Consider the following 143,034-nt stretch of genomic DNA (forward strand, 5'->3'; position numbering starts at 1 on the left):
CGCCTTAACAGTCGGGGGGACTTGACATCCCGGGCAGGCAAAAGTTCCTTTCCCTTGTTGGAAAGGAGCTATTTTATCCCTGCAAAGAAAGAGAGATGTTGTATGTGCTGCAAAAGAGGGGAAAGCTCTGCAGAAATCTGGGCTGCCAGGAGGCTGTTGTGACAGGGTCTAATTTCATTTTCCGCGTGCAATGCGCAGCAAAGGGCTGAATGCTGCCACGGGTAGTAAGGACAGCAGAGGAAACAAGCGGTGCAGAACCCACACTGTCTGGTAACATTTCCCTCCAAACACTCTTTGTAAGGGTTAAATGAGACTTTTGCTTAGAGCTGTCTGCAGTGCAACGCGGAGAGATGATTTGGCAGTAAGGAGAGTGGCAAAGTCTGGTCTGTAGTGACTGAAGCTGGATTTGGGAAGAGAACTGCAAGATCTGCAAAAGGGAACCTCTCCTAAGACTTCTGGAGCAGGCCTTGGACTCCACTTCTGCAAATAAATTAAGTGAATGCTTAAATCTACCCTGACTCCGCAAAACCCCGAGGCATTTGTATGTATTCATATTTGTACAGGTGTATATTTTCTGAATGAGAAGGGAGTCAAGTGGGTACTTAAACAAGTATTTGTGCCTCAGTTCCACACTCTAAGTAGTACGTGGGCAGCCGTATGGAGCTAAAATCTTAACTTCCATTTAGAACAGGATATTAAAAATCACAAATGAGAGGATACAGGGGGAAGAAGGGTCCTCTGCAGGAGGCCCATCCGCCGTCCCTGCGCTGGGATGAGGAAGAGCTGACAGGCAGATTCCCATTGCAGCTGATGTTAACACTGTAATTCTAGCAGCCCCTGCCAGCATTGCTCCAGTTAAGGTGCCTCCCGCTTTCTCTTAGAGACCTTATATACAGCTTTTTATTACATGGCCATAAATATTTGCCTCTGGCTGCAACTTGCCCTCTACACCTACGAGTCCTTTGGCAATCAAGAGGACTTTTCCCTCCTCCCTACTCGTGAAAATTCAGCCAATGCTTGAATGCAGAATATCGGCAATTTTTAACGTTTCCTCTTGGGTATTTCTGGATTATTTCAAAGCAGCTTCTTAACTTGAAGTGAACTGTGACCTCATCCTGCTCATTAGTCCCAGAGAAAGCTATAAGTTTTAGTTAATGTATACCGAAGTGTACCGAAGCATGCCATGCGACGCCTTTACTGTGAATTATGGCCTGTCTCGTGCGTAGTTGTATTTTCTTTTCTGCAGTGTCCTGCTTTTGAGGCGCTCCCACAACCCGTGGGTGCTCCCTTAGCTCCCTCCCTATAACCCACCCCCGGCGCAGTCTGTTTGCTCACGCAGTCATCCAGGATCTGTATTTTCGCTGGTGCACCCGGTTTGTTCCCCTGCATCGCACCCGTGTGTGACTTTCCGTTTAATCTGACTGCTTTGGGGTGAAGGAGACATCTGAAGTGGGGTTTGCTTTACCTTCGTGCCACCTTCATGCTCATTTTCTGTCTGAGTTAAAGCCTGCGCAGAGGCAAGGAGATTCCCAGCCCGCAGCAGCGCCTGGGTTTCCTGGGGACTACATAGAGGTCTCGAGGTGTCGAGGACACATGGGCTCTTTGGGCTCCTAAAACAGCATCCACCCAATCAAGTCAGAAACATGCCCGGGATGCAGACAGGCACCCTGGATAACTTTTTGGAGTGAGTATATGGAGCCTGTAGTCTGACATTCCCAAGATGTGCAACATCCACTCATCCCAGAGCCACAGGCTTGGTGGTAAGGAGCAGAATGCTCATCCCCAGGACCAGGCAGGCAAACGGGGAAGATTCTCATTGTAACGGGGATTTCAGCAGCACTGGGCTCTTAAACAAGTCAGAAAGTCCGAGTGAAGCCCGTGGTCTAAGCCGGAGTTTACGTGGGCGCGAGGGCGATCGCCGTGTGGAGCACGCGGTGGTTTATCGCTTCCGAAGCGACACCTTGCCCAAGCAGTTCCCCCCTTTTGTCATCAGAGAAAAACTCACACTTTCCTAACTGAAAGTTCAGTCTAAATATAAATGTCACTGAAAACCCAGCGAGACCTTTGGGTTTCTAGTTTCGCTCTCCTGGGCTGCGGGGAGGGTTATGCAACAGGAACACGAGGGTGAATCATCCCCTGGCACTGCACTGAATTAGGAAATGTTTGCTGCGATGTTCTATGGGTTTCTCCTGTCTATCTGTGGTCTGTTTTCTCTTTTCCAGCAGTCTTCGGTGTTGTCAAATTTTAAATTGTCATCTGCCCTAGTCTGAGCTCGGAGAAAGCTCCTCGGAGCCTGTTATAACTGGGCTTGGGAGAAGAGGGGAACAGAGGGAGCTGCTGCATGGGAATGGTGCTAAGGACCATGCTGGATGGCCCGGCTCTACTCCTTTTTTGTGAAAATTTTTCACAGTTGTTTGAATCATTTGCATTATTTCTGTGTCGTGGCTTAACAACACACCAGCCTATTGGGCAGTGCTGCATTAAGAAGGTCAAGGAGATGTTCATCCAATGGTTGAACACTGGTTGTAAAAGAAACCACGTGTCAGGCTCATCTTGCTCCCTTTCCCTCCAGCTCGCTTTGTTTTTAAATAGGGATGGTTCAAAAAAATGTAAACTTGTCTTATAGGCAGCTGAGTTCACACTGGCAGTCTTTTCTCTCCAAATTGAGGGATAGAAATCATTTTTTGGAAGAAAACTGGAGGGCTAAGACAAATATTAATATTGTGGGATTCAAAGTAAAACCAAAAGAGCTGGAAACGCTACAAAGGGCATTTGCCAGACACCTGGTTAAGGTGTGTGATGCAATAAATACCTTCTCCTTAAAGCTGTGAGCCTTAATTGCAATTTCATTTCTGGTTATTCCCTGTACAACTGTATATTTTTAAGGCAAGGGATTAGGTGATGGAAAGTCCTGCCGACATCTCAAGCTCGATCAGAAATTCCACACACGAGCCCCCTTGCAGTTAACAAGAGCAGTCCTGACTTAGGCCGTTTCCAAGCTACCCAATATGTCATGCTTGATATAAGCTTAAATTCTAGGCAAATAAAAAGGGGCATGAGCTTATTAGTTTGCTCTATATAGCACTTCGTGTTCATTTCTCTCAAATAAGAAAATATGAACTTATTTTGCCATGGAAATCAAATAAGACATCAAAGTCCAATTTCCTAAAGACAGTATCTATCAGTTTGAAGCAGACATTTTTATGACTAGCTCTGTTAACAAATCCAAACTAAGTATCCAATCTGTCAAGGAGAAAAATAAGTTTAGAATGAAAGTAAGTATTGCTCGTTAAACTTTAATGTCGAGGCATTTAAAAGAAGAAAACCATTCATTATAATGTTGCTGGAAACTGCGTTATCAGATTCTCTAGAGAGGATTTTTATCATGATGTTTAAATATATTAGATTAAGGGATGATGGTTGCTTTGTTCTCTAAATGGAAGACTTTTCGGAGGAAAAGTTTATGAGCAATATACATCCTCCTGTGAAGATTTCCTTAACAGCACAGCAATTAAAAACAACTGGCAGGCGCTAACGATACCTGTCCCCAAGCACGTGCATGGGGAGAGATTTGGGGTGATGCTTCCTTCGTGCCAGGCACTACTGCGTAGGGCTCGGAACAACCTCGTGTGGGTTATTTTGCTCTGGGGGCTGCACAGCATCAAGGAGTTGGGTGGTTGGCATCTGCTTTTCCCTTTAAACCCTCTTTATTTTCGATCAACGCGTGGGAGCGCTGCAGTTTTTTCCACAAACCGTTTCTGCATCCTGAAATCCGCTGCAAGAGGCAAATGGAAGGGGCTGCAAAGACTTGGCTGGGCTAGGACAGTTGGACTCAATGATCCTGAAAGTCTTTTCCAACCACAATGATTCTGTGATTCTATGTAGCCCTCTCAACTGGCTCCAGTAACCAGCACCGAGTGCTCGGCCCTATCTCGGATCGTGCAAACCCTTTGAACCAGAGATAGCACCACTGCAATCCATAATGATTTAATACCTTTAATATCACTGTCTCGTCTCACTTTCTTTAGTTGCAAAACAGCATGAGGTCACTGCAGTCTTCTTGAGTAAAATGCAGGTATTACAGCTGGTGCTGCAGGGCTATGGGTTTGCTGAAATCCCTGCCAAGCTTTCAACATTTGGCTTGGAACTTCTCACGTTGAGGGCCTGCAACAGTCTGGTTTGCTTTGGGCTTTTGTTTGCTCCTTCTGGTTTAAATATCTACTGAACCATTCGGGCATTCCTGAAATGAAAAGAGAGGAGCAGGTTAGCTTGTTTCGCCTCTTTTACAATAAATCTCTTGAGCTTCCTTCGAGACACAGCCCTGCTCCCCAAGACACAAACCCAAAGGTGGCAAGGCAAAGAGAGGAGTCCCTCGGGACCACGCATGCTCACCCAGGCTCCAGACCTTTGGGAAAGTGCAGGGAATTGGGAATGCCGTGGGAAGAGCTGCTGGCTCCATGGAGCGCCCGTGCCCACCAAGGGTGCCAGCCTGGAGCATCCCAAGCTCGTGGGAGCTGCCAGCATCTCTGGGTTAGAGGATGAAGCAGGAGGTGTCTCTAGAAGGGGAGCAGGGGGACAGGGTAGAACTAGAGATTTAGGAGCTGGGGAAGGGGGACTGCCTATAAAATCATCCTGCAGCCTCATTTATTGCAAATTATATAATCATTTTCTTACTTTCTCCTGAGGGCCTAGTAGTATTCAGGCAAGGCACTTTCTGGGGACAGATTAGAGCCATAAAGTGCCAGAGGCCATTGCCTGATGGCTCTCTGTTTGCTGCAGAAGGTGGATGTTTACGTCAAGGGAATGAAGGAGGGATCTGGACAGACGGACACGTAAGACAGCTGATAACACCATGGAAAAGCATTTGTAAGAGCCTGGGGCTGCTGAGGAGCTTCTGCATAGTATTAGCTCAGTCACCTCAGTAACATATAGCCCAGTGGTCCCTAAAGTGGTTCCTCAGTAGCCCAGGTCCTGGCTCCCAGCTGCTCCTGCAGATGTTTGTGCTTTGGGAAGCTGCAGCACTGCATGGGACCAAGCCCCAGACATCCTCGTCCAGCCCCAGAATTGGTGAGTGCTTTTGAACTCAATTTCTCTCTGCCTCAGATATCGCCTGTAAAGCAAGCCCAATCCCAGCCCCTCATCTCACAGGGGAATGGGGAAAAATAAATTCACTAGTGCTTGTCATCCGTGCCCTAAGAGAGCTCATGAGGAAATGAATAATTCTGTCTCCGGAGCAGGGCTTGAATAGTGCGCAGTAAATAAGGCATGAGGCCACGCATTGCTCAACAAGGAGGAACAAGAGGTTGAATAATGGTTCACTGAGCAAGTTTGTACATGGAAAGAGACAGGAGTCCTAGGAGGAAAATCACACACAGTCATATAGTAAAAGATAACATCACAACACCCAGGGGCGCGTGCACGCTCAAGCGCTCTCAGCGAGCATCCTTCGCTCCTGATGGCACTTTGTACCTCCTTGTTACAGCCATTGGCACTGGAATACTGGAATTAGCCTTCCTGTAAGAGGAGCGTGGTTCAAGTCAGAGGGTTTGGGTGCTCCAAAAAGAGTCACTCAGGGGGTCACTTTGGAGTGGAAAAGATATCTTGCTTTCCTGTCGCTGCCCACAAGTGGTTCCCTGCCCACATCTCTCCGAATTATTGTCTCGAGGGTTTCCTGTTCCCAGCGCTGCCACACACCCAGGCAGAGGCCACCGCACGCGTTCGCCCTCGGGCCACCTCCTCTCTCCTGCCAGCACAACTGCGGGAAAGGATGCCCTGCAGCACCGGCTGTGTCATCCCTGTGTTTCCCTGCCGTGTCATCCAACCCCGAGGAACATAACCCTGCCTGTTATATCAGGCCTGTGCCAGACACATTAATAATTTACGGAGAGGCAAGAACGGCCACATCTCAATCAGCAGGGACACGGGTTGGAGTTTATCGGCAGCGCGTGCGCTTTCCTCTGCGTGAGATTTGAAGAGCTCTGTTCCACCTCCATCAACAACAGCCTTGATCATGCCGTGGTAATTGGCAAAACTCCCACTCACTGCAGTGGGAGCTGTATAGGAGCACTAGTTTTTTGTTTTTTCTTTCAAGCTGGGCTATACAGAGGCTTTTTTTTAAGACTTTAGGAATTTCAGACCCGTGTATCACTCCACAAGCAGACTGCGTATGGGCCTGCAGGGACCCACTGCAAGATTTTGGACCTTGCTGTGAAGTGGGGAGTTACTCCTCTTCTAGAGCTCCATTCCCTGCAGCGCCACTGTGCTAAGTTCCTGCTGCAAATCCTGTGTTTTTTGAGTGGATCTTAAAGCATTCTTTGTCTGCAGGGCTGGATTTCTGTGCTAGTAAACTAAATAAAAAGAAGGGCTGAAAAAAATGTTGTACAAGGGCCAGCTAAGGTCTGAGATTTGCCTGTAGACCAGGCATGAGAGTGGCTGCATAAGTCCCCATCCCTCTTTGGAGTTTCTGGTCCCTGAGCTGCTTCTCTAGAGTTGTATGCGGCCGCTTAGATAAAACATCTTGAATGTGGAAATAAATAACTTATAAAACAAGGGGCCTTCAACTAGGGAGACCTGTGAGCCTTGATGCTCTCTCAGGTTTCCCTTCCGTAGCTGCTGCCGTAATCTCCAGCTTAAAAAGCTGAAGGCCACGGGAGTCGGAGAGAGATGGGTGATGCATGTGCCTGGCCTCCGCACAGCCGCACAGCTGCCTTTTCCCGCCTGGGTCAGTCTTCTAAAGGACTTCATCAAGGCTGATAAACCTAAAATTAGACTGACGGGCTCAGGAGGAGTGTGGACACATCCCGCTGCCTCTCCTCTGTCCAGCGGCTGCAGCTTCGTTCAGCGGGTGGTGGTTGGAAACCGGATTTCTTGAATATTTAGGTGCTCTGCAGCTGGTTTGGGCTGTGCTCAAGTCCACTGACTCCCCCAGGTCCCGCATCAGGCCCTAGGTGGGAAAGAGGGCAGTGGGAGACAGTCTTATTAGCGCAGAAGCACGGTTCTGCTTGCCATGAATACCCGTAAATGATAATTTCCTGTCCTTTACAGCTCTCTGTGTGTCTCCCCTGCCGACAAGTCCCTCGGGGAAGGGAGTGTCTCCAGCTCTGTGTTTGCTTAGTGCCTAGTACAATGGGGCTGTCTTCCAGTTGGGGCCACTTGATGCTACCACAATGCAAATAATAACGATTCTAATAATAAAACGCAGACTTCAATGGGATGTGGGTCACGCTGCACAGCGGCGTTGGCCTTTCTTGCTGAGTTGCTTCCTCCCGCTTCCGCGCTTCCTCCCGCGGCAGAAGAACACTTCTACATCACCAATTCCCAGAGGTGCCTGTCCTCACTGTTGTTTGGCTTTGCAGGAAGCACCATTGCTTAAGTGACTTGGCCTTCTTTATTTTTTTTCCACTGACGTGTTGCAGAAATTCTCCTTCCACACCCTTCACTCCCCAGGAACATCTGCCTGCTAAGTTCATCCTCACCAGGACAGCAGCGTTTGCTCCCTGTGCATGGATGCTGCATTCGGTGGTCTATGACTTCCTTCAGCCCCAAAGGTGTGGAGGAACCAGAGATAATGCCAAGGAATACAAGTTTGCAGGAAGTCTGCAAGGGGATTTCTAGGCAAAAGATGTGTTTGGAGAGCCCAGGTTTGCTTCTCGTTGTGCCTAATCACCCTGTTCTGCATCATCTAGTGCAGCTCAGCTTGTCCTGGGAGCCCAGCCAGCTTATTCAGAGCCACCTCCTCTATTTCTGCACAGCGGGGCACATCGAGCACAGGCACGTGCCTGGGCCAGGGACAGATACCATCTTCTCACGGGACAAAGTGGGAGGAATCACCGCTACCATCTCCTCCGCCTGTGCATCACCCTGTCACCGTCCCATCGCTGGTGAATGTGCTTGTCTGGAGGATTCACTGCAGAGAAAAGGAGCAGATTTGGCTTAAACAGCCTGAAATAACTTTTTTATTTTCTTTCCTGGAAGTTTTTGGGGGTGCTATGAGAGAGCAGTAACCCCTGCATATACGTCTGGGTAGCAGGGTACCCAGCTGAGGTAACTTCGCTCCACGTGGCACTTGGTGGATGAGATGGCAGCCAGGTTAACTATGGAACTAGGGCTGGTTTCAATTTTGCTTTTTGTAGAGGTTTTCATTGACCAAAAACAAATGGCTCTTGGCTAAAATACTTCTTTGTTTTGGTTGGAATTTTGCAAGTTTTTGAACAAAAATGCACGCATAGGTTTTGATTTTCTGCCGCTTAATCTACCTTCTCAATTGGAAAACTGGAAGCTGAGTGAAAAAACTGAGAACCGGATATCTGTGAGGCCTTGATAAAAAAGCATAATAATCAAGCAACAAAATATGTGCAAATTTTTGAATGGAACAACCATTTTTGTAGAGAATATATATAACATTTTCCAACCGGCTTTACCAGTGACCTGTAATTAAAGAAGAGTCCAAGCCACAAAGTTCAGAACCAGACTTTCCCAGAATTTATGGGTGTCCCTGTCTGGGTTGGGCTCAGCCCATTTCGAAACCTGCCAAGTGCGAAGCGGAGCTCCAGCTCCCAGCTCTCCGGAGGCCGGATGGAGATGGTTCGGAGCCATCTCTTCAGGTAGAGGACGAGCATCCCTCTCTGGCACCAAGGTCCTGGCTCACTTCCACCCTCTCCAAGCCCTTTTTGGGTACGGGAAGCAGGACAGGCTGTGATGGGAATATGACAAACCCATTGCTATGTTGAGTTGTTTAGTCACATCCCTCACCTTCTAATTTGGACCAGGTTCTCAGTGCCTGGGGTCTTTGCTACCTCCACATCTGGTTTCATGTGCAGTAGCTGCATCAGATAGGGAAGGACACAACGTACAGAGTAGCAGGGACAGGCACAGTTGACACTGGAGAGGCTGTCACCCGTTGGAGGTGTTTTTACAGCTTTCTGCCCATGCTCCCACTGGAATACAGTTAATGAATCACCAGTATGTATCACGGTGCTTTGGAAATCAGAGCCAAAATCAGGAATGGCAATAGAGAGAAAAAGATAAGGACAGAAAGCAAAAAGAAGGGAGCTGCACAGATTTGGTTCAAGCAACAGAAGTAGTTGGGTTCAAGCTACAAACTCCAAGGAGATCCAAAGGGATTCCTTGCTCATGGTGGTAAAAGAGGTAACTCTGCGAGGCTGCATCGAGGGCACTGAGCAAAGGTCTGAGATCTCCTTGTGGTAGGGGCAGCGAGGAAACATCTGCAACCCCCTCGAGGGGTTTATTTCCCTGCGGGTGATTATGGGCCAGCAAGAACCACATCTTGGATGCTGACCTCTTTAGAAAATCAGGCCTGCTTGTTGGTGCCAAATTCCTGAAACACTGGCCCTGGGCAGTTTTGAAAATATGGCCACACCTGCCCTCATTTCGCATCGCTATCAGCTTCGGAAAATCTTGAGATTGGCCTGATTTCAGTATTGTTTGCAATTCCTTCTGCCAGGTGTTGTTTGTGGAAACACGCTGTCCTCGCCACGGCGCATTATATCTTAGAACAACTTAATCCCTTGCTTTGGACCCAAACCAATGTACTATTCCTACAGGCTAATAAAAATGAGTGTTTTATTTTATTCTTGTTAATATGCTGGGGTGGTTTGCATGGAATAGGGGCTGATGAGAACAGGCTACCTGTCTTGCTGCTTGTTGAGACTGGTAGGGGCACACTGCCAGGAACAGCTGTTTCTTAATTGCACAGACACTTATCTTGTTCTGACACCATATGCAAACATTAATGTTTTTCTGCAAATACAAATTTGGAGACTGACAGGATGAGTTTGCAAAAGCCGTAGGATTTTTTTGCTGCTCAGGAGACATGGATGGAGGGGAAAAGTCCTGGGGACATCTCCCAAACTCAGCATATGGGAGATGCTCTGCTCAGCAGACGGAATGGATCATTATAGTTGCCAGAAGTTTTTCCAAGAAAGGCCTCGAAATATTAAAAAACAAATTGACCAACACAGCGATGGTGTCACCAGGCTCAGTCCTGCAGCAGTTGTTGAGCCCATGACACCCAGCAGCTGGTCCCCACCATGAAGCCTGATCCCATGTGGAAAACCACCACTGAGCTGCAGTTTTGCAAGATCAGAGATTTTTAGACATTTGGGGCTTAGCCTTTCTGGCAGGAGGATTTCAGCACTAGTAAATGGCTGCTTGGTGGTCAGTTCTACCCCAGCAGTTGTTCTTCCACAATTTAAACCTTAATTTTCGCAAGCAGACCTCTGTTTTACTCCTTCATTTCCCACTTGCTGCTCTAAAACTCCAGCTGCTCATTGTACAGGAGCCGGTCAATGAACTAGGAATGATAATTAAGACTAAAGAATTAATCTGATGCATTCAGCAGTATGGAATGAAATTGGGTTCATTTTGTATGGAACTGCTCAGACAGGATGTTTGAAGTCTGCTGTGAGAGGGAATAAACAGATCGGCTCCAGACCTGAGTCTTCTCTCACTTTTCCCAAAGCACTTGAAATTAGCAGTGCCACTTGAATTCCCCCTTGGCTTGCACCAAGAGCAGCAGGATCTCCAGGGTGGCCAGAGGTGCTGCCACTGCAGGGCTGCTGTGTCACCTCTGTTTTGTGATGGCACCAAAATTTAGCAATTTCTTGCGCTTTTAATATAGCCCTGCCGCCTTGCTGGGTGAAAACCATATGCTGGTGGTGATGGTTCCTAATGGCCTTTGGGGCTTCCTCCTGAACTGCCCTGGCTTAGGTGGCCCTGAGGACTTGCTGTTGTCCCCACCAGCATAAGTCACTGCTCGTTGGAGCCTTGCAGCTGCCTATGTGAAGACAGCACCAATTCCGCCGCCCACTCCTGCGCCAACCCCAATCCCTAATTTTCCACCCAAGGAAAGGCGTCTGCGTGCTTGGGCGGGAGCGCTGCTCCAGATTCCCAGCGCCGGGTTGCTTTCATCCAAGGGTTTTATTTTCGGTGCTGGTCCCTAAAGCCAAAAGGCCGCCCCTCCCTGTGCTCCGACCGCCTGTGCTCTGTAAACAGCGTGACAAGGACCCGGACAGGGAGCAGGCGCTGGGAACGCTGCTCCGGCTGCAAGGAGGGGCTGCAGAAGCCAGCATGAGACATCTCCCTTGGTGTTACCATGATTTATAATTAAGGTTTCCCTGGTGAAGACATGAGATCACCAGGAAAGGGGGCCTTGAAATATCTCTGTCTCTTGTTCAAGGCGTGACATTTAAGATTGCCCCCACTGAAGGAGAGGCCTTGAGCAGAAAACAGCAGCTGGAAGAGTCGGTGTTGGTCATCATCCATCTGCCTGCCCCTCTCATCCTCTCTCCCATGAGAAATCCTATGGAATTTAGCAGAAAGATTAAACTGAGTCATTACTCTAAAGCCCCCCTACAACGTACAAGAGTCTGCTTTGAGAGTGTACTTCCTAGAGCTCCTTTTCAAAAATCTGTGGCAAGTTAATCCTTTTCTCTTGTGAATCACTCCATTTAACATAAACTAACGGCAGTTAGTTACACTAATGCCATTTAATGTAAATTAATGCTTTCTCTTGCTCAGGCTCACTGCTTGGAGCACGGCTTTTCACCGCTTTTATGCAGTGCTAGAGCCATACATGTGCTCTTGTCATCGAGCCAAGGACTTCTGCTCCCCCAGCTTATGCTGTTCTCCTATAAGCACAAGCACCTCTTGCACAACACGGGCACGCTTCGCTCGCAGGATTTACCACTTCCTAGTTTTCCCTAAAAGGACGAGCGAAACATCACAGTGCGACCAGGACAGGAATGAAGAAGCTCTTGCAAAGGACCCCACAAGGAGAGCAGCCCAGGAAGGGGACGGGCACGCGGTGCCAGAGGGAATCCCACTCATAGCTGAGCCACATTCAGGCTCCAACCCAGCAATGTAAGTCAATGTGCTCCTTAGTATCTTAAAAGTGCTTGAAATTAAGCATTTGCTGAAGTGTTTTGCTGACACGGTGCCCTGGATGACACACAGGAGCAACACGTGGCCTTGCTCCTACTTACAGTCTCATTTGGCCAGTGCCTCATAGCTCTTGTCCGTCGAGGATGATGCTGGGTGACCTTCCTCCTATGGGTGACCTACCTTGGGAGTGGGCCTCAAGTTTCCATCGCTTGTAAAAGCTGATGTGCAAAACTCAAGGGGTTTCAACCTACACACATGTACTCTGGGATGGAAAAATACCTGGGCACTGGTGGTGTGATCTGGCTCATTCCTTCCAGGCTGGGCGAGGAGTCAATGTCCAGGTTCAACCCAAGCTGTGAAGGGCCCGTGTTGGCAAGTGTTGAGCTGTGCTCAGAAGCCCTTGGCCAGGGCCAGGAGTGAGTGTCGGAGCATCCCCGGCGCTGCCAGCACAGCCGCTGTTTACCTGGCCGTGCCGCGCGCTTAAAAGGAATATTATAGTTTTGTCAGTCAAACACTGGGGCTCCATTGAGGAATATTTTCCGTCTGCAAGGGAAAAAAGTCTCCGCGCGTTCCAGCCAGTCTGCTCAGACGCAGGGAGGGATCCAAGGTGCCGGGTTTCCACACGCACAGACTTCCCTCCGAGCATCCTGGAAGTCCCATTAATAACCCCAGGTGCCGAAACGGCTCCTGGCCGCGTGCATGGACATGGGCAGGACAAGGCCGGGGTGCGAAAACAGCTCGGCTGTTGTATCCACCCTTCCCTATACGGGACTCCTGTTTTCCTTCGGATGGAGCAGTAAAAGTGCCTGTCTTTTCCATGCATTCCCAGCATTGCACAGACCCGGGCTATAGCGCTTACCGGAATAGACTTGCCCAAAAGGTTTTCATTAACATTTTACCGTGAAAAAATACACACTCCAGCCACATGAGCATGTGGTTTCAATCCGCTAAAACACTGATTCATGAAGCGCTCAGCGAACGGCCCCTTCTGCATCTGCAAGCAGCGGCTGCTTCCCGACGTTCCCTGGCCGCGGATCCCGGCAGCCCAGCGCCGTTCCCGGGCCCCGCGGGAGGAAGGTGACGTGTCGCTGGCGGTGACAGCCCCTTCGCGGCCCCTCCGTCGAGCCGCCCGCTCTCCCCACGGCCTCGTAAGACGCAAAAGTCACGATTTCTTTGGTGACGTCATTTGGCAGCTCCGAAGGCGGCTCGTCCCGGGGCGGGAACGGCCGAGGGCTCTTCCAGCTGGCGCCGGCGGCCCTGGGGCTCCGTGAGTGCTGGGAAGGGCCGAGCTCCAGCCGGGCTCACTTCAGGGATGAAACAATAAAATAGGAATTTTGAGGGGGAGAAGACCTGAAGCAGAAGCAGCAGTGAGAGGGGGAGGAAGGCAAAGATGGGAAGGTCCAAACTTCTGTGCTGGCGCTTGACCAGCAGTATTCCTACTCCTGACCCCTACTCTCCTGCTCAGCAACATATAGACATATAAACATAGTCCAAGGCTCCTGCAAGAGACTGAGACACATCTTCTGGCAGAGGAAGCTCTTGAGCTGCCCCTTCGGATGGATAACACCCATCCCCAGGTACTTCAGAGAGGCAACATCCATCCCCAGGTACTTCAGATGGACAATATCCATGCCCAGGTACTTCTCCATCCTCTCAGGCAGCTCCAGACCTTGCCAATTGCCACTGCTGGAGAGGGGTATGAAGTGGGATGTCCATCCTGGATGACCGTCTCGGTGGCACCGCGCTGTCCCCAGCAGCACGTGGTCCCCACTGACACGTGGCTGGCCAGGTTCTGGCTTGGTGGGACTTGGTGGTGGCATCACAAGGTGACAGAGCTCAGCAGTTGGCTCTGAGCTGGGCTGGGTTTTATCCTTTTGTCCTTTATCCTGGTTTTTAGCCATCCCCCGGGATGAGTCACCAGCAGGGCCTCCCCGCAGCCGCCCGTGCCCTCGGGGCAGGCACTGAATTAGTCACAGGTTCAGGAAGGTCCCTGGGCCGAAGCTGGGGACACGAGGACTAACAGAGTTGGGGGCTTCCCGGGCTGTGACCACGAGGGTCCCCCTGGCCTGGCAACATGAGCCACTGAGGGCGATGCCCCATGCACAGGACACGCAATTTCACTGGTCCTAAACCCGCCCTCGATGGATTCAGCGCAGACCTTGATACCTTCTCATCACTGCAAGACCCCATGCACGAGCTGGGATTGCACCACACCAGATTTGTGCTGGCACCCTGGCCCGGAGCCATCCATGGATCCTTCTCCTTCCTACTGCACTGTGTTTCCTCTGGCGGAGGCATCCTGACTTTCCGAGTGTTTTTCCTCGGCTTTTCTCTGTTCTTCATTGTAAATCCTCACTGGAAGCGCACTGTGTTTCTCATCGGGCCCCAAGTGACTCGGCGGGAGGAAGGACTAGAGAAGCACCAGGGAAATCATTTCATTTCTAGTGTTAAAATTGCCCTAAAGTCACGTTTTGCCAATTTATAGTGGGCATTTATCGGCTCTAGAGAGGGGACCAGCTGCAGAGGATGCAGGAACAAGCACAGACTTTATCTGGCCCATGCAAAGGGCAGCAGCTCAGTTTGGCTCAGCTTGGCTCAGCTCAGCTTTCCTTGCAGCAGGAAAACTCAGCACAGCAGTGAGCAAACCCTCACAGCGAGAGCCCTCAAAGCAGCGCGGAAAGGGAGCGTTCCCAGCTCCATTCCATTCCACATCGCTGCAGTCGGACACCCGGGCAAAAGGAGGAGCACAAAAGAGTGACTTTTGCCATGAATTTGGTGAAAAAAGTGCAAAATCAACACGCCAAATATGTCAATATGCAAAATCAATGCACCCCAAGGCTGAGGCTCGACTTTGCTGCACCTCTTGTGCCAAATGGGCTGAGAACTCTCAATTTCAGCCCAGGAGGCGTTGCTGATCCCCGTGTGCTCTGTGTTACACACTCACAACAACCTCTTGGGATCCAAGCGCAGACGCTTGCGATCACCGCACAACCCCAAGCATGGGGCTCGCCCGGGGACGGAGCAGCGTGGCCTCGGTGACCTCCAAGGGACACTGATGTCCCTCCCGGCTCCGTGTGCGTGCCCTTGAGCTCCCGCATCCGCACGGCAGCGGAGCCGCGGCCGCCTGCTCGGAGTTCGGGCTCTCTCTTGTGGCTGCCGGCGCGCAGCACATGGAGCCTCCACGCGCCGGGGCCGGCCTGGAGGCCGCTGTGCGGTGCGTCCGCCACGAAACTCCTGGCCAGGAGCCACGCGGGATGATGTCCCCATTCCGGGTGCATCCATTGCTCGCTCCCTGCGAGCTTGGAGCCCGGATAGACCCTGGCCGCTCGGACGCTCCTGTTGCAGAGGCTCCTGGTCCCTTCCAGCTCGGCCTCCTTCAGGGAAAGCTCTCTCCAAGATCCCAAGGTCGGGTCACTCTGCACCCTGCGCAAGGTGACAACAGGCAACGCCTGGGTGGCCTCTGACTCGCTCCGCATCCATATGTCTCAGGATTGCATGGCTCTCCTGACTGCATCCATGTGCTGAGCTTTTTGCAGCTAATACATTTCCAAATTGGCTCTTCCTATCCGAGTGCTCCCCTTAAGTGTCTCCATCATCTAATTTTTATGACTAATAAGGCTGCTGTTTCCTCAACCTGCTCTGTGAGTGGAGCGGGACAGGCTGCCCCTGCTCTGCTCCGCGCCGGCTCCCCGGCCACGCGCTCCGGGCTCTCTCCCGCTTCCCAATTGAAAGCAGAGCAGAGTTTGCTCCTTCCTTTCAAGATAAGAGCAGAGGAAGGAGCGACTTCCACCTGCCGGCATGGCTATCGATTATCCGGTTCGGGTGTAAAATACCCTTGTTGCAGAGCTGGGTAAAGCGAGCGGGCAACCGTGAGCTGCAAAGTCCAGTGTGCTCAAACGCACCCGGTCAGATCTGCTCCCTTAGGACTTTGCTGTTGACTTACGGCACTACAGGGCACTTTTTCTGCTCTTAATCATCAGGAAGCAGCAACGCTCCCCCCATCTCCTTGGGAAATCCTTCCTCACCCTGTCCCGCTGTTGCATTTGCTGCAGGCAGGCTCAGAGCCGCTGCAGCGGTGCTGCCTCCACGTTCATCATTCCTGTCCCTCTGCTGCCCTCAGCCGCATCCTGCAGAAACTCCCGCACATCTCTGCACGTCCCAGGGCCAGCACTGCCCAGACCCTCCTCTTTGTGCCCTGCCGTGTCCCCAGGGCTCCCTCCTGGCAGCACAGCAAGGGTTAAGAGCAAAGCTCATGCCCCAGCAAGGAGGAGCAACGCACTCCATGTTCAAGGGTTGTTTCGTTTGATCCATGCCATTAACCAAGGGGAAGCTTTTTTCTCCCAGCCCTCACATCTGTTGTCAATGCAGCGGCCGCGGGACGAGGCTGGCTGCGCATGGCAGGTGCTGCGGGATCTGGTGAGCATTAGGGAACGTTCACTCCGAGGCTCCGGCGCTGCCAAAAAGTGTGCGGATGGGACAGATGTTAGTTCATTACTGTCAACTCGTCATCGTGGAGGTTTTAAGGGAACATTTGTTTGCTAAGGAAACACAGCTGTTACCAAGAAATTTGTTTTTCTTTCCTTTTTCTGTTTTTTCTTTTTTTTTTTTTGGCTGAAGAGCAGAAAAAGGGAAAGCAGGAGTTACGAGGACATGGTGCAGCCGCCTGGGACGGACCCTGCCCCGCCGTGGTCCAGCTCCCAGCATCGTCATTTGTTTCAATAAGCAGAACGCACGGTCCCATAGAATCCTTATGGTTGGAAAAGCCCCTCCACGTCACCACGTCCAACCACAAACCCATCCCACAACAGAGTTACCTGCAGCAGGGAGGAGATGGCAGCTTGACCCAGAGCAAGTCTCGTTTTGCTCTTCGTTTTGTGCTGTAAATATCCCCGCCAGTGCCTAGAGCTAGGAGCGCTGATCCAAGTATCCCTTCATGGGCTCTACCAAGACCAGGACTTTGGGAATTGCTGAACTGTGTCGGCTCCAGCCCCATTCGATCAAGCTGAATTCCCATCTCCCCCTCTCTTATCGTGTCCCAAGGGATCGCCCTGCACCGACCTATCCCTATTCCTTGTGATGCCTTGTGCACACTTGTTCTCTTTTATCCATTTCTATCCTTGAGCTTTCTGGCCTTGATGGATCCCACAAGGAATGTGCAAATGAGGAGACAAACATCTTCAGGACTCAAAAAGTTATTGAAATAATTCACTGTCCTTAATAACCTCCCTCCCACTGGTGGGATAGCATTTCAAAACCACTAAAACCACCCTGAGGAGCAGCCTCCCTTTGGACATATTCCAGCTGGGAAGTCAACCCTGGGGTTGAAATACTTAGGTGACTGCAGCATTTGCAGTGTATTATTTGGTTTATTATTTGCATAGGGTAAGATGGGTCCTCGATGCAGCTGCCTGCACTCAGTTTAATGCTGGTTTATAACCTATTTTGGGGTCTTCCCCTCATACAACCCCAGCTCAGCCGCTCCTCGCCGGAGGTGCCGTGACATTAAGTTTCTGTCTGCTCCAAACCCTGGAATTGCCAGCCAAAATGGCAGGAAAAGGGTGCAGTGCCTCAGCCTCTGGGATCCTCCGGGGCTTATTAATGTTAACTAAGAGTTGGATGTTCTCTACCCGTTACAGCTGGAGCTGGTGACTTTCCGAACGAATCTGCTGAAAATGACTTTTATATACTGACTGGCTGAATGGATAATTAAACAAATAACAAAAAGGAAATGCAATTTTGTTTTACCTCCTGGGAGCGTTATTGTTAGTTTATTCTTTTTATCAAAAGACTTAAGAAAAAAAAATGCAATTTAACAGTATTGCTTTTGTAAACAATTTGAAGATCCAATAACTGTAAAACTTATGACATGTTATTAAAATGTCTTTTTTTTTTCTCTCTACAAGTGAAAAGCAATTCCAATCTCAGATGCTATAATTTAATTATACACTTTAGGTTCGAGAGATACCGTAATTCTTAGTGCTCGATATGTGCAACTCAGTGTCCTTCTGGCAGGCTTGGGAAGCCCGGGCATCGCTGGGCACCTCGGTCCGCTTTTCCTGACACTTTCCTTGGGAGAAGCCTTGCACTTCCAGCTGGTTAAATCCCTTAATGCTCCTCCCTTTGGCTGGCACATCCGTCTGCTCCTGCTGGATGGAGCCCGGCGTCCTCGCCGGGTGGCAGCAGGGACCCTGTCACCAGGTAGGGCAGTGACAGCGGCAGCAGCCGCGTGGGGTGACAGATGGAAGGGGCTGCCAGCTCCTCGGGTTGTCTGCGAGGCCATTAATGGTGACGAAGATAATGTATTTGATTAATCATTTCCTGTAAATAAATGAGTCAGAATGAAGTGAATCACCGCGTTGCTTGTGAAAGCAGCTCGCGCGGAAGGACGGTGGCACGCGAGCGGGATGGAGCGGCTGACGTGGAAGTGGCAGCCCACATCTTGCCTCCTGTATCCCACATCCTGCATCCCGCACCCCCGCCTCCCACATCCCGCATCCCATCTCCCGCCTCCTGCATCCCGCATCCCACCTCCCACATCCCACATCCTTCATCCCGCATCCCACCTCCCGCATTCCACATCCTTCATCCCGCATCCCACATCCCGCATCCTGCCTCCCGTCTCCCGCATCCTGCATCCCACCTCTCGCATCCCACCTCCCGCATCCCACATCCCGCCTTCTGCATCCCACATCCCGGCAGGCCTTCTCCCACCCGAGCATCCCCTGGAATTGCCCACGGCATAGCGGGATGCTCGGGATGCTGCGGCATGGGACAAGCCCATCTGCAGCTCCCATTGGGGCAAAACAGGGCAGAACGGGGCCCTTAGGGACAAAACTGGGAGATGGAAAGAGAAAAGAGGCAGCCGTTAAAAATAACAACCAGGATCCGTTTCCATACTGCCAATAAATAAGCCAGGGCAGAAAACTGCACAAGATGTGTCATAAACCGGGAGCTTTTAAAAATACTGAAAGTTTCTAAAATTAATTTTCTTCATTTTACTTTATTAAAATTGCTTTCATTTATCTCCCATGTTAAATATTTTATTTTTCCATATTAATGGCTGCAATTTCTACTGCAGCTTGTTTCTGTCATTAACACTGTACAAACTTAATATCATTAGTAGTTTTTTCCCTTAATTATGGGAGTGGAGAAGAAAAACATCAAAGTTTCCGTGAAATTGGAATAGTATATCTAAATTGCCTCATGTTTATTTTAACATTAACAGTAAATGAAGCTAATGGGCTTTTATATTATTAAAAGCAGCCATTTGTGTCCTGCCTGCTGTAATATATAGCAAAGCTTTAAAAGATGTTAAATAATTAGTTATTTAATAGGGATGTGCAGAATAGATCAAACAACAAGGCAAACTTCCTGGGGAACAGGAGCTCTGCTGCAAACCAGGGCCCCTCGGCAAGGCTGGAAAATTGTTTTTTTTCCTAAATGTGACTTTTGTCCCACTGTTAATTGGATTGCTTTAATTTACGGCAGGGCCTGGTAGCTGCGTGTCCTGCAGTGATTTTGGCCAGTCTGGGGTGTTCCAGTGGCTTTTCACCCTGGTACACTCACAAACTCATGGCAGCCTCTTGCCTTTGGCTGGTTTTTGCTGCAACGGCTGCATTTTGGGTAGCCAGGATGCAGGATGCGGGGTCTGGTGCATGCAGCATCACCTGGTGCATGCAGCATCACTGCAGGATGGAAGATGCTTCTGGAGCTACTGACTCCCCACCAACAAACTCCTTCTCCCTTCCTGGGAAACAGCTTCTATCCTTCCAATATTCTGGAGTAAAGCTGCAGGATTAACAGCTTCCCTCAGTTTCCAGGAGGCAGCTCAACGCACCCACCGCCTGTCCCTGCAGGTGACAGCCGCGCTCGGCTCCTCCGCCGCCTGTCGTGTCCCGCACGCTCCTGCACACGGAAATGCCGGCACCGACGGCTGCTTTCCTCCCTCCTTGCCTTCCCTATCAGCACTGGAAATCAAACCCTCCCTATGTGCGAGTGCAGAGGAGGAACCGGGCGAAGTGTTTTAGTTGCAGCATCCGTCCAGGTGAAGGAAAGCAGGGCTCACATGCAAGAAAAGGAGTCGCTCGAGGCGACCGAGCGCTTCCTAAACCTCATCCCTGCAGGCTCTCGGCATTCACAGACGTGGCTTTTCCAAACTCGAGTAATTCAGTGAAGAATAGATTTAAATTCTCTTTTTTTCCCCATTTTTTCCCCCATGAAAGCGGCAGCGCAGGGCCTCGGGAGAGGGTAACTTAGCAACTCCACCGCAGGGATTAGCAAAATTGCCTCCAGACCGAACCGAAGCAGCAGCGTTTCCTGTCGGCAGCCGCTCGGCGCCGTGGTAAAAGCACTTGCAAAAAAGGCAGGAGAGGGGAAAAGTTGGGGCTCGGGGCTGCTGTGGTGGGAGAGGAGCGCGGAGGCTCCGCGGGCTGGGATACAGCACCCGCCGTTTCACCCGCCTGTTTTATTAGTGTTGCAGGTTTAAAAGAGCTGCTTTGGCTTAGGGCTTTTTGGCAAATGAAACTGAAGTGAGAAATGTGCCCGGTTTTGAACTTGCTGCATGAGGAAGGGATGGGGAAAAAGGCACTGGAGCCCATAGAGAGCCTTAAGCCATGGGGAGGTTTCTCTTAAAATGAGCCGTGCCTGCGATGTGCACGAAGGAAATTCAAAGGACCCAGAAAAAATCACCTTGTCAGAGCCTGGGCCTCCTATCATTTATCTTCCAGTCCTTAAGACGTATTAAAATAGATTTAAAAGGACTCTTTAAGATTTTGCTCTTTAAGGAGAACATTACTGCTACATAGGCTTTTGTTTTAATTAAAATAGATATTGAAATCCTCCATGAAGCTTCAGTGCAACTGTTACAGGCTGCAGTTTTCTGATGTGCGGTGCAGCCAGAATATGCTGTTGTAGTTATTTTGCAACAAGGCAGAAGTCTTATTAATTTAGTTCAATCAAATCAAAGCTGCTTTAATTTACAAAGCAATAAAATCTGCAAGCCTTGCTTTAGATCAAAGAACTAAAACCAGCCCAAACGCAAGCAGAATGTTTATTTTGTACAATGGTCCATAACTGCATTTATGTGATTTAAAAGCTTTTTGAAGCATGTGATAATATTACATGCATATAGAATTGTGTCCTTGTTGTGGATCATTACTCCCCACGGAGACCAAAAAACATTTGCTATTCAACTCCTACCTAAAATATTTCCTTTTACGTATATATTTTATTTTCTTGTTTGAAATGGGATCTTGATCATAATTCTTTCCTTTTTTCTTTTTTCTTTTTTTTTTTTTTTGTGGGGTTGTGATGCAAAATCATTTGCTATGAGGGATGGTAACGTAGGATGGTTTGGACCACAGAAAATGCAGCCTGTCTTTTCCAGCTTTGCCTGAAAGGAATATTTGCAAGTTTTGCACTGCAGCCACCTGCCCAAATGCCATGTGAAGGAGCCCAGTGGGAGGCCAGGCACAGACAGGGCAAAACTGCCCATTTCCCAGCAAAGAGAGGCTGATCTGGGGCTGGGCCTGGCCAAACCTGGGGTCCTTCCATGCCCTGAGATGCTCCCATGCTCCCAAACTTGGGAACAGGCTGGATCCAGGGATAACCCCATTGCTGTCCCCCCAGAGCTAGAAGGACTCGCTTTTATTTGATTTCAGCCATAAGGAATTTGATACAACAACTTGTGCTCTTCCATACTCTACTTTTGCTGGAATTTTGGGAGGATGCAAGCCAGAACAGAGCTTTCTGTTGTCTTCCTTCCCCCTTTTCCTCAGTTCAGGAGAGGGTAGAAAAACCCCCCTGAGTTTCACCGAAGATTGTTGCAATAAAGAACTCAGCGTTTAGAAAGGAAAACCATAGTGAGAAAATGAATTGTGGTCGGAAACCTCCTCAAATTGCCAGGGCTTCCTAGAAACCAAATCGAGACAAAATCACCCAAATCAGCTGCAGTTTTAATACCACTGTGGCCAAGCGAGATGCTGCTCGGAGGTGCCACCACGTGTCCAGTGTCACCCTCCCTCAGCAATGCTCTTGCAGGCAATTAGGCTAACGGGATTTGGGTGAAAATTTTAGAGTCACTGTAAATAATACAGAGCCTGAGTTACAAGATGAGGATGAACAGTCATTCCCCTCCACTACTGGCCCAGCCAGGAGCTTTCCCACCACGATGGTCGGGACATAGATGACGCCAGGCACGGAAGCGCCCATCCTCTTCCAGCACTCAGCACTGTTCTGCTGCCTATTCATAAAAAACACAGGATTTCTGTTTTTCCTTTTTTTTTCTCCCTCTTGTCCTTGAATCTGGTACTTTTCTTGTTGCTCTTTAAGATGGCTTTATAAAGAAGAGGGAACTTCAATGGCAGCAGATGGCAGATAAGTAGGAATGGTAAATAGTTTTAATTACTGCATAATGTAAGTGAGACAATAAAGGGGAGAGAGTGGGAACAAGCTGCTGCCATGGCAGCCCTGGAACTGTTGCGGGACCCAATTTGTCTGGGAGGCAGCATGTGTTGCTTTTAGTCTTAGGAGGGCTTTAAAAGAGAATGCCGAAAAATATTAATTGCATGGCTCATCTGCCCATCCATCTTCACAACCGAGTAACACGCTTCCTTAATTTCAGGGGAATCGTTTTCAAATGGGAATCATGCAAATGAGTATTTTAGCTATTCATTTGTTTTACTGCAAGCGCTTTGTGAGCAAATGGCCTACAGCTTGCAATGAATTAAAAGACATGGGCACTGGAGACCGATTTTTAATACAAAGTCTTGACACAGAGACGACCCCGACCGACAACACAGAAAATGTTGGCATAGCAACTTTGGGCATTTTCATGCAAATTGGCTCCTATATAGATGATACGAATGCAATGTTTTCCTTCAACTAATCATCATAAAATTAGTTTCACTATATTTAAATGCTTCTACTTAATGCATTATATCCATATGCATGAAATTGCCTTAGCTAATGCAGTACATAAAATGCCAAAGATACAATGAATAGCCAAATTGCAAACAGTTATGTTATCTCCCATAAAAACTCCCTTTTTGTTATTGAATGCGTGGGCCCCAAAGGCATCTATCACAAATTGCTATTAATGCACACACACACATGTGCGCATGCACCCCGCACAAAACACCTACATTTAAGTAACGTTAAGGTTGTTACGCAATCTAATGCAGGCCAAAGATTTAAATTCAAGCCAGCTCTTCACTTATGGATGTCTCCATCAAACACACATACATACTGTTGAACATACCATGCACTGACTGCACAGGGGTGCGGGGCTTGAGGTTTTATCATTATGTGCACAGTCTTCTAAGCCTCAAAGAATTGATGTTTTGCACCAAAGCGTGCCAAATCCCTGGACTGTAGCCACCGAGAGGGCATTGATATTCCTGTAATACTCAGGTCTGATAAGAGGAGAGGGAATTGCTATCAACACTTCTAATTTTCTTGGTTTTGCTGGTTTTGTTCATATTCTGCCACTAGTCTCCTTGATTTACTCCAGACTTCACCTGAACTTGGTCCTAGTCTCAGCTAGGGCCATGGAGCTGATGTGCAGACCCAGCAGGTCTCCAATGTTCACAGTGACTCTCCGGCGTGAGAGTCCTTTGGTTCTAGGTTCCCAGAGTGTGACCCACACCTAGATCTGAGGCAGGGAGACATCCACATTGGGCTCCCCAGAGTCACTTCCATGTCTTCAGACAAGACCACCTTCTTTTTCAGAAGGTTCAATACGCCAATCCAAGCCTTCAGCATCACTCATGATATCAGGGTTTGGCCAGACCGCAAGCATATTTTGACTCTCCAAAAATACTATAAACAAGAAGCCATCAGGGAAACTGCACCCAGTGCTGAAGAATGTCTGGAGTCGGATTTTTGGAAGCACTCAGCCCGTCTTCTCCTTCTCTAGCAAAGGATTCCGAGGGAAACACATAGTGAAAACTCTGTTGCATACTAACGCTGCTCTGGAAGGTGCCATCCCTGATTTCTCAGGGGGCAAGATTGCTCGTGGAAAGAACAAACTGGGATGTTATACCCACATTTGGCACTTTCAGAAAATAATTATTTTAGTTCAATCAATTCTTCTGACACCAGAAATAGGGATGTTCACAATCAGCTATTAGGAAAAAAGTAGCTCAAAAAGAGCCATGTGGGTGCATCTAAGAAATATCAAATAGTTGAACAGCTGATCAGAGTGTGATGTCCAGTCTCAGCATGTCCTCACCTCACATCTCCTCTATGGTTTGGTAACGTCTGCACAGAGATAAACGTTTTACCTCATCACTCAAGACTAATTGCAAGATGATTTAATTAAAGTACACCTCTACTTCCCCCAAGTTAGTTGTATTTCATATTGCTCTAGCAGGAGTAATTTGCTGCAATTAAGCATTACATGTCACAGAAATGGTACAGGTGCAATGGGAAAAAAAAACTTTGTGCAGCAGCAGGCAGTGCCACCAGAGCTCAGCAAAATATTTGTAATGACTAATTAATTCAGCAAATGCTGCACTTTGCTGCAAACATCCAAATTACTCACAGAGAAACTGTTTTTAAAACTTGTAGGTTATTCATAATCGCTCGATGAACACTCCATGCAGATGCATTTTAGCCTATCCAGCAAGCTGTTTGCTTTGAGCATTTGCTACATAACGCACAATTAGCGTGACGAATTTATTACACCATGAGATCATTAAGGCAAAAAGTAGGAACTAGATGGGAAGTTGGTGTGGATGGCAAGAGCACCCACAACAACTGAGGGGCACAAAGGGGCACAGAGAATAAATGTGTCTCCAAGTTTTGGCCAGAGGAAAAGGTTAGGATGGAATGACCCTGCTTGGCAAATTGTCACAGGTGACACAGGCAACAGGTTCCCATCCCATTCCGGTCTGGATCCCAACACTCCAGCGAGCAGGAATTGTGCTGTGAGTGGGGCATACCTGGGAGAAACCCTGTCATTCATCCTGGGGAGGAACACATCAATTCCTCCCCACAAACAACCTCCCAGGGGAAAAAAAAAAAAAAAAAAACACTCATGTTAATAGAAAAATAATTTAAAAAACAAAACATTGGGCCCATTTTTCCACATCCACAGAGGTCTGCAAGTGACATTCCCAGTGGCTGCGAGGAGCCCCAGACTGGGAATTATTTCCTGGGGGGCCAGGGAACATCCCTGCTTGCACCGCTTGTTGCTGGGAGCAGTGTCACGGTGGGAGCAATCTCCGCATTTACAGCTTCACTTTCAACCAGCGCCAGCAATTTTTCAAGCTGTTAATTCGCTTCATCTCGCTATTCACAAGTGCTGCCTCCCAGATATTGGCAATCATAATTTTTATTACTAGTTATTGCAACAGGGAGGTTGTATCCATCTCCACTTCACCCTGGAGACCCACATGGAATGGAAGGACCGTGGCCAGCAAGACACATTCAGTCCATGCCGCTCACCAGGATCCACATGGGGATATTCATGCACGTGCTGGAATAAACTCCCTGCGCCTAAACCAAAGCCCAGAGTGGCAAAAAGTGATAATATATATTTAAAGAGCATAAGATTTGGAATCGAATGTTCATGGAAAAGAGTAAAAAGAGTAAACAACATTTCTCTGATTCGATGAAAAACATTTTCATTCATGGGCATGAACCAAATGTGAGAATGCTTGATAGATAATAATAATAAAATTAAATCTTGACACAGCCCTGCAGGATGCAATCACCTGATTGGAACTGAACTGGGAGCACTTGCTCTCACACCTCCACCTCCAACTGGGTATTTACCTGGCAAATCCCTTACTCAGGTACCTAGCAAACACACAAATATCTTCCACATATGACCAGCCAGTAGCAAGGATTAATTCATAGATCATCTTGCTCTACTGACATTGCAAAAATCACCTCTTTTTTTCCTGCATGAACTTGAGCTCCTGGTGCCCATTGAAAGCCTCTTGTGAAAGCTGGCCTGGTTTGAGTAAATTTGAGGGTAATTCTGGTGATGGACCCAATCATTCCCAAAAGTGCAACGCAAATACATACCAGCAAAGTGCCCTGTGTCGGTGTCCACAGCTGTCCCTGGGGGATGCCCAGGACACATGTGCTCATATATGAGGTGGCCATAATGAGTGGGCACTTTTTATATTATATCATAGGCCAGAGCTTTCCCAGCTCAGGGAAGGGGTCCACCCTCCCTGGAATGTGCTGCTCGGGCTCCCTCCTGCCCCTGTGGGATCCCATGGGACGGTGTCATTTAGTAGTCATTTGGTGTCACTACTGTGGTGGAGAAGGGAAGGAGCTTGGACACACGTGCTGGCTGGAATGGGGGAGAGAAGTAAATCTCAGCTCTGCAAAAAGCAACATCTGGACAGATGTGGCCTGGGAAAGAAGGCAGAGGTGCTGCTGGGTGGCTGGAGGACCATCCAGCAGCACGGATGAGAATCCACAGCGTTCTCCATTCTGCCCGTCCTCCTGTCCCTGCTCCCGTATGTCCAGCTGCTTTCATAATCCCTCCAGCTCCAGATGAGGTGGGTTTCCTCCATGAAAAGCCTTGTTTTAGGTAGGCAAAAATAGGCTAAACTGAACCAGCTCCATCGCTCTTACTGCTCATGGGATGCCCTGTGGTCTACCCAAGGAGAAGACACGGAGCCAGCTCACCTAAGCATGGAGACAGCTCGTGGATAAGCGTCTGTCAAACAGAGTTACTTAAGGCATAATTTGATATCTAATACTTCATTAATTTTTTTCTTTTTCATCTTCTCTCTCCCCTCCCCCAAACAGGGACCATTTATGCTTATCTTCAACTAAATAACTCAGGTCATAAAAGGTAATACCATGGGTAGCAGAATGTAAACAAACGCATTCTACCTCAATAAACATGCTAATTTCCAGCTATAATATTCACAAGTAAAATATCCATCACCCAGACCCTATTTGGCGAAGGCAGCAGTCCTCATCAGTCAATGAAGTAGGCTCCTGCCAGTTCACGGCGGGAGGCAAATAGTACAACTTAACTCACTTGATGATGCCCTTGGGGGGAAAACATGAGCCTCATAAATGAGTCTGGAAATGTGATAAAAGGATAATCTTGCATAAATGAGTCTATATCATCATTACCTGCACAAACAGAAGAGCGCTGAGATGATTTGAATGATGAAGCCACATTTAATATAAATTAAGCCACTGAGTAACCGTGCTCGGGTGACATTAGGGGTCCAGCTTTTGCTGCCAGACGCCAGGGAATTTACTGCTGGAAGGCTCTCCGCAATCTATCCCTACCTGGTACCACTAGGAGATGGTGGTACCCGAGCCTGCAGCACCCACGTTGGCTCTGGGTCCCACCTGTGCTGCCTAGGATGGACCTGTTTGTAGGGAATGCTGCTGCTCCCGGAGGACCGGACTCATTCCGGGCCAACAGCAAATCCGCCCATGTCACCTCTTTAGGCTCCATCTGGAGCTGCATATCAGGATGACATTAGCAGAGCACAAGCTTCCAGCCTCCCCAAATGACACTAATGAGTGGAAGCAACCCAAAATCTTCTCACTGGGAGACCAGAGCTGCTTGGAACAGGAAAAGGCACCACATGGCCATTCATCCAAATGAAAACCATCAGTGTGCGCTTGCCCGGTGCAGTCACGGCGGCTGGAGCACACAGGACAAGCAGGAGGCTGCTGGCATCGCCACCGGGACAACGGAGACCCTCTGCAAAAGGTCCAGCTTCTTCCTTGAAAGAGAGCACTGCCTCGCTGGACAGTCCATCCTGGTTTGGGGGATTTCCTCCAAAAGTAACTAGTGCTCGGAGCAGCGGAGGCTTTGGAGCATCCATCCTCTTTGCTGGAGGGCAGGGCGGGCTGAGCACCTCGAGGGCACGAAGTCTGAACAGAGCCCAGGGAAACTGCTGTTCACATCAGCAAGAGGAGGCTGCAGCCCTCAGACTTCAAAATTACTCAAAGCTTTTCTTTTCTTTTCTTTTTTTTTTTCTTTCTTAAGGTTCCAGCAGAGAGCAGCTGGGGTGTTTTCTACGGCTTCCTCCCTGTGCAGGAGGGGAAGGCATCGTGCAGGGGTTCTGCTCATCCTCACATGCTGCTGGGTGCTTGTGGGAAGGCAGGCAGGTGACCACGGAGTGTCCAGGTCACCAGTTCATAGCATTTGATTATCAGCCATCTGCTCTGGTTAAATGTCTGAAAGAATGGCCAAATAGCATTATTTTCCTACAGAACGCCTAATCTTTCATTTCAGCTTTTCAAGGGGAATTATTGATGCTAAGGACCAGCAGCATCCAGTTCATCTGAGTGTAAAGCCCACAGGCTGCCAGGATGGTGTCTGGTGGAGCACACCCAGCTCAGGTTGCTTTGAGGACAAAACCAGCCGTGCTGTCCTTCACCTGCCAGGTTAATCGGTTATCACATAACCCCTTTGCACAGGGACATTTTACTGTTTCTGCCACCAGTCATGACCCTGCCGTGCTGCCATATCAGCTTTCAGAAATGCAAGGCAGCACTTGCTGGTCGTCCTCAGATCCATCCCTTTGCACAATGAACAGCTTTTTCAATGCATATCATAAAAATGCATGTATATATTTATATATATTTAAAAGATGAATACATATATATTTATTGCAGCTGTTCCCTATATGAACAATTGCGTTGCTGAATTAATAAGCATTTGAAACACTCACTGAAAAGGCACAATTAAAAACATGATTCTTAATTATGCAGACCATATACTGATCTTACGGTTCCATCTGGTGCTAACTCCCACCCGGTGGAGATGCAGATGCTCGTGCACATCAGTCCAACCTGACACCAGCGCAGCCACCAGCCAAGAGCTGCAGGATGAGGAGCCAACGAGGCCTCGAGGACAGCGACCAGGCTTCATTTCCAGGTGTGTTGGAGGAGGCCAAATCTCTTTCATTGTTTGCATCAAGCAGGAACAGGGGACAAATCCTTTACTCCAACATCCCCCAGACAAGCCCTGCAGCCACACAAGATGCAAAGCGAGGAGGCTGGACACTATTCCCTTCCATCCACCTCCTGACGATCTGGATGCTCCATCATGGCTCTACTAACTGAGCTAAATCAAGCAAGCACATTTTCTATTCTGGTTAATTCCCAGCTCCTTGATGATGGTGAGTGTGTGTCCACATACACATTTATTCCCTAAGGCCACAGGGTTCAGAAGACAGCAGAGAAGCTTGAAACACCCCAGACTGCACCACAGGGTTGTGTGCCCTATGTGTGTCAGGGGACAAAATGCTCCCTGTGGGGCATGTCATGGAATATTCCATTTTCAAACTAATATCTCCACTCACTTTTCCTGTGGGTATCTCAGTGGGAAGGGTGCTTCCTGCTGTAAAGGCCCTACACAAACACAGTGCAGGTGCAGCCCAAGAGCCCTTTGCATTTGATTGCTCCAGCTGCAAACACAGCCCTGCACTTTTGCAGCCATGATCCCTCTTTGATTGCTCAGTGCACCGAAGGCCACCACATCTGAGAAACTCAGCGGTCCTTTCAAAGGAGGCATGAGGACAAACTAGCTGGTATTCACAGAGGACCCAAACCTTCCAATTTAAGGAAAACGCATAACCTGTACCTGGAAAACACCCTTCCTCTCGGACAGACACCATCAGCTGCTCCAAATCCAAGCGCAAGGAGCCGAGGCAGGTTGGGCCAGCTGAGACACTTCTCATGGTCACCTTGCAATGAGCAGCACCTGCAGCTGGGAAACACTGTGTATTAGTGCAAGAAGGAGACACGAGGAAACCTATTAGAGCCCCTGCGTAGGGGTTAATGTATTTTTGGTAAGTGGCTATTTGCACTCTTGAAGGACAAAAAAGAAGTCAATAAAAGAGAGGAGCAGAAACCTTAGTTGCAAGTCTTGGCTGAGAACTGAGATCTTTGTGCCAACAGCGACGTGTTTAAGCTGGGGTGTAATTTTGATCTGCACATTTAAAATACTTTTCCCTATTTTGCAAATTGAGGGTCCGGAGCGGGTGGAGGAAGGGAAAATACATTGTCATTATTAAAAGCATATACTTCCAATCGCAAATTTGTCTGTAAAACACGTTGACTGAAAGTGGCATGTTAAATAGTAAGGAGTGGAAAACATGACTCATAAGCTCCTTGGATGTTCAGAGTTTGGAAGGAGCAGGCAAAATCCCAACCCGGGCCTCCAGAGAAGGAGCTGGGGCTTGAAACAGCAGCCGGGTATGAGGGGCTCTGGGCTGGGGACATGGGGTTGCACTCCAGGCACTGAGATTAGTCAGCCAAAGCAGCAGCTAGTATTAAAAATCACTTATCCCACCTGTTATCTCTTCATTTCTAGGGATGGTTGGAGGTCAGTGTGCTTGGAGAAGGCACCACCCAGATGGGGCATCTGCAGTGTGTTAATGTAGAACAACAGCTCCTGGAGCAGAGTTAGCTCAGACCCTGCCCTTTGGATCCTGATACACATCTGAGTTTTGCCACTTGGGTCCATCTCTAATTTTATTATTTCCGTTGAAATAAATTATGGGTTTAATTAGAATTTCCACCATGATCTATCCGCTCCCAACGTCTGTATAAATATCCCTTGGCATTTATTTTTTCCCTTTCCCCGTAGCTCATTATATTTTCCTATCTTGGGATTCTTTCTTTATTTTTTCTTTATGTTTTCCTTTTAATAGCAATTTTATCCCATCTGTTCAGGAAAGGTTCTGGAGGAAACAGGGGCCCAGGAGAGCAGGGGGCTCTGCTTGCTCCGTGAGCCGCCGGGGAGGCGTGGGGACCAGCAGGCCCCACGGGACCCTGGTGGGCTGGAAAATGAAGTGGGCTGTTAATTACCATGTAAATGACTCCGTGCTGAGGCTCCTGGTGCTTCCCTGGTGCTGTCTGTCCCAGGGGTCCATACAGGGATCCCTGTTCTGTCCCCAGCCACCTCCATCCACAGCAGATCCCTGCAGCCATGGCCTTGCCCCAGGCTCTGCTTTAAATACCCCTCCTAAGGCGGGACCTTTTCACCTGGTTTGGGTGTAGTTGAGGATCTGCCCCCTTCCCTGTAGATGTTTCCCTGGTCCCCAAAGGCTCCTTGGGTCCTGGTATCCCTAAAGCCCTGCTCCATCTCCCCAGGATGCTGGGGTCTCTGCCCAACCCCTGCCTCCATGTGCACTTTGGAGGGGGCATTCCCGCTCCAGCAGCCTTGAATTTACCCCCAGAGCATCTCCTGCACCTCCTCCAACACAGGATCCCAAGGGATTTTGCTATTTCTGACACCCCGCAATGCACTAACTGCAACCCCGGAGTGCACTAAAGCTGCAGCGTTTGCCTTGGCGCGAGGGCTGGGGGCAGAGACTGCCTGTTCTCACTTTGTCTCTGCTGCCTTACACAGCGGGACCGTTATTTTTCTTGGAACCTCTAATTTCTGCTAAAATAATACCAATAATTGCCCCCCTTTAAGTAACAGCACGTCTGGAGCCAGCGAGAGGCAGTTTTTGGCCCAAAGTTTTGTAACAGTTCACACAAAGCCAACAGATTCATCTTACACAAACTATACATTACAACCTATCACGCATGTTTTACAAGGGCAAAATTCCAGCTATTTTAGCAGAGAAGTGCAGGACTTTTTTTTTTTTTAATAAATAGAACATTAAAATAATTGAGACAAAGCAATTCCAGCAGCCCTGCACTTCTCCATCTTTAATCTCAGCATAGCTGTTGCCGGGACCTTGCTGAGTATCTGGTGTTTCTGTCATTTTTCTTAATGAAAAATTAGCGAGCATAAGGAATAACTTGTCAAACTATAGGGGAGCATTTCATGCACGACATATTTTTGCAGACGCTGTAACAGCAAGGGAAGCCAAAACAAATAGCAAGAAGTATTTTCATTGCCTAAAGTTGAATATGATTAGGACAAACTGCAGCCACATTTCTAGGAGAAATTTATGTTCTGGCAATAACTGGGCAATTCCAGCTCTCAAATCGCCGCCTCTTTTCCAAATGAAAATCAAATTAATTAGTGCATTTCCCCCCTAAGAACAATCTTTTTGCATGAAGCTAATCCCCTGTTCCCCTTAACTCGGAGATGAAACAAGCTCTCGGATGCTGCTAACGGCGTTTCTGGGCATCTCCCCCTTTGCCTTGGCTGCCATCCGCTCGCTCCCGGTTCGGCTGCAGTTAAGGTTGCTCCGTTAGTTGGATCATGGAGGAACGGAGCGCCCGGCTCTCGGGATGTGCTGGTCCAGGGATGCGTCCCCAAAGGAGCCCTGGATGCAGGGGAGCAGGGAACCCCATAGACAGGGGTGAGCATTAAGTGGGGTGTTTCAGACGGGTTTATGGTGGTCGGTTAAAGTCTGGGGACAGCCCCAAAGAGGAACTAGGAGCACAGAGATGAGGAGAACGCTGGGATGAGGATGTGATGCTGCTGGTAGCACCCACCAGCCCGGTCCATGCGTCGCATCACAGCGACCAGGACACGGATAAACATCCCACTGCCTCTCCTGCTCCAGCCTTGGCCTCCCCATGCATTTGCAGGCACCGGAGGGCAGGTCTGAGCCCTCGTAATTAGTCCCTCTGATTAACTTCCTGTGCTTACGGAAACCTTTGAACCAGCACTAAATGAGATTGCAGAGACCAGTTTTATTATTCTTTTCATGGGTTCTTAGCTCGGAAAGGCTCGAGGAGGCTACATGTCAGACTGGAAATGCTCTTGCCCACCAGCCTCTCCCCACCAAGCCCATGCCGGGTCCCCAGCGTGTCCCACCATGGAGATTCCCACCAATGCCAAGGGATATTGTCACATTCCTCCAAGCTGTGGCTTTAAGGCCCCCATGGTGCCTGGGCAGCGCTTTGCCCACAAAAGCAAGCGCCTCTGAAGTTTCTTCTTCTTGCAGATGTTATTTCTCAGGGCTCTGGAGCACAAGTGCATTAGGTTGCTGCTAACGCGGTCGCCGGTCTCTCCTCCCACGCGTGGGGCCTTCGTCCCAGCCCGACATCTTCATCGCCAGTCTCCAAACGCGACGCTTCCGCAGTGGGAATGCAGGGCTGGAGTTGGGAGGAAGGGCTCCCAATAGCCCATCCAGACAGCAAGATGGATTGTAATTGTACAAGCTAGCCCTTAGCTCACCCATGATTATAATTACGTTAAATTGCTATTTAATGGTTTTCACATCATCTTTGACAGTAGGTTATTTTTGTAATCTTTATTTAAAATAAACTCTTTTTTCTTTGTCTCATTGCTGAAACCCTTCTCTGTTTCCCTTCATGCTCCGCGCACTTGGAAGCTAGTTTGTCTTAATCATCCCACAGCTCCTCTAGCATCTCACCATCGCCAGAACATTAGAGAATAAGTAGCTCCCCCAAAAGGACTTTGCAGTGAATAAACTCTTGGGTTAGAGCAAAATGCGTAGCCAGCGGTCCCCTTCACCTCCCTCGCATGCGAGATGCTCCGTTGTGCCTTGTCCGGAGAGTGAAAGATTCCCTTGTTGCCCTGAGTTTAAAGGATCACTTCTGCAAGTGATTTACTAATTATATAATTACTTTATTAGGCAGCATTAGGAGAAAAGAGTGACCTGAAGGGGTTAGCTCAGAATTGTTTGTTTTGATAAATAAAGTTTGATTCAAGCAATAATTGTTGCAAAACAAGAATGGAAAAGAAAAAAAAAAGTAATTCAGGGGTGTTCTTGCTCTGTCTAAAGTGTTTCTGCAGGCAAGGTGCAGGGTTTGCAGGGCTGGCCCCTGGGTTTGCAGCCCCTCTGCACAGAGAAGCTGGTGCAGCCCTCCCTGTTCGGTGAGTTTTGGGGTGCAGACCCCAAGAGACACTTGCTCCAAAACAAAACTGACCCAAAGGAACGTTTTGCACTTAGCATCTTGCAGTTCCTGTGGGGGTTTTCCTGTTTGTTTATTTTTCCATTTTTTGCACGGGCCGCAGGGGTGGCCGCGGGGAGCTCCGCTCTCATGGGCCGGGAGCCCCGTGGTGACACGCAGCCTGTGAGCGCGGGTGACACGAAGCATTTCGGAGGTGGGCGCTGATGGGCGATCTGGAAGGCGGCCAGACCCGGCCCGGCCCCTGCGAAGGAAGTTACCTAATGAAGTCCTGTGACCTGGACCTCTCCCTTATTGTTCCCGACAAACTGCCCCTGTGTTGGTTAAACATTCGGCTGTCAAAACCTGACGATTCTGAAGCAGAAGTGACCTCGGCGAGACACGCGGCTGGGAAACGCGGCCCGAGCGCTCGGCGTAATTAATGGTGCCGTTCCCAGCCAAGGACAATGCGGACGCTCCGTGCGCCCGGCTCCGCGGGCCGGCCTCATTCAGCAGCCCGGTCACACTTGTCACCCTCACTTCGAGCTGTATCAACAAGGCCGCGGGCCTAATGAGCCAAGCTCAAACAGAAAATGACCTCATGTGCGCCGGGAGCCCAGCCATGAATTTGCTCTTTGTTGGTGCAGACCTCTCGCTGACACGGCGACGCGGGCTCCGGTTCGGCACGGCCCCGCTGCAGCATCCCCTGGGCTCGCTTGCAGCAATGGGATTTGCTACCTGCCAGAAAAAGCTTTTTTCCAGGCTGCTATCAGCACTATCAGGATGTTCCAGTGGCAATTTATCCCAGCCAGGGGGAAAAAATGTCTTTCCCGTGTGTACAGCAAGGTGCTGGATATCTGCAGGTCTTTCTTTAGGACGTGGTTAATTTAGCATTACTCTTTGCTTTTTTCTCTAAATGTGATGTAGCAATTAGCTGGATTTCTTCCTAACTGAATGCAAGGGACATTTCCTTGCCCCTGTTTAGCAAGAGCAGAAAAGAAAACTGTAAGATCCCAGCAGAACGTACTGCAAAAAAGACCTATTATATTAATAAGTGGGAGGAAGAACATAAAATATAATTTCTAGGAAGTTGTTTTGTTTTTTATTTCCAGGTTGCTTATCAAGCTATGAGCATTTGCAAGAAACCAAACCCAGGGCTATCCACGCTTTGCATCCACCAGTGAAAACCAATTGGGGCTGCATCCCACAGCGGGGGACAGTGCAGGTTGGACCCTGCACACAGCATGTGCCAAGGGACTCCAGTGTCCCCAGCTCCCACCACTGCAAAAACCAAACGAGCATCTCACCGAGCACTTTGCTATGCATGCAGGATAGTTGTTTCTTTTCCTGCTAAATAGGCATGTAAAACAACAGAACAACATTCATTTTGTGGAATTGACCAAACCCGGATCCTGTGGCTCATTGGACACTCCAACAGTTTGAAAGTTTCCCTCTGCTTTGGAACAAAATATAGAAAATTGCAGAAATTTCCCACGGATGAGAGACTCCAAGTCCTTTGCTCTGATGGAGCTCCAAGCGGAGCACAGGGGCTGCTGCTTCTTTCGGGGGTTCCCGCGCAGTTTGGACATTGCTGGACACATCTGGCAGCGCACATCTGGGCACAGGGAAACCCACCACCGCTCTCGGGGCCTCCTTCATGAACTTCTCCGGGGCTGCTGGCTCCATCCCATTAAAGCCATTAGAGTAATGTAACAGATAAGGTTTCAGTCAACATATTTGTCCTCAGACCTAATGAAAATACAGGGGTGTTACATTTATAGCTGCAGCGACCACAGTCTTGAATTCTATATGCTCGGGAGAGACATTATCTGCAACCCAGCATCGAGGATAAAAATTGCATATTTTCATATTCTCTTCTTGCAGAGAGCTCCTTGCTGGGCAGTGCTGCTCCCTCAGTCGCACTGGGGCCACTGCTCCTGCTCGGGCTGTCCCAACACCAGCCCAGAGGTGTCACATTGAATTTGTCAGCAAGGCCACCGACCACCACTCGGTGCAAAAGCAGAATCTGGTCCCACACAAGCCAGCATATAGGAAAGGGCATTCTCAGATACACCTCCCATCATCCGGGGACCTCCCTTAGGTTTTGGGGTGATTCTGCTCAGATTTATTAACGCAGGCTGCGCAGAGCCCTCTGTAAAGGCAAAGTCGCCCATGGTGCAGCCTGGACCAGCCAGGAAGGTCAGGAGAGTGAGGTCAAGGTGTCCAACCTCAGACTGCCAATGATCCAACCAAGCACTGCAGATGTACAGCATGAACCAACACTTGCAGAGACATGGCTGCTAGGACCTGGGAATTTGGGGCAAATTATGGACAGGTTTTCCCATTTTGTTCCCAGCAGGGTTGCAAAGGTTGAGAAGAGCTGGGCTGCAGCTTCCTGGATCAGCAAGAAAATGGGATCCCTCAAATGATCCAAGTGAGACCTTGTGAGCAGCTCCTGCCAGATCCATGCAAGGAAAGACTTGTCCCCATATGGCTCTGGCCCATGCTGAGCTTTCAGGAGCATTTGCTTACCTGTTGGCAAAGAGCACATGGAAAGAGCAGCAATCTCAGAACCTTCTGTTGACCTCAAAAACCTCAACATTCACAATCACTCCCAACTGGCCTCTCTCCAGAGGCAGTGACTGCTGACTGCAGTGGTTTTCACCGCTCCCCTTCCATTTAGGGGGCTTGTCGAGGTCATGAAAACGAGAATTTCCACGTTGGTTAAAGCATTCACTTGGCTCCTCAGTCTGACTTTCGAGCTAGATGGTTTCTAGCATGTGTCCAAGGCTGGCATGGCCTCTGCTGCAACCTGATCTTCAGCTCCAGGAACACAGGTACAGTGTTGGCTCCCCATTGCCATTAACAGGTAACATTCACTTGCCCCCACACAGCCTCACGCTCTGACTTGGTCTCACAAGAGAGTATGAAATGCTTTCATCTCGCCCACAGTTGAAAATTAAAATATAACACATAAAATAAATAAATTCAGCTACGTGAGGTTTCTCTTTAAGCTTTTGGTTTGCAGGAGGTACGTGCGGCTGCTGAAATTAGAAGCTTGTTGAGTGTAGCAGGAAGAAAAGGCAGAATATGCACACGGAGGGAGGTGGTGCACGCCTGGAAAGGTTTCATGCTCTTGACAAAGAGCTTTGGGCCCTTCCAGCTTTACCCCAGTCACAGAATTTGGGGAAACAGAGAACAAGCTGAGAAAATATAAGCAATGGTCATCTTTTAACATTTTAAATAATATTTGTTGCAGGCCATCTTTGCCACAGCATGCGAAACCATAAGATGTGCCTTAGAGGAGGGGATGTTTTCGCGTGCTCGGATGATATCCATGAGAAGCCAATGCCAAGAAGCCGGCTCCCTGCAGCTGGCTCAGCCCTGTCCTGTGTTTCTGCCACTTCTTGGCAGTTTTCTGCCCTGGCGACACGCTCCATGGGTTCCTTCATCCAAAAGGATTTGGCTCGGGGTTAATAATCGGTTGCCTTATGGCACCGTCTCTTTGAAGTTGTTGCATTTGTAGTAATTGCAACCAAAGGCAACGGGTGAACACACGGCTGAGTGACCTAAGGTTGATAAGACCTAAAAGAACTGGGATTTTTTTGTGCGAAAGACAAAGAATGATATTCTCTTAGGTCAAATATAGGGTATATACTTTTATCCACTAAAGCAAAATGTCGTTATCACACAGAATCAGAAACCCGGTTTAGAGCCGGCTGCTTCCTGGCAGATAAAGAAAGAGCAGCCCCAATGAGCTCGCTAATCCCCAGCATCACTGATTAGCACTTTCGGGACCAAATGTGGAGCTTCATCAGCAGGCACTGTGACTGCAGCATGACTCTGCCTGGGTGGCTCTCTTTCCAATAACTTTAATTAACTTTAATGCTATATTTCTCTCTCTCCCTTTTTTTTTTTTTTTTTTGCAAACAGTTGTTTCCTTTTGTCCTTTTTTCCACCTTTTGTCCTTTTTTCCTCATCCCTCCCAAGGCCTGGAGGATTTCCAGCTGCAGCAGGGCCAGAGCAAATCCTGTCTGTGGAGCTGCTGGAGACGTGAACGCAGTAAGTTAAGAGCATCCCCCAAAAGCAGCGTGAGAAAGAGCATTTCTCCAGCCATCACCCCCGGGTGCTGCCAGGACCCACAGCAGCTCAAGCCCAAATGCTCCCCGTCATCGTCCCAAAATCTTTATAATCCATCAACATGCGGAAAACAACCTGGCCAGCACCTCTAACCCAGAGATAAACTATAGAAAACAGACACCAAGGGTCTGGCTCCCAGCCTGAACGATTAGAATAACTTGAATATTTAACTAAAAATGTGAATATTTACACAGCAAAGACCTCTTTTTTTAATGTTAAATCACTATTTAAGTGAGCTTGGAACCTGCAAGTGTTGGCTCTTTGCCAGTTCCTGCTTGGGTGTGAAAACTTCTGACATTTTGCTCCAATTTTTTTTTTGCAGGAGGTAAAGAGGAATTCTGGCAATTATGGATGCCAGAGAACTCCTTGCAGCATCGGGACTAAGGCCACCGCGAATGCCGTTTATTTAAGTGAGCCAAATTAGCCATGGAAAACAGTGGCCAAATGATATGCTAAGCTTTAAAACCAAAAAACACACAAAATTTAACTTGCAGTTGCTCCAAAACAGCTCCAATTTTGTGGCCTCTCCATCACTGCCCTCATTAGAGAAGTCCTACTGGGTACACCAGAAAGCCAAGGCCAGCAGAGAAAAGCTGCATGGAGGATTTACTGAAGAACTAGGACTACGAAAAGCCTCTATTGGATCATGGCAATGAGGGCCCATCTGCAACACGAAGCTCTCCAATAACTCCAACAGAACCAGGATCTCAGCATAGGTTTCTACAATGGTTTTGACTAACCCCTAAATCCTGGTAAGGTTTTTGCTGAGTTTTGGGGGTTCTCAGTGCACAGGGTAGGCGAGGCTAAGCCCCATATCTGCTTTTGTGTGAACCCTGAAAACGGGCTGTTTTCTGAAATTCTGCTCTTGGAAGAAGATGGCAGCTTCAGTTAGCAAAAACCTTCCAGGCTGCTGAGAAAACCTTGCAAAAATGTTTTGTGATTCACTTTGCAGCTCAGAGCTGTTGAGAAGAGCCATGCAGGAGCCATAGGGGATGTTGGGCTCATCCTGTCCCTGGGAACAGCCAGACCTGGATGCTTTGGAGGGAAATATAAAAACACGGAATAGACAACACTGGATAACCCGCCCTCTCCCATCCAGACCTCTAAGAAAGATCAGCTTGTATCCAGCAGCCCCAGATTTAATGTGCTTTCATAGCTTGCCCAGTTTTCTTTCCTGACAGATAGCTGTATTTCTGCCATGGCAGTTTCCATTTCTATTTTGGAATGAGGAATTGGGGTCACAGAGTAAAAATTTCTCTCTGCTTGAGTTTTGGGAAACCTGGCGCTTTTGGTGCAAAGGGTGGGAGAAATGTTTGCTTGCAGCAGTCTGATGGGTGACACTGTGGGCTTTAGCTGGGATAAAAATAGGAGCTGGTTCTTTTCCAAAGGGAAAAATAAACTGCAAAGTTTCCACTGACTTGGAGTTGCAAAAACGCATCTTGGATTCTACGGCACTTGGTAAAATATTGTGGTTTCAGCTTGGTAAATAGCAGAGAGCATTAGTTTAGAAATAGCAGCGTAAATATACAGCTTAATGGGCTGGGTTGTTTGGGGTTCTTTTTTTGGTTGCAGACTCATCAACCTGTTTCAGTTGACGTGCAGCTCGCACTCCGGCTTCAGGACAGCCCAGGGCCAGGAACGCACCCGGAGCTGCTCCTCCGCTGTGGGAAAACCGGTGCTGCCGAGAGCGGAGCCGTCAGAGCTTCAGCATCCCAGGGGCTGGAAACACTCGTCCTGCAGCCTGCGCTCGAGAAGTCTCCTTGTATCTGTATCCCCAAGCCCAGGCAAGGGGCCACCGAGCAGCGCTGCTCTGAGTCAGGCTCACTGGGATAATTTCCTCAAGGAGAGGACATGGGAAAAATCAGGCAAGGAGAGCATAGAATCAATTTTTCTATCAATTCGTTCATCACTGAGTACTGCCAGTTTGCCCAAAGGGTAGATCTAAGATTTTTTTTTAGAGGTACACTTTATGACTTGATCTCCAAACAGAATGAGTCTTCCAAAAGACTTGGTGAGAAATGCCATACGTCCAAGCAAAGTTGAATGGAAAAGTCCCCTGGCAGCCTCCTGGGCCACCCCATGCCTGTGCTGCCCAGGCAGACCCTGGCGAGTTGCCAGATTTGCTGCCGTTCATCCAAAGATGCCACTCCGGGACAAGGAGGTGACTTCCTCCCTGCTCAATCCCGAAGCCGGAGGTGGCCAAGCAGGGGAAGCTGGAGCCTCCCTTCTCCAGGCTCGTGTCCAGTAACCCGAGAAAGGCTGAAACCGGAGAGGCAGCGTCTGCGCACGCAGCGTGGCTCGGAGAGCTGCAAAACCAGGCGCGCGCAGTGAGAAGAGCCAGAGCCTCCCCGTCCTTCGGGCGCTGCGGGCAGCAAACCTGCAGGAACCTTAGATGGAGGAGAAGCGGGGAGAAGGGCTCCATCACACACACTAGATAGAAAGGGGATGAGTTAACTTGAGGAATATGTAAGGGCAGTACAAAGATGGAAGAAAAACTGTGCTAAAAGATGCAGCTATTGCCTCCTTTCTACCCAGTCTCCTTAAACAGATACTAACACATCCAGCTCCTGTGACACTGGTCTATGCAGTTCCACGCATGGTGGGTGCTGATGTTCACGGGGCACCCCAGCCCCGCTGCCTCCAGCTCCAGCCCCGCTTTGCCGCTAGATGGCACAGGTCATTGCGGAATGTGGGATTTTTCCCGATATCCAGCTGCACACCGGAGAGCTCCGGAGCTAACCGGCACCCCGGGCGCTTGGTGGGCATTGGTGTCGTTATTGGGGTGGATGGAAAAACGCTCAGCAGCCCCAGCATCGTGGCTGCCTGCCCGCGTCCAGCCAGTGGTTGGCACTGCAGCACTGTTATGGGAGCAAGACACATCTGCCAGACTGCTATTTATTACATACTGCTTTAAAAGACATTCTTTTAAAGCATAAAAAAAGACTAGAATTAACAGGTGGACATTAAGCTGAGTCCTCCTTTTCCTCTGCAAATTCCAGACAACACACAGGAATTTGTTCCAGAACTCAATGCAAGGTGCTCACGGATATTCAGATCACTCATGACCCCAAATCCACGGCTGCCCACAGCACAGGACAGCAGCTCTGGCTCTGGATGAGACCTGTATGGAAAGGCAAGATGTACCTGGGCAAATCGGGCCCTACACAGCAGCACTGCTTTGCCTACCAGTCTGGATTTTAAGACGAATTCCCTCCAGCACTGTTTACAGCCCTCTGCATTCAGCTCCCATCGACATTCCTGCGATCAAGTTTTACCAGCATGAATGTTTATGGAGGGTGAATTTCAAAGCCACATGTATTCATGGAAAATTAATTTGAAAGCGCATGCCTGCACGCTTGCATCCAAGTGTTCCTGTGATGAGGGAGCAGCGCTGGCTCTGCGCAGCTCGTCTGCACGGCCCTGCTCAGCCATGCACTAATTACCCTCCGGAGCAGTCCTCAGCTTCAGCAAATTCAAAAATCGAAGATTACAAGACGTATTTAGCTCATTCTGAGAAGTGAGGGTGCTTGGGAGGTGCTAAACATGAAGGGAGGCCTCACCTCTAAAGGCAGGGTGCACTTAAAACAGCGGTGGCCACACTGCAGCGAGTCCCGACGCGTCCCTCGCGCTCCTCAGCATTTGTGAGCGGGATGGACGCAGGCATCGTGTGGCTGGCAAACATAAAAAAAGCCATTCAAGAGCTGCAGAGCAACATGTCTGAGCATTGTCAGGGTTGCAAGTTTGAGCCTTGTGCAAACCGTAATGGGAAAAACAGTTTTCAGCTCAATGCAGAGGGGGAAAAAAAAAAAAAAAAAAAAAAAAAAAAAAGAGAAAAGAAAAAGAAAATGTTAAAAAGGACTGGCTGTTATGGCACCAGGCCTGGCCACTGGGGAAGGAGAAAGTTAAACCTGAAGAACTGAGGATGCCTTTTTTAAATATAAATGCACATAAAACAAGAAGCAGGCCACTTCCATTAGATGGGAAGATTTACTAATTACTGAGGAGGAGCAAAACAGGGCATGGGGCTGGCTTCTCCACATCATTCATCCTTCAGATGGGACTCAAGAGCCAGAGCACCTATGGGATCCCTACAGACATCTGCTCCAGGGTGCCTGTTGGGTGGCCAGATCTCTGGAGAGCTGAGTCGGTCGGAAGAACCTGGGATCCAAGCTGGGAAATCGCCCACAGGGGCTTCCCAAGGGATGACTCGCTCAGGTCGGTGTCAGCAGAAACACAGCCTCATAGGTCCTGCTCCTGTGCTGACCACCAGCACCTAGTTTTCTCCTGTACCTTTATTGATGGAATGTTAATTTCCTTTTCATTGAAATGATCTTTTTTTTTCCCTCTGTAAATAAACTTAGAAAAGTCTCTGCAGCAAGTCCTTCCATCTTCACCTTTTGAAGCCATCTGCAGCTTCTCCCGAGTTTGCCAGTGGGGCAGATGGATCTTGGTGCTCTCCAAGGCCAGTTCCCACCGCGATGCCTGTGTGGTCTGGAACACTGACAAGGAATGAAGAACCTGTGGATGATGCCACCACTGAGGTCCACTGGCTTCCAACCACCTCTCAAACCCTTGGCATGGGCTGCCTATAGGTGGAACTGGCTGAGGATAGGACTGAGGCACCAGGCAGCTTAGAAGAGGGTTATTTGTTCCAGGTAAAGCACCATGCCCTTCACTGCACAACAAAAACCTGTTGATCTTGTAAGATTTGACAAGCAAGCATGGAGTCAGAGATGCTCCTGGGGGTACACGGCTCTTGACTCCACAGCACATGGCCCATGTCATTCCCCCTTCTCCCAGGCTCTTTGCCCCCAGCCCTCTGGGCAGAACAGGCTCTCTAGACCTTACAGAAGTCTTTCTTCAAGGTCTTCTTAGGCTCAACACCCTGCAGCAGAGCATCTGTCCAGCATCTCCACCTTTCCCTGCCTCAATAGAGCACCCTATGAATCCTTATACGGTGCCAGCCTGGGCTCAGCCTTATGTTTAAAAGCAGTTTCTATGCTTATGTATCCATGAATTATTTATGCATAACATTTCAGTGAGCACAGAATTTGGCTTCTTTGGGCTCAGTAAACAAACACTGAGTAATGTGAATTTCTAATAAATCTGCTATTCAGCTCCATTTAAGTCAATAGACCAAGTCAAAACTACCCAGCTGACAAAATATAATGTCCTTCCGTGCTGGGCTCTGAAGTCACCCATCTCAACCCGGATGCTGTAGGGGTGCTGACAGACTCTAATATATGGGATAATTGTTACATATACAAGTACAAGTCCACCCATGTAATACAGAGCTCTGAGTAAGGGCCTTGACAGCTTTGGAATGGGGGAAAAGGGGAGTTTTTAGGCATTTTTACATATAGGTTTACATATTCTGGATCTGCCACCCAAAATTCTTCCACACTCAAAGTGCAAATCCTCCTTAATATAAAGTAGCTTAGATCAAATATGTTTCAGGTTACACTGGGTTTTGGGGTTTGTTTTGCTTTTTAATAACCCTCCTGCCAATAACATCCAGTGCTCCATGAGAAATGTTTGTGGCATTAATTGCAATTTTAAAAAGAAAGAAGAAAAAAAATAGTGAGCCAGCAGTCCAAACCAAAGTCTGCCTGGAAAGGCTTGAAAGGAGAAAATAAATAAAATGTTTCACAGGCTGCACTGGTTCCTTCCCGTGTGTGGAAAACTTTAAGCAAGTCCCAAAGCTGGTGGGAGCTCCCAGCAGCTTTTAGCAATTTAGCTGTGATAGCATAAAGGTATCTTTGGACAACAGTGAGTTATTTTTCTCATGGACAGGCCTGAATTGCAAATACCTCTAGCTAGCAAAATCCCCACTTGCCACTCAAAAAGAAATCCACACTCACCCCCTTGCCATAGCAGCCAGAAAAACCAACTGGAGACATTTATTTTTGTTTCAGTTCGAATGTTCTCAGGAAATTCAGATTTGTTTGAGCCCAGTTAACAACTGATTTAGCACTGGAAAGAATCCCATAGAAATAGTGAAGGATGGATCGAGATTGGGGGCCTTCTGCAAGCCTAAGTGGTAGCAAAGCCCACAGTGTCTATGTTTGCAAGGCTTCACAATTAAATGCAGCATTAAAAGGTGTCCAAGTAAAACAGCCAGAAAGCCAAGCTGAGGCCAGTGTTATTTAAAAAGCTATTGGATGTGATGGAACAGGAATCAATACGATGCATCAAGCTGTCCTAGATCCCTGGCTTCTGTGCATGAAGAATCACAGCCCAGATGGACATAGAAGCAAAGAAGATGATCCCTGTGCAGCTACAGCTGGAGTTAGCTGGGAATTTTTTGGCAGTCCAGGTGGGGGATTCATCTCACCCACCAGCTTCAGAACAAGAACAAACTTCACCAGCTGCTTTGGACCTCGCTGGCCATGGAGAGCAAAGGGCACATAGCAGGAGGAGGATAAACTCAGGGCAGCTTATAGGCCACCCTGCTGAAGGGGCTACTTCTTCCTTAGACTTTAGAGGCATCCAAAGGGCACTCTTTTGGGATTAGACATGTAAAGATTAGGAAATCTTATAAGAAACCCAGCAAACACTGCAGGAAACCCTTACCTGGTGATCCTCAGGGACCAGCTGGTGGTCAGAGCTGAAGGGAGGCAGACAGGAAGCAGGAGCACCAGGATTAGTGCAAAGTCTGGAATTTCCAATACTCACTGAAGCAGGGAACTAGCACCAGCAAAGAAACTAAAATCAATTATTGCTCATCTGAGGTTATATAGCAGTTATGGTTGCGGTGCAGCAAGGCATGAGAAGCTGACATGGCAAATCAGAAATTCCTGAGAAACCAAGAACACCTGGGTATGGAGTGCCCATGTTTTCACTGCCCAATTCACAGCACCTGGAACGAGCTGGCAATCTAGGAAAAAAGCTCTGTATTTCAAAGTAATCAATATCCCCTTAGTTCCCCAAGCTACCCAACTCTCTAGCTGAGGTGTGAATCACTCATATTTTAACTTTCTTGCATCTTCCTCTGGAGAGAAGTTACATAAAAATCATTAACTTGAAGCCTTTTCTGTATTCTGTTTTGTCACAATTTAGTAAATCTGTCCAAAATTCTCTTCTGGTTCATTCTGGCAGGCGAACATCAATAGACTAAACATCTCACTTGCTTCACTAAGTACCCTAGAAGTCCTACCGACCTCTTCTGAGTGTGCGGAGATGGCAGGATGCCCTGGAAACTTGATGGAGCTTTTTAAACTGCTTCACTGGTGATTTGCTCTGCTCAAGTTGTAGAGCCAAATGTGAAATTATAAAATGCACTTAAAGATAAGGTAAACAAACTGGTATTTTCCTCCATGCCTGTCCACAAGTGCCTGCTGGGACTAGGTGGAGAACCTGAGCAATGCCATGAGCCAGCTGCTGATATTGTAGACCTTGACTCAAATCCAAATGAAATCCACGCTGCCGTTCCTGGAATATTAGCAATATTCCCAGCGTGCTTATTTTTAACACCTGTACCAGCCCCTGTAGCCCAGTGAAGTGCGTTTGCTTAAAAAGTGCTCAGTTTTGCATCACACCAAGAGTGAGTATTGGGTTGGATAGCGGTGGCCCTGGAAGAGCTTGGCCATGGGCAGGACGCTGTGGTTGCAGCTGAGGAACCAGGAGAAACCACCTCCTGCAACGTCCCCGAGAAGTGAGTGCCGCCATCCGGCCTCACAGAGCTTCTCATTACTGGCATTGAGAAACCTTTTCCCAAATGACCCTAAACCCAGTGTTTAGTTTTTCCGCAGGGATTATCAGGTCCGAGATAATTGTGGGCGGCAGGGGATAGCAGGGAGCTTGCACCGTCTGCCCAGGCTGACTGGGGTAGCTCTGTGAATTCAGGTTGCACTTTATTACCTTTTGTACAACTTGGAGAGGACTCCTCGAACAGGAGGAATGGTCCAACCTGACCAGATAAGGTTGGGTGGGGAAGGTGCGAGTATTAGTTCCTATAAAACCCATGTCCTAAGAGCTCCCAGACAGCTGGAAAGCCCAACCAGGAATACGTGGAGGAGCAGAGCTGCCAAGCGGTGCCTCCTTTACCAACATTGGTCTTCATAAGTGATCAAACATCCACCTTTTAGGTCCTACATGACGCTCTTGCCCCCAACACACACACAGACATGTAGCTGCTTGGCTTTTTGTGCAACCAAGGGGACAGGAACCCTCTGGGGAGGAGTGGAAGGGAGGGTAACAGGGCAGGTTTATGTCTTCAGAAATAATTCCTTGCTGATCTTCCCAGCAAATCACCAGCATTTGATTAAAGAATGAGGCAGGACTGAACGTTCCTGTAGGTTTTTAATCATCATGTGGATTCAACTTTTTTCCCTTTTCAGATCTTCTGTTCTGGAAGGAATTAGTAAAAAGGACGTAGGAAAGGAGACAAGGAAAAGGAAGGAGGAGAGGAAATGAAGGGACGATGAGGGATAGAGGGGACAGAGGGGATAGAGGGGACAGAAGCTATATGCCATCAAAAACTTAGATATAGCAAGAAGGGCAAAGATTAGAAATACAATTGTCTGAGTCACTTGAAAATCACTTGTATTGGGGTAGGGAAAAGGAGTTAAAAAGACTTTATCTGCAGACTCCCATTGCACCCGGAACAGGTTAACTCTGGGAAAGGTGGCACACTCAGTCCATAGCCCCTTTCCCACTTAATTATCCCAAGATAGAAGTGAAAGTAAAGTGAGACCTGAATCCCCCTGGTAGGAATTTTAGCTGCCTTCTCTCACATTTTCCCCTTGTAAAGTCCCGCAGGGGGAAGGGACTTTGCACCGGAGCAGCCGTAGGGCTGGTTATTCCAGCAGGATACAGTGGATCGCCGTGGAGCCGCTGCAGCTTAGGGAAGGTCACACAGACACTGGTTATAGTTTTTTAATCTTTGCTGTTGAGCTGTTTTGCATTTTATAATCATGAGGAAAAATAAAAAAAGCAAAATGGGGACTTGTTCCACCTTTGGTCTCTGCTTGGATTACAGCTCCTGTGCCCATTCTCACGATTTTGCCACTTACTATAGGGGTTAAAAGCAAACAAGCGCATCCCACCCACATTCTCCTATTGATCCTGAATTTCACGGGCTCCCCATGGAGCATCGTCTGTCCCGGTTCGGTTCACGAGCTGCTCATGGGACATGGGGACAGGCGAAAGCAGCCTGGGGACTCCCAATCCGGCCAGGGCAGCAGTGTCACGGGGAGCTCTGATTGTTTAGAGGCTTAATAAGTTGTAACTTAAAACTAGTTTATGGCAGTACATAGGAAAAAAAAAGAAAAAAAAAAGGGAAAAAGTCCTGTCGTAAAGTATTTATTACACTTCCTTTGGAAATGATGACAGTCCTCCAGTGAATGTTTTTATTGTTATTCATCATCTTTCGAGAGGGTTAGACAGCCCTGAAATACAGCTTTAATATGAGAGCCAAATGAGAAAGTGCAGATTTCAGGGAAACCTCCACAGATCGGGTTTCGCTCGGTGCCTGCAGCGCTTACAACATGTGGTTCTGATCTGAGGCTCGACTTTGGTGTAGCACAACATAAAATGCGTTAAATTCACTTTGCAGGAGCTGCAAGGGGAAGAGGAGTGCATGTGCAGCTCGCTCGTCCCATGCACGCAGCTGCTCCTGTGCAATTCCTCACCTGAAGAAGCAAAGGGGATTCCGATGTTGGTTAAGGAATGAGACAAGCAGAGTTCATTTCGTTTTGCACCAAGTTTGTTGCTCGACATGAAACTAAGGACGTGAGTGGACACGGTGCAAAACCAGCCACTCTCCCAAAAGCTGCTTTTGCAGGTGACAGTTTTGAGAAGTTAGTTTGCTATTTGGAAAAATAAGCAATTTTTACCTGATTAAAAAATAAAGAAAATCTCAAATCTAAGACATCTAAGCAAAGACAAATGAAGTCACTTCCTGGTATTCTCCTTTGAATGATGTGCCACATCTCTGCAGTGAAAGAACAACTCGCCCCCAGGATAAAAAAGGGAGACCTTCGCTTTGCTATCATTTAAAAGGGAATAACCCCAGCACACCCCATTAAATCAAAAGCAAAAGGTATCTCCAGGTGCAGAATTTCCTCCCTGCTAACTGGGGGAGCTGGAAAATGCCTGAAAAGCAACTGGCAGCGCACTGGAAGGCAGCAGGAGACGGCAGCAGAGTGAAGCTGGAGGGCAGATGCCTGCATGCGTATTTACTTCTTTAAAAGTGTTATATTTTTCCCTGTAACTTGGCACAAAATCCAATTACCATAATATTTTCACATTCTTTAAATAAACAAAACATGCAAAAATGCCCCAATACAGACTTTTGCCCAGCTGATATGCTGTACCCTAAGATGCAAGGGACATTTTTTGGAAGGGATGACCTCCAAAGGGATTGAAAGCTTGTTTTATACGGACAAGCAAGGTTGTTTTGTGTGGACACATCTGTCCCCTGCGGCTCCGCTCTTTATTTTGCTCCGGTCTGGGAGTGACTCGGAGCCGGCAGCGCTGGCTCCGGGCGCTTTGCTGGGAGCAGATGGCAGAGCATTCGGCATTTCCCTTCAAGTTGAGCATGAAGGAGAGGACGCGCTTCCCTAACAACAGGTCAGCTACTGTTTATCTTACACGGCTGGCTTCACTGTAGAAATAGCACTGAATGGAGGTTGAAAAGTATTCCTCAAAGAAGCAATTCCTAAAAAGCATTAAAAAAACAAAACAAAACAGAGATCTCAAAGCAAAAAGGACTAAAATTCACAGTCTGAAATGCCCCCGATAAACTCATGAAATTAATCAGTGTGTTTCTTACTGTTTTTTTTTTCCCTTGTGCATCAGAACAGGGAATGCAGAAATTGCCTGCCTTGCATCACCTCTCTAATACTACCAGGGTCGGGAGGGAGCTGCTGGGTGCCTGTTATCTCACTCTTCACCAGACCTTCCAAAACTTGCTCAAGCACCTGGCCAAGATCAAGGGAGCAGCTGAAGGAACGGTCCCCGGATACAGAGCTTGCAAACTTCCCACATCCGATATCTGCGGTGCTTCCCCCAGCGCGCAGAGGGACGGAGCCGGGATGGAAGGTCGGATGGACGGAGCCGTGGGAGCAGGGAAATACCTGCTGCCAAGCGGCTGGCCGCGGGCCACGCTGCAGGGCTGCACATACAGCGGGAACGAACAATTTCAGGAAGTTGTTGATAACTAACTTGACACTCGTTAATGGCATTTCATTTCCTTTATTTCCCACCTTTCGCTACCCGAGGCCTGACGCCTCAGCTGCGCTAAGCTCATTTTTGTGCATTTTTTTTTTCCTTTTTAAATGCTCGTGCAGGCTACGGATACCATCACCCCTGGAAGACCTGAGCAAGGACAGTGGTGAAATAAAATTGTTTCTGCTTCTCTGCTGGATCATTGGCTGTGTTGCTGCCTCCAGATTGATGTGTAGGAGACTGCTCCTGGAAGACCCAGGACTTCAAAACCTTGTTGTATGTAAAGCAATTATTATGGGCTTTATTCATCCAAAGACTTCTGAGGTCTTTCCGATGGCTGGAAGTCTTGGAACTGGCTTTTGCATATTTTGGATGACCTATTTATCCCAGAATTGGCAAGGCTGGGGAAACCGTTTTCCTCACTCGGCAGGTCTGGGTCATGGCGAGTTGGAAGGAAGGAAGGAAGGAGGTGGAAATTCTGCACAAATAGCAGTCCATGCCCATCCAGCTCCCTGCCTAGCTGATCATGCCTGTTCCTTGGCAGGGAGGAGGTGGGACATGGGGGATGGTTCTGTTTTGAGAAAAGTAAATCCCCTTTTGAACTGAATTACATCTTCAGAAGCTCAGATCTCCCGCCAGAGGCATGTTCTCACTGTCAGCAACAGACTTTAAAAATAAATATGCCCTACGTCTGCCAGGAACGGGTCTTCTCTAATTAGCCAAGCATCCTTATTGCCTCTGCTTAATGATTTGGGCTCTCTGGTGCTGGCCAGCAGCTGGCTTCGGTACTGTTATCCATTATACCGTGCCAGGAAGATCCAGGCTCCGTCCCTGCAGAATTCCTCTCCTCCAAGAGCAGGGCCCACATTTCCAGAGCGAGAACAGCCATGGGGCCAGGAGCTGCCGTGAACACGTGGAAGGGGCAAAAGGAACCTGCTTCAGAGGTCTGCACTCGCAACACCCCGAGCTTGTACAGCACCACAGGGACTTTCACACGCACTTATGCTCTATAGGGTATTGCACAGGTTGTGTTATTCTTATATGCAACCTAAAGATTAATTATTAAAAGCAATTAGGCTCCTCCACGCTAGACATTTGCCAACCCATTTCCTAAGGGGTGCAATGGCACAAATGAAACGTAGCAGCAACCCCGAATTACAGCCACCCCCATGCACGTGTAACCCCTGAGCTTGTGCTCCAAGGTGATCACGAGGAGAAGAACATGGAAAAGTGTAGGAATAACAAGGGGAACAAGGCAGGACCTCCCAGCAAGCAGGCTGGGGATTGCACTATTCCAAACAAAACACATTTCTGCCTTGCATCCCCCATGCCTTTTGCTGTTCCCTGCCTGGGGCTTTGGGAGAGGAAAGCTGGGATTTGTACACTCCAGGCCTTCAGCACTACCCAACCCCATCCGCTATGGAGCAGGCTGCCTGGGAAGAGCATCCCGCTGCCTAGAGCCAGTTTCCTGGGCAAGGCTTTGGGCTCTGGTGAAGAGAGATGGATAAATTCAGAGCGGACAAATAAGACACATCTCTCATATTTGATTTTTTTTTTCTTCACTCTTTTCTTCAATTCTGTGAAGAATCTTACAGTTCCTGCCTCAGCACTCGGAATCCAACAGTGCTGTTTTTATGCTATTTTTATATTCTTTCTCACTAGTTATGCTTGAAGCCTTCGAGGGTTTAGACAAACAGCTCTTTCCCCAGGTGTTGAGAAGTTCAGCTTCTTCAGCAGAGGAGTTTCCCCCCAGCAGACCAAGGACCAGGCCCAGGCTCCCACACACATCCCAACCCGGGAAAAGCGGGACCCCGGAGCCCCCGCCGTGCTCCGAGCGGAGTGAAATTATAATCCCGGTGATGATAAAGAGCCTTTTTTCCAGCCGTCAGTCAATCCGCCTCCACTCCGCGCCTGCTCCCTGGGGAAGACATTCAAAGGCCACAGCCTTGTAGGTGATGATATTTTATTACATCTCAGAAAGAAAAAAAAAAAAAGAAAAAAAGGAAAAAACCCAGAGGAATGCAGTTTCATTTGCAGTTTCCTGAAACCTGAGCAGAAAGTTTATAAAAACTTTGGGTCATGTTTGGACTTAGGAAGCAGAATGAGGAATCGCTCTGCTTTTCCTCTTTCTGTTTGTCAAGCAGCACCACCAATCCCACAATGTTCCCACCGTGTTTTTTTCCCCCCATTGAACAGAAATATTGAAGTTCCAAGACGTGTTCTATTTGCTTGGACATAAATCAGAAAGTGAGGGGCTGAGCAAGATACTTCTTGTAGTTCACATACCCTTGTATGAAAAACAAAGGATTAAGAAAGAAATTTGATCCCTGCTTCCGAGGGCTAAATTGTCTGGAAACTGCTGCTACTTAAGGTCAGAAGAAAAGCAAAAAAAAAAACAAAAAACAATTTGTGAACTTCAAAACAACAAAAAAAAGATGTTTTCCCTAAGCTGTAGGAACTGGTATGGGGAATGAGCAAGGAATCGGTCTGTGATGCTCCCTGGACTTTCCTATGCTCTGACTCTCCCTTGCAGCTCTCGGAGGGCCTGTTGCAAAACTACTTGAGGAAAAAATATGACACAGCCCCGAGCGCCTTTCCCTGAAATCCTTTGTGCAGGCTGGTGTGCACCAAGGCCTTACTGTACCACGGGGGAACACAACTAAGAACTGACCCATGTGCTGCCAAACCTCAGCCCTGAAACAAGCCTGCAAGAACAGCTTTATCCCAGTATTTCCCAACTTCTAGAGCTGAACTTACATCCTTCACATTCTTTTTTTTTGCATGGTTTATTTTGGATGTGGTTTTAAAACACGTTGGAAGTGGCAGGGGAGCTGGGCCAGAGAGGCTTGGTCCAAGATCGGGTGGCGTGCGGAGCATCTGGGACGTCTCTTCCTGGGGAGGAATGTCACGATTCTCATTCAGGCCAGGATCACTTCATTCTGGATCTCCCCAAGGAGGAGACGGAGCTTCCCGGAAAAACCAATTTACTCTTTGGTGTTACAGTAAGACTTACAGGCCAGAGCAGCAGTGGTTGTGAATCAGCAGGGCCACACCAACTCCAGTGCTACTCTCACCCGCTGCTGCTCACATCCAACAGACGCTCATGTAGGTTATATCAAGCACAAAGATTTCAGCAAAGCACCAGCAATGGGATATGTTGCCTTTGGAAGCATTTGGTCTCTGTATCAGCAAGCAGCTGCCAGCATGTGAGCCATGGGAAGGTACTGCCTTCCTCCCGGACACTTACACTTGGAGCACATCAGTCCAGGCCCAAGTCAAATGTGGTCTGCAAAAGCTGGGAATTAGAAAGACTTTGGGCTCTCAATTCCCAAAACCCTGATATCTACTCCTCAATTTCAGCCAGGAAATCTCAGACAGAGACTATTCCAACACAAGGCTATGGGTTCCTTTGCTTTTCATCTCATTTTGCCAGTGAAGATAAGTCGAGGTTCACTGCAATTCCAACAGCCCACCCTTGCTAGGCCTTACCTGTGTGAACAGTCACACATGTCTACATCAGTGGAGCCAGGGAGTGAGAAGACCACGTGCCTGATCATCTGGCAAAAGACTTGAGCAGCATCCAAGTTTTGTGCAGTGAGGGCCTTGAAATGACCCAAGAGCATCTCGGATCCCTTGTGTGCCCTATGGGCATGCAGGATCAAGCAGGATCAAGCAAACTGCTGCTCGTCAAGCATCTAGGTGCTGGACAGCCACGTTATCCTTAGGAATCACTGCTTAATGGAGATCAAGACCTATTTTTTGTGGGTCATGGTATTTTGCCATTGGCAACCAGCTCCACAAGTGCTGGCTCCTTTTTGCCCCATGTAGCCCCAGATTTAATTTCCAAGTGCAAATCTCTGCCCAACCTTTAACCAGCAGCTAAGGGGCTTCCTGAAGACGGAGCCAGATGCCCATGCAGGTAGGTTTAGGCTTCTTTTTAATGGGCATCATGATTTTGGCTGGGCTGGAAGCCTCCAGAACAAGCTTCTTGAAGTTATTTTCAAATATGACCAGCCAAAAGCAGGTACTCATGCAAGAACAACATCTATTTCTCCTGAAATTTGCTCTTTCTTTCTTTCTTTCTTTCTTTCTTTCTTTCTTTCTTTCTTTCTTAAGTCCAATCCAACAATGTAATGAACTGGGTAAAAAGAATTTCCATCTTCTCTCCCCAGGGGAAATATTATCCCTTGGCCACTGTACTAGTACCAGCCATTTTCCAAGCATTTTACTGTGCAAGATTGGAAATGAAATCAACTAGGCATGCAGCACGCCTTGGATTTCTTCTTTTAGATGCAGCACGGCTGTCCCTAGGAAAAAACGTAGTACCTTAACTGAAAAGTGTTTCTCACATTACAATATATTCTGCTTTTAATTCATTTTTCATCTCGGATTATTACTTGCCAGAAGTTTTGCCGTCTGAACAGGTCCAACCAGCTTTCACAGCATACCTCTCCAAAAACCAGCTCTAAGTATGAATGGTAATTATGCATTGAGGGAAGAGGAGATCATTAAAATAAATTACTTGCGATTCTGAAGCCTATAAACTGTCCTCCTCTGCAATTAAAGTAATTTCATATTTCAGTTCACTTTGTCACCTTGTCTATCTTTCTCCAAGCAGTAAATTAAACCCAGGAATGTATATTAAAAGCCTGTGAAGTTCCCTCTAATAAGTGGGACGGAGCATTGCCCAAGTATCGGAGAGATGATGTGCGAGTCGCTCTCCAGGCCGCTGCCTGCTGTTGTGCCATGAGCATCCTCCGCTCCCTGGGCTTGCAGCTGAGGGGATTATCCCTTTTTCTTACTAGAGACTTAAGGAAGAGGGGGCTTTGCATTTGCGCCAGAGAAATGGAAAGAAACCTTATGGACTTCACTGTGCGTTGGACTGTATGCTTCAAATATAATTCTTAAATGTCTCTGTACTACTCAGAGCCACTCAGAATCTGTGGCCTGGGCTGCCACACTGATTTCTTGCTGTGTTTCAGCCAGGCAGGGCTGCAAGCAGAAGCAGCCAGCATCTACAAGCCACTTGGAAGCCCCTCCACACGCACAGAATGAGCCTCTCTCCAGCCAGCAGCACTGTCACGAGCCAGCCCTTCATGCTGACCAGGAGCAGACGGCCTTTACCACGCTGAAGGGCATTCGCACACCTACGGTAGGTGCTTGTCCTGGCTGCATGAAGCCTAAGAAGGGGTTTCCATGGGCCAATGGGATCTCCAGAGCCACGTACAGGCCAGTATCACCATCAGTCATCCATCAATCCGGCTAGTGCTGTTGGCCTCAACAAGACCTTCACCCATGGAGAAGGGTGGCACAAGAGGAGAGAAACATGTGGAGTTGGCCCCATCCTCAGCCATGGCTAGTTCCACCACCAGATCTGTCCTAGTGTCTCTCCAGCTGCCCATGGCCACCCTTGAAGTCTCCTAAACTGCCAGCAACGTCTCGGAGGAGGAACAGGGGACACCAGTCCTCATTTGACTGCTGTGTGGAAACCCAGAGTAAACATTTGACATCCACTAGATCAGCCCGTTCATCCTGGGACAACACATCGCTTTTGTTCGCCCAACAAGCTCTTCTGTGTTTCGCTCGCCTGACCCTCCCGCCGGGGTCCTGATGCACTTTGGTGACACCCGGCCCCAGGGCCACATTCCTTGTGCGTTCTGCGATGCTGGCGGGACCCTGCCGGCCTGGCGGCTCCTGCATCCATGGCATCCGCAGCATCCCGCCCCGGAGAGCCCCGGCTCCGGTCTGTGTCTGCATGGCCAGCAGACCTGGTGTCGCCAGGCCGCGTACGCGTGGGCAGCGACCAAAAAGAGGTCCTAAGGCCCCACTAGCCCTGGGAAACAAATGCCCACGAGTTCAAATATGATTAGCAAGCCCAGCCTGGCAGCGCCTACATGGCATTTATTGTTCCAGGGCACAAGAGCCCTTTAGGGAGAAAAGTTTCATCAAGTGCCTTTGTGGAGAGATTAGACCATGTCCCTTCATTGCTATTATGATCTGAGATAAAACTGGCGACAGCAGCTGGGAGAGTGTCTGACACGGCCTTTGTGTGATTTGCTTAAAACTATTCCCGGTCAGGAAAGTCACCGCTGGATTCACAGAAAGGGACATTCTCTAGATAGCTGGTGATAGCTGGGACCATTGATTTGCACCCATGTTATCTGCAAGCACGGAAGAGCACGAGGCTCAGGAAGGCTGTGACGTGGGGGGCAGCATGTCAGGGTGGATGGAGCAGTGGAGATCTCAGTGGATCTGAAGATTTTCTTGGCTTTGTCACTACCTTGCTGGCGACTTGGGACAAGTCACTTCACCTATTGGTTCTCCTCTGCAAAACAAGCACCTCCTGACCTCCTTTATACAGATCCATTGCTAGTCACCCTTTAAGAGCCGCTTTTTGGCTAAGCAGATCACGCTTTTCTGCTCACGTTTGTCAATAAAGGTGCAAATCCTCTTGGAGACACCAACCCCACAGCACCGTTTCGGCTCCAAATCTCTGCAACGGCTCAGGGGAAGGAACCAAGAAAACTCCCCTGGAGAACAGAAACCTTCCTGAGTCCCGGCACGGACAGAGCTCTCAGCAGCCAGTGCTGTGCAAGATCTATCTTGCTGCCACCCACCCTATTTCTAATTTTCTCTTTTCATGGTTTTAAGATCAAAAACAATCGCAGTCTAGTCATATTCATAGATTCACAAGGCACAATGAATGCATCAAAGACAGGGTGATGGTAACTTAGAAAGCGATCTCCAGCTCAAAGCCAAAGAACTTCCAGGAGCATTTCTTGCTTGCAAAGCAGTGCCCTGATGCTAAGTTTGGATGTGCAAAGAACAAAAGCACTACACAAAGCAGTCCTGCCCAGCTTGAATCGCAGCCCTGCTTACTGATACAGTCTCAAATGCAGTAATTATTGCTGGCTTTGAAGCCTAACGTGTGCAGAGTGCACTTTCCACACCTATTTCACCCAAACGACACTTACCTCATCCCCAGCGTACCTGTTCCGCAGAAGCCCTTTGTAGTTCTGCCAGGGCAACTCATTACTGTTCTCAAATGTAGCTTCTTTTGGAACAAGAGACAGCAGCTTTATGCAGAAAAAGGTAGCAGTGAATTACAGCTCACATCATGAGAAAGTCTTTTCTTTTTTTTAAATCATCTCAACCCACTTGATGAGGTGAAATTAAGTGATTAAGTTTCCAAATGGATGATTACTGCGCAGCTCTCACACAGCTTTGGCCCCAGTGCTCCCTGACCTTCTGTTCCCTGAAGGACTCCTGTCTTTTATCATCCCCTTTTCAGCAAGATGCTCTGTCCGCTTTGCCAGAGGAACCCGAAGCCAAGTTCCACAAAAACATCCCTTGTTGGAGGTGAAGACCTCTTGCCATTTCACTGTGGAAGTGGCAGAGGTGGAGGAGGGCTCTGTGCAGTGGCCCCATGGCATCTAGGTGCCAGGGGTAGAGTTGAGCATCCTCTATGCAGCAGCTCAGCCTAAACCTGGTCCTAGGATAGTTCTTTTTTTTCCTTGCATTCAGTTTTGCTTGCATCCAGATTTGCTCTAATATAGAGCTGGATGTGGAGAAAAAAAAAAAGGATTATCAAATAAACGTGTTTATGGCTCTTCAAATTAGTCCCTTATGCAAACAGGTCAGAGGACACAGTTTATAGGAGTGCATCCCATCAAAATATCTAAATGTTTGTGCTGCAGCATCGAGCTCCCTGGGTTCAGAAGGACCCAGGGAGCAGCACCCCAGGATGGTGCTGAGATGCTGGCCCAACACGTGGTCACCCTGCAGGACCAGAGGATCCACAGCTGCTGCAGGAGCTTTTCCAGCACCCAGCCACTCAAGCAGACCCAGGCCCCCTTCCTGGAGAAGCCACAATTGCCATCAGAGAGGAAAGGGCAGGAGGTAAGATGTGACAAGACAACAACCAATTGCTTTGATGAGCCAGGATAGGCCCAACCCTACATATATTTCGCTTTGAAGCTGGTTCTTAAAACACGGTCAGACTGGAAACAGGTCCTCGAAGTCACACGACATCTCCTGTGGGTGCCTGAGGGGGAGGATGCTTCCCTGCTGGCGACTGAGCTCCCTCTGTGACTTAGGTACCTTGTGGCATTGGTACCAAAAGGGGCTTTTGAATTTCAAGAGTCCGTGGCACCCTAGTCTCGCATCGCTCCAAAACAAGGATCCAGCTCCCAGGACAAACTGTAGCATTTGGGGTTTTTTTTTGCCCCTTATTGCCCCGATTTTTGCCCAATCACCAGACAGCACAGACCAGCCCCTCCCCACACACCAAGGAAACACCAGTCTGGGCAAAAGCAATGAAGAAAATCCTCAATTTTGCAGCAAGGCTCCCAGGACAACAACAGCCGGTGTAAAATCTGAGCTCATATAAAACGGCTCCACATGCAGCTTGTATCCACCAGCAGTTCTCCCAGTCGCACATGCACATTGCACAAGTAAAACCGCAGAAAACAGCTCCTTGAGCGCACACATTTGCAGAGCTCAGGCAGCCCTGGGTGCTCGTCCTGCCGGCGCCGCGCGGGCGCTTCTGCCCCCGCCGCAGACGCGGGGGCTCCTGCCCAAGGGATCGTTGCCACGGGCCGGGGCTGGAGCCAGCGGAGCCACCGCGGTGCCCAAAGACTCCAGTTCAAGCCCCGACCCGAACAATGTGACGTTTGTGAAGGGCTGCCCATGCGGGGGACGCTGCAGAAATAAGGCAATTCCTGCAATTCTCTTAGTCTTTCGCTGGCCCCGCGGTGCCTTGGGGAGGGAAGGGATCTGCAAGCAAGAGCAGTCTGCATTCACAGCTTGGCCCCGCAAGCAAGAGGAGCCTCAGCCATCTCTGACTGTGCTGCAAGCATTTGGGAAGGTGGATATCGCCGCGCACAAGCCTTTCCCGAGCTCCTCGTTGTCCCACTACAAATCCCTCCACCCAGGAGGGACACAGAAGACTAGAAGTTAACTCCATGTACAAGCTCCTCTGCATTGGCAAGAAAACCCATTTCCACAGGCAAACACCAGCCAGAGGCTGTCCCATGCAGCCCATGCAGTGTCTGTCCCATGCAGCCGATCCAGTATTACTGCATTAACAGTTCAAGAAGCGCAAAATGCTGCCACACTCCAAGCCCAGCTCATAAGCAGTGCTCCAGCCCACCAAACAGATGCAGATTTTGCTGTTGCTCCATGTAGAACTAGCACCATGCGTGAGCTACTCCAATTCCTGAATTTTTCAGGCTTTCAAACCTTTCACTCCTCTAAACTCCTCCTCTAAACTCCAGACCAGTTCCCCAGTGGAATGGGGACTTGGGAGCTGTAAAACCGGGAAGAGCAGCCAGCGTGCTCGCTGCACTTCCCTCGTGAAACCCACAAATGCAATGAGACAGTCACCTTTATAGAGTCCCTATCACTGCAGATTTTCAAACACCAACAAGAGAAATCGGGAGAAAAGCCCATAACTCAGCACTTGCAAAGGAAACGGCTCCAAGCAGGTTTCCTCATCACCCTGGCTGCCTGTGCGTGGAGGAGGGCAGGGATTAGCTCTCCGCCAGCTCTAACCGTGGTAGAAAGTAATAGGTCAAAACCACAACAGTTCTTTAATGCGACCATTAACAACTGCACTATCACATTAACGAGCAGAATTACCTGAAGCGCTGCCCATCCGCTGCTCCTTGCGGTACTTAACTAGACATTTTGCAGCCTTCACTGATGCTTAATTTTTAAGCAGATACTTTTTAAAGACCTCCCCAGTCTTACACGCACACAGCATCTTATTTAGAGTTATGTCAAGAACAAGGAAAATAGCTTTCAGGCACAATTTTAGAGACAGCACTTTGCTGCCAGAAGGTACCTTGGGCTGTTTAGCCCAGCACCTTCTAAACCCTGCAACTCTAACCCAGGTCCTTTGAAAAAGCCTTTAGGATGTCTATCAATACAATTTCAGCCTTAATTACAGAGCGCTATTAAGTAACACTATTGTTCCCTGAAAAAGCCTTGTCAAGTTTTTTATTAGGAAAGGATTTTGCAGATTGAGCCAAACTGCTAAAGCTTTGATAAACTGAAACCTCCTTTTCCCTGTGATCTCCATGAAGCAATTTTTTTCCCTAATGCTTTGAAATCCGAAGTCTGAGCAGTTGTCATTAAGTGACGATGACAAAGGGCTATTTCCTGCCACTCGGAAAACCTGAAATTTTGCTAGTTTTTACACTGAAAAACAACGTGGCCGAATGATCAGGGTTAGTGACTTCTTTGCTTCATGCTCGCAGCAGGCAAAGACCTTCTTACACTTCTATCTTTCATCTCAGTGCACTGCTGGAAAACGCATTGTCCCAGCTTGGTGAGCTGGGGACAGGCAAATAAATGATCCCGCATTTTCTCAGAGTGGCCCCCTAAATTTCTCAGCTGTAATTTATTATTTTATTATTGTTATTTCTTGTTTTATCAGAGTACCACCTTCCTGGGACCTACTCTTGTGGGAGCTCCTCTGCTGTCCTATGGGTGCAAATGCCACCGAAAGCTTTTCCTGCAGCTGCCCCATTAAAGCACACACTCCAGGGATTTTCTGGTGTCTAATATAGACTCACAAGTCCAGCGTGAGTAGATGCAGCTTCCCAGCAGGATGGCCTGCTTATTCCATCAGGAGATTCAGCCTTAAATGGCAATTCCACTCCCAGATCATTTCATTTTTAATTACAACCTTCTTTTCCCCCCTTCTTCATTGCAGAAGTGCCTTTTCCACTATGATGATGGCTGCATTTCTGGATGACACAGAGATGACACTTGTGGTTTATCTAGTCAGCGTCCCATGATGAATCTTCAAGTAACTGTCAAGGAAGACAAGTGTTAATGGATGGATTCCCCTTCCTGCTCTGTGCTAGCAGGACCATCTCAGACCTGATGAGCTTGCTCTATTTCCATGCAACAAGGTGCTTTTCACTGCCAACAGCTAATTCCTAAACAAATTCTTTTTGAATGTTAATCACAGTAGAACATGGTTGAATTTTACTGACCCCATCAAATTTGACAGGCAACTTCTCATCTTACCCAGAGCCACTTAAAAGAAAAATAAAGTTGAATATATCTTCAGGCTAAAATATTTGTTAGTCTAAAATCTGCAAGCTTCAACCATAACCTTGCAATTTCCCCCGTATGTATTTTCGCTGATAACAGGTTCAGGACAGTAATTATCAGGCTTGTAAATGCAAGTAAATACCAGGTCTCAGGGCCAAAGGCCAAAACAAAAGCGTGCCTGGTGCTCAGAAGGACGGTGGCTTCCTGCAACCCAATGACACGGAGACAGAAGAGCGGGTTTTATTCCCAGATCAATGCAAAACATGAGATGACCAGGCAGCACAGTTTGAAGAGTGAGATCTTGGAGTCAAGGCCTCTTCTGTGCTCCTGCAGAAAGAAAACACTTGCAGGATCCTCGACCATGGGTTGCATCCAGACTTGGGGCGACTTCTTCTTGCCCCCAGCTCCTCCTGCATCCTCATGCCTTGCCCATTGTGACTGAGTCAGGACAACCCCTTTCCAGGGCAGAACAAGGCCAGATGAGGAGCTAGAGCCAGACGATGGGTTCCCTTTTGAACAGCTGACCTAGGGATCCCCTAGTTTCTTGAGTCTGGCGGCCACATCAAGGATTCGCTACCTGCAGCTGAAGCTGTAGCCCCAAAAGAATTGGGGGACTTTTTTTTATTATTTTTTTAATACATCCATATCTTGGAAAAGTCTCTCAGTGTAAGTGCCCCTAAATCTGCACCATCCCAGCTCCCCCGGAGCAGCCCATGGTCCTGGCTGCCTCCAAACCTTCCCGCTCAGGGTCTGTCACCCCAGGGCTGCCTGTCCCATGTCCCCAGCAGCTGAAGACACCCCGGTCTCACCCATGAGAACCTCCCGCGTTTCCAGCAGAGAGCAGCTTTTTACATCCCCCTTTGAAGCTGCCGCCCTTGTTATTTTGACAGATGTAATACAAGTTTGCAGCAATAAATCTTCAGCAAACCGATCTTGCAGCTCAAGTGTCACAGTGACAGGACGTATATTAACAGAAACACTTACTGGTTGACAAACACCCTTGAAAATCAAAGAGGACGTGGCACCACCAGCCCCTGATGTGGTTACTGTCATCCTGCAGGGGCTCGGGACAGATGTCCCAAGAGCCGGAGCCGTCTCCCGGCTGGAAAGGGCTTCTTTCCACTGCAGACACATCCAGGTGCTCCCAGCTCCTCACCTCTGCAAAAGGAGCTGCTGGAGCAACCTGCAGCATGGCGCAGCGACTGGAAAGGATGATCAGGCATCCAGCAAGGGCCACGATGGCCCTTATCTCCCTAAATCGGGTTTTTCGCATCTACTGGTCTTGCAGGTAAATGCTAAAGACCAGGACCATTCCTCTCCCACAGGAAAAAAACATCAGCTTTATGAAATGCAGCTTTTCTCCAGCATTTTGAGACATGAAGCTGAGCTATGATGGATGTGCAAGGCTCGTGTGCTGACAGTGGTCACCCCCGCTCTGAATCCTGCACACTCCCAGAGCCTGTGGTGCGGCTCGAATCAGACTTGTCATCTTGCCCCAGTTTATAAACAAGAATTTTCACCGTCTGCAAAGTTAACAACTGAGCACTAATGGCAAGTTGTGAAACAGGTTCCTGTTTTATCTAGAAAGCTTGGAGTCCTGCTACAAGTTGTTGCAAGCATTGCTTGCGTAGATGCATGCACGCTGCTTTGCATACGGGCTTGCATCTCAGTTGTATACTCAAAACATTGCTCTTGTCAACAGTGATTTTTGCTTACCTTTATTTCTTGCAAGACTTCCTTTCTTCCTGGAAATCAGGGTGAAAACGCACATGCTGGAGCCTGCACCTGCTTCCAGCACTTCCAAAATGGTCCTAAATCAGTGACTGCAGCTTTCTTGCCTCGATGGGGCCTCATCATTCAACCTTGGGCTTTACTACAGGAAAAGAGAAGAGCAAACCATAAGGCATTTTTAGTGTATGATAGCATCAATTTGGGAGTGGTTCGTCTGGCAGATGTGTGGCACGTGGCCTCTCGGGGCTGAAAGGCGTTTTTCTGATGGCAAAACCCGCTCAGCCTTTATTGAGGTTTTCGGCTTTGGCGGCGCAGCCTTTGAAGGCGCCGGCTGCGGCTGCCGAGCAGCAGGATGCTCCCAGGAATCAGAACCTCATGGAGCCGAACTGGTTTTGTCAGAGGGAAATGTCAGAGAAAGCCACATCACACACAGCTGAAATGCCACTTCCATAGTGTCATCAGACCGGCGTCCTGCGGCCACTTGCTCCGAGCTGCAGCGCTGCGTAAAGCAGAACATTTATCTGCATCCCCACTGGGGCTCTAGCCAAGTCACTCCATAGGGATAAGGTTGCTCCATGGGGATAAGGTTGTCCTTGAGTTCATTTCTACCCAGATTCCCAACACCAAATCCCAGCTGCAAAAGTCACCCTTGGAACAAGCATGAGCAGCCTTGGAACAAGCGTGATCCTAAGTTCACTGCAGATGGGTCTTCTGCATGCGCTGGGTGCCATTAAATGCCTGCTAGCGCATGAGTCCTTTGGTGCTGGAAATAAAACTTGTTGGTCTTCATGGGAGGGAGTTTCAGAGCGTAGCCTGGACTCAGGAGATAAAAATACAATAAAAATGCATAAATAAGGTGAATAATTCCAGAGGAACGTAACACCCCAGAGCCTGTCTAAAAAAACCAAGCCCCGCACAAAACTTTTATTCCCAGCCGCAGAGGCCTTGCCGTGCGCCAGGGCAATCCCACCAAGATGGTTTCTTGGGTTCAGCACTTAATTCCCAATTCTTTTTTTCTGCATGTTGCCCCCAGATGCCTTTCCCAAAGCTTTGGGAAACACAGCAGCACTGCAATTTCCAGCAGGCCAAATTCTTCTGTCTAGCAAACATTTTAATTCAACAGTAGGCTAAATAAGTGCAAAGGGTCACTGGAGCGCGGAGATGACATCATGCTCTTTACTATTAATCCCACGTTGAATATTATCCAGGAGAGAGCAATTTTTAATGGGGCCCCGGTCCGTCTTGTTTAAACTTGCGCATACCTGAGCTACTTTTAGGCTTGAACCCACAGAAAAGAAAATAACGCCGCTTGGCTCGAGTGCAGGCGTGAGAAGTGCTAATGCCACCGGCTTTTATCGCTGCGTTTACTCAGCAGCCCAAGTAAATAGGAGGCAAAGGCGACTGCGGCATTGAGACACACCTAATAACACAGCAGCGTTTTCAATGCCGGGGCACTCGGGGGCCTTGCAGAGCTGCGATGGCTCCGAGCGCGCGTAGGATAACGCGGCTGATACACCCAGGGTGAAGATAAAAAGTGGCGTGCGATGGGCAGCTACAGGGCAAGGTTCCAGCATGTGAAATGCAAGCGTTGCTCACCTGGCGCCTTTGTCCCATGGGTTGCCGAGCCTTATGGATATCAAAATAGTTTTAACACCCACACGCAGTTGTTAAATCTTGGTTTTTGTGACTGCAAAGGGTGGGCTTGCAAAAGGTTTCCATTGTGGCATTGCAGCGGGATAAATTTGGCACCCCAGTGTCAGTGCCGAAAGGCTCCACTTTGGGTTTAGCCAAAAGATAAGGAGATGCCCAACACCGAGGAGCTGGGTCACTGCAGCAGCCGAGGAGGAGCCACAGGACCACCAAGAGACTGCTAAATAACACCCCTTTGCAAGCATTCCTGGGATGATGATGGCAGAGCATGGCCAACAAGACAAGCATCTGGAGGCCTTGCAAACACCCCAACGCCTTTGTTCCGACATGCAGCTGGACATCCAGGAGGCTGGTACCATGGCAAGGGGACACGGGCATGGGGAAAGCTGGACCAGACCTTTCCTGAGCACATCCAAAGCCTCCTCCTTCTGCAGGAAAGCCATCAACCCCCTCTAGACATTGTCCTCCAAAGAGTGGCCCACAGTAGCATCTAATTGCACCAAATTCTCCTGCTTGGCTTGAGCGGACATTTGGAAGAGCAGGATTTGAAGACATCTGCCCATGACGAGAAGGTGGTGGCAGAAGATGGTGGATGATGAGCCATATGTTTCCATGCAACCCCAGCCTGGATGGGCATTTCTGTTTCCCTGTGTCCAGGCTGGAGCCCTCCCTGGAGACTCCAGCATCTACTGCCTGCTCCTAGGGGTGCCTTTCTATGGGATGTTGAAAACTCTTCAAACGAAGCCAACAGCAGAGCATGGAAATCCCATGGTAAAGACGCTCCAAGGGTCTGGCGAGCTTGCAACACAGGACAAAGTTTAAGAGGGAGCATTTAATTTTCAGGCTCTAAATTAAGTCATCAGGTTTGGTTATTTTAGAGATGGAAGGTATGATCTTCCTTTCTAAATATATGCGTGGAAGGCTGCCAGGGGGAGTGCAGGCCTCCAAAATCAACAGGCAATTCTGTTTTCAGGAAAAGAGGAGCCCTCCGAGACTGCGCGGGCCGTTTGAAAGGTCTTTTGCTAAAAGCAGGGGTGGGAGGCTCTTGTAGACCCTGCAAGGCCATGGGAGCCACGTTTCTGATGCAAACGGATGGGTCAGGCACCTCCCAGGCAGCCTCTAGGAAAGGAATTCCCAGCAGAATGTACCAAGGGCCCTAGAAAATGTTCTTCAGGTTGTGCAGAACTGCAGCTTTTGAATGCATTGCTCAAATGTGACATCTCCAAAATCCAACATCTCCAAAATCTGAGCAGTTCATATATCCTCTTAGGGTTCAAAAAGAAAACAAGAGCAAGAACTGGTCAAAACCTTTCCAGAGCAGGGAACAGTCATCTGCAATACTTAGGACAGGCAGAAAATTGGTTCAAGAAACAAGCGTTTTTAGGATACTTACATATATATATATACATATATGTATATATATATATATATATATATATATATCTCCTTCTTATTACAACTTAAAGAGGATCAATTAAACCATAAAATTTGACATTATAGAAAAATAATTTACTACTTAGGGAAGAAGATTAAATCAAATGTAAATACAATTAGACAAAGATTGGTGTCAAATTATTACTTTCCTTTTTTTTCTTTTTTTTTCTTTTTTAATGCAGTGCTTGTTCTCCATGGCACAGATCGTGGAAACCTGGCTGCATGTCAGAGCTACCCCGTGGCCTTGCAGTGAGAAAAACGTGCTGGAATAAATGTCAAGATGTCATTATAACAATTAAAGTAATTCAGAAAGTCTTTTTTTTTTTTTTTCTTGTTGCAAATACATTTTTTTCCAGGGCTTTGTACAGGAAGGAGCCTGTTGGTGGAGATGAAAGTTAAAAAATAATATATGTGAAGTGGGAGCTCCCATAGGGGAACTGCCACCCTGGAGCTCAGCTGAGGCTCAGGTTGCTCTCACAGGGGAAAGTCTAGGATGCAGCAAATACCTCTCCATGAATTCATGTGATTTCCAAGAAATCTTTCCAGAGCACTTCTTTTCAATGCTAAAACTTCACTCTGGGCATTGTTGCTCTGAACTTAGCAGGTCTTGCAGACAGACAACCCACCAGCAGCAGTGACATCAACCTCCACCAAGCCTAAGAGAAGGAGAAGAACCTGGCAGTGCAGGCCACATGTCCATCCCACCCAGGATGAGGCTCTACAGAGGCGCACAAATTTCACCAGTGAGGTCCTGCCTCTGCTCCTGGGTTCCTGTCTCCTCACTTGGCTCCTGGAAGGAGCCCTTGGAGCAAGGAGCGGGTGAACATTATGGCAATGTTTGGGTGCCCAAATACAGCCTCAAGTCTCAGCTTTGCTGCCAGCAATACCTGCGTTTGACAGTGGACATTGTTGCTTCACACCCTGCATAGGAGTTACCAAGCTAGGCTAATGCAACGGTGGGATGTTCTCACTCATAAACTCAGTAGAACTTCCCCTTAGTGACATTATGAGAAGACTAACAGGTCTAATTACAGCATTTGGACTAGCTTTTGGATTTGACTGACTCTTTACGGTGCAGTACCAAGCACAGCCAGCTCAGAGGAGCCCATCTCCAGCACACGCATGCTCACCAACATCAAAAGGCTCCGCAATGGCACTCGGCATCCAGAGAGCAAGTGCTGATGCAAATAAATCCCTCCCAACTCCTGGGACTCAAAAGCAAGGTTCAACCAGAAATGCAGCTTCAGAACAGGATCCCTTGCAGCATCCAGTCTTTCCAGCTTTTAATAAGGGCTGGAATCACCCTGAAAGAGGTTTTTGGAAAAAATTTCAGAGACCTGAAGTAACCACACGCAGATCCCACCTGCAGTGCCAGGATGGGTGAGAGAAGGAACATCCCATGACTGACCCCCTGAGCAGAGCAAGAACCTCCAGCCCCTACCACCTTGTGTCCAGGATGCCATGGAAGCCCCACAGGGATCCCAAAATCCCCAGGAGAGCTTTGGTTACATGATCCCTTTAAGAGAAGTGACTTGCCTGAAGCCAAAGGCAGAGCGCAAGCAGGAATAGAGATCAGGAATTCCTGCTTCCCACTTTACCAAAGGGAGATGCAGCCAACTCCAGGTTTCCTATTGCTAATCAGCAGCTCCTCCCAGCCATGCTGCAGGAAAGTTTCTGCTCAGTGCTCCAGTATGAGTTACTTCAAAGCACAACAGGTCTGTTTATCGCTAGAAAATATTCTCCCAAAAGAGCACAAGGTTTATAAAAAGTATACCAAAACAACAGTATGAGAAGAAGCCATTCCTGCACACTGTTAATGGGGTGCTAAATTATCCCAATTACATGTGTTGCAATGTCACATATTTAGCTCTGTAACAAGCAGTAAAATCTTGGCACAGCTTTTGGCCAAAAGCAATTCCTTATCAAATGCCGAGTGCAGTGCCAAAGAAAAATTACAACTATTTCCTAATGCATTAGAGGAATTTTGCACTAGATACAGGGCTTCATTAGCCAAATCACAAGGGTTTAATACATGCGGGGTCCAGCTCAGTGCTGCAGAGCACACTATGCTGGGGAGGTCTGTGGAAAGACTGCTCAAAGAAGGGTCTTGTTGCAAATGAGATGAGCAGAACATAGCGACACATGCATGGATGCACAGTAATTTACTCATACTGCCTTAAAAAAAAGGGATTAAAAAGAAGGGGGAAAAAAATACCCACTTTCGTTATACATGCAATGAGCTGCAAGGAGTGAGACCTTCAGCAGACAGAATGGATTTGCCAATGTTGGTTATGGTGTCTGGGTGAAGGACATAGGGAAAAGAGGGATGCATGAGGAAGTGGCAGACTGGGATGGGCTTCCCAGGCGGAGCTGCTCCAGGGCACCCAGCTCCACCAGGCCGGACCCTGCGAGCACAGGCAGATGCCAAAGGATCCTTCCCCACTCTGAGCATCCCCACCTGTAAAGGGGGGATAAGACTTACGTGTGACCTCGGGCAGCATCCAGGGATTTGCTGGTTATGCCTAGATTTATTCCCATTGTTTGGGGTCTCATCGAGATGGCCCCAAGTCACACACTGGAGTGTGTGGTCCTGCCTGGAGCAGCACACGGGTGATTTGGGCTACCATCCTGCTTCGGCTTGGTCTGCAAACGCTGCAACTCCAGCCTCCCTTAGGACTTCAGCAGCTCCCCATCCAGAGCCTGCAGGAACCTGGAGGAGAGGAGGCTCTGCAGAAGGGAAAAGCACAGGAGAGGAAGAAAGTCAGCTGAACTTTCGGTAACCCCAGCAAAGAGTGCAGAGGGACTTCTTATTTTCTTCCCTCTGGTTTGTCCATCCCTAATTAGTATCTCAGAGAAAGCCATGTAAGTATTTCGTAACCCGGCTAGAACAACGCGGCTTAGCCTGAATTCCTTGGTGTTGCGGAAATTTATAGTTTACACTCCATCGTCCCCACAACACCTCTCCGAGGCCAAACCTCCCTGGTGTTCCAGGGGCCAAGCTGCTGAAGGTCAAAGCCCACTTTGGGGCTGGGGAGCCCTGAAACAGTGACTGAAATGGAGTCTCCTGGGAGCTGGACTATCCTGGCTTGGAACCAGCACCAGCCACATGCTCTCGGCATCCTGCAACCTATCAGTTATGCAGGCTGAGGACTTTGCAATCGAGAACTTGGCCCATGAAGTATATAAAGAAAGCACAGATATTCCTAGCAGCTTCTAGAGCTGGGTTGGAGAAACCCATGATTGAGAATACAAGGACGAGTACCATAATTCCTAGTTTCTCCAAGGCGGAGGGACAGGGTGTTCCTGCTTCTGGGGCTTGCAACCCTAAAGGACTTGTTTGCTGCCAATCATTTCCCCTCTGAAGGTTCACAAGAGTAATCTATGGAGATGGGTACAATAAAGGGGACAAATGAGGACATTCTTGTAGTCTCCAGGTGACCCTTGTCCTGAAAACCCCTTTGCAGTCTGCAAGCCAAAACTCTGCACCAAGGTGACTCCACCACAATTACAGCTAGTTTAAGACCAAGGATAAGGAGCTGAGCTTGGAAGATTATGTTTGCTAAAGTGGTGGCTACTAGAGATACAAAAAACTTCAGTCTATTCCCTTATCAGTATGAAACTGCATGGCAAGGAGTAGGTTTCTTAAAAGAACACAAGTTCTTCTGAAACTAATTACTAAAAAAACATGATTTCTATTAAAAAGTGTTATTTATAGCTAGTTCCCCAAAGTGTTACCACTTGCAGTCACACTTTCTGCTGGATTATATACTAGAAGCAGGCTTATGCTAGGATTAGTTATTCATAACATTCCATTTAAACCAAAAATACTGGAAAATTCCAGGCTTTCCATTAGCCCCAATTTCTGTTGTGAAGATTTAAGAAACTCACCCAGTTTGAAGAACAAAATTAGCACTCAACCATCTGCTACCCAGTCAAGAGTTAAAAGTGCCATGACCTACTAACAAGCTGAAGTATGGGATTGTTCATGCAGAAATCTTCATTTTAAATACTTCAGTTCAAGACAGCAGCAATCTGTTCATGGAGAATTTCAGGCAGAGGAGACAATTCACAAATTACTTCCACTCATGGGTCATGAAAACCTGACCACTACATGCACTTGTGGATGGCAGAAGACTTCAGACCAGATGTTGTCAATCAGTCCAGCTCCACCAGGTTTGTCTTCAGAGTAACTATGCTGCATTACAACTAATAGCACCTGGCTCGTTGGTACTTCCTTCTGTCTGGAGGGTTGCAAGAGGTGTCCTTAATGTATATCACACACCCCGGGGTGAATCCAATGCTATAGAGCTCTCAGATGATTTTTCCTGGAGAAGTGCAATCATTAAGAGCTAGAAGAGGGGTCTCCGTGGGAGGGATTTACTCCAAAGAAGACACATCCTTCCTGATAATGCGTTCCAGTTTCCTTTTCCCTACCAACATCTGGGGTGTATTTATAGGTAGCCAATTTAGCTCAGTGATTCCACATATGGTACGGCAGCATCACCATTTTCAAGCTCCAGCACTCACAGCATACATTCAAAAAGAGCAGGGAGAAACCCTTCATCCAGAAACCAGTGGGAAATGATCCACAGCTTTTGAGAGAGCTGGATGAAAAGCAGCTAGAATGTGAAGAAACAACAGGAAAAAAAGGGAATATCGCTCTGATTAAAGTGGCACAACAGCTATGGAAAACAGTTACCCTGTGTGTATAAGATACTCCGAAATGCAGTGTCAGTCCATCGTGTTTTGTATTAAATCCAGATGTATATCATCTTCTCATCAAAGAAAAGTGGCTGTAGCTGTTACAGTTGACCAGCTGCCTTTAAGCTCCCCTTTTCCCCACAGTGCCATATATCCAGCGCTCGTTGGAGCTTACGTCCCATGGAATATCTTTGCAATTTGTAACCGCTGCACAACACAGCTCAGCTGTAATTTCATAAATCACCCTGGAGCCTCCGTTTAATAATAAATCTTCTGATAGCTCTGGATTGCAGGGGACAAAGCAAAGGTCTGCAGTGAGATTTTTGCCTTTAGAAGGCAAAATAAGATAAAAAGACATTTGTAAAAATCCACAAGGGGTCACTGTCTTGGCAGAAATAATCCTTTAAAGTTGATTTCTGCTTAAAAACAGTCCCATCCCCATCATGTCTTAATGCCTCTTTGAGGCAAGGGGAGGAGGCAGGGTGATTCATGGGGCAGGAGGGGGATTTTTGATGTTTTCGCCCCACTATTTTAAATGAAGAAGCAACTCAAGCAGCAATTCCTGCAATCTCTGCCTGCTTCCAGCACCGCACGTGCCTTGGCACAAATGACTCGTTACCGAGAGCCTAGCACTTAATCAAAGACCCCAAGGGGGGACGCTGTCCTTGGATGGGCTCCAAGGGGTGCTCCAGCCAGGAGGGACGCCGGGAATGCAACGGAACGCAAGGGAAGTTGCTTAGATGCTCGGAAACATCCCAGCACCGCGGGAGAGCAAAGTCTCCACGGCCCGGCCGGGCTCGTAACCCTTGGGTGAGCGATTGCCCTCCTGGCGCCAGCAGAACCCGGTGCCGTCACAGCTGGGCAAAAGACTGTTCGTCAGAATTTTTCCCCATCAGAAAATGCTGACCTGGCAGAGTCGGGACAAGTTGCAAAACTGAGCAAGAGGTGGAAAGTACCAAATGGAGGGTTTTTCAGACTAACCTGATGAGTTTCTTCATCATTTTTGAAATATTCCATTCCATATTCTAAAATGCAACATACATTTTGAATGCATGGAGAAAGCATGGCAATAAAATTACCATGTCTCCCGAATTAGCTCTTTCAGCATTTCCATTTCTCCCTGCAAATAACAATAATAATAAAATAATGAAAGAAGAAGCTGGCAGGTTTTTCATAAACATTACTTAAAAAGTTTACTGTACCTATGCTCTTCGGTGAAGAGGAAGGTGACTGACCTACATTCAAGTTAGGGCTTCAGGAGAAGCTGTCATCTGTTCTCAGAGGGGATAGGCATGGTAGAGGTAGTAAGGAAACAGAAGAAATCCCAAGCTACAGGACAGTGTCTCTACTGCAGGAGACACAGGAGGATCTTGTCTCCTTCCCCAGATGGTACCTTCAACTTCAATTCTTTCATGATGTTTGTCCTCAGTCTCAGGACCAGAAACCTTCCAGTCCACTACGGCACCCCAGGAACCCTTTATTCCTATTGATGAGTATCATAACACACAGCAGATCTCCAAGACACGTTTTCCAAGGAACATGCTTCCTAGCTTACCAAAGAGGCTCTACTCTGTGCACCCTGGGCAGTCTTATTAGAACTATATGGTCCAACAAGAAAGCAGCAGAACATCTAGAAGTACCTCAGCTCAGTGATAGTAACGGCTCCGAATTGTCGCTGTCTGGAGCAGGGCAGAGATCCTGGGATCATTTGCGCAGCCAGCAAGGAGGAGGGGAGGATTAGCCCTTATGGAATACTAGAAATAACGACAACAGGGGTACTCTTATGCAGTTAGTCACATCAGAAAGACAACTCAGTGGGGACTTTCCTGCCAGGACCCATTCTGAGCACAGCAGAGCAGCCTTATCAACCATCTACACGCAACTGTTCCTTGAAATGCTGCAAGTGCATCAGCTAAAAGCAGGTGAGCACAGGGACAGAGGAGCATGAGGGACATTTTAGAAGAAAGACATCAAAACCCTCAAGGTTCGTTTGCTGAAGACGTTCTTCAACCTTCAAGAAATCGTCACTTGGAAGGAACCTCCTCCTTCAAAGTAGGCTGGCCTGTTGTACCAACTCAGGGAGCCACACTAGAAACCAAGAGTCACTGAAGGACATCTAGGCCATTACATGCTCCCATTTCCAGTTTTATCCATTTGTGAGTCCTTAAAGATTTGACTTTTTCCTTGAAAACACAATTAAATGTTGACTTAGCCCACTGCCTCATGAAGATGTCCAACTGGGAAGGAACCCTACTGACACGCAAGGGGCCAGGCCTGCCTTGTGGCCCTGGCAGGCCTTTGGGCATGGCAGGCTGCAGAGCACGCAAACACACAGCATCACCCTGGGGAAGGGGAGACTCCTGCAGCAAGTGTATCCCTACAAACCGAGGGAACGGGATGTGATTGAAGATGCTCTCAAACTTGGCAAGAAGCGAGAAAGAGCAAACTGATTTTGAGACAAAAAAAAGCAACTATAAAACAATCCAAAATGGTGTTTGATAGATTACCCTAAGAGATCAGTGCTTGGGACTACTTTTTCACTAGTGTGGCCATTTTACAATGATGGGGTAGCAGTACTTACTAGATTGCAGACTCAAACTCTGAGTCACCACAACAAAGAGCTTTGGAGAGCAGGGTGCACGAAGTGACTTGGGCCAATCCTCCTGATGGCTGCAGAGCTTAAGGAAGCTGGTGCCCTACCACCCTTTCTGCTAGGGGAAGGACTCTCTGGTGGGTCTCCAAAGCCAGATGTGACACCAGGTGGTCACTAAGGAGCAAAAGGGGCTGGAGGCATCGTGTCATGGAGCAGCACGGCAGCTCTGCTCAGTGCTGAACAACCGAAGAACAGACTTTACCCAAAACTACAGCGAGGCTGATGCCTATGAGATTTGGGACTTTAATCCTGTTAGAAGGAAGATGAACTCCAGCTGCTTATTGCAGATATCATTAAGTCCTAAAGTGCAGGTAGGCAAAGGCCTCTTGAAGATTTCCACAGGCAGAAGCAGACAAGTCAAGTTCCCAAAGAGACAAGACATGGACTACACATGGTTTGAATATAAGAGAAAGAAGGATTCTGCAGAATTTGTATTTTCAGTGGAAACTTAAGACATTTCAGCCAAAACCCCCAGTGCGTTGTTTCAAGTTTTTTTTTTTTTTGGGGGGGTCTTTCAAGGCAAAAGAAGAAAGAAAATTCTGTAGCAAAATAGACACCTTCCACATGAAGGCACATCTGAGCCTAAAGAGTACGCAAAGGTCTGTGGATAGTAGAGACAAACAACCCAACTACGTGACACATCCCCTGGAAGGTCCCACCTGCGCCCAGCTCCACCACGCAGGCCCAAGCACGCCGTCCTGGAGAAGGCTTCTTTCTCAGATCCAACACCAGGCCATCTTGTCCAAAAATCCACACTCTTGGACGTTTTCTAAAAAAATAACAACGGGTTAATTATCGACTTAAGCTAGTTTTAAACAGCCGATCTGACAGAAAAGGATGAGCAAAAGTCACGAGACCATCAGCTTCCTGGATTGATGGGCCCGTTCAATCCACACAGCAAGAGTTGGACCATTGGCTGGCTTGCAAAGTCTTAAGAAGAAAGGGAAAAACATGCTGAATTCCCCAGCATTTGGATCACTTCAGCCTTTGCCAAGAATGGGCCTCCCTCGTTACAGTTTCATAATTCTTCAATCCTTTTAGACTAACTCAGACACCATTTGGGTAATAATTAACTGTTAAGAGCGCTCAGCACTGGCTCAGTGGAGCTCTGCATGCTCAATCTTGGTGTGTGAAACCTTCCAAACTGACTCCATGGTGCTTATTTCCCTTTTTAATTATGCTGTTTTGGAAGGAAGAGCAGAAGGGAAGGTGGTTTCCAGAGGGTACTGAGGGTTTCATCTCCCACTTGGCCCTGGGCGCCCGCGGGCTTCGCGAGGGAACATTCCTCGCCTCGCAGTTATCATGCCTGCTCTGCAGAGAAGACTTGTGGTTTCAATTCCGTGTTCCACAGTCAGATCCAATGGAGTGTCGGATATCCTGGCGGCACGGGAGGAGGCATGGCGCATGCTCAGCACGTTTCAGATGCTGCTCTTTAGCCAGGGCCAAGCTCATTCCCAACTGCAGTTCCCTGCGTGCCGTGGCAGTGCCTTGGACCCAATGTGTAGTGCTGCATCCCAACACAGACCACTTGTGTCTCACCAGGATATTGGAGAAATACAGCCTGACCTGCAAGATGCTAGAGGCCCTGCACAGACCCTGGGTGAATGAGCAAGGGAGAACTAGGCATAAGTTGCAGCCAGAAGCAGCTTTAAAACCTCTTGGCCTCACCAACAGATGATCCATCTGTGCTGAAGCCACAGGAGACCAGAGCAGTTGGGTCTTCCTCACCCGAAACTTCATGCTCCAAAACACTGGGAGCTCTTCCCTTCCTTTTCCACCCAGCCTGTGTTTTCTTCCAAAGATTTTCTTCAGGGATGGAGCACCCATCATTTCCCATCGTCAACCAGGTCGCCCCATTTTATCCACATAAACAAGAGGTGAGTTATGCCAGCAATCAACGCTGCACAGCCCTCGGGGACCGCTCTGCAGCCACCTCATCCTGCCCTAGCACCATTCCCAGCGACGGAGGAAGTGCTGCAGTCTCCTGACCTGCAGTAGCACCTTGCATGGCCAGGAACCCCACCCAGGCCTTATCTTTGAGCAGTCAATGGGTCAGAGAGACGCTTTGAATTTATTAAGAAAAAAAGAAGGAAAAAAAAAAAACATAAAAATCAAGGCAGCACTGGGAGTCTGTTATGCAGAGACTAATCCCATTTCCTCTTCCCTTTCCGCCGTTGCTGGTCCATGCCCACCTCCATGGGGCTCCTGAGGACACTGCCTGCCCCCAGAGCCAGCAGGGCAGCAGCAAATGCAGCGGTCGAGGGCACCGTGCACAGCCACAGCCCTTGGCAATGCCCCTGAACCTGCACCCGCCTCCTCCTTCCCAGATTACTGGGGAGGAAAAAGCAGGGAAGCGCCAGAGCGGGCAGATAATAACCTCGGAGAAAACACTTGAAGGCAGTCGTAAAACAATAGGGAAGCGATTAACTCCGAGGATCCTTCATCCGGTCTCCAGCGAAGACACAAGCCTTGTTTATCCAGGCGAGACGCCCAGCCAGAGGGCGAGCAGTAAATGGGATGCGGCGGCTCTCCGGGGCGGAAAGGGGCCGTCGCCAGGACAGGCTGGCAGTGGTGAAGCAGGAGGCTGTTCCATGCTGCAGAACACGGTCTGTGCCAGGACGGGCGGGTAGACCTGCTCTCCCCAGCGCCCACCGCCAACAGCCTTGGGGCAATGCAGACTTTGGCAAAGAGTGGGGGACAACTGCATCTCCAGTGCCCCCAGGGATGAGGGATGGCTGCGATTTGGGAGGCTAAGGAATAGTTCTTGATCTGGCCACAACAGAGCCCAGAAGGATTTCGAGAACAGCAACTAAAGGCCTTGAAGTGTTATGCAATGGGCTGGGACAGCTGCTTTCAAAGACTCTCACTCCGACAACAAGAAATGTTGCTTCAGCCCGAGCTAAAGGGCAGCCACGCACCCTCCCACGCATGTTGGACACACTACGATCCCTCCACACTCTCATGAACATGAGATGTCCATGCTATGAGCCATTCATACCAGCCCAGCATCGCAGTGCCCAAACCAAACCAGGACCCAGCCAGCATCCTGCCCTCCTGCACCAGATCCCTCATTTCACAAGAAAAAAAATGGGGCAGAGAGACAGGAAATACACTGAGATAAACCATCCATGCATCAGGGACACTCATAGGTGACAGCCCAGAGTGGGGCAAGAGCAGAGGCAAAGGGAGGTGCACCGTGACCACTGGCTTGGGAGCAAGAGCCTCCATGGCCACCAGCCTGTCCTCGCTCAGCCCCTCATAAAAACACATGCCAGGGCATGACCTGTTGGGACAGATTGCAAATAGCGCATCCCTACACAGATCTGGGGAATTCCATGGAGGAATAAGCAAGAATCTGAATGTAGCTTTTTGCTTGACAGATATTGAGGGAAGAGCCTGTGCTTCCACCAGCCTGACTTGGTGAAGTAAGCCCAAAGAAAGTCTGCATAGAAGGACTACTGTGTGTATATATATATATATAAGTATATAAAAAGGACCAAAGAGTTGCCACAGTCTTGTTTTGTATATTCAAAAACTGAAAAGCTTGGATGCTGATCCGCTGTTTACCTGGATCTCACTGGTCCGCAGACAGCACTGGACGATGCCCAAGGAAGACCGCACTTGGGACATTTCCTCTATTTCCTGGTCCAGGCTGAAAATACTGTGAGAAAAATGATTCCCAGAAGCTAACAGAGCTATAATCCCTGCCCTCGAGCCAACGGAAAACAAGAGTCAGGAAAAACAGCTTAGCGGCGTTTCTCAAGAGCGAAGAAAAGCCGATCTGGTTTCTTTTAACCTGGATTCCTACGGAAACCCGGAGTGTGGCCACCCTAGCCACCTCTCTGCTCCCAGCCCAAGTGGTTGGGAAGCATTTGCCCAGCTCTGGCAAAACCCACACGAGGATCAGCCGTCTCCCAAGACATCCAACATCGCGCGTGGTCCTTTCATGAGACCCGCTGGCACCTCCAACCCAATCCCGGTCCTTCCGTCAGAGCCAAGAGCTTCCTGGCTGGCAGCGATGCCCCGGAGGCGCCAAAGGGCCCCGTTCTGCCCAACGTGCCCCATCCAGGACCCATGGGGATGTTTCCACATGCCTTTCCCGACTTGGGTCCCCCCAAGTCCCTTTGCTCTCGGGGGGCCCCACGGCCGGGGCCGAAGGGTGCCGGAGAGCCACGTTACCCCCTCGATTCCGGGAAATGCGCTCCAGCTTTTAACGAGCTTTTTTTTTTTTTTTTTTCCTTCTCTCTCTGTGCCGATTTCCACAGCCAAACTAATAAAAACGGAAAGCAATAAGAAATCCCAGCAGAAGGGGGGCATGGGGGAGGAGGAAAGGGAAGATACCACTCACTCGAACCTATCCTAAATAGCAGATAATGAGCTACATCGATCCCAGAAAGAACAGCACGGGTATATGCAATTATTAGGAATGCACACTTTAAGAGCATTTGCCAAAAATGCCTGCTTTTATTAAAAAGGAAGGGTTTCACAAAGGCCCAACTGTAAGAAAGGTTGTAATTTGCCCAAATAAAACTTAATTTGATCCATGAAATAGCTGTGGTTTATTGTGTAATATATGTGCTATGTGTTTTAATTTAATAGAATCCAATATAATTGCAAGCCAGTGGAGTTTCAGAGCAATTTTGGGCTGTTCCCACAGTGCATACACTACAGATGCTACTTTGTGCATTGCACCAGCACATTCGTAAGTCAGGAATATAGGCAGGCTTATCCACGAAGCAGCAAGAAATGCTTCTTCACCAGGAGGAAAATAAGGCCTTGGAGGAAAGCAAAATAAGTTATTGATAGGAAACAGGGCTGGGATGCTCCACTGGTGAATGCCTCTCCCGGAGGTTTTCCTGGATCCCTACAAAAGCTCTGCCCTAAACCCAGCCCGGGTGCTCAGATGCCAGCAGAGCTACCGTCCAGGCCATTCACATTTGAGCAAAAGGCTCAAAATGCCCAAGAAACACATAGTTGCAACCAGTGCCCACTTAGCACAGCCCCCAGTACCCTCACTTCCAACTTGATCCCCAAGGATATTGATCCACATAAAGATTATCCAGGCTCTGTTGCTTTGTTAAGGGTGCTAATACATATCCCACGCGAAGAACGTCGGACTTTTCATTATTTACCAAGTCAAATAGCGTCATACAACGTGCTGAGGCAGAAACCTCTAATTCATTCTCATATTCCAAAGTGATTTTTTTTTCCTTGCCAGACTGTGTGCATTGGGGGTGGGGAGGGAATATTCAGCATTCAATTATGACTTGAAAATGTCCCCTGGAATTTTTACTGCAGAGATAAAACCCTGAAAAAGAGGATTACAGGCTAAAGACTGACAGCCCCTGCGGAATCGTGTCCAAAGCTATGCCACAAAGCTTTTTAGCTTTATTTTTTTTAACTTCACCTCTTTAAGCACAGGTTTTGTTCTGACTTCATTAAAAGGGGATTCGGCAAAGTGGCTCGTGGCCCTTCATCTCAGCTGCAAACCCGAGCTTGGAGCTTTGCAAGGCTGCAGTGAGGCCTTTGCTAGCCTAAAAGCTTCTTCATAGTGTCCTTGAAAATGATTAGACTCAACTATTCAAGTAGAGAAAATGAGGTGGAAGAGAAGACTTGATGTCTCCTTTCACAGCTTCTTCATAAAATCTTTTCTATTTCCCTTAAAGCCTCACTGTCAACTGAAATAAAACTCTAGATTTATTCTAGGGAAAGTGGATGAGGAATAAAAGAAAAGAAATAAGAAAAATCAAGCAAAATTGGCAGTTGCAAAATAGGAGCCTGAAAGTTAACCCTCAAGCTTCAGCCGTGGGAAATCCTTTTTGGGGGTATGAGCCCCTGAACAAAATGCAACCCATAGAGAAAATGCTGGGAGTAGATTAAGGCTCATCAATCCATCCTTCTTACCATGCTGAGAAGTTTCCATGGGGTTACCAGGAGAGACGGGCTGGCCTTGCGTCTTCCACGTCTCTGCCTGGACTTGCACGCTGCAGTCACCCAGGATGACACCTTCCTGTCCGTGTCCTTTCAGCAAGAGACCTCAAAAGACACTAACAGAGCTTAAAAGAGAGACTGAAATACATTAAAGTTCCCCTTGTGCTCTTCGTGTGTGCCTTGCCCTTGGCCACGTAGTTTTTAAACACTAAATATGAAGCAGCAAGGAGGGCTTGGAATTACTTGCAGCAGTACAAAATCCCAAGGGAATATCCGCCCTTGGCCCTCTGTCTTTGGAAAGCAGGAGGGCACGGGAGGACGGACGGCTCGGAATAGACAGACATCCCTCTCCGGGTCGGACTCCAAAGCCTTTGGATGGTGGGGGAAAGTGTCAGGAAAAGAGGAGTGGAGCAAAGCACGGAGCAGCGACAGGCAGAGAGGCTTTTGGCTGGTCATGTTGAAACAAAGGTATGACAGGCCAACCCCATTTGGGTGCTAAAATTACCTAAAATAAAAGCAGCTTTTTAATCATCTGCATGATAATAGCATGGCAAACCATCCCAAACCTAAACCAACAGGGACACAAGACAAATAATCCATAAAATTCCCCAAAGCTGCCTTAAACGACTGTGACATACTCTGCCACCATCCCCCTGACACCAGCTGCCAAGTACTAGTGCTCGGGTTGCTGTCCCCAGGAAATGGCAGCAGACACTGCTCAGCTCACTTACAAACAGGGGGGAAAAAGAGAAAAAAAAAAGAAAAAAAAAAAGACAACTAAACCCCCCCCCAATAATGCGAATACTTTATTATCAATGAGTGACTGGTATTAGCTTTTTGTCTGGGTATTAATAATATTAAAAAAAATACATCAAAATTAGGGCTTTCTCCTATTTTTGCTGTATAATTTTTTTCTTTTTTAAAAAAATCTGTATTGAAAGAATTATATAAGCCAAAGTGCATTTTCTGTTTTTTGTCCATATACACATTGCACCATACATAAATAATTACATTGTAAAAATGACTCCATAATTACAAGTATAATATATATTTTCATATAATATATAAAACTTTATATTAAATCTAGGTAGATGATATTTGGGATAGTCTGTGTCTTTTTTTGTCTTTTTTTTCTTGTTTTCCTTTCGCCGGAGGCAGCCCGTTATCGATTGTTACTGAGTAAAATCTCCAGCCAACAAGGACAGGACGTGATGAACTGTCTCGAGTAGCACGGCCCCCAGCCCTTGGCGAAGCTGATGCGCACGCTGTTGGGGTCGTAGGGCCCGTCCGCGTAGTCCAGGTCCGTGGTGTGCTGCAGGAGGCAGGACTTCTCGTAGTCGAACACTTTGATGGAGTAGCCAGGCATCACCTTGCGCACGATCAAAGTCCTACAGTTGGGGATGTCCAGTGTCGGGGAGTTGACGAAGATGGGGTGCTCGCTGCGGTTGTAGGCCCACACGCCATCCGGCTCTTTGCTCAGTAAAATCCCGTAGCCGATTTTACTTCGAGTCCTTCTCACAGTCTCGCTCCTGTTTTCCAGGTTTAGCTGTCCGAGGCAGAAGCCGTTTCCTTGAGGTAGGTCATAAAATATACTGACAGACTGTTCATACACCGTGTAGAGGCGGCCAACGCGAGTCCGGTGCTCCCAGTAGGCCACGTTGCACCAGTGGCTCCTTTTAACGGCATCTGGTGATGTGCTGGCATCTGCAGGGAAAAGCAGAGACATGGTCAGGGCTGGAGAAAAGGACGTATGGTCAACATGAAAACTCAGCTATTGTCCCCCACCACCTCTAATCACACACAAATGAAACTTCCATTCAAACACTTATGGCAGATGTCACCAAGGAAGTCAACAAAAGCCCAATGACCCCAACTGCTGAGGATCTCCAGTCCTCCTTCGTGCTCGCATGGGGACAATCAGCTCACTGGCCCCACCACAGACCCAGGGACTAGCTGATCCTCATGCCCAAGGTGACCACCTCCGAGCACCAAGGGCACATGGGGCCGTTGTGTGTCACACAGCAGCACCCACGTCACTGCTTCAACGCAAGAAGACACGCGGTCTCAAAGGAAGGGCCAAGCATCACCCTGTCACGCTGTTCACGCTGATGGAGATACGCAGACTTCGTCGTCATAACCTGCAGGATCAGCTACCGGTTCATCAACCCAACAGACATCTGAAGAGCCAGGTGACTTTGCCTGCACCCTGATTTTCAAAGGCAACCACCCACTGAGCTGAAGCAGAAGGGAGGTCCACAAGCCGCTCACACAGAAGAGCTGACAGCTTCTCAGCTATGTACAGTCCTTTGACGGGGACTCAGATATTCCTCTGGGGAACACGCAACCTGAGAAGATGCTTCGTGCCACCTCGGGAGTGTTCTCTGCAAACTGCACACGTTCTCATTAAAACCTCGGATCCTCCTCAAGAACAACAAGGGGCTTTTCTTTCCGGGAATGACGTTCAGGGAGGGATACGGACAGCCAGGAGCCCTTTTCGAGCTCCCTGGTGTATTTTCGATGCCTCGAGATGGAGCACAGGAACTCATAGCTAGGCTGCTTTTGCAGGTGGCATCCACAGCTCTACCAAGCAGGAGAACCCTCCAACTTCAGCATCATCACGTCCCGCTTCTCCTCACCACAAACGCTGCGGGTTTTGTATGTTTTTGTCCCAGAGACTAGAAGGGCTGTGGCCTTTGGGGCAGGCGCTCGCACACCCAACCCAAACGTGTCACGGCCTGACCCCAGCAGGGCTCTGGTGCCCTGTCACATCCTCCGTGGGCAGCTTTCCTGCCACGCAGCCAGGAACGGACCCGGCAGTGCAAGGAAAACGGCAGCTCCATGGCAAACACGGCATGGTCCCTCCATGCCCATAGCATGCTAGCAGCAAGTGCCCTCCTGCCTGCTTGGTAGGAAACCCTTTGCTTTTGCACTGATGCTAACCCGTTTTAGTTTAGTTTTGCACGTTAGCAAAGAGATTTGTCTTCTGCAACTGCAGCTCCTGCACGCACACAAAAATAAAGTGAATTTAAAATCTGTTTCTAACTAGATCACAGCCCGAACAAGACATCCCAGCTCACATCCAGCCACAATTCCTCGTAAGCCCTGAACTGCTGCATCCACCTGGGGTCTGTGCATGCACAAGCAGAGGCTGCTCCAAGTTCACTGCCCAACCTTGGGGAGGAAGCGCAAGTTCCTGTTCAACTAAGAAAATTATTCTAAGGAAGCCCCATCCTGCGCAGTCACATGAGAGCATTTGCTGAGATGCTGCACCCTGAACCCCGTGGGATTTGGGTGCTAAAGCAACAAGTCAACCTCAGCTCACCCAAATCTGACCCATAGCCCTCCTAGAGGGCTGGGGACAGCTCAGGGAGTCCCCTAAACCAAGTTCCTCCCAATGCTACTCACTGCTAGCAACAAAACGAACCAGAAAACGTAAAGATCTGTCTGCCTTTCTTGCTCTCTGACCAATAACCTATATGTTCTCTGTCATCTCTAAGGTATCATCTGCCCCTGCATGACAAGGAGGTAGAGGAGCAACACGGCTTGCCATGACTTCATCCGCAATTGCGGGATGGGTTTGTTGTATCCATGATCTTCCAGCGCTGCCCACTGGGCTCAACTCTTCCCAAAGTCCGTCATGACGCCTTGCGAAGCACCAGTCATGGGAACCCCATGTCTTAGGGGAAGAAGAGAAGAAGACTCAAATTCAATTTTGAGTTAGACTAAATAAGCAGAAGAGTCCCAATAGGACATATTGAGATCTCCACCAAGAACAGAAACTCCAAGGAACCCGGGGACAGAAAGTTTCAGAACCTCTTTACGGGACTTCTGCAGGGTCTGCAGAAACCGTGAACCCAGCTCACGGGATCAACACAAAACCGACCCAAACAAAGTCCTAACTGAACATGCAATGCACATTTTAAACGGGTATTCACCACAATTCATTGCAAATGAATGCCCCCAGAAGAGTAAAATGCAAGCAGGAGAAGAAGGGCATGCCAAGAGGTGCCACCACCAATGATGCCATGCCAATTTCCAGGATCTGGGCTGGTTTTGAATTAAAAAATGACCTATCTGCTGAAAGCAGGGCAGGCTTCTGCCAGGAAGACATGATCAGTCATGGTTGGACACTCCATGAAGGTGACTTCCATGCAATTTATAGATCGGGCATGCTCACAGCAGCCAAGAGCTTCTCTCCACCCCACTCCTGGCTCAGGACATGGACAAAGGATGCTTCAAAAACTCTGAGAAAGCAAACTCCCAAAAAGGGAGCAAAACGCTCCAGAAGACGACAGCTCGGAGGCCGGTGGGGAAAGGGCGATGGGGAATCTGAAGCAGGATGTATTGGGAAGGCCTCCCATGTTGCCACACAGAGCATGAGCTTTGAGATCGCTCACGATGTGACAGCACCGGGTGCCAGCAAAGTTCAAAGTGGTTCATTAAGAAAGAAAAGTGTGTTTTCCCAAACAAAACCCAGCGCAGGCCCAGCCCGCCGATTGATGTTGTATTTAAAAGCAGGCTGGGCACCATGGGCAGATCACAAAAGGCACCAGATGAAAGCAGCTCTGATTCACGCTCGGCATCACCCGCGTGGCTCCGGAGCCTGCTGCTGCATGGGAAACCTTGTTCCGCTCGTGAAATCCCATGACGGAGCCCGCACAACACGGGAAAACAAATCCCTGCCCTGGCAGGGACGTGAACGCACATGTGGGCACCTAGAAAGTCTCAAGCGGCTGCTAACGAGACGAAGGGGGATTTTCAAGAGCATCCCCATGACTTCTTCCAACTTTTCCTGTAGCATCACGGGCAACACAACCTGCTCTGACTGTGCAGCTCAGCCACCTCCTTCATGCAACAGCAAAGAGACCACAGCCTTTCAACTTCATTCCACTATTAGACAGATGCGCACTCTTTTTCCTTATTTTTCTGGCCCTAGGGCAGGACAGAAACGTGCTTATCCTACCGAACACACAAGCTCATGGCTTAGATGCATAAATGGGTCACTATGAACAAGCCACTAAGCACGGTCCAGATACAGCCCAAAGCACATGCACGTACCCCCTCAAATCCCTTAACAGTTCACCAGGGAGCCGTGAGTTGAAATAATCCCCGATTAATGCCCTTAGAAACAAGCTGCAGGGCAAGGAAGAGGTTAAAACTTTGCACAGCAGAAATGGAATTTTTATGGCCCTGCAAAGGAAAAAAAAAATTAATCGTCAATCTGCCCCAGCAAAGCTCACAATCGTTCTCATTAAGCCAATATACTTAAAATACCTCAGCCCTACAAGCTGCAGCTGGAAGGCATCGCTCGGGCCCCCCTGGTCCTCCGCTCCGAGCAGGCATGAGCTGTTTTTCCGAGCTGCAGAGAATCCAACCTGGGCTCTTTTGAGTTAAAATGTCACCACCAACAACTTGTTGTTGTAGTAGTTTAGTAGCCAACTAAAGAAGGAACTTCTCAGCGACACTGGCATCCCGGACACTGGCATCCCTGCTCCAAGCTGCCATTTCCTTATTCTAGGAAAACACCCCCAAACCGCGGAGCGGGTGGATGTGAGGGAAGGACGAGGCGCATTCCCAAGCCTTTGCACTACTTATCCAGGAAAACGGAAGCAAAGACATATCCTAATGCAGTCCCCCACAAGATCTTAGTGGAAACGATCCTGGATCCCGCAGCCGTTGGCTGGCTCCTGATGGATTCCTAGAGGATCCAGCCTGGCCAAACCCCCTGGTTTAAAACCACGGATCTCTTCCAACATCATGGGTGTCACTGCAGGGGAAGGTGGCAGCACCTCCATCCCAGCCCAGCTCCCACCGTTTTCCTTCCACCTGATGCTGTGGGAAAACTGAGGGCCAGTTCGGTTCACTCATCCGGCGGAAAACAAATCCATAGAAAACACATCTGGAAAACCCTTTGCTGCGCAGGTTCCCCTCCTCTTCCTCCTCAGCTCCTCCAGGAGCTGACTGAATGCATAAACCCAGGAGACGATTAACTCAGGAGAACACTTGCGCTGGGTTAATTAATTTAATTAGCTCCGAAAAGGGCCTGATGGGCAGCGGAGCCGATGCGAGGAGCGGGGGGGGACGCCGGTGGAGTCGGCGCGTGGAGAGGACCGGGGGGAAAGGGGGACATTTCCATGGCAGCCTGGGAAACAAAGGGAACGCGGGGCAGGCAATGCCAAGAATTCCAATGGGAACGACCTTCTCGGCAGAATGGAAACCGCTCCGCAAAATCATCGGCTCGTGCTGATTTCTTTTTTCTATGTCCTTCAAATAAAAACACGCATCAGGGGAAACTTGGTCATGGCATCTGCAGGACGTCACTGTCCAGTTTTGGAAACCGACCCTGGGTAAGTCCAACAGCACCTTCAGCTCTGGAATGGGACAAGGAATAGGAGTGAAAAAGCCTTTTTCCCCCCATTTTGTGGAGGAGAACTCTGAAGTTTCCCAGTCCTCCAAACAGGCACATCCTCAATCCCTTTTTATTCCTAGTGCTCGAAAGCAACGCCAAGAATCCGGGAGAAAACACCCAATAAATCACTCGACTGCAGATTTCCCGTTTAGCCCCAGCAAGGTCCAACTCTTCCTTCCCCGCTTTATCCCGTGGCCTGGCACGGCGCCAGCGCTCGTTATTAATTAACGAGGCCGGGGGACGCGCGCCGCGTTCCCGCTCGCTCCAGCCGCTTCCTCCCGGCGCGCTCCCATGTATCAGAGCATCTTGAGGTGCCCGAGGGCTCCCGCAGGACAGCATCCCAATGGGAACGACGGGTTTCTCTCTCCAAATGGCTTCCATGATTACTTTAATGGCAGCAGCTAATTACAAAGCGCTGATGAGCAGGAAGGCGAACGCCGGGTGTCAGCCATGCAATTCCTGATCCCTCCACATCCCGGCACATTGGGAGCGAGCACCAGTGCAGGCCGTAACGCTGACAAATCCACAGAAACGCTCCACGGCCTGGCCAAGGTCTGCAGGAGCATCTTCATCATCATCTCCCACATTCCTAACCATGTCTTTGCACATCCAGGGTGGAGGTGACTCATGCCAATTACCCTCCCGGGCCAAGGACTTGTTTTCATTTCTAAAAACCACAGTTTCTTAAAAAAAATACAAGGAAAATACCAAAATACACACGCACCATCAGTGGGATGCGTCTTGTCCCGCCGCATCATGACGAGTCCGAGCTGCCTCGATACTCCAGCTCCATCACTGGTGTGTGGGAATGGCCGGGATCCGCTCCGAGGCTCTGGGCTGCCGGGGATGCTCCGGCACGGAGCAGCCAGCATGGCTGGTGTGTTCCCCAAAGGAGCGGTCACCGCCGGGAGCAGAGCAAGGATTCGCTCCGGTTCGAACTCCCAAACTCTCCTGGCCTCGTCTTTGGAGGGCAGCACGAATTTCCAAGCTAAAAATCACCTTTTCGGGAAGGGCCTGGCCAGGGCTCCCACTTGTCATTTTGCTGTCCCCGAATTCTCCCCACGAAACACTTCTGTGAACCCACAGTTATAAATGCTGAGAATTAAGGGCTAAAACAAATGATTTTCTCCTGGGGAGGAAAAAAGGAGAAGAGATAGGGCTCTTCATAAATCAAGGGCAGGGAGATGAAGGGAGCACATGAACGCTTCGTTATGGCTAACGAGCTCAAGACCATATGCCCTAAGCAGAGCTGAACACTGAAAGAGAAAGACCAAATTCTCCTTCTCCCCTCAGGGGAAATTGCATTTAGAAACTAAAGCAAGCTGTATTTGGGGGAAATACGCCTGGTTTGGTGCATTAGAAAGGCAGACCGTCAACCAATGACAAGAGCCTTGTTTTTCTTCTTGCTGTTTTAGAATAGGTCACATCTTACATTAGACACACGCGTGCAAAAGAAAACTCTGTACAAAAGCAGAATAACGGGGGAAAATCCCTGCCGGGTATTTTGCGGAGATGCATTAACCAAATGGCTCCAACGAGCACCCTATTTCCTACTTTGCAACCTCCTGCCTCTTCCCGACGGACCAAGGAATGGGACGGATGGACGGCGCATCACTAAACCTCCGTATTTCCGTGGTACAAGCAAACACCGCTATCATCGTTGGACATTCTGCCGAGTTACGGTGCTAGAATCCTTAAATTGTTAAAAATAGGAAAGAAACTGCACAGTTCACATATTTTATAAAGCTGGGTTAAATCAACATCTGCAAAAAATATCCCTGTTAAACGAAATAGCAGGATTTCATTAAGTAAATTGCAAGTTGGCAAAAATTCTGAAAGAAAGGGAAAAAGCCACAGCCAGCCCTGTAATTTAAACCTTATTTTAACTGTGACAGCATGACTGCAAGAGGTTGCATTTCCAAGAGAAAAAATAAAATAAAGCCTAAAAAAATTCCCCACTCTCCCCCCTTCCCCACCTTGGTGCACCACAATGTCTGCAGTAATTGCAACCTGCCCTAGAGCTTCCCTGTCATGGGAAGGAGCGCGGATCCCAGTGGGACCCTTCCTGCACGGAGTCGCTCTCCAGACCAGCCAGGCACGGGGAACACTCCAAACTCACATGTTTGGGCTCCAAACTAGTGAAAAGGTGGTTTTTTTCCCCCATACTTTCCAATGGGGAGCTGGAGCGAAGCGGCATGAAGAGGCAAGTCCCGCGGCAGCCGGGATAGGGCTCAGCGCGGCATCGGAGCGATGCTCCCAGACCCAAGCTTCCCAAAGGAATAAGCGGCAATTAGGTTTTCCCTTCCAAAAAAGCTCCTTGACCCAAGAAAATCACCCAGAGTCCAAAAAAAAAAAAAAAAGGGGGGACCAGTAAAACTGGTTACCTGGCACGTATTTAATCCGTTTACACTGGAAATGGCTGCTTGTTCAACTAAAAACACTGGAAGAAACCGGGAGCGATGTGCAAACTCGGAGCTCAGGAGGGGAATGCAGCAGAAAACGCGGTTATTTGTTTGCAGGGTTTTGGCTTCGTTCTTTTTCCTGGCACTTAGGACTCTGGAGTTATTTTGAAGAGCTGTTTGCTGTACACGGAGCCCAGAAAGGAGCGATCTGATTTCCTCTGCGATCTAAACATCCGCCCGCCGCGCCTCGCACGAGAGAAACGCGCATCCCCGGCAAGAAACCCGACGGAGCAGCCCCTTGGGCTCCGGATCCCGCTGGAGCGAGCGCGGAGCACCGGAACGCGCATCCGTCCCGCGCCGGCCTCCTCCCATCGCCAAACTGGGCACAGCGGGAAGGTGGCTCCACCGAGGATGCCGGTGAAGGGTAAGGAAATCCGAGCGATCTCACTAAGGGTTCAAGTCACACGGTGGGTTATTCCCGGGATAACAGGGTTCTCCCTGGAACTGGACTACGATAGAGCGGGAGGGAGGTGCAAACAGCTCATTTTGCAACGGCGTTTTGCTTCCAAACAGGAGCTTCCCCATGCAGAGCATGGGGATGCACAAGGTTTCCCTGGTCCTGGCGCTCTGCAACACTCATGTGGGTCAAATCCATGTCTGTGCTGCAGAAAGCTGGATCCAAAGGGACTCGGTGCACGAGCAGGGACTGCAGTCAAAGGAGCACAAGGGACCATTCTGCAGCTTGAGGTTCTCCAAGGAAAATCCAGGCACAGCCGCCTCCTATCCCAGCGGAATCCACTACACCTCCCCATTTGCGGAGGGACACCCATCCTGGGTCCCCGTGTCCCACATCCATGTCCCTCATCCCACCCACGTCCCACAGGCCCGAGGACTCCAGGGGCCCCTGCCCAGAGCCCTGGCTCTTCCACCCTTAGGTGACCTACGGGCCAACGCGCAGTCCTGATTTTAAATTTCCTGGCGCTGGAGGCTACAAGCCAGGCCATTAACATTATTTATAGGTTCCTGTGTATGCATTGCCATGTGTTTGTCTGCTTAAAAACAATCAGGTTAAAAAAAAAAAAAAAGAAATTCCTGGAGGTCAGGGAATGAAGGAAAAAAAAAAAAGAAAAAAAAGCTATCAGCGGTGTGAGGGGCCCAAAGGATCAACAGCCCCGTTAGACACGTAGTGGAGACGTGCTTATTGTGTAAATATTTAAGGTACTTTATAAAACTTTTACAATGTGCTTAGAAACCGTAAATCTCCACCTCCGAGCGCGGCGGGGCGGCGAACGCGCCCAGGCACCGCAACAGCACAAACAGCGGCTCTTCCAAGGCTAATGCCTGAAAAACACGGGCCCCAGGGCTGGAACCCTGCGGACGGAGACGGCAGGAGCCCTCGGGAACGCGCCCCATGCCCTGCAACGCATTGAGGATGGAAGCGCTGGGATTTTCCTCCTTGCAGCAAACGCAACACTGGATTTTCTGCGTATTTTGCAAAACTGCAACCGGCCTCTTCTCTTGGCTCGGCAGCTTCATTCTCCCCTGGGAGCGTTACAGGATTTTTCCCCAGGTTGGAAACCAAGCCGTTCCAGAGCCCTGTGGGCACTGCTTGCCCAGTGGGAAATACCCCCTCACTTTGGGCAAAAAGGATGCCGTCCTGATGGACACATCTGCACCAAAGGTGATTTCCTTATGGAAAGCCACACAGCTCTGTGGGATTTGCTCGGATTCCGAGTTTTCCAGCTAGAATTCTTCAAATAAGCGCGCATCTTCCTAATGGGAAGAATGACAGGTTCTGCTCTTTTCCCTGAAACGGCTTCTTTGGTACATTTCAGGTGCAATGAAAGCCATGGCAACAACGGCAGGGAAGGGGGAAGTGGAAGTCCACTCACTTTGCAGACCCGGCTTTGCTTTGCCTATGATGAAGTGCAAGGAAAGTTCGGGGGGGGGGAAAAAAAAAAAAAACTTGGATGAGAGTTCAAACGTTAATGTCTTAAAGATGAAAGCCTGCTCTTCGATTAAATGTTTAAATAAAGTTTTCTCCTACTAAATCATTTAAACATTTTCACATTCCTCGCATTTCTAGAAGCTCTGTTCGCTTTTATTTATTGTTATAACCCAGTGCCCTCCGCCAGCGACCACGGCGATTGGAGGCAACCTCCTTTCCAAAGGGAAAGCTCCTTCAGGACAGTAAAAAGTTTGTTACAAGCTCCGCAAACAGACTCCAAGTGCTGCAACCTGCAGAGTCTCCCACCACCATCACGTTTTCTTCCTTTTTCTGCTCATTTTTTTTTCCCCCTGCAAACAGGCATAGCCAGATTCTGCTCCAAATATCGAAGAAGATCAGAATAACTCAACTGACTCCACTTGAGCCCTATTTGGACAGGCTCCGAGCAGAGCCCGGCCCATGCATGCGATTGCCTTTTTGCATGCAATCGCATACTCGTCGCTGGCCCCTCTGGCTCCAACGCGGCTGCACAATGTGCCCCACGACCATGGGATTCATCTTGCACGCAGCAGCCTCCTAGACTGCCTTCCTGCTTGGAAATCCAGCAGTAAAAGGAAAAAATAACCCCCAAATGCCCCCAGGAGGTGCGAGGCCCTGGGACCACTGGGCGCTGCCGTGCCCGGCTCCACTCGCGTCGCAGCAGCAAACGCTGCTGCTTTTCTTGGCATCGCTCCCTCCACGAGCCCCAAAACCCAAACAGAGCCCAGGACCCCTCCTGCGCCTCCCCCCGGCGCTCGGGAGCCGCCGAGGAAGCGGAGCGGCCGCCCCTTGCATAACGGGGCTGGAAAAACACTCAGGAAGCGCCGGGAAAACGGCTCGCAGGCTCCAAAGGGTTCAGCTTGGCAGGGCGGGCGGTGAGGAGCGCGAGGGATCCGGCCGCGACGCTGATAACACGGACGCTATTTTCGGTCCCTTACGTCATGCCCTCGAACGCTATCGCGCCGCGGAGATAACCCCGCTCGGTGAGCGCCGGTGAGGACTTTGCCATGGGCCACCGTGAGATCGGCTCCGCGGCCGGCGCGATAAATCACCTTTTCCAAAGAGTTTTTCTCCCACCTGTGTCACAGCAAGGCACCCAGAGCTACAATGTTGAGCAATGGGAAAGGAGCCCAGTCGGGCACAGCCGGGAGCGGAGGCCAAGTGTGCCCTGCACACGGATCTGAATCCACAGGCCTCAGAGGTGGGCTGCGAGGTCTGCTACCCAACAGCATCAACACAACCAGAAAAACCACCTGCCCTTCAGTTGCAGCGAAAGCAACATCATCAAGGCAGCTGCAGACCCGCTAGGAGATGCTCCATCACCAAAACCATCAAGATGCTCCACCACATTTGCAGCAGCTGAGCTGGTCCCACATGAGACCAGTGCTGAGATTCATACTCACGATGAATCCATCTCAAAATGCATTTTTAAACACTGGAGCCGCTGCATAAGTTCTTTTATGTGTTCGAAGATCCACCTGATGGTCAGAACCAACCCACTGCTCAGCAGAGATCCACGGCAGACACAGAGGACTTTCTGCACCAGTTCACCCAGGCCGCTGGGCTCTGCAACAAGCCAGCCAGATGCAAAAGCAAACAGGCTTCAGTAGTCTTTTCTTGCCTATGTATTTTAACCAGATCGACTAAAATTTGCAGTGTGCCAGTGTGTGCACGGATGTACCGGGCTGCAGCGAAAAGCCTCCTGCAAGGCAGCACCCGCAGCCTGTCTGCCAGCAGACTGAACACCAACGTGCAAATAAATCAGCACCAAGATGGGCAGGCTCTTGCATTTTTGCTTTAAAAATCACCAAATTACTTCTGGGAGAAAAAGGTTTTCCACAAACCATATGTACAGTCCAGCTATACCTCAAGGGGGTGGCTTCCCAGCACCACAATCGCAGCTGCATTGAAGAGACCAACTATCCCAAGACCCCAAAATTTAAGAATTTAAGAGCATCCTCACGTGGGTGCCGCAGAGCTGGGCACTGACACTGGCCCATCCTTCCCCATGTCCCCTCCGGAGCTGCATTAGCTTCCTATTAGGAATGAGCTCTGGGCATCCAGTTTCCTTGACGGTTTTGAATCCCTCAGCTCGGCTTTTCCTTCCTGCGGGTTTTCACTAAGTCAACAGCGGCCGCTTCCACACGGAGCGGCGAGTCTCCGCGCACGGCCCATCCCGGCATATAAAACACGGAGCGCGAGCCGCCTTTGAAGCGGAGCCCTTCAAAGCCGGGCGCATACCAACTCCAACTCCACCGAGGCTTTTACACAAACAAATTCAGTATGGCAAGAGCAAAACTAATTTGCAAAAATCTTTAATGTTAAAAGTCTCAGATGACCGACCCTTTCAAGCACAGCTGAATTCAATCCAGCTCTAAAAGATCCATATTGATGATTCGACGTGGAAAAGACTATGGGTATTTTAAAATATACGGCCACGATTACCTGCAAATAAAAAACGGCACTAAATTTTCTGGTTTGAAAGCCAAGAAGCGGCGCAGTCCAAGTCCAAAGCCAGCCATGTGCGAGTGACATTTCTTTTCTAAACACACTTTTGCTGACATTTCCCTTGCATGAAAATAGCTCAACAATGGGGGGAAAGGCAACTCACTGCCCGCATAGGATCTTTACCTTACTTTGTACTTGCACAGGAATTTCCTTGATCTCCTCCAGAGTGGAAGTTTCCACCGATCCCCACAGTTTGTGTCACACGTGATTCACTTTATAGAAGCAGAAAATAAAAATAGAATCCCGTGGCATCGCAGAAACTAGTTCGCTCTACTTTAAATAAATAAATAAAAATAAAAGGAGATGGCCATAAATCTTTTGAGAGCAGCCATAAATTAGCCTAAAAGAACACAGATGGGATGTCCTACCGAGCGGGCGCAAACCCGGCTCCCACCGGGAATGACACACCAAACCGCTCGGCTGCCGACGGCAGCGCCGGGAGCCTCCCGGCACGGAGACCCCATGGAGACCCCTCGGTGCGCGCCGGCGCGGTGCCGAGGGGAAGGCAGCCGGGATTTGCACGCAGGGAACATCTCCCTGCGCTTCGCCACGGGCTGCAGCTGCGGGGACTTTTCTCCGTGCTGGCTCTGCTCCGCGTCCGGCTGCCCGGCTCCATGGGCAAGTCCTAAGGCAGGGCAGGCGGCACAAGGCGGCATCCGGCTCCTTGGGGAACGTTTCCCTGTCCCAGAGGTGGCATCGCTGCTTTGAACGGAACCCCCAGGCCCCAACATGCAGCCATGCAGAGCCAACCAGAGCTGTCACCCTTACCCGGCTCCGGCCCCAGCCATAAACCCAGCTCCACAAGAGCCTTATTTGTTTTTTCCTAAGTCCCAAATCACTTCCAGCAGCAGGAGGGTGGAAGGATGCCGCGTGCTGGACCCCGCCGGCCGGCACGCAGCCAGTCTCATAAACGGTTGGCAGGCGGCAGAGCAGCAAACCCGGCTCTCTTGAAATGAGCTTGTTACTACTAATTTTTACTGACTTCCCAGACGATTCATAAAGTTTGGGTCTTGCTTTGCTGTTGTTTGGTTGCGTTTGGGGTTTCTTTTCCCCCCCAGAGATGAGTTGGGTCCTGGGACATCCAAGCCAACCTGGTGCAGCTCTCCCTGGAATGCTGTCTGGCGCGGATACCCGAAGGGCTGCAACGTTTGATTCCCTCTGCAATGCCAACAGGGAGAGGGTGCAGCTTATCTAGTGAGTTCTCAAGGCAATGAAAGCTTAGGCCATTGCTGCCCATGTGCTTTTCTTGCTTGATTGATTTGCGCAGAGATCCTTGCCTGCTTCCTCAATTCCCTCTTGCAAGCGTAACTCAATTCCATCGTTCCCTTTTTGCAAATAAATAAATACAAAAAAATCATCACACTGATGGCAAAGCTGATGTGTTTGTAGTCCCAGATTTGCTTCCTCCATCATTTGTGCATGCATAGCAGGCAGGGATGCACAGGTATCAACCAAGGAAGATTAATCCATGGAGTCCTCCATCCTGGTTCATGGAACACACTCCTCTCTTTACTACGGGCATGACAGCGGTTTGCATCACTGCGTGTGAGCAAGCAAAAGAGCCGGCTGACAGGTTTGAGAGTCTTTAGCGTTTGCTGGCTCCTGGAATGGAAAAATCATAGCAAACTCGACCTTAGTAAACGGAAAGATCTGAAAAATAGCTTTTCTGCTGGCGCGTTCTCCCCCTGCTAATGGAATACATAGATAAAGCCGACACAGTTGCGTCCCAAGCCACGCTGCTGCGAGCTTTCCCAGGCAGTCCCGACGGCTTCTTCTTGGATGTTACTTGGATGTTGTCAGCGTCGAAGGGATTTGGTTCCTTCTGGATTCCCGCTGGTTAACGGCACGTCTTTCACCAAAACCGGAGCCACAACAGCTGGGCTGTGGTGGTGGCGGCAGGAGATGCAGGAGCAGGGACAGCCCTGCCAAGTCTTCCTCCCGAGCCCCTGGGACGCTGCCTGCAGAGGGATCATCCACCCCCTTCCCACGGGAAAAAGGTAGCAGCAAAGGCACGCGCTCCTCAGCTGCAGAGCAAAACCCCCACAAATAAACAGAGCTCCACAGGGCAAGTTTAACCATCAGCAGCTCCAAAGAATAGGCCAAGTTCTTCCCTTTCCCCCCCGCTTCAATCCGCGCTTTTCCCCCTCGTCTCTTGGGGTGTTTTCTTCCTTCCCCTGCTAAATCCCATCTCCAGCCACATCCCTGCACGCCCTCTCGGAGCCGAGCATCCTCCGGAGGCAAAGTGCTGAGTTAGGTCCCGGAGCGCAGGAAAGGAGGTGCCTTTGATGGATACCAACTCTACAGACTTCAATCGCCTCGGCGAGCGCCGCGGATTTAATAAGTTATTTCCGTGGAAAACCTTAGTAAGGCAGCTATGAATCAAGCCTATAAACACCTCCCGCTCATCAAAGTACCACCAAAAACATCTATGACTGTAACTCTGAATACTAGCCTCTCTCTACGGGCTTCTCCGAGGAGCCAAAATTCCTCTTGCAAAACACTCACCACTTTCAAAGGTCATAAATACACTGTGTCCAGTATTCAGCAAATCCATTGGAAAAGCAAAACATGCGCATGGAGCAAAAGCGCAGTTCAAACAAAGCCAGGCCATCAGATACGCACCGCGTAAAACACACAACCGGGGCTACATCAAAAGAGCTTTTACTACCTAGAAAGCTGCATCCAACTCCTAATAGGGTGCAAGGACGTGGTAACGCTTTGGCTAGAGGGTTTAAAGTAATTTACTTTTAAGTAACTCGCTTACTTCCCGGTGTTTCTTTTTCGTTCGCTAAGTGCGATGCCGAGGTGCTCAGAGAAGCGGGGAATGCGATTACCCCGGGATTCAAAGCCAAACATCAAAACTACTCAATGAAGCACAGACAAAAACAGACTTTATCTGGGTGTTGTGCTTACTCCAAGAACTTCCATGCTGAAAACATCCCGGCCGAGTGCTAAAAGCCCTCCTGGTTCCAGATGAGGGAGGAGAGGGTGATGTGCCAGAAAGCAAGCGATGAGCCCCAAAGTCGGCTCCTCTTGTTACCTTGCAGACCAGAGATTTCTGCAGAAGGAAAACTCCTTTCTTGAGCTTTTTCATTTCCAGCTTTCTGCTCTCCCTTGGTAACAAGGTATTGGATGCGCCCTTGCGAAACCCCCAGCCTTGCCGAGCATCCAGCATCGCACAGCGACGTTTCCTTCCCGCATCCCGCCCGGCTCCATCACCGCTCGGCACCAGGGAGCTGCGGGCTCTGCCCAAGCACCACCTGCAAAGCGGCCCTAATCCCCGCAGGATGCGCCCGGCCAAATCCCGATAGGAAAAACCTTCTTCCAGCAGCGCTGCAATGCGCAGCCCGCGTTACGCTAGGCAAGGCACCCCGAGCCTCTGTGCTCGCTGCCAGCCAGGTTGGCTTTTTATTTATTATTTCCTTCTTCTGCAATAGGGGCAGATGCGACTGTCCACGTTTCTCAAGCGCTCACAGCACGAGAGCGGCTTAAAGCACTAGCAGGGGATGTTCCTGCATGTTAAGGAAGGGAAGTCAAGGCTGGGATTAGGCTGGGATTTCAACTCCCATCCCCGCTGTACAATAGGATCCCCAGGCAAGTCTCTCCCTGGCTGCCTATAGGAGGAAAGTGGCAATAAAAGGGAATCCTTCCCCATTTCGTCAGCCAGGATGAACAACCGCCTCGAGAGCGGAGCTGTCCCAACCAAAGACGCTCCTCGGGGCAGGCAGGTGTCTGTGCCCACCTGCAAAAGCTCCCTGCTGCTCCCCAGGCAGGGACACGTCTCTGATTCCCAGTGCAGAAGATCCCTTTGTATTTTAGGCAATGATGAGGTTTGCTTGCCACCAGCACAGAAGACCTTCAGAGTCAAGCATCATTCCAGCACCCACAAGGACCTTCCCAATCTACAGCAAACCCCTGAACAGCCCCTCGCCCTCCCCAAAACTCATTTTGCCTCCCCAAATTCCCAAGTTGGCTCAACTCCGAATTCATTGCAGGACCCAACGGCTTGTATTTCATAACCCAGCAGGGTATGTTTATGAGCAGGTGCCGCTCGCCTTAGAAACCCACGTGCAGCTGCAGAGCCCATGCCGAAATCTGCCCCCGCAGCCTCCCCCGCGCCCCGCCGAGGGGCTGCAGCCTCCAGCATCCCTCAGCACGAGCCCCTGTTCGCTGGGCATCACGGGCAGCCTCCAGCCCCTCCGCGAGCTCCGCATGAGCTCAGGGCCAGCACCATCCATGAACCCAGCCCCAGCAAACCCCTGCAGGCCCCAGAGCAAGTTAAGACCCCAGCTCCAAGCCCCAGCACATCCCTCCTGCAGGAATATGGGCTTCCCATGCCGACCTGCAGCCCGCACGGGCGTTTTGCACCTTGGTTGCAGAGAAAACCCACGCCTGCATTTCCCCCAAAAGGACAAGTCCCAAAAGACCCCACAGACTTTCCCTAACTTCCCTTTTGGGGATGAATTCAGCGATTCATCCATCCGCGTGGCCGGCTCCGATCTCCCGTTACGGCCCACGGGCGCCGCCGTCCCGGGCTGCTCTCTGCAGGCACCGGGCGCGACGCTGCGTTCGAGGGCTGCGCACGGAAAACCTTTCCCAAGGAGCAACAAATTCCTCCCTAAAGTAAATTGGAAAATAGATGCGCTTTATTTCCCCTTGGCAAACCCGAGCTATGGAGGAAAAATGTTTAATATAAAAACATCTGACAAAGCACCTCCAGGACGTATTTTTTTGCATCAAAGAAGTAGCTCTTGGCAGCGCGCGCTCCGCCGACAAGAAAGCGCCCGGGCCAAGCCCTGATTGTTCGCGAGCTCCGAGCGCGCCGCGCCAGCTCCCTGCGAGCTAACTCCGAAAGAAAAGGGAAACCAAAACCAGCGCTGGCCCAAATAAACATCTGTCTGTGATTAAACTGGATGCACAGATACGCTCGGCTCTTGCTTTAAAACAAATTTATGTTTTAAGGACAAGCCGGGGAGAGGGGGACAAGCAAGGGAAGGTCCTGCTTGCTGCAGAGCCCCCGCGGAAAGTGCCTGCCCTGCTCTCGAGCAAAATAGCAGTTTTTGCTTTTAACAGGTAATTTCACAATCTCTCCCCGAATCTGGAAAGGGGAATGTTTGCCCAGTTTCCGCACGTATCCGCCTTACATATTTATAGGCTTTTTTTTTTTTTCCTCCCTAACACAGAAGATCTTCATAACTTTCCTTGTTAGCATAAATCTCTGCAGCCTGTTATTTCTGTAGGGGGGGGTGGGGTGGGAGGGAAAGAGCCATTTGCTTTCTACATGCTTGGAAAGAGGCTGCCTTGAGTTCATCCTAAACACTGCTGGAAGCAGGAAAATTATATATATATACAAATACATATATAAATATATATAAAAACAACAGCAGCCCTCGCTATGCAGCCGTGGCACCACTGCAGTCCCGTGAGTCACCATGTCCCTCCCCAACGCCACCCGCAAGCAGCTCCTCCAGCTCTGGAAAACCCAGTTCCTGCTGAGCCTGGAACCCGGATCCATGCTGGTCCTCTCCATTCCTGCTAGCCCGGAGCTGGCCCGTGCTTTTTGGGGGCCTCCATGCTGGCCTCCATGCACTTGCTGGGCTGCGCCTGGCCAGGGTCTAGCAGGCAGCAAGGGGATTTATGCCAAGATCCCATGGGTTTGGGAACAGTAAGCAGCACCGCACACATTCCTGCAGCATCCCGTGTGGATCCCACCAGCTGCGGGAGCGGGACGGATGGGACATTGGCATGGGACCATGCACATGGCTCCGTGAGCGGCACGGCTGTCCCTCACCTCCCTGGCTGCTGTTTCGACCAAGCAGCTATAAACTTGGGGATCAAGCACATGTCCAGCCCTTTTCCAAGCAATCCCGATCTGTCCCAGACATTGTGTCTTCCTGAAGAATCAGGACCATCCCCAACCCAATCACGTCCACTTCCAAAGGCCCCATCCCACGGGAACATCGCAACCGCACAAATGGGGTCTCCTTGCAGTAGAGGCACCACCAAAGCACCTTGAACTTCCAACATGGAAGAGTTTGGGATATTATCCACCGCCAGCCTAGCTCCCCATGCAGATGCTTGCACCGATACTAACAACCTGCACCAACCGCTAGCTAAAGGCTGTAAGGTCGTAAGGGAAACGTTGCTGAAAAGATGGGACATTTTCTTGTCCATGCTCACTTCCCAAGCAGCACAAAGCACCATCCGTAACTCGCTATTTTCATAGAGAGCTTTTTAACTCACTCAAGCCTTTTCCATATTTTCACAGAAAGACTGCAGTCATGAAAAGGTCTATTTCAAAAAGAGGGGATTTTTTTTCCATTTTTATACATATGACTGAGATAATCTTTTGACTTTGTGAGAAAACTTCCTGTTTAGAAGTTCATCAAGTAAACGAGTACCAGGGAAAGAATGGTTCTCTTTGTTATCCAAAATTGAATTTTGTGGTTTTAGTAGGAAAAGCCTTTTTGATGATCAAAGCTGAAGCAATAAATAGTAGTGGCTTGATGCTAGATCCAAAATGTACTTATTTTTGGAACGGGAGTTGAACGCGCACTTCGTTCCCCTGGTACACACAGGGACAGGCTGGGAAGAGCACATGCTTGATGCATCATCTGCCCAGGCCTACATTTCAAGCAGACCTATTAAAAAAGCTGAAACAGCGAATAACCAAATTAAAATATGGCAGATAGAGCAGAGCCTGAGGTTATTGGGTGTTTTTCCCCCCTCCTTTTAAACTTTCCAGTGATGACAAGTACGGGTTAACTCCAGTGAAACTCTTATCCTCTTTCAGCAATCAGGAGCACTGGGGAAAAATAAATCACGCAGCCCCAGACTCTTATTAAAAGTTGCAGCGCTGGGAGCGACGCGGGGGGAGAGGCGGTGTCCAGTTTCAGCGCAATCGCGGTCACGTTATCGCGTTGCTCAAGGAAAAGTTGAAGTCTCTGCCCTGTTCCAGCAAACCCACCAGATGTGCCATAAAGAGCCCAGCTGCGACCGAAGCTGAGCCATGGCATCCTTCGGAGCCCCAAATTCCAACCTCGGCTGCTGTAATTAACGTCTCTTATCGGCTTCAATCAAAGCCAGAGGCACGGGGAGCATTGGCGACACTGCCGGCTCCAGGAACGTTTGCTGGGAATTGCAAGCGCGCATTCCCGATGGCCCGGCTCCTCTCCAGGGCCGGGAAAGCGAGCAGGAGGCCGCGGTGCCTCAACACCCCTGTAAGACACCGCGCGTTGCCATGTGTTCCAACATCCCAAGGAAACTGCAGGCCTGGGAACGCCAGGAACGGGCTCCTGGATGCGGAGAGGGAAGGTGAGCGCGGAGCGAGCGCTGCTACCCGCGCACGGAGGATAAGCGAGCACAGCGGTACCCACAAAAACCCCATCCCAAAACAGAGCAATGGGGCCGGAGCAGCATCCTCGCCCCAACAGTGCCCCGTTGCCTCCAAGAGCTGCCAATTTCCCTCCTATTTGCCCCAAACCCGCACGGGAGGAGCGCGCGGCCGCCCTCCAGCTCCCCTGCCCGCGGGCGCCGCGAGCGGCTGCCGACCTGAGAAGTCTCCGGGGGTGACGTTGGGCGAGTTGGTGGCCTCTGTTTCAGTGTAAGACAACGTGGAATCGGAGAGATCTGCAAGAAGAACCGAGAAAGGGAGAAGGGCGTTAAGTGGTGCCGCCCCGGCCCCGCGGCCCCGGCGCCAGCCCGGCCAGAAAGCCCGGCTTAACTTTCCACCCCTGCCATGCAAATGAAGAGCTGCAATTGCCCCGACCACAAAAATAACTGCAGCTAAGTTGATCAAACAAGTAGGAACTTGGTGCTTACTGGATAAGGTTACATTAAGCCTCTAAACAATTCATAGTTACTATACTTAATTATCACCATTAAAATTCTTGAAGCTGTTTATTCTTGCTTCCTTCCTTCCTTCCTCTTTGCTGAAGCGAAGGAAACTTTGTTTTAACAAGTTAAGAGTCTTTGTTATTCTGCCTTGCTTACACCCCTCTAATTAAGCGCTCAACTGTTTGCTCACCGATTAACTATTATTTTTCCAATCCAATAAGCCACTGAAGCCAATTTCAGTCTCCGGCTGTTGTTTTAATAAAAATCACGTGTTGCTCCCTATCTCCTCTCCCTGCAGCACAGGCAGTTGCTGAAGGGAATTTCCTCAGAAGGGGGAGGGCAGGAGGGATGCCTGGATTTCCTTTTTTTTTTTTTTTTTCCTCTCCTCTCCTCTCTTCTTTCTCCCTTCCAGGTTTAACAAAAAGGGAATACAAACCTCAAACACGACCAGCAAATTTGTTTTCCAGGGCACTGGGCATGAGCCCTGTGTCACCCAGCACCGGGAGCTGGATGCAGCCTTCCCTGCTCCCCAGCGCTTGCGGATCCGGAGCGCTGGCGGAGGGATGCCCGGGCATTGCCATGGCCAAGCTGCCCCATTTCTACCACGGCATCAGATTCCTTCCTCCCTAGGGCTTTTCTTCCCATTTCCTTGGGTTGGGATATGGGCATCACGAAAGAAGGCAGCTGAGCCATCTCTAGGTGGGAACAGACCCTTAGTAAAACCCTACATTGCACTGGCCGCCTGCTCCAAGAGGCTTCCATAATCCACAGGGAAAAGTGAAAAGCCACTCAGAAATTATACAGGCTTCGTTTTAATAAATGCAATGGGAGTAATGGGCGGTTCTCCTGCAGCACGGAAAGGGAGCCGCAGCTCCCTGTCATCCCGCGCGTTACGCACGCAGACACAACACGGCGTCGCGCAGCCTTTCATTACGCCTTCATTAAAAATAGCGCCTCGCATTATTTTGGAAAATATGCATGTGTCTGCACAGTAATTTGCCATGATAGGCTGACATTCATTCGCTTCTTGAAAGCCATCAGCTGACGCTTGCTCAGAAATAATGAGCGGCCGCAAAGTCCCCGCTTGGCCCAACGCGCCCCGTCGAGGCCTCCTTGGCCTAACCCAAGCCACAAGCGGCGCAGGGAAGGGGGTAACACCTACCCAGTGGCTTTTGCTCGTCGCTGGGAGACAGCCGGGAATAAGGAGGTGGTGGAGACTCTGGAAAAGACAGAGCTTGGCGTTAGTGCTGCAGCGGCTGGTAAGGCAGAGCCCTGCGTTTTCTCTTCTGCGTCGAGGACCCTCCCAAGGTCTCACATCCCAGGCGTGAACAATGACAAAATCCATTTGCAAATAAGCCCAGCCTGCGACTTTTCCAAATCCTGGAGGATTTGGTGCTGGCTGCAGTTCTCCAAAGGGGCTGCCAGGCGGTACCTTCCTCAAGAGCAGGACACGTGTCCCACATAGCCCCATGCTTGGGGACTGCAGTGTCCAGCTGGGCGACACCGCCGCCCTCCACAGCCACTTCCTCAGTTCAACACACTGGGACCTCAGCAACACTGTTTTGGGGGCAGAAACCACGGCTTTGGTCACGCTGCCCGCAGCCCACGGGCCCAAGAAGCAGCCAGGAGCCGCACGGTCCAGCGATGCCCAGCGGCCTCGTCCCTCCTCACCCTGGTCTCCCTTCTGCAAAGCTCCTCGCACACACATTAAGGGTGTCCTTAGAAGTGCATAGCTGAATCAGGACACTTAAATGGCTCTTGCTGTGCTTGTGGGAGTGAGAAGCATGCAAAGAGCTCAGAGCTCCTCAAGAAGGAGCTCCATCACCTCCTGGGACATGTCAGAGGGAGGGATTTTCCCCACCACTAAGTTATTACAGTGATTTTCTTTTTAAGTTATAACTTGCTAAACTTAGAGCTACTGGTTGGGTTGAGCCAGCACCACGTTGAGGAGATGCTCCCCTGACCTCTATGGGAAGCTGGATTTAAATCCAGCGCCACAGTATCAGCTCCAGACGAATGACACTGCCACATGCCCTCCAACTTCCCACACTGACCTGGAAACAAGTTATTTAATATAATAACTGCAGTTCAGTATGGGTTATTTTATTAGAAGCGGCTCTAGCACTTGCAGGGTGGTGGCTTTGCTATGGCCTGTGATCACTTAGTGCTCCTGGGGAAGGAGGCTGCTCATCTCCCAATCTAGAGCAGAACTGGAGCCAGTGCCACCCTGGCACCAAGTCACAACAGGGACGAAAGGGCCACCCTGGTACCTGCCCTGCAACCACAAAAGCTGCAAAAAAAAAAAAAAAGCAAAAAGTCTCTCTCTGCAGGAAAGCAGCTCAAAAACTTCCATGGATGTAGCTGTTCCTAAAATAACCCCCCCGGCTGCAATGGCAAGGAGAAGCGGGAGGGCACGGGCCAGGGAGCGCAGGGCGCGCGCCCAGCATGCAAGTGGCTTTCAAGTAACTGATGCAGAGCGAGGCGGGATTTCGGGTTGCAAAACAAATAAAACCCGAGCCCGTGCCAAGAAGGGGATCGTTAGCAAGGGGGCCGAGATCTGCCAGGATTCCAGTGATTAAATAATGCAAAAATAAAGACAAAAATAAAATTTTAAAAAGCGAGAAGGGAAGCACAGGAGCTCCGGCGCCTTCCACCTCCCTCGGGATCGGGAATGTCCCCCCGGGCCAGGGCTCCCCCCGCAGGGCGGCCGGGCCCTGCGGCTTTAAGAGCGCCCGGGCGCCGATAAGGAGCGAGCCAGGCTGGCGCCAGCGGAGCGAGCGCGCCCGGCCGCGCCGGGGACAGGCGGAGACAGCAAAATACGGCGAAAAGGGGGGTTAAACCCCGCCGCAGCCACCGCACCTCGGGGGGCGCAGCCTCCCCACCTTCACCCCCGTGTGTTTTTTTTTTTTTTTCCCCCCCTCTCTCTCTCCTTTCTGCTGCGGGGGAGGGAAGCAGCCCCTGGACGGCGCCGGGCCAAGCGGGGCCGCCCCGAGGGCGCCCACCCGGCGGCTGGGAGGGGGTTGTCTGAGAACCGCCGCGCTCATTGCACCGATGGCCGCACGGGGGCTACTAGCGAGCGGCGCCAGACGCAGCCCGGGGGGGGCGGGGGAAGATGGAGAGGGGCCCGACCGCGCCGCCCACCCCCCCGGGCCGCGCAACTTGCGCTGCTCCGGTAAAAAAAAAAATAATAATAATAGAAAAAAAACTGCACGAAGCCACGCGAGTGCCCCGCGCGCCCGGCCCCGCCGCCGCTCCTCACCTGGCCCACAGAGCCTGCTGAAGTGGTAGGGGTTGCAGCAGACGGTGGGGCCGTCGGCGACGCCGAAGCTCTGGCACTCGCAGAGGGGCTTGAGCTCGGCCGGGTGCTGCAGGTCGGGCCAGCGGAAGAGCTTGCCCAGGAGCAGGTGCGGCGGCGCGGCCTGGCCGCCCAGGCGCAGCTCGGTGCGCGCCACGAGCACGCAGCCGCCGGGCATCCCCCCGCGCGACTCGACGGCCTCGAGCAGGCTGTCCAGGGAGCGCTCCTTGAGCCGCTTGAGCAGCGAGTACGTGACCGCCTTGAGCTCCTGCTCCAGCAGCAGCAGCCGCGAGCGCGACTCGCGGCCGCGCCGCTCCGCGGAGCCGCCGTCGCCGTCGGAGGCGCCGTCGGGCGCGGGGCCGCCGGGCTCGCGCTCCGTGAAGAGGCAGCAGGTCACGGTGCGCCCGTCGCCCTCCCGCGCCCACCACGGGCCCGGCGCGGCGGGCTCGCCCATGGGCCCCCCGCGCAGCTCGTGGGGCTCCCGCGTCACGGCGCCGATCTCCGGCGGGGGGTTTTTCTCCGGGCTGCTGCCGGGCGCTCCGCGGTCGTGGCTGCTGCTCCCATCGCCGCCTTCGCTGTCCGCAGTGACACGGCTTCTCCAAAGTCGCCGCACAAGCCCTGAGCGTTTGGACCTGAACATACGATACGCGGGAGGCTCGGTGGCGTCGGCCTGGCTCCTCTTCCTCCTCCTCCTCCTCCGCCGCCGCTTTTATCTCATGGCAGCGCCGTGGCGAGCTCCGCGGCGAGCTCCGCCGTGCCCAGGCGCTGCGCAGCCCCGCAGCATGGGGGAGGCGGCGGCGGGGGCATAGACGGCGCCGCGGGGACTGCGCCGACGGCGCGGGGGGCTCGGGCGGCGCCGCGCTACATCTACCGCGGGCGCGCAGCGGGGAGGGGGCTGCGCGCGGAGGGCAGCGCAACGAGGGGCGGCGGGGGCGGAAAGGGAACGGGGGGTTCCCAAGCCCGGCCCGAAACCCCCCGGCTCTTCCGCGGGGAGGGAGAGGCGCCCGGCGCGGCCGCGCTCCTTTGCCACATCCAAGGGAGCTCAGCGGACCCGCCTCAGGCGGCGCGCATCGGGCTGCGCTCCGCGGAGCTTCCCGGGCGGGAGGACCAAAAATAAAGAAAAACAAGATTAAAAAAATAAGGGAAAAAAAATCAGCTTCTCAGCGTGGCGGCTGCAAATTGTAAATATCCAAGGAGGAGCTGCTGCTGCTGCTGCTGCTGCTGCTGCTGCAAATCCGTCATGCGGGAGCCCCGGGCGCCGCGCGCTGCCCCACGCCGCTGCCTCGCGGCGCCCGCGCGCCCGCGCCGCCTTTTGTGTGCGCGGCGCGCGCGCGCGCGGGGCCCCCCGGCGCGCCGCGCCCCCATTGGCCGCCGCCCGTCACGTGCCAGTCTAGACACTTTGGCGGCCCCGCGCCGCGCCGATTGTTGCGCAAACAAGGGCTCGAGTTTCCGAACTCTTAAAGGCGCCGCGCACCCGCCCGCGACGCCCCACGCGCGACGCTCCCTCCACCGCGGTGGGCGCCTCCTCCGCTCGGCTTGCCCACCCCGCCGCTCGTTCCCCCTGCAGCGCTGTCCCCGCACTGCTCTTTTTTTTTTTTTTTTTTTGGAAGGGGACATTTTTGCCGTCCCCACGCAGGACGCCGCCTGCACGGCGCCCCCCGCGCCCCCCACGAAACTGGGTCAGGGCGGCGCGGCGCCGCGCGGGTTAACGGCGCCGCCCGCGGGGCCGCGCGGCGCGGACACTCCCCCCCGCGCGCCGGCGCCGCGTCCCGGGTGGCAAAAGTTCAGGCCCCGCGAGCTCCCATTGGCCCGCGGCCGCGTGACGCGCGCCAGGCGCCACCGCCCATTGGCCCGCCCGCCGCCGAGGGCCACGCCCACCTTCCCACCGCGGCCGTGAATGAAAGACGCGCGCGCGCCCCAGCGCGGGGGGACCGCGTGGGGGAGACCCACGGAAACGCCCATTAGTGCAGAATTAGCAAGAAAATAAAACCCCAAAGTTGCCTTTTTTTTGCCCCCCCCCTTTTTTTTTTTTGCTTTTTTTTCTGCCCTGCAACAGGAGCTTTTCTCCTTGCAAACACTCAAGGGCTTAACATAAATCACGGGCAATCCGCTGATAAGAGCGGAGCAGAACAGAGGCCAAATCTGTCCGGGGATCAGCCTTAGCATCGCTGCAAAGTTGCGTTAATGAGGAAAAAGCCGCTCTTTGCAATTTATGTCCCAGCAGATGACCAAATAGGGAAGGGAAGAAAAAAAAAAGGAATAAAAAAGCCATAAAAAGAATACTTGAAGCATCAATTTGTAGACAATTTGAATATTCATGATTTTTTTTCTAGCCTTTTTGTTTTTCAGCAGCTCATACATTTATACATTATTTCTCTATTTCTCCTGAACCGTTTTGCTGCATCTGAATCCATGGTGGCCTTAATAACCTCACAGATGGGTGTTTAAGTAGGCATTGGGTTACTGCAGTTTCTATAGCAAAGCGGAATGAGGGTTTTTTTTTTTTTTTTTTTTTTTTTTTTTCCTTTTTTAACATTAAGAGAATCCAAAAGATCTGGTGTAAACCCAGGCCGTGTGTGTCACACCGAGGCTTGCAGCAGCATAATCACATCCTTATATAAATAGGTCCTTTGTGTCCGGCATTACTCCTGCCCTTACCGAGCAGTGTGACAGGATGAAAAACTCATTTTTTTCTTTTTTCCTGGCCCTCCTTTGGGTAGGATTTTGGAAATGCGCAGTTTGCTTTGGGAAGTAGAGAGGAGCAAACCCGGGCCTTGGGAATGGGCTTTTGTTAAGCATGTTTTGTTCTTATTTTATTTTGCTCGTTTTGTTTTTTATGTCATGTCATTTCAGGCACCCTATGGCACCTACCTGCACCCGGCTCCGGCTGGCTCGGGACGAGCCCTGCCAGGACTCGCTTTATCCCTCACAATTTCTCCTCCCCTCGTAGCTCTTTCTAGACCCCAGGAACCCAAAGCGATGATCCCGTGTGAGCACTGCCTCACCTTGCGTGGGAATGATGGTGCACGGAAGCTCGGTGCTCGCGCCCCTCGGCACAATCCCACTTTGCACCTCCATCACGTTTTATAGCCAGCTGCCAAAGGTAGTCAGCATCCAGCCGAGGCAGGGAAATGCTCTGAATCATTTTCTTTCTTTTTTTTTTTTTCATTAGGAAGAAAAGACAAGATAAATGTCACGGAAAAGGTTGCGAAAAGATTCAGCTCCAGGCCTGGAAGCAGAACGCAGGATTTCCCAGATCTTGGCTCCCATCACCGGGCTGCTCCCGAAAGGTTCCCACATTGGTTTTACATCCGTGTGGATTAACCTATCAAAGAGAACCCATGGATTCACCTCCCTAAATGCGCTTTTTTGGGCGTGTTTCTTCCCAGTATCCTTTGGGAAATGAGATCCCGGTGACAGGATCCCAAATGTGCCATTCCAGCCGTGCTGCCCTGCTGTCCCCTGCTATAGTCACTGCCACGACGGCAGCGAGCGCATCCATGCCCTGGAGAAGTCCGGATTTCACGCAGGGCACCCTCCATCCCGCTGTCTTTTCCCCCAACAAGACGACCTTGTTTCATGCCCTAACACGGGGCAGGCAAAACAGAGAACTCAATTGTACTTGTCCTAATGCACGTATAATTTATAATAATGTTGGTTATTAAAGGATTTTTGGTAATTAACAGCTATGGGCTCTTTCGCTGCCTTCCCCCCGTTTCCCTTGGCCTCTGTGTGTTCCTGCGAGATGCTCCGAGCCAGGGCTCTTGGCACGGGAGCCGCGGAGCAGCGTTTGAATCGCAGCCAGCCTTATCCGACATCGATCTCCCAGGTACTATATAAAGCCAAGCGCTCCCGGGCCCGGGAGGCCGGCGGCCGCCGCAAGGACACGGCAGCAGCGTCGTGTCCAAAGCCGGAGCGCGGCCGGGGACGGGGCTCCCGGGAGGCGCCCGCGCGGCCCGGCCTGCAGGCAGGGACCTGCTCCGTGCGCTTTCAGTAAGAAAGCATAATCTCCGCATTTTCCTGCTTTTTTTCTTTTTAATCTGGAGGCTTTTCAAATGTTTCCAGCCAAAGCTGCAGAAGCTCAAAACTCCAAATAATAATTATCGCTTAAATATATCTATATATAAAATATATAAATATATATTTATGCATATAATTTTTATATAAATAATATTTATTTTATATAATTATTTTATTTTTAAAATAAATATATATAATATATATAAATGCAGGCGTCCAGTGCCTGCATTTCCTCCCTGCACCTCTTTTCCAGGCTGCAAAACTGCAGCATGCAGAGCAGCCTGCTCCCAGGTTGCACTGGAGCTGGAGCAGCCTGGAGGAGCCGCACAATCCAAGTGGGAATCGGCCCCCCCGGTGCCCTTCGCTGGCCCCGGTTTCAGCGCTCGTGGTTAGTGGGAAGCGCGCCGGGAGCGCGCCGCGTCCGCAGGCTCCTCGAGGCCCTTCCCACGAGGATCTTCTGTGGGTGGGACGAGCTGACTCAGAGTTTCCAGGGCTGCCGGCACATTTCAGCACGGAGCGCTGCAGCCTTGGGGACGGATGGCAGCGAGCGGGAGCCCCTGGGACAACACGGCTTGTTGGGTTATTTTGGTGTCAGAAAATGCCACTTCGGTAAAGCTTTTTTTAAAAAAAAAAATATTTATTTATTTTAATTTTCTAGCCACCTACTTGTTTCCATGAAGCGGTGTTTGGAAAGGCTGCGTTTCCAGATGGGACCACAGGGACATCCATGCCACCCCCAGCAAGATCCCTTGCTGGGTCCATCTCTCCTCTTGCTCTTGCCTTTCTGTGCTTGCTTTGCCTTGCTTTTCCCACTCACTTTCCTTTTCCTTTCCTTTTCCTGCTGGGAAGAAAGAAAAAAAATGCAAAAAGATGCAAGATGTTGCAGACCCTCCGAGCCCACCCAGCAAATACCGCAGCCAGGAATATGGGCCCCTTCCCATTTCAAAACTATTCACATCTAATGTTTCTTGTTGGCTAAATGGGAATTTTTCCAATGTGAGAATGAGCTGATGGGATCCCTTGGCTCTTCTGTCAGTCATCGGACACGCAGCGAAACATGGAAAACAAGCAGGGTCTTATCCTGCCTTTTCCAGTGGTGCTGGAAATCCTGGCGGAGAGGCCAGGCGGGCACAAGCAGCCAGCCTCAGAAACTGCAGTGTAAGCTTGGCAAAGCAGAGCTTTCCATGCCAGAAAGGGCAAATTGCTCCAGGAGGCACTGCCGAGGATGCACCGGGACCAGGACCGGGAGATGATCGGCAAGGAACACCCCAGAATCACAACAGTCCTCAGCCCTGGTGGCTTCCGCCAGGACAAATCTCCGTGTTTTAGGACCGGGAATGTGAGTGCTGCCATCTCTGGCCAGCTGGGCACATTCGCAGAATTAGGTAAATTCCAATTTATTGGCCAAGTTTGCCATTCCAGCTGCCTTGCTCAACCAGTCTATCAAAACCTCTAGAACGTCTCTGCTGCCCACCATCCCCCTGTGCTCTTCTTTTTGGTCATACAAAAGCACCATTAATTTACCTTCAATGTGTTTATTCCTATAACACTCCAGAGAGGCACTGTGTTACTTTTAATTTCCCTTTTTATTCCCCTGGAGGACTTGTAGCTGGAAGGACCCACCAAGTCACAGAGTCCCATGGGAGACAGGAGTCTCTGCCTCTGCTTATCCCAGGAGAAGACGTTTGCCCAAGGAAACAGTGAGAGTCTGTGCTCAGAAGGGAACAGAGCTGATGAGAACTTCCAGCAGGGAAACCCTCCTCCCCCTGGGGACAAGTTTGCTGGGACACGGGAGCTCTCCTGGTTCTCCACATGGTCCTGCCTCTGGGAAGAGCTGCAGCCTGGCTTAGTGCAAAGCCTCAGCGCACACCCTTGCCCTAAACCACTCCTTTCTGTCCCATTTTGCCCCCTAAATGAGCAAATGGATCCCTGTTGCCAACTGAGAGCAACGTCTGGTTGCTCAGAAGGTTGCTATCAACCCATCATGCCCAGACCTCCCTGTCTGGAAAGCAAACCTGTCATTCCGAGGGTGGCAGGATCTTGTCACCCTCCCTCTGTCTCCATATTCAATAGACGGCAGCAGGATGTTGCTCTCCTGAGTGCTGCCCCAGCGCAGGACGGAATCGTCCTTAGTGCTCTGGGAAGAACCTGCTGATCTGGGGAAAGAATCACCTGCCGTCAAAGCTGTTGGGGTCTTTCTGGACCCACTGAGACCTGTTTGCGCCGTCCTTTTGAACGCAGAGTCTAACAAAAAAGCGGCGTGTGGGTGGGGAGGATAAAGACATCGACTCTTGTGCCCTGGTCCCATTAGGAGCTCCAGGGGGCCTTAGGGACAGTTGTTTCCTCCACGCTCCCTGCCGCGTTTCCCCTGGGTTCCTTGGCCTCCTTCCCCCTTCTCCGCTTGCAGCCGGAGCGCCAGGGCTGGCCCTGGAATCCTCCCTGTCCCGCCGCAGCTCCAGGAGCCGAGCAGTATCCCATGCAAGATGCTCTGCTCAGATAGGATGGGAACCACCACCACCACCCGAGGAGACATCCGAAAGCCGCGCCGCCCGCAACAACACCCGGCAGTTTGTCCCTTTATCAGCATTTATCCAGCTGCCGGTGGAGCCTGGCCGCTTTGCTGGAGTCTTTTCCCAGCAGATAACACCAGGTCCGAGGCTGCCCTTTGCCGCGTGCTGGCCTGGCCTTTGTGCAATGTCCCAAAGGGTCCACGCGGGCAGGGGGACCGGTCCCACGCTGCCACCGCCATCTCCCAACACGCTGGCCGAGGTGCCAAACCCCTATTTGTTATTTATTTTTTCCATCTATCCCTATCCCTATTTACCCACGCGATTTGCAAACACAAACCTGGAAGTTCCCTAGGGGACGGGATTAGGAGAGGATTGCCGCGGCTGGAGCGGGGCCAGCAGGCAGAGGGATCAGCCGGAGCCGCGATGGGCAGCGTCTCCCGCCGGAGCGGGCCGGGAAGCTCCGCTCTCCGAAGGCATCAAAGCCCATCCGCGAAAGGTCAGATATAAACAGCAGCCCGGCCGTTTGTGCAAGAGTTTGCTCTTCTATTTACGATGGTGTTTTCTGGGAAGAGCCGGCCAGAGCCAACTAGGGCAGGCCTGGAAAATGATGATTTTTCTCCCTGCGGACGCAGGGCCGGGCCGCCCGGGGTGCTGGCTCTGCTCCCTCCGGCGCAGAGCCGCTCGCCACGGCCTCCGGGAATATTTTCTGCAGCGTCCTGAAAAGCAGCACTGTTATTTCACGGCCATCTCCGGTAATAACTCGGGAGGGAGCAGCCGCAAGACACGTTAGCAAGAAGCTGCTGCAGAACCTTAGGGAAGCCGGAGCACGAGTGGGAGGAAAAGTAGGGAAAGAGCCCACGGCTGGAGCGGGCGGATGCTGCGGAGCTGCTCCGGGCTGGGGCTGGCGGATCCGCACGCACCATTCAGCCTTTCCCCAAATTCCTTGCGACCTCAGAATGGGGATGTGGGAATGGCTGGGGAAAAGAGACTCCTGCCTTCTTGGCTTGGAAACCAAAGGGAGCCAGAGGCAATGGTTGCTTAACACCAAAACTATATTTATTTATTTCTTCTTATTTTTTTTTTCCCTGTTGAAGCTGAATTTGAGTGACTCTGGCTGTGGCAGGAATTCCCGGGCTCACTGGTGCTGGAGAATGTGCAAAGGGAAAGCAGGGTGAGGAGGGGAGGCGCTGAACCCCAGTCACTGGCTTCTGCAGAGGGAAGCATCCTTAAACACACACGGAGCTGCAAAACTGGTGGTGGCAGCAGCACCAGCGCTTCTCTGGCATCCAGGAATTAGGAAAAAAAACCCAAAACAACAAAAAAACCCACAAAGTGGTTTAAAAGCAAACAGGGACCCCCGGGCGGGTCATGGCGGGAACGCGGGTGCTGGGGCGCTGGCACTGCAGGCCCAGGGGACGCTGGCTCCCTGCCTGGTGGCCCGTGATGCTCCATGGACAGCGATGCCCTTCCCGGGAAGCTGCCGGGGAGCTTCTTGGAAGCAGCTTCTCTGCTTTCCCTGGCTCCCGGGAGCTCCCGGATGGACGCAGCCCTTGGGACGGGCGGCCCTCTCCCCCGGAGCCCCTTTTCCTCCCTGGGGCTCTCCGTATTTCTGCCCGTGTTTGTGAATCCGGCTGCTTCCAGCCGTGTTTTGGTGCCAAACGGCTCCGGCAGCCAAGCCCTGGCGGGTGTAAACTGGCGGAGCTCCTATCACCTCCGGGAGCCCCGGCCAAAGCGCCACCAATTATTTACATTCCTCGATCTCTTCTGGGCCATCACCCCGGAGCAGCCGGTGCCGCCGCCAAACCCTCCGCTCCGGCTCCCGCTCTCCCTGCCCGGCTCCGGCCCCGCTCCGATGCCGCACGCCCCGGACAAGACCCACCAGGCTGCAGCCTCGGAGCCGCACGGAGGAGGTTCCCCCCTCTTTTTCTTTTTTCCTCTCTTTTTTATGGCCTTGTCCACAAATGCTGCAAGCCAGAGGGAATTATTTGTTGCTTGCATTAAAGCAAGAAGCCACCAGACCGCAGCGCTCCAACCACTCCCCGTATCGTTACTTTCTTCCGGATTTCTGCGAACCTTGTGCTTTGACCTTAGCTAACGCGGGCATCCCGACAGTGCTAATAGCTGCTGAGCAACCTTTTTAATTATTGCAACTTCAGCATTTAAAATATATTTTGAGCATATTAAAGAGAATATTTTCTGATGTTGCCAATTCCCAAAAATGCACAAATGCAGTTTATTAACGCTAATCCTATTCTTGCTGGTGAAACTATTGTTGGATTCCCAAGGCAGGGCCCCTGCAAACGCCCCACGCGGCTCCACGCAGCCTCTTCTCGGCCTCTGCTCTCGCTCAGCTGCGATGGAGGCTGCAACAAGATTGGCAAAATACACAGGAGGGCCTAAAATCTGGGATCGGCTCCTTGGAGCCGGACACTGCCCAGCATCGGGGGCCTTCAGGAGAGGCACAAATCCCTCCGGGAAGCACTTTGCTGCCGCAAAGAGTTAAGGTTTTGCTCGCGAGGCTGTTTTTGTTTCTATTCACATGTCAGGGCCCGTCATTTATTTAGTCAATGGGACATGTCCAAGGGCTGGAGCCGGGCTGGGTTAGTCACCGTGCCCGCGGGTCGCCGCTCGCCGCGGAGCGCCTGAGGTCACTTCCAAACGCGCCGCGAACAATGCGCGGGAAGCGGGGCCCGGGAGCCCGGCAGGAAGCGGCGCGGAGATTAAAGACGCAGATAGGCCCTCGCGAAGGAACACGGCGGGAATGTTCCCTGCGCTCTGTCAACAGCGGCTCTTCCTCGCCCGGCACCGTCTATTTTAAGTCCCAGCTCGCACCAAAAATGGAAAGCGCCGCTCCGCGGCTATCGGCGGATCTTGGGATTCGGGGCTGCGGGAAAGGGAAGATGAAGGGGGTCGGCTCGTTCTGCCCCCACACCCGGAGCGGCTGGGGACCCTTCCCTGCTCCGCTCGCTCCTCCGCTCGGTTAATGCCTTTGGCACAAACCCACCCTGCTCCGTGGGAAGCATTCCGCAGTTTCTGCGGGAATAGCAGCAGCCCCCGGGGCTTGCACGGAGCTAGGCCTGCGTGTCCGCTGCGCTCGGCTCCTCTTGGATGGGAACGAGAAGGACGCTCGGAGAGGCGGCCTGCTCTGAAATCCAGTCCTGTGACTGCGGGTCTGGGATCGGGAATTCCTCCGGCCATGCGGCCGTCGGGACCGGGCTGGGAGCTGGAGCGGTTCGAGGTGCAGAGGGGCACAACAGGTTCCTTGCGCAGAACTGTGCCGGCCACTTGCATTTAAGGTGCCTCTGGATGTTTTGGAAAACACTAATAACAACCACATGATTGGTTCAGAGCTCTGCTTTTTCCATGCAGACACATTATTGTTTGCAGATAAATACATTCCACAGAGCTGTTCTGCATCCCGGTTTTCCTCACGTGGCTCCTGCGTCCGGGGTGGCTGGAAACAGGGGTTTGGCACCAACAGGCGTTTGCTCCAGGGCTGAGTCCTGCCTCACAATCCAGGGATTTCAGGGGTGATGCGGGACCCAGGCTGGGGGTGCAGGAACCGCTTTGGAGAGAAAGGCAGCGAGCGCATTGCAGAGAGCACTGACATCCATCACGGGCCCGCTGGAGCGCCCGGATTCCTCCGCGCGGGATTTACGGAGCCGCTCGGAGACGTGATGCAGACCGGCTCCTGTGGAGCTTTCCGTGCGGTGTCAAAGATTCAGATTACAGAGCAATTGGCAGCCTTTGAAGCCTGGTCCTGGTCCGGCGCAGCCCCTGGGCTACGTTGGGAAGGGCCGAGCAGCCCGGAGCCGCGTCCTGCTGTCCCCTTTGCAGCAGCTGCCCAAAGTACCCGGGCCGCGACGTCCCCGCGCTGCCCGAGCGCGACCCTCCTGCTCCCCAAGGCACAGACCCACCTCTCCGTGCCATGAACACGCTCGGAAACCACGAAAGGGCCGGGCAAAACCAGAAGGACGTTTGAAAGCGCCTGCAGGCTCCTTTCTCTCAAGAACTCCCAAGATCAATTCTCTTTTTCCAAAATAGGCACAGGGCCCCCTGAGCCTCTGCGGGCAGGAGCTCATGGCTGATTTATGGCCGAGGCCTTGGACAAATCGCTTACGGGCCTTGCGGTTGCATTTCCTTGTCTGCACAACCTATTTCGCCAGGACGTGGGAATTGCCACACAGATTTGGGCCTTAATAAATAGCTGAAGATGTGTTTTGCGTTTCATGCAGACTTGTGAATGATTTGCCCACCCTCGGTAAGGGATTTGCCCTCAGCTATTTATTCCGAGTCCCCAGTGTGGATGTGACACCTCTCAGCACCAGCCACTACCTGTTTTTGCTTTCTCTGAGTACGAGCGAAGCTGCCTCCGTGATAGGGTCTGTGCAGAAAGCTGTGACCCACCAGCAGTGCACGGAGCTGCACTGGATCCTCGCAGGGCATCCTGCATCTTTGCATACGGCCCAAGAAATTGAGTCCTGGGTTAGCAAGCTCGGAGTGACCCTAAGTCCTCCGAGACCCTTCGCCCATGGAGAAGCTTCAGCAAAAGCAGCTTTTGGGATCACTAAAACCATGTATTTTCTTGCATTTTAAGTCTTCCTAGCTTCACAAAACACACAAATGCTTAGGAAAGAATCCGTGCCCAAGTGCAGCAGCGATGATTAACACGCAGGAATCCTGTGGCATCCAAGGGAGCAGCACAAGCTGCGGAGCCCTGGGCAGGACGAGGTAATTGGCCCCGCAACCTCCCTGCTGCGCGGAGCCGGATCCGCCTCGCGCAGGCGCCGGCGCGATGGGTCACGAGCTCCTCCACCCAGAGGAGCGAGTTCAAGCTGAACATCCCAAATGAGCCGTCTCGCACGCAGCAGCCAAGGTTGCTCACCGCCCTGCAACACGGATGCTGGAGAAGATTCCAAAGGGTTTCCAAAACGAAACATTTTGTCACCGTGCTTTGAAATACTCCTCGTTTCTGAATGACAGGCGGGTCTATTTTTAAGCGCTACGGAGCTTTGAGAACGACTCCAACCACGTATTCAACTGGACCAACACCATTTCCCAGAAAAATTTCATGCCATGTATTTTACTCAGAACTAGAACCTACCTTTCCCTTGAATCCTCCAAGCTGCGAACAACCCATTTTTACCCCACTTTTCTGCAAACTCCACCAAAGCGAAGGTGCAGGAGCAGCCGCGGCCGCCGGCGCAGCCCCCGCGGCGCGGCCCGCCGGCTCCTCGACGCCGCGCGCGGCCCGGGGCCTCGCACATTGTTGGCTTTTCCTGTTTTGTTTTGCGCAGAAAAACTCCCCTCCGCGGAGTCGCCGAGGCTCCGCGTCGGCGCTATTAATAACCCCGCGCGCTCCGCACGGCGCGAGCCCAACGCCGGCCTCGCAGGAAGCGAAGTGCAGCCGTGCGGGGCCGCTGCGTGCCGGGGAGGCTTCCAGGGCACCTCGGCTCCTGCAGAACGCAGGCTTTGGGGCTGGGGAGAAAAGCGGGCAGTTGTTTGGGAGCCCAGGCTGGAATTCCAGGAGCCAGTGTGGATAAAAGTGCCGCTGCAGCCTGCCCTGCTCGTCCACCTGCAAGTCCTGCTCCAGGCACATGCACAGAGTCCTGGCCAGCACTTAAAATGCAGCTCTGTTTTTTAGGTAAATTTGGAAGCCTTAGATACCTACTTGACTCTGGTGCTTGGAAGCTCCTAGCGATTAAGGCTGGAGTCTCACCACCAAAATGAGAGCTGGAATCAGGAGTACAGAGCGAGGGAGAGGCGCACACGGAGAACTTCCCTGTGCTAATACAAAAACATTGCAAACTTTGTGTAATTCCAGACACTTTCTCTCTGCAGAGATACGATGGAACTAGAACATCTACAAAAGAGGACAAGGATGGTTGGAGACTGGGGGGTTCTTTCAGTGTGAAGGGAGATGCTTTAGTAAAGAACTGGGACAACTTTGAAGGGATAAAACAGAGATCTCTAAAATCAGAGAGTGATGCCTGAGCAAAAAGCAGCAGATTTAATCTTTGAGCTGTTTACAGAGGATGGGTCCACCATGGGCTGCAGCAGTGGTCATCGTGCCACATGTGAGTACTGGCCTGCAGACGTCCCCAAGGCTGAGGCCCCATCTCATCCCTGCTCTCCTTGTGTCTGGCGTGCTTATCCAAGGCTCCAAACACGACCTTGGAAGCTCTGCTCTGTGTGTGCAACCTGGGGCCCGTACCCACAGCGAGGAACTCAATCTCCTGGCACCAAATCCCAAATGTCCTCAAGGATATTTGTCACAGACTTCTTCCATTCAAAATCCCTATATACCTCCAGGCTTGGTGTTCTTCTGGTATCTCCACCAACAAGAAAGCATAAGAGCTTTATGGGGTACAATAACTGGCTCTCCACAGCATCAAGAAGCCCCATGACTTGGTAGCAGGTGGCCTCTATTCTCTTCCCTGTTCTTAAACAAAATCATCGCTTGCCCAACAACTGGGGCTGGTGCATTCACCATGGCCAGTCATGCTTCTTTTTGGCCCTCAAAACACGTTGCACCCATATTTCAGGTGCCTGGTTCACACAATGACCAAGTGAGCATCCCCCTACCCACCGCAGAGCCAGGCTCTGTCTTCTCCACCAGCCTCACGCGAGGGATTTGTAGGAACTTGCTTTAGCACCGGGCGACTGGCTCGGCCAAGCGCCGCTGCTGGATGAGCCGCCCGGCAGGACGGAAACATCGGCAGGAAAAGCTGGATTTCGAGGCAGCACTTCCATTGCAACCAGAAAGCCAGTCCCAATGCAGAACTCCAGAGCTTCATTATTCCTGCAGCGCACGAAGAAAATCATTTTTACTACCATAATAAGCAACGCGCGCCGCGACAAAGCGGAGCCGGCGCCACTCCGCGTTTCGGGATGACACGGGGTGACCCAGTTTAGAGTCAAACCAAGCCTTTCACTTGCCACCAAAATAAGCACGTCGTGGAGCTGCCATCCTCCCCAAACCACAGAGTTGTTTTAATGCCCTCCCATTTAAGCATTAAGAAGCGAAATGTCTAATCCTGTCGAGTGGGTAAGAACGTGACTCACCCCCTCGGCGCTGGGAACTACCTCCTTCTTGGCAGCCGCGCCGTACGGCAACCAGGGCAGCCGCCGAAAATGCAGGGCTGGAATCTGCTAAGTGAAAATGATAAATAAATTCTAACTGCAGGTAATACCTAGCATAACATATGTGTGTGCAATAATATTATGCTAGTCGCCAAGCAACCGACAGGAGGTACCGTGAAAGAAGGAGATAAAACGGCCTGAATAGAGCAACGCGCTTCGGTCTCTTCGCAAGACTCTGCTCATGCTGGTTTTATCAGATATTGCCCAATGGTTCACGCCGCGATCTGCTCTTTGCGAATAAAAGAAAGGGTGATGAAGGATTTGTCATAAATCAGGGCTGGATTCGAGAGCGATAGACGTCGCGGAGAGTCCTGCAAACTGGCCCCGCGGTGCACCCAGGTATGTGCTTAACTGCATCTGCCGTTCGTGCAGCCACTTGTCCGGGCACATCTGTGCGCGTTGCGAGATGCTCCCCGGGCAATTAATGGGGTGAGCGAGCCCCTAATGGCCTTTCATTAGCACGGCCCAAACCACCAAGGCCTCCCTTGCAGCTCTCTAAACAGCCACGCTGCTGCCTTCGCCTCCCAGTTTCAAAGGAGTAATTGCATTATCGGGAGGAACTGGAGAGCGCGGAGATCTCCCAGGAGATGCTGTGGCGCAGGCAGGATCAGGTCCTGAGCACGCATGATTCACTGCAACGCAGCGGGCTGCGTGTTCCGACTCGGCTCTCCAGGCTGCTCCCATCCACGGATGGCCCACGCTTCCCTGCACCAGCCTCGGACACGACGTCCGGAGCTGCAAGAGCAGAGGACAGCGTTTCCCCCAGTGGGGAAGTGGCACCCCGCTCATTCCCAGGGCGAAACCCAAGGCTGAGATTCAAAAGCTGCTGCTAAAATCTGCCCAACGTGTGCAGAAGCCCCAGCTCGTTAACCAGGGCACAGCAGCACACACACAGACTAGCAGCCAGAGACGGCCTCGCAGCAGGCTTGCAAAGAGGAGATTTTATTTTTTCCCTTTTTGGACACTCTTTTGGCCGCTCTCCTCTGTCTGGAGAAGAGGATGCAGCAGACCCAGACAGGCGTTCACAGGGAAGTGGTGGGATGGTAGAGCTGGTACCACCGTCAAGCCCTCGAATGATGTTCACCTTCAGCTCGGGCCACACATTGCCCCTGAGCTGGGCATTTCCAGAGCCTCTCAGACTTATCTCCTGCTTCACGAAGCTTGTCAGACTGACAAAGCTGAAAGAAAATCGGAAAGCAACCCAATGTGCAATCTCACAGTAACCTCACTGCGTGATTACTGGCACACAGTCGTCCTATGGAAAATACAACACAAATAAAGGGACATTTTGAAAAAGCCATGGAGGAAGAAAGAGCACAGCAAGAGAAAAGCAGAACACCCTCCAGGAAAGGCAGCGCAATGATCCCGGGTGACAGTGGAGGTGGTGGCATCCGCTGACCCAGGTGCTGCGCTCGGGGCCGGGATTTGCAGCTGGGAAATGCCCGTTGACATGGTATCAAGCCTGGCCATCGTGCAGCTCCCCGTGAGCAGCGACTAACGGGAGCCACGCGTATTCCGCAGGCCGCGGCTCCGCTCCGGCGCGCGGGGCCGAGGAGGCATCTGCTGCTGCACCCAAACCAGCGCACGAGAGCGACGCGCACCCTGCCAGCCCTCCCTTCGGAACCGCCTGCTCCAGACGCCCTGCCGGCTGCGAGCGCCATCCCGGGACACAGAGCCGGCGCTGAAGTCCCCTCTGCCACAAAATCCCTGGTGGGCACCACAGGGCTGGAGAAAAGCCGGGCCCCGTACACACGCTCCCATCGCGCCTCCCATGGCAGCTCTGACAGAGCTCATGAGTCACCAGGAAAAGATTAGAGGAAAGTTCCCTTCTATTTTAATGAATGAATAAGCCGTAAGGTTTTTCTAGGGTGTGTAAAAAGATAAGGTTTAAGGAGGAAACATAAAGTCTGATTTTCAGATCTACCTAGTGCTTTCAGCACGTCGCAGCCAGCGTTTGAGGTTATATATGTGTCTTCCAAACTTGTTACGGACTGGCTAATGGGAACTGGTGTATTTGAGATCCTAACTGCAACAAACCTTGCACTGGAGGCCTCATGGGTTTTATGGAGCTCCTCAGGTGCTCTCTGCCCCACAGGGACCACAGGGACGAGCTCCTAGAAGGACTGTTCAGTGGAGCTGTCTGCATAGCAAAAGCAAGCAGTGAAGCTAGTGGTGGAAGAAACGTTCTGGAAGTGGAAGAAACTGGATTGGTGGGAGTCTGTAGAGACGTCTGTGACACTGGGAGCATCTACCTCCATTTGCTCAATGCCCCAACTAAAAGGCAGGGAGAGCCTGTGATGCTCATTCCAGTTTCCAAGCAGCAGCAAGCCCAGAAATGACCTCTATGTTGAGCTACTGAGAGGTTGAGGTGTTGAGAGTCGATTTCTGTGGCTCACATCCCCAAAGACCTGGGTGTTACGTGGCTGGGATGCACCTGGGAGAGCACCTCTTTGGATCTGTCGCAACCTGTAGCGATCTGTGGACCAAACCCTACCATTGATACCCACAATCTCAAGTAAGCAAGAAAATGTTTCATGCACTCACTCTCAGCATATGTTGGTACACAAAGCACGGGGAATTCAGCGGATTGACGTGCAGCCTACACCACGGCAGGGCTGAAGCCATCTTCATTATGGCCAGAGTGGCCCTCAGAGCTCAGGCCACCAAGGAGGTGACTTACCTGCAAGGGCAGAGCTGGCACCAGTCTGCAAACAAGGGCCCTGTCAATGCAATCTTGGAGCAGCCTCACAGAGCCTGAGCAGATCCTGTTTTTCCTATTTTTGCTGCTAACGCGAGCTCGGGGTCTGCAACGCGTTATCAGGCCGGGTTTGCCCTCACATTCCAGCCTCCTTCCCCATCTCCCGCAGGAATGCAGGGGCTGCGCGGAGCCCGGACGGCCGTCCCCATCCGGGGGCATTGCTTTTCCTGCTGGCATCCTATCTAGTCTGCTTCCAGAGAAAGCCCAAGCCCGGGCAGATAACAGGGAGCCGCGTGTGGCTGCGACAGGATCTCTTATGCTGAACTTTTGGACTCCTTACAGGATGAAACTATATATTATCCTCTGCCTGGCTCCGTGAGATGTCTGTGAAAGATGCAGCCAGGAATACTCAAGTTCACCCACTGGGGAAACATTGTGTTACGTGAAGATTGCAGCTTTCTCCCCTTATCTGCAGCCCAGTTGATGAAGGGCCTGGCGTCAGTCTGGCAATTCTGATGGCTCCCATTTAGCACCAGCGAGGGCTGCCTATCGGCCGAGCGCCGGGGCAGATAGCAGACGGGACTATCTAATCACATACCTTTTGCATTAGTGCTGCCATATATTCCTTCCATTTGCAATCAGGAGCCTGGACCGCACTGAATTTTCACAGGAATGAACTGTCAACAACCCCATCCTTCCCAAGGCCTAAAAATGGGTGCTTTATCACAGAGGCCAGTAGACTTCTTTTCTTAGACTTCCAGGCAATGGCCGGAGCAGACTTGGAGCCCCCACGAGCGAGACATTAAGGAGACCTTTTTGAGATAACAGCAGTTCACTTGGCTCTCTGGAGAATGCCTCATGGCTGTTCCTTTTCAAAGCCGGAGCAAGGAAACGGGCTCAATTAGAGCATATCAAGAAACTTTGTGTCTCCTGGTTTGTTTACCTTTTATCAGCGCTCTGAATATGCTTTCCTGCTTTTCCAAGAGGAGTAGGAGGGCTGTGCTTTGCAAGATTGCCCTGGAAAAAGAAAATAAATAAGAGGCAGCTTTTTAAAGTAACCAATTAGAGTCTAACAGCAGGACGGCGAGTGCCTGCTACCAGCTTTGTGCTGGCTTGATGTTTCCCTGCCTCTTAGTGCATTTGTTTGGCTGCTTGATTAAATTTCATTTCAATTTTGCAGAATTATATAGTTTTGTTTAGGGCATAATGTCAACCTATAATCTCCCAGGTTTGTGTTTAAATAGCCAGTGTGACCATTAGCTCCCTCCTAAGCTGAGTGCCCATTAGAGCTCGCCCTAAATAAAGGGCTGGCAAAACCTCCTCCCTTCAGCTGGCATCCTACAACCTTTTCCAAAGCCAAGCAGCCTCAAAATCATCGCATCGTGGAGCCTACATTATGGCATTAGTTGCAGGCATAATTGTTGATGGCCAAATTTCAAAAAAAAAGGTCCAAATGAGATTTTATTTCAGGCCAGCAGATACATTTTGGATGGAAGTAGGGCCAAATCCTGCCTGCCCCAGCAGCCTGGAGGTCTGGTCACCGAAGGAGAATCCGATTTGCAGCCTGCACATGACTGAACTTTCCAAGCTGGAATCAGATGATCAAATCCTCCTGACCGGAGATCTGGACATGCAACTGCCTTAAACTCGTCTGCAAATAACTTTATCTGTTTATTTGTCCATCCAAACCTGCCACACCACAGCCCCACAGATGACGAGCTCTTCAACCCTGTAATTGGTGACACTTTGAGAGGAGGAAGGCCAAGGGGGGCCCAGCCTGCAGCTGGCACGAGCTGTATCGCAGTGCCGCGGGTGACAGACTGTCCCCTCGCACCCCGTCCCTCCACAAAACTCATTTCCCTCCTTTCCCAGCAGATAAAATGCAGGTCTGCTCCTGCTCCAGCCCCTCTTGGCTGGGACACAAATAGTTTTGCAAGTGCTCTTATCTTGAATGTCCTCTCAGAAAATAATACGAGGGGCTGTCCGGGTACCACGAAGTCTCTTCAGAAGAAAAGGCACGAGCTCAGCCTGCAGTCAGAGCTATCTGAGGGGATTTGAGTTGATCCCAACCCCAACACCCACCACGACGCTTGCACGGAGCAACAAGTGTCCCGGTCCCAGGAGGAGCCTCTTGGGAGCTGTCTCTTCCCGGATGGGAACAGGCCCACGCTTGGTCCGTGAGTTTTATCCCTGGTTTTATCCCCCAAACAGGGGCCCTCGAGGTCCTACACGTGGTCTCAGCCAAGGCAGGGCCCTCGCAGCGCTCTGCAAGGCCAGGCTAAAACCAGCAGCTAAAAACTTGCAGGAATTGCTCAAAACAGAAACTCTTCAAAAACCACCCGCGAGCTGCAGCAGGAAGGCCGAATCCAGGTGCTCTGAGACTTCCCTGAACCAAAAGCACCTGACCTCGTTCTCACGTTGGTGACACTTAATTCGCAGCGTTTTAGGTTTCACAACACAAGTGCTGGCCCTGCTCCTATTACGGTGCCAAAACGTAACAAGTGATCACTAACTACTGACACATCTGCTGCCCGAGGACATTCAAACCTGCCTGCAAAACCCATCATCCACCTTTGTGAGCAAAAGAAAGAGCTCGGCCTTGCAAAATCCCCACCTGCAGCTCTTTCCTTCATTCCAACCAGGCCTGCTCCCGGGATCCTGTGGAAAGGATCCTCTGGGATCCAGCATGGAGATCCAACAGCTCATCCTGAGCTTTGGGGCAGCATCCTGCCCAGCGATGCTCCCGCCAGGCTCGCGACATGCGGCATTTCGCAGCCCAATTTGGGCTCATCTCACTTACATCCATGAGGGTCGGGATTTCCCCTAGCAGAATCACAGAATCCAGAACGGTTGAGATTGGAAGGGACCTCTAGGGATCACCCAGTCCAACCCCTGCTCCAGCAGGGACACCCTGGGGCACCGGGTGGCATCTCCAGAGAAGGAGCCTCCACAGCCTTTCCAAGCAGCCTGTTCCAGGGCTCTGTTTTCACATGAAAGGAGACAACTTCATCAACAGGCCCCAGAACCGGAGCTACCTCTGTCCTTTGACAGGGATTTCTGTGGTCAGTCGCCGTCAGTGGTGGCTTTCTCTGGTAAGACACGGGGTCACTGCTGTCACCTCCCCTTAGCAGGTTCAGGCGCGTTGTGGCCTGCAGGGAGACCCGTGCCCCGTTCTGCGACGTCTCCGCTTGGCCCCTGCTCCAGCCCGGTCCCGCTGCCGGGCTCAGCTCCGTATTGGGAGCCCTAACACCCAGCCACGTTCCTCGCCGGGGAATCTCCGCTGCAGATTTCCCACTGGTGGGAAATTCAAACGGGATTTCAGCCTTTCAAACCAGTGGGATTTCATTTCACTTAAAGAAAGACCAAAATTTGTTCTTTCATTTAACAAATCTGGACAAACTTCCCCAGACCCCGTAGACTCCGTGCTCTAAAGGTAACTCAAACCATGCCCGGGCACCGCTGCCGATCCGAGATGCAAGGAGAGGTTTGTGTTGCTTCTCGCCAGCGCTCGCTGCACATCCCTGTGCAAGGAAAGACGTCTCCTCGCACGCGTCTCCCTGCTCCCCGCTCCATGGAAGACCCTATTTTCATTTACTTAATGGAACACGTTTTTACAGGGTTTCATCCCGTCCTTGAAACTGCCAGCTGCTTTTCCTCGGCCATGTTTTTCAGGCACTTTGTTGCCTTCTCACACCATATAGTTTTCAGACAAATGAAAACCTGGGCTTGCGCTCGCACAAACATTTGGACATAGAAACCTCGCTATTGCCAACTCCTATAATCGTATCCTCATATTTGAAGCTATTTGTAAAGCCACAGTCCTGGGAGACCTGTGAATTTACCAGAATCTCAACTCGCATGTTTTTTCAGAAGTCATTTTCCAGCCTTTACAGTTACAGAGAAAAGCGGGGAAAACAGCAGCCCCCGGAGTGCAAAAGGCACGAGGCAGAGAAAAATTTTTTTGATAGGATTCAGAAGAATGTGCATTTGCCTGAATTTGAAGGCAGGCTTGCAGCTTGGGATTGGCAAAACCCAACCCTGCATCAGCACCTCTTTGGTCCCGACAGCGGCCGCCCCCAGCTGCCGGTTCTTGCCCCATGGAGTAGTTTGCCATGGTCTCCAGACATCATCATTTCCAGGCTGTTTTTCAACTTGTTAAAAAACACTAAAGATGCATTGTATGTACCGGACTGCCTTTGCCAAGATAAATATGCTCATAGATGCCTTCTTTCCAGGCATTCACAGTCAAGCAAATACAAATATGAACGACCGCTGCATTAGACGCAAAATTCTGTGAAATAATAAAAGAAGGTGGCACTACAATCCTGTGCCTTAAACCACGTGTGCAATGCACGCCTGTCTCCCTGCTGCTTTTCATCTAAAAACACTGGTAGTTACCAGACAAGTGATAAGACAGCAAGGAGGAATTCCGGGAAACCCAGCGATTCGGTTCCACGCAAGCCGGAGGCGCTGGGCTCCGACGTACATTGAGAGCCCAGGGCCTCTGCTGCCCTCGCGCTTCTTCTGCTGCCCATGGGGCTAATGAAGAAGGGGCAAGTGCTGCTGCTCTGCAGGGGTGACATTGCAGGAATGTCCCTTTGCTCGCACATCATCACAGTACGCCTGGGCACCGCACGCAAAGGCAGAGCGTCGGCTACAAAACCCATATTTGCACCCAAAAATTGTGCGTTTTCCACTGCCACACAGTCCAAGGGGAGCAGAACCCGCTTGCTCAACCCCTGAAGAGTAATTGGAGGCTAATAACGTGTGCTGGCACGCGGGCCGGGCGGTAAGTGCGTGTGTAGGTGCCTCTGGATGTGTGTCACCCACAAAACAGCCCTTGAGCCCGCAGAGAGGCTGTTCCACAGCAGCCCTGCCGTCAGATCTATATTCAGTCAAACTCTAAAGCCTCTTTTTGTTGCTGTGCCAGGCAATAAAATGGCGATAAATGAAGGAATTTACACATCAGGCATCTCCGAGCCCTCTCCCTCCTTCCCCAGGAGCAGCGTGAGGGGACAGTTAATGACGCTAGTTTACGGCACAAATATTTTGACAGAATATATTTTGGCGCCATAAATTTTAACAGCTCTGGCTGGTTTTAAGCTCTGTTTTTCCCCGACCAGGAATTTGTGTAAAGTAATAATATCTGAAGTGTTTCTTAAGGAGCATAACCTGTCGCTAGCGAAACAGTCCCCTTACAATAATAACACGACGAGTGATGAAGACGCTCCCGAAGGACGGCGTGCATGGGTTGAAGCTCTCTGCTGCATCTCTAAGTGAGATCTTGTGGTCACTGGAGTGTAGGACCACGGTGTCCCATGACATTCCTGGAGGGCCCCCCATGCCAACCCCTCAAAAGCCCCATTGCACCAGCTCCAAGCAGCCTTCCGAGCTCCCTGCGTGTCTTTACACCCTGATGGTTACTGGCACGAATTACAAACACGCTGCAAGTGAAGTCTAGCGACACTTGGGGGTATAAAGTTCACTGGGACACGCTTCCCACAGTGTTTAAATTCCCCGCAACATGCAATTAAAATGTTCAGCTTGCCATATAAACTGGTCCTGCTCAACCTCTTGCAGCAGCTTTTAGTGGCTACCAAATCCCCTCTAGCAAAACCTCCAGAGAGCAGGGCCTACGTCAACCTCCCGACGTGCCAGCTCAGGGCTGCGAGCGAGATAGAGAGAAAAAATGTTCCTTGCAGAAGGATCCGGCCGTATCTGCCTCCCAACTTTCCCATGCGAAGAAATGAAATGTGGACCCCGGCACCTCGGTGTCTGGCTCCAGCTCTAAAGTGGTTTCCACTAGTTATAGAACATGCTGACAGGCTCTCCAGATAAGTAGGGCAAGGCAAGGGCACTCCGGCGCTCGGCAGCCCGAGGCTCCGGCGTCTCGCCTGGTTTCAGGAGCAGCTTTTGAATCCAGGGTCCCGTGTCTTGGAGCAACCCCTATATCCACGGCATTTGACCCACGAAGCCACGCGGTAATTTAGAGCTCATTAAAAACGCCAGTCAATAGAGCAGGACACTTGGAAGCCCCTTCGATCCATTAATGCAGAATGAATGGGGAGGCAGTGGCTGCCGGACCGAGCTCACTTCCACGGCTGCTCCCAGGTTTTCCCAGGATTTCAGGCTGTAAAAGCATTGCCCATCACCGCAGGACCCAAACCCCTTCCCATAAAATCACACACAACAGCCAAACCTTTCACGGGATTCATGAAGTCTCCATTCCTTTTCCCTTGTAAATGCACAATTTCAGCAGGACCCGGAGGTATCATACTGAAACTAAAAATCAGTTAAAATTGGTTGAAATTGCTTGTATTAAGTCACTTTAAATTTATTGAAGGGAAGGACATTGCGTTTCCCTGCATGTTCTTTCAGGGAGAAGGGGGAGAGTTTTCCAGATAGCTCCAATGAGGATGCAGAGGCAGTTTGGTCTCCCTAGGCAAACCCTCGTGCACGGCCCACGAGCTGAATCGCTGGTGGCCCCAGCATGGTCACATCGGCCTTTTTTGGTCTCAGTTTCTGCACTTGTGAGTTGTTACAACCCTTGCATTTCAGGGAGTGCAGAAATGGCTTTGTAACACTCTCAAGCTCTGGTTGAGATAACAGGTCATTTAGGGGGTAAATTTTCTTGTTGTGTTGATGCATTTGAGGGAAAGGGACAGAATCAGTTTGCCGTGTGGGGAATGTCTTCTCCTGACCTGGAGCCCTCCTAAGCCATGCGAGCCTTTCAGCCTCACCCACAGTGGTACCGAGTGGGGATCTGCACCCACAAATTTGCTTTGTAGCATGACAGAGAACAAGAGAATTCCTCCCAGACTTTCCTAAATCAACATATTTACTTAAAACAGCAACACAGATTGTTGGCCTGAGGTGCATGGCATTTTAATGGTATTACAGGGAAGGTTGCATTTTTATGCAGCAGCTTCTTAATCTTAAGAAAGATCATTCCTCAGCAGTCAGCGCTCCCCGTGCCACTTTAAGGGTTCCTTTGCCTGTTTGTTTGTTTTTGCAAACTCTGCCCTGTGCTAGCCAGGCTGGATAATGAATGTGTCACTGCCAAGGTGTCCTGGCTTTCTGTGTCCACCCTCCTCATGCAGGTAGGGCAGGATCTCTCTTTACAGGAGCTTGCAAAAGTGGCATTTTGGAGAGTCAAGAGGCAAGATCTTCTACCTGGCCCTGGGGGATCTCTCAGAGACATCACAAGGGACGGATGTGGGACGATACAGAGGGAAATCAAACAGAATTGCTTAGGAATCCCCTTGCAGCCCCATGTGCCATAGGGCTCCATGGGGCAGCTCAAACCCTTTCTGAGGCCCAGGGTTCAGCTCTGGTGGTGGCCGAAGGTCCTTTCCAGCCACATGAGCCTTTCGATGGGACTCACGTGTCCCGGCTGTCACCGGGCCTTGCTCTGCCTGTGGGCCAGGCCACCGCGGGCAGACGTTGCTCCTCACTGAACTGTTCATCCCATCTCCAATGAAAATACCCTTTTCGTGCGCTAAACCCTGCATCTCATTCCAAACGCAACAAATTAAAGTGTACAAAAGTTTGAAAATACCTTAAATGCTAGGATAAGCAAAACTATAAAAAGCTTAACACCACAAATCAGGGACTATACTGGAACGGGAGCCTTCAAGGGAGCCTGGAATAGCTGGGAATGTCTGGGTGAGGGGACCATGAGTCCCCAGGATTAATCCATGATCTGGGATCAAACACCAGCAGCTTTCTGGATTTCTGCTGTTGTCTAACAAGTTGAGTTTGGGTTTTGCTGATGTTTTTTCTTTTCTTTCTTTTCTTTTTCTCCCTCTGTGCTCTCAAAATGCATTTTAAAATAGACTCTGCCATGAAAATGTACTTTGGGATTTCCAAAAAAGTTCATTTCAGTGAACTCAGGTTGTTTGCTTCTTAGCCTCTCACCCAAAGTGTTTTTTTTCTGCTGTGTTTGCTCAGTGCTGTTGCCAAAATGATCTGCACAGTGAGCCACTACAAACGCCAACTTCTGAATTCTAAGCTGCAGTTGGAGCAGTAATTTATGTTTGGGTGGAAAGCACATTTTCCCAACCAGAGACGGACAAAAGAACATCATTACAAAATACTGTGCATGTGTGTGAGAGAGGGGGCCAGAAAGTGCTTCCTTAGCATTCCTGCTGGTATTCGTAGCCCAGGGATCCAAACCATGCTCACGCCGCTTCTCGATGAACCTAGATTACATTAGTCCTCAATAAAACAACATTGAAGAGATGACACACAGAAAAATAAGGTTTATGTTTGTTCCATTTGAAGACAGCCATTTTTTAGATTCTTTCAAACCATCCTGGATTTATAGCATGCTATTCCCACCAAAACACCTCCAAACACCTCATCACAGGCATCATCACAATGTCACAAAAAGTGCCCCACTACTGCCTCTGAAAGGCAGGCATTTCTACAGACTCTTTAAATGCTACAAATATATATACCCAATTGGTACTGCAGATATCGAGTGCTCTCTATACCCATGCTCTGTACGCTCAAAACACATTTACCAAACATGTCCTTTTCGGAACCTTTTTGGATACAAAATGAAAACTATATGTGAAGTGAATCATAAGCAGATTATTAAAAAATAATAACACAAAGAGGTTTATCAGCTAAGAAAAACTGAAAAGTGTCTGCCCTTTCTCAGTGCATGATCTGTAAGCACGCACAAACACCAGGTACAGCAAGGTCCTCCCGTGCTGGGTCGGCAGGGAACATCCACACTGCTAAAATCAGAGCAGTTTTCCCGATGCCCTATCCTGTCTCCTGGGCTGAAAGGCATAATTTAAACTCAAGAACCGGCTTGTTTTTTGCCCGGTCCCATCAGACAGCAGTCCCAGGACACCAATGGACTCAGTAATCCGGTCCCGGTGCTGCAGGGATGTCTGACCCGAGCTGAGAACTCAGTCATGCTCAAGTGCCTTGAATACCTTCTACATGATGTTCTCATGGTCTCACCTGCCAAAGCCTTCTGCATTGGACATTTTTGTATGTTTTGATCCCTTCCACTTTTCTGTGCAACAAATGAAGATTAGCCCTGAAAAGCATCAAAAATACAAACTAGTAGCACTCCAGAGGCTCAATGCCTCCTATGTTTCACTAGCAAGATTCGAAAACCCATTTGAAGGCACCTTCCAAACCATTCATCGCACCCAGCAGGGTACAACCCATTAGCGACAACAGTCTCTGGCAATGTGTTTTTCCATTCCATTCAATCTGCAAATGCTGCTCTGATCTCCTCTTTGCTCTTTTGGGCTATGCAGAGGGTCGTGCTATGTTGCTTCTGGAGCCAACTGGTCTCGCAGGTGAGAGCTGGGGAGCAAGAACTGTGCAGGGAAGGGGAAAGCGGCACCAACACGTGTCCTCAGATGCTTTCAGAAGCTGTCCTTTGGCTATCGATGCTGGGAACATGCAACTGGAACAATTGGGGAAGCAAAAAGGAAAAAAAAAAACCCAAAGGGAAAATCAGAAGTAGGAATTTTAAACAGGAAAAGCATGGCGTCAGGCCGGGCGGAAGATAACAGAGTGCTCTGCTGAACACACAAATAAACAAAAAATAACAGAGGCAAACTGGCAAAACATTCCTTTGGCTGACTTAACCACTGCTCTGCTACAGTCACAGGTCTCCAACCAACACTGTAATTTTGTCACTGCTCCAGCATCCTTCCCTGCAGATAGATTTGAGTGGAAGGGGCCTCACTCTGCTGTGAAAGGAGCTCGGTAACAAAATAGCCACGAGACAGAAATGTCAGGAGCAGCATGAGTAATAGTTCCTCTCCCATTAAATGAGGATAATCCCTCTGACCTCTCTGTAACTGACTCCGAAATTCATCAGCAGATCTAGAGAAGAGGTAGGAAACATCGCTCTTACTGCCGATGGCTGCTGCTTACACGCAGCAAGGCTTCCCCTCTAAATCCCATCCAGGACAGGATGCAAACCCACGAGGTGACTGATTCCTACCCAGTTTATTTAAGCTGCTCTGGCGGAGCGCGGTGACAGTCACAACTCCCTCCCTGCTAAGAGGAGGGCCCAAATGTGGAGGTCCCTCTTCCTGAGGTCTCTTCCTTCCCTGGAAGTGTCCCCTCTCCACTTGGGGCATGTAGTGAATGTCCCCACGCACCCCCCAGACCGTCTCATGGCCCAGCAACGCCACTCGCAATCTTCTGGAGAACTGGTGGAGGCCAAGAAAAGATCTCAAGGCAATGATTTCTCATATAATTAAAGTTCGGGTCACTTTAAAAGACTAAAATCATCTTGAGGCCTCAGCTAAGCACTCTGAAAGGATATGAATAGCAACCTTCAGTTCCACAACCCTACGGACGGCCATCAAGTGGAGATGAGGACAGAGTCCACGTTCTCATGGGGAATGTGGTGTCCATTTCAGTTATTCTAATTGTCTGTAACAGTATTTCCCAAAGAGGGCTGCATTCTCAGGAGATGAAGAGAGGATGGCTGTTTATACCACACGCGATAACTAAACAGTGCTGGAGGATTATCTTATCTTCCCATCAGGATTTAAAGGCAGAGGGTTCCGTTGCAAAGCCACAACTAGCCCACTGGAAGTTTCCCAAACATTGTTTTATACATTATTTTATCCACGGAAGTTAAAGGTCTCTCTTCAAAGAACGGGAAACGTATCGCTTTTCTCTTTCCATGAGAAATCATCATGAGGGGAGAAATCGGGGGCAGGTTGAGGTCCCTCTCTTGGGCACAAGGGCTCTGAGAGGTTCCACCACCGGCCGTGCTGGCGGCAGCGATGCCAAGGCAAAAGCTGAAGCTTTTGCTGCTGCTGTGCGCCTGGAGGGACACGACACCAGCAAGGGGCTGCCACATCCTGCCCCGGGGCAGGGGACAGCAGCTCAGGTGTCGCACGGCAGCTGGAGGGACGTCTCAGAAACCTCCGCTCTGCAGCGTCGCACAGTGCCACCACCACCAGTTCTTGGCTTTTTCTTCCTGGCGAGAGGTTCCTCACTTGACTTGGAGAAAAAAAATGAGAACATTCTCGAATCACAAAGGGAAAAGGGACTGAGTTACACAAGGCTTGTAAAAAGTGCTGATTGACTGGTGGGAATAAATCCTCCCTCTCTACACGTAGAGCCCATGAAGTCCTTTCACCACCATCCAGTGAATATCCATAACTCCTTATTGCAGGTAAGGAAAGAGAGACCCAGAGTGATGACATGGCCTGGCGATGATCAGAGAAAGAGCTACTGCAAAATGAGGAAACAGCATTTCTGGTGGAACCCAAACCCATCCTGACCGACCCATCACCTGCCAACGGCCTGGGCAACACAGGCATTTTCAGTGCACATACGATGGGTGCCAGTGGAGCTCCTTCTTTGCAAGAAAATGACCCCAATAACAAGGGTAATTCTTGTTACCACCAACTTCAGATTGTTTATACGTATCCCACTAATTTTCCATGCACTCCTGTTCTGGCCCACATCAAGCACCATAGAAAACTGTGTCTTTCTCTGATGTCTTTCAGAAGGACTGAGAAACGTGGGGAAAAAAAAAAAGGAAAAAGAATAGAGAGCTAACTAGAATGACCAAGAAACAGGAAAAGCCATTATATACAGTAATAAAAAGACTGCTTCCCCCATATTCAAAACATGATCATATTATCTTAGCAGCCAGCCCAGCAAAGCAGATTTTACCGCAGGAATTGTATAACCATTCCTAAAGAAACGGGAAGGGGAAAGCATTTTTTCCTTTCCATATTTTATGACGTGAGAGCTGATATAATTTGCCGAGGTTGAGGCTGCACACACACAACCAGAGTGGGTTTCACACTCATTCTTTTTGCAGTTTTCCTTCTACATGCAGCAAAAAGAGGGAGTTTCCTACCATGGGTGTCCGAAGGGCCTGAAATACGGAGCCACAAGAGTCTCTGTGAAACCTCCCAAATGCTGACACGTTTGGTGCCTGTTTTGCCAAGCAAACCCTTGCAATTTGCCCCAGAGTTGTCCAGGGTGCACTGAATTAGTTGCTCTTGCACTTTTACTTACTACTTTCTGCCCAGTTTGATAAAAAGCCCTTCAGGAGAAGCATATATGCATTTAAAAAGCCCACAGAAAAGTCTTTCTTGCTACATAAAGAGGGCACTGAGACCCACTCAGTCTTGCGAGCGCTCGCCAGTGCTCACATCCCACCGCCTGCGTGGCAGAAAGAGCTAAAGGAGCTTGACAGCCATTCGGAGCCGTTAGGGCAGCCTGCAACTTCATGGCAATTCCAGGGAGAGCGTCTCCGGGCAAGACGGGCGTGCTGGGAGAGCAAAACGTTGCACGAGCCGCTAGTGAGAGCCAGCGACTCCTCCGTTGGCTCTGCCACCCCGCTCAACCCCAACGGGTCCTCAAGACCAGCATGGACGTCCCCAGCTTGGGCTGGGTACTCTATCCAGAGAAACGGCCTCTGGTCGAGTTCCTAGGACGTCTTTCCCTACGTTTCTTTGCTGAAGGACACCGGGAAGGTGCCCAAGGCAGGCTGTGCTCTGACCAGGAAAGCCATGGGTTGACTCTGCTCCACCGGCGGTGCCGACACTGCTGGTTTCTGCTCTCCATGCTCCAGCAGCCCGCAGAAACGCTCCCGTGACAAGCCAGGCAGGCTACACAAGAGCCCATTTTCATGGCGTTTTAGCCCTTTTCATTTCCCTGCAAGGCTTCTCTTCATATAGATATCCATAAAATGTCACCACACAGCTTAAATTTGGGGCCCGCGCTACCTGCCAGCTCTCCTTTCAAGACAAGTCTACCCCCTAATTGCTGGGCCTGGGCCGCTGACTGCTCAGCATCTGAATAATGAATTACTTATCTTTGCCATTGAGGCAGAAACATATTAGACGTTACTAGCTCCAGCCTCAGATTCTTTGACCGGGTTCCAGCTGTAAACATTCAACAGGAAGAGGTTAATTTTTTGATTCAGTTAATATAAATACTGAAAGGTTCCTTACTTCGCTGTCCCACATCACTGCAACATACATTCTGTAATTAGAAGCATATTTTTGTGATTTCAAGGTATATTTTGCCAAACCAACAAAAAGCATCAAACTCCAACTTTCATGCCAAAAATACCCACTGTATAATTTATGCCAAATCAACAAAAGTCTTCTTTTGTCCTTCCCAAACCACACTAAAGAGCAGTCTGTTGAGGAGTCCAAATGTTAAAGTTCAAAAAAAGTCCTCTATTATACAGCATGCAAGATAGGGAGAAATAACAAAGCGCACGGACCCAAGCCTGCCATCCCTGCAGGGCAGGACTAGCATTGTGTCCCCAATCCTGCATTGCCCTCTCTTTCTCCTTCCCTCCGCTCCCCACTCGGGCATTTCTCCCTCTCTCCTATTTTTTTTGCATTTTCCTAGAGCTTACTTAGCATCTGGAATGTGTCGGCAGCAATCCATGTGTTTGCAGTAAACTCGGAAAGCCCGGCCAACGAGGACCACATGGGCAGGTATCCTGCAAAGCCGACCTGGATTTGAGGCGTTGCTTGAGCAGCAGTGCGAGCTGCACAGAAACCATTGGACGTGGCTAAACTATGAACAACAACAACAAAAATAAAGAAAGGAAGAAAAAAAAGGAAGGAAGAAAGCAAAGGAGAGCATTTCAGTGGCAATTAAGCCTTTCCTTTCTCTGACTTGAAGAAAAATTTTAATTAGAAGTTCAAGCATTTGGTTTTAATTCAGTCCAATGCACAAATGGTTTATTTCCACACAGCATATTTTCATCGTCTATGAAACAGCCTGCAACTAGGAAGCCATTACAGCCAGTGATTACAGCTTTTACATGCAGTTATTATGCTTTTGGAAGGAGTGGCAGAATGGATTCACTTACATTTCTCCCCGCACATTAGGGCGGATCCATGTGCAATTAATTCGACAGGCTTGGTACAGACAATTAACAAACTTTTTTTTTTTTTCTTTAAGTAGAGAAATTCGGTAGTCTTTACATGTCCAGCATAGATATTAAAAAGTGGCACTTTGCCAGGGTGCGCAGCTCTGAACAGAATTTACTTTATAACATCTGCTAAGTCTTTAACTAACTGCACCATGACTGAATACTGTTTGGATGAACGTTAGACGATAATGTTCAATCTGGCACCAGCAGAGACCAAATGATTCATTGCCATAGTAACCACTAATGCAAAGGTTCCCTTAGATAATAATTTGTTATTTATAGACACTTTGGGGATGCTCCAATGCTACTTTAAGATGGCCAAAAAAATTGAAGAATAGTGTTGTTTTGGGTTTTTTTTTGACTGCAAACCTTGCGTTTGCACGCTCTGCTTCCTGATGCGTGTCAGTCGCTGCAGGGCCATCAGAGGCGTTGAACCCAAAGGCCGTGGCTTTCAGCAGACCATCACAGCCCCTTGGACGTGAGCAGCAGCCCTGTCTGGAGCCACCACCGTCACGGCGGAGCGTCCGGGCGAGCTCTTCCCGGCAGCGCTCGGGATGCTCCCGAGCGGAGGCTGCAGAGGCCTGGCCGAGCAGAGCTCCTGTTGACCCATGTGGAGAGTCAGACGCTTTGAAGAGCTCCTCAAGCTCAGGTTAAAGGAGACCCATGTGCAGGAGGGCTCTCTGCTGCTGCGTCTGGTAGGATTTTTCCTATAAGGACACATATAAGCACTCCAGCAGGAACAACAAAGTAGGACCAAGAAAAAATGGCTTTTGGAAACATATTTTTTTCCATCCCTTCCAAAGGGGTGTTCAAACATCCCTTGAAGGCCAACTTATCTCTGGTGATGTTCTGCCCTTGAAACCTCTCAGGATGGAGCTCATGGAGCAGCAACCCGTGTAAGAGCCTCCAAGGCCCAGAACGGACGGGCCTGGCACACCTACCAACGTGGGGCTGGTGGACACCACACGGGTCATCCAAGGAGGTTTAACGTCAAAAGCAGCAGGCCAGGCAGGGGCCCGCTCCGAAGCGGCTGCTCTGGAAGCACCTTCCCAAAGCACCGTTGTCTCCGCTCCGGACTCTGCCTATGGAACACGGCCTTTCCTTGCTCTCCTCGACTCTATGCCAGGGTGAAATGCTTTGAAAATCACCTGGTACCGTGAATTCCAGAAATATGATATATTTTAAAATGTTTTCCCTATCTTGCTGAGATGGAAGGAGCATTCCAACGCTGGGAAGAGAGGCTGCATCATCTTATCATCTTTACAGCCACTTCTGCAAAAATTCCTTCTTCATTTCCTGCTGGCTACTGTCAGGCTGAGGGCACAGGACTAGCTGGGCCTCATCCAGATCCAGTCTCTGCTCCTAAATACTTACCTTATCTCTCTGTGTCATGGAGCAGCGATTACAGAGCTCACGAGACTAAAATATTGCCAAAAGCTCCAAAAAGAGAGGCAGGTTTAAAATTGCTAATAACGGGAGATGCCTGGAGCCGTGGGAACGCCAAAGCAGATGCCCGGAGCCGCGGGCCGGGCAGGGCAGGCAGGAGCTGCGGTCCCTCCGCTGCGTTTTTGTTCTCGCAATCCCGACTCCGTCTCCGCAAGGGCTCCCGTCTCCAACGAGCCCCGGCGGGGAGATAAGGGAGAGGAGCCTTTGAAGGGGCTCCTTCCTGCAGGCTGCTCCCTATCTCCCGCGACGCTCGGCCGCATCCCGAGGAAGGGCAGCAGACGCGGGAAGGAGGAGCGGCTCCCCCTGCTCAGCCCCCCGCTCGCCGCAGCCCAGTGTGCAGCAGGGCTCGCAGATCCCAGATAAAAAGCAAGCGATTAGTGTCTGCAAGAAACCTCTGCTTTCCATCACCAGATGTGGCCGTTTCCCATCAGGACAGATGCTCACTCATGGAAGAACAAATATTCCTGTCCCTCGTTCCCATCTTCCTTGCTTTGCTGCTCTTCACAGCCACCTTTCTCCTGATTTAAATCAAGCTGTGGCTTTGGAGCATGCCCAAATCCACCCCCAAGAGAAAATAAGATCAGAAAAGGGATGTGATTCATTTTGCTGTTCTCCCTTTTGGGCCTCGGAGCAGAGCATCATCAGGCAAAAGCTGCCTATCTACAAGCAGGGACATATCCAGAGCACTGCTGGCGCAATCTGGGTATCCCGTGTCCCGATTCCCAGAGGCTGCAGCCATCACGGCTCCCTTTATCTCCTACCCAAACTATGCCCAGCAGCAGGACTTCTCCTTTTGGAGAATTCGGCTGTTTCCACCCTTGGTAGTTGGCAAGAGGCTCATTTTGGGTAGGAACCAACTGCTCTCAGCCTTGCACGACCCGTGGGCAGCAAGCGAGAAGCCGCATGTTTGGGGTACTTGCAAAACAAGGGGATTTGGGAGCATTTTCAGCCCATTTTTCCAGGTAGCTGATGCCCAACACAAGCCCAGGAACAGGACTGAATGCAGCACTTTGCTAATAAGCAAAATCCTGGAGTCTGTGGGGAGGGAAAAAAAAAACAAAGGTTTAGAAGAAAAGCGGGATATTTTTGCACGGGCCATTGTTGCGCGGAGCCGCCCGTCCCTTTCCCATGCCAGCGAGAGATTTGCCTGGTGCCGGCCAGTTCTTTATCCCACCGCGCAATTAATACCGCTTCCCTCCGATAAACACGGGCTTGTTTAACTGTGTCTCTCGATAGGTCCCAGCAAGGCTTGATAACGCGGCCGGTCGGATGTTGTGGGGCCGAAGGAGGCAGACATGCTGGCAGCGAGCTCTTCCCTTTCCAAGCACACATGTTTAGAAAAGAAAGGGCCGCGGCCGAGCGCCGCTCCGCTCTATCGGGAGCATCAAACGGGAGGCGCCTGCGAGCCGGATCCTGCGCCCGGCCCTCGCCGCGAGCCGGGTCGGTCCCGCCGCCGCTCCCGGAGCGGGAAGATCCCGGGTCGGAGCAGCCCCGGCCCATGGGTTTGCTAAGAAATTATGTTAGGATTTCTCTGGTTATAATTTCTTCTCTAGCAGCAGCAGCAAGGAGGATAAAAATAATAGGAGGTTATTTTGCAGTTCCCTTCTGGTTTTAAGCCTCCAGCAGGCTTTTATGTCAGCTTTCCAAAGGTCTCCACCGATCAGAAGCCCTAGTTTCTTAATATAGTAACTTTTCTAAAAAAACTTTATCTTAAAGCTCCTTTGATTGAGTAAAAAAAAAAAAATCTCAGTGCTCATTAAAAATAAACTAATTATTTTTGGCAAGACTCGGGATAGGGAGGGTGATAGTGCTGGACTCGTGTGCAAATTCACGCAGAAAACGCTGCTTTTGTGCTCCTGGCTGCTCGGGGTGCCGGCCTTGTCCCCCAGCCACCCCAAGTGGTGGCTTTGGGGACAGCAAAGGTGACCCCCAACACACCCACACTTGCCCCATTGCAACAGTCTACCATGGCTACAGCAAGAACAACTCCCAACTTCACCCCAGTTGCAGGGGTAGGCCTTGTTTCGAGCTAACCTTGGACAAAAATGAGCAGGTTTATTAAAATAACAAATTCTAGGCTCTCAAGTAATAAAGCGCAAGGCAGTGTGAGCAGATAAGAGCTAGGCAAGATCAAGCGAGGTCTCAGCACCATCCTGGGGCCTCACCAGCCCGTGGACCAGGAATCAACCCTCTGTGGTCAGCAGCAACAGCGATGGGATTTGGCACTTTGTGGAGGAAGCAGCAGGCCACCTTCATGGGCATCCACCTTCACTGGTGGATGGAGAAAACCAAGATGTGAATGTTCCGGCTTGAAGGCAGCACTAGATGCGAGCAGGGATTCTGGCTCAATACAATCACTTCTGCACTTACTTCAGAGGATATTGATCTAGAAAAGAAGATCGGGGAGGACTCAGGGCAAGGAAATGGAGGAGCAGCGAGGAGAAGACAACGATGGTTATTACTAGCTCGGCTTCAAGCTCCCCCTCTAGCTTTTCTCTGTGCTAGACCACTGGGACGCTGTCCAGACAGATGACAGTGGCACAAGGGGTGGCTGTGGCCACGACGCACTGAGCCTGAGCAGCAGCGACTTTCCTCCAGGTTGCACTGATACCTCCAGCAATAAGAGCAGGAGCTTTTTCCTACGATCTCTCTCCCTCTGAGTCCCTCAAACTGCAAAGGACCAACTTTGTGATATAATGGAAGCGGAGCGAGGACGGATAACGCGGCAGGACTCACCCGGCCTCCCCTGCCCCGCACAGACCGTCTGCACCAGGCAGTGCACAGAGGTTTCCAACCCTCCTTGGCACCAGAGACGTCTTCTCCTCTCCCCACAACAGCAGCGCTGCAGTCCTACCTCCCCCGAAAGACCTAAAGATCTTTAAAAAGGTCCCAAACTACCCCTTAAATCTCTCTGCTTGCGCGGAACGGAGCCGGGTCCGTGGGGGGACGAGCGGGAGGTATCCTGCTGCAGCTCCACGTGTTTACAAGGAAGTCATTACGAGAGAGGCGGGCAAGAGGGGCAGGGGACGCTCAGAGACTTCTTTCATTGATCAACTTATTTTTAGAAAACAAATTTCCCTTAATGGGTTTATGGTTTCAGCGCGAAGAGCAGCCGGTGCCAATGTTTACAGCTCTGAGTCACAGGCTCTCGGGGCGGTGGAAGGTCCTAGGAGCCTTGGACAACTGTCCCGCGGAGCACGGTGTGCTGGGCTGGCCAGGCCTGCTGTGTGGCCAAGCCCGGCTACGGGACGCGGCAGAGGGCAAGTCGCGGCTGTGTGACGACGGGGACTTCCTTCTCTCGGCACTGGTGGACGCACGATGGCCGGGACCGACACAAGTCTGCGACGCCGCCTCCATCTCCTGTTGCCAACGGGTGCTCGGTCCCAAGGCCGGTGTAGACTTAACGTCCCCCCTCTAGGCACTGTGTTTTTCCCTCTCTCCTCTCCTCTCCTTCATGAACTCTCATCTGAAAGAGCTCCATGATGGCAAAAATCCAACCTACAAGGTTTTGCGCATGAGAAGAGTCTATGTAGCTGGTGCCACCTGCAAGGTGCCTCCTGCTGCTCCACGTCCCCTCTGGCCCTGGCCCGGGCTGGTCGGGCACAACCCACTCCCCAAAATCCCTCCCTAGGGAAGAACCAACAACGAAGCCTTCGGGGCCTCTCAGCCCCGCTCCAAAGGCCCTTTCCACCATGGACTGGGCTCCAGAAGTGCAGGCCGTCCCAGGCCGGAGGAAATGAAGCAACTTTTGGCCCATCCTTGCATTTGTTTTTCTTCTGTGGAGTTTTTCTTTCCAGCTTTCCATGCACGAAGCAGCCAGTAAGCAAAGTGCAAGCAGTAAAGCGCAAAGCAGCAATCCTCAAAAGAAAGAATGCAGTTGGTTTTGCAAGGTTGTCGCTTGGTTTTTGTCCCTTTTTTCCCGTGTGGAATGGACCAAACCTGCCTGCCCTTGCAGGGCTCGTCCATGGGTCGACGGTGACAGCCCTGCTCGCTAACGTGGGACGGGCACAGCCCAGGGCTTGCAGGATTAGGTCAGCACAGACCCACGCTTCAGTTTTTTAAGCAAGTCGGCCCTCGGGGAGAGATATTCCAAAAGACCAGGCATGATGCGGAGAGGCTGAAGCGAGTGGAATGAACCGACAAAAGGAGGACACCTCCAGCCTGGAGAGGTGTGACATTCCTTATAAAAAAAAAGAAAAAAGGCTAAAAAAAAACCCACAGACAGCCCAAGTGACCCTGCCACTGCTGGCAATGTCCCCGCGGTGGCACAGGGTGAGGTCCTTCCAGTGGGGCTGTGCATTTTTGGGCAAGTGGAGGGGGTGACTCATGGCTCTGCAGTCCGATCCGTGCAAAACGCCTGCATGGACCCGACCGTCCTCGGCATCAACATCTGGCTCCAATAAGTGGCCCCATGGTCATGCTTTAACAATGTTTGTTCCAAACTAAACCTTTAGCTAAACATTTTCTGAAAAGGGGTTTTGATGGTGGAGCTGCAAGAGCTAAGAGGCTGCCCGTGTTTGTTTTTGCTAGAGATCCCGGGTCTCCGGGGTTTAGCTCATCCTCACACGTCGCTTCTGGGTCGAGACTGGGTGAAGCAGGGGGGATTTCAGGCCTCGTTTGGGTGATTTTACCCTGCAAAATTAATACTGGTCCCGATGCAGAGTAGGTGATTGCACTCATCCTACACGGGCACTTTTGGGCCACATGCAGCAAAGACAGGAGGAGGGAAACTACAAAGATTCACACTGGCGATTAGGCCATTTATGAAGGAATTTATGAGGGTCGAGCTCGCCCGAGCAAGCTGCAGCATTTCCATTGCTGGGCGTCTGCAAGAACACAGGGGATGGGACATCTGGCAGCCTGGGGCACAGCTGGTTCTGCCCTGTGCCGGGCCGTAGTCCCGGCTCCCGAGCCCCTCACGGAGCCGGCGGGGCTGTCGCCCGTCACCCGGGGCACCGGCAGCTCCATTCCCAGCAGCCGGCAGCAGGGAACGTGCACGGACACGCAGCCGCCCGCCGGGAACCTCCGTCCAGCCTCCGTGTGACTCAGCCTCGCCGCTCCTCCGTCCCGTTCCGGGCATCGGCGACGCGGGGCCGGGAGGGCTCCGGGAAGCGCTGCGACGTACGCTGAAAATGCAGGAGAGCGAGTGGTAAAACAGCTCCTGGACGTCCTGGTTGTCACCAGCCAGAGGACCCCATTTACCTCCTGCATCTAATCAAAGAAGCCATCGCAGAGCCTCGGGCCGTTCAGGCGCCGGCCTCCGCGGCCGCCCGCCCTGCGCATCGCTTCGTGATGTTTTGGTTTCTCCCACTTGCTCCCTCTGCACTCCGGACACATTTACTGCCTCTACCTGCAGACAAAAGACACTTTTAGCAGCCAGATGTGGGGTCTGATTCCTATTTACGGCCTCTTTCCAGCGCTGCAGCACCACGGGGGCTGGCACGCAAATGGGAACCAGCCCCGCCAAGGTCTCCCGCTGCCCAGGTTACATCCTCCCCACTTTCAGCAGGCGTTTAGGAAGGGGGACGGGGGTTTAACCAGCACAATATGGCAGGGCTGGTGTTTCCGTCATCCCCCGGGAGCCCGGCCGTCTGCATCAGCCCTCGCGACCGGGTTTCTGACCCACTGGGCACCGTGGGACAGGAGCAGAAGGGGAAGGGTCAGGCGGCCAAGTGCAGCAAAACAGAAGCCTTTTTTATTGCATAAATATAAAGATACTGTATACGGACAAAAATGAAGCATGTCCCACAGAGGATTTTAAAGCTTCCAAAAATATGCCCTCAGCCCGTGCCAAGGGTAACAGAGGCGGCCCTTCCATGGAAAGCATCATTGTGCGCGGCGGGGTTCAAGGAGGTCGCTCCGCTTGAAGTGCCCAAACAGCCGGCACCCTGTCCCGGCCCTCCTGTCCGCACCCCCGCCGCGCCGCCACGAACAAGTGGCCTTTTTTTTTGGAAAAAAAAAAGAAAACAACCTTTTTCCCTCAAAGGTAGCACAGTGCTGGCGCGCGCGGCGCAGCGGGAGCGAGCTCAAACCACGGCCAAGAGCAGCCCCTTGAGAGGGGCTGTGGCGGCTGCTGCTGCACAGCCCGGGCACCCATGGGTCGAAGCCCTGTTTTCTGTCCCCCGCAGTGTCCCCAAAGCGACGGCTGTGACCGATGCAGCAGTGAGTAGGTGGGAAAGGCGCTGCTGCTGCTAACGTCGGTGTGACTACAGGCGTCTTGGAGTGCTGGAAAATAACCCGCGCTTCTAAAGCTGCTGCCTTCCACCTAATTATCCCCAAAGCTTTGACTTGTAAACACCTGACCTAATTCTTTCCATGGGCAGTTTTTAATAACAGAAATTCTTCAAAAGTGTCTTTATGATGCATCACGCCGGGCTACCTTGTAAATACGCCGCGCGCCAGCCCGGCGTTTCCCAGTGCAGCCAGAGAAAGACACTTAGTCGGAGCGTATCCCGCACCGGGGCGGTGGGAGAGCTCAGCCTCAGCTCCTGGCTGAAATCCAGGTGTGTTTTGCCCACAGGGGAGCGAGGAAAGAAGGATCCTTGGGTGCATCCCTGCAGAGCAGCCGGGCACCTCCTGGCTCAGCTCCGGCTGCATCCCGCGCCCGCCCTTGGCGCTGGTTTTGCAAACCCTCCCCATGCGCATCTTGTGTTTGCATCTCTGTGTCCGGCCATGCCCAAAGCGGAGGCTGTTTCGGGAATGCGGATGCACCCGGATTTGCGATCCCCCCATGGCAGGTAGCCGGGCTGAGAGCCGGCCGGGCACGCGGGGCCGGGGGACGCGGGGTCCCTGCAGAGCCGGTCGCCGAGGGGCTGCAGCGGGAGAGCAGCTCCGCGGCCCTTTGATCTCCGCGCCGCTCTCCAACTGTCACTTTAATGACGTGCCAGAGACTGGAGCGGGTTCACATTAAGCCTGTTGGAGCCTGGGCAGGAGCAGAAGGAGGTTTTAAGCCCGCCGGGGGTTCGCCGCGTTCCGGGGGGCTGTGCGGCCCGCGGGGAGCCCCTCGGGCGCGGGCGCATCCCGGCCTGACGCGCGCTCCGCTCCGGCGCCGTCGCGCACAAGGGGCCGGGCGGGCGGCTCCCGGGCTCCTCCGAGGGATGCTCTTCCCCTTGGGAAGCCCCAGCGCAGCCCCTCGCCCCAGCGAGCGCCTGGGCACGCCGAATTACAGCTGACAACTGCATGGGTCTTCCTTAAAACAGCCTGGACTGCGGAAAGACCAGGCGGTTTTATCAGTGCGCGACTGGCAGGAGGACATTTGGGCTCTCTGCAACTGCATATATTTCATTAATATCCCAGCCAGCTTTAATGGCATTACCATCAGGTTAATCTACTTTAGATTAATGAACCTCAGTTTCAGCCAGGCAAGCTAATTAAGATGATTTTCTTTGAACTTGTTCTAATGAATGTATTAATATCATTCAGGGCTTCTTTCGGAGGTACAAGCACGGCCATGTTATTCCTGAGAAGAGGCCAAACATTTTTTATGAGAGACTCATGTGCCGCGGCTGGGACTGCCCTGCCTCGGTTCTCCCTGCCTTGCACCTTTGCACTGTGCGCGGAAGGAGCAAAACATCTACTCTTGACTATTCCTTTCTTTATAAAAAGCACATGAATGTGTTTAGCTGCTCTCCACCTTCACTGCAGCGGAACCACTGCAGCTCTGAATGAGCAACGCCACGTTGGCATCCCCATTAAAAGAGTTATAGGGATCACGCTGTTCCCTGCGGGCATGCACGCATCTGGAGGGGGGTCATCCCTCCACGCACAACCCTTCAGCATAGACCTGCACTGCAAGAGTGGCATATTCCTTGGGAAAAAATTCCAGCGGCAGGAAAACAGAGCATAAGGGTCGGTGTCCCTAATGAGGGCTGCCCACAAGGCTGGTTACCTGAGCCTGAGCCACGGAGCCGTCCTCCTCCCAGCCACGCTGCACCTCGCAGCGCTCTGCAGACACTCACTGTGTGCAAAGTCCACGTCCCAGGGCCTCAGCCCGGCCCTGATCCTCACAGACACGACCTAAACGTGGGCCCTGGCTCCACGGGGTGTGGAGGAGCCAAAGAAACCCAGCGTGGATGCTGCACAGCTTCTCCGGGTTGTCCTGCGGCGGTTTCCTGCAAGGCCTGGTTCAAGCTCGAGCTCCAAGAAGCGAGAACCAACTTGGCTTTGGGACCAGGCGCCGCGCGCCGGGGTCTCTCCTGGATGCCGCTGTGGGAACCTTCCTGCGGCTTGGAATGAGCACGGAAACGCCAAGAAACCGGCACTCGGTCTCTCCCGCCCGGCGCCGGGCTCCGGTGGGAGGAACGTGGCCGGCCCTGGATGAGGGGTCTCGACCGGAGCCCCTCTCCCACCCCACGCACCCAACCTGCTCCAGCCCGCGGGGCCTCGCGCCCGGCGCTCCGAGCCCTCCGCGCACGGAGAACGCTCCGCTCGGAGCCCTCCCGCCACATCCCATCGCCACCAGGCATCGCTCCCAACGGGGGAATTCGCCCGACCCGTCTAAATTTCTCTTTACGCAACCCGCCCGCGATGGCTGTGCCAGGCCAAGGCGGAGTTTATTTATAAATGCACATTTATGATGAATCATTGGAGGAAACGCACGCAGGCTGGAGACAAAAGTCTGCAGTTGCTAAACCAAATAGGAAACGCTCTTTACATCTGCCTCTTCAGTTGGCATCCACTTCCCCCCAGCTTTTCTTCCTCGCTCCCTAGGCCTGTTTATTTTTGGGCTACTT

General features: G+C 50.6%; 1 protein-coding gene across 1 annotated transcript; it reads right to left on the reverse strand.

Moving 5' to 3' along the window:
* Positions 1 to 78,930: 78,930 nt before the first annotated feature.
* SMAD6 (SMAD family member 6) lies at positions 78,931 to 103,381 on the reverse strand. The gene is made up of 4 exons (XM_088534158.1): positions 102,541 to 103,381; positions 100,444 to 100,500; positions 98,997 to 99,074; positions 78,931 to 79,843 (listed from the first exon to the last, which is right to left on the reverse strand). Exons 1-4 carry the CDS (start codon positions 103,214 to 103,216, stop codon positions 79,302 to 79,304), a joined length of 1,353 nt encoding a protein of 450 aa, XP_088390284.1. The 5' UTR covers positions 103,217 to 103,381; the 3' UTR covers positions 78,931 to 79,301.
* Positions 103,382 to 143,034: the final 39,653 nt, after the last annotated feature.

This window comes from Tinamus guttatus, unplaced genomic scaffold, assembly GCF_059628265.1.
Source record: "Tinamus guttatus ecotype Peru unplaced genomic scaffold, ASM5962826v1 Tinamus_guttatus_pri_ptg000004l, whole genome shotgun sequence".
Lineage (NCBI taxonomy): Eukaryota > Metazoa > Chordata > Aves > Tinamiformes > Tinamidae > Tinamus > Tinamus guttatus.

Excerpts from the sequence above, each read along its gene's own strand:
- SMAD6 (XM_088534158.1), bottom strand. The coding sequence starts at position 103,216 with ATGTTCAGGTCCAAACGCTCAGGGCTTGTGCGGCGACTTTGGAGAAGC. Across the intron at positions 100,501-102,540 it reads CAGCAGGCTCTGTGGGCCAG|AGTCTCCACCACCTCCTTAT; the intron begins GTGAGGAGCGGC and ends TGTCTTTTCCAG. Across the intron at positions 99,075-100,443 it reads CGACGAGCAAAAGCCACTGG|ATCTCTCCGATTCCACGTTG; the intron begins GTAGGTGTTACC and ends TTCTTCTTGCAG.